Here is a 115,403-nt window from a genome sequence, read left to right on the forward strand (position 1 = left end):
TGACAATGATCCAAAGCACACCGCCAGGGCAATGAAGGAGTGGCTTTGTAAGAAGCATTTCAAGGTCCTGGAGTGGCCTAGCCAGTCTCCAGATCTCAACCCTATAGAAAACCTTTGGAGGGAGTTGAAAGTCCGTGTTGCCAAGCGACAGCCCCAAAACATCACTGCTCTAGAGGAGATCTGCATGGAGGAATGGGCTAACATACCAACAACAGTGTGGGCCAACCTTGTGAAGACTTACAGAAAATGTTTGACCTCTGTCATTGCCAACAAAGGATATATAACAAAGTATTGAGATGAAATTTTGTTACTGACCAAATACTTATTTTCCACCATAATTTGCAAATAAATTCTTACAAAATCAGACAATGTGATTTTCTGGATTTGTTTTCTCATTTTGTCTCTCATAGTTGAGGTCTACCTATGATGTAAATTACAGACGCCTCTCATCTTTTTAAGTGGTGGAACTTGCACTATTGGTGACTGACTAAATACTTTTTTGCCCCACTGTATACTATCTATCTATACAATATATTTATGTACTATTTATATAAGTAGATTTATTTAGATTTCAATTAAAGTTAAATTAAGTTAAATTTAAGTTTTTAATCTTAGAAATTATGGATATGCTCACTACAATAAAAATATACAAAAAGTACTGATAAATCAATATATATAAACCACAAATAGGCACCAGAACACACATAGAAAAACACACATAACAGGTACTGTATGTGCCTACTGTTTCTCGTGTTTTCTCTTGCAGCGGGTATAATTTGTCAATACATTTAGTATATTTTTATTTTATTGTTTTTTCTGTTTGTAGTATGATGAATGTATATGGAGGCCGATATTTTTGTGTAATAGTTGAGGTATTTGTAGGTTGTATAAATTAGAGATATGCCTTGGAGATTTGTGTACTGAGCGCAGTCATGCTAAATAGGAGTAAAGATTAAAGATATATCATGGATTCAGCAAATAAACCTCATTCTGTGTACAATAAAACGTTAGAAACTTTTTCTCTAGTTTCCGCATCAGTTTCCATGGTTTTCAAGTTCTCTGCTTTTTATTATCATTTTTATTATTCTATTTATTCTTAAAGCACCATTAATTCCATGGCTCTTTACATCTGAAGAAGGTTTAAAGACATAATACAATACAGAATATATTGTATAATAGAGTAACTTAGTGACTAACTGATACAGTGGGATAGAGGACTCTGCCCACAAGGGCTTACAATCTATAGGGGAAGAGGGACTAAGACAGTAGGTGAGGGTAGAAGGTGTTCAGGCTTTCCTGATGAGATACATCTTCAGGGTTCTTTTGACAATTGTGATTGTGGGGTAAAGTCTTATGTATCATGGTAGCTAGTTCCAGAATATAGGAGATATGCTGGAGAAATCCTGGAGGCAGTAAAGAACAAAGAAGAGTAAAGAAGGAGGTCCTGAGAGGATTGGAGATCACATGTGGGGAAATATGGGGAGATTAGGTCAGTGATGTATGGAAGGTACAGGCTTGGGATAACTTTTTATGTCAATGTTTGCATTTTAAACTCTATTTTCTGGGCTGGGCAATGAGTTACCAGTGAATGAATTGTCAGATGAGGGGAAAGGTTGATGAAAAATGAGGAGTGAGGTGGATAAACCAGGCAGTAGAATTGAAGGTGGACTGCAGGGTAGCGAGTGCATTTTCTGGGAGGCCTCAGGCAAGGACGTTACATTAGACTAGGTGTAAGATGATAAAGGCGTGGACTAGTATTTTTGCAGTCATCCAATTTACTTACAGTGAATATAAATTTGTCCATGGTCATAGGATAGAAATACTTCATAAACGAATTGATAGTGATATGCTAGATACAATACTAGAAAATTAGACAGTACAACTTATTAGTCACTAAAATATTAATAATTTACTAAAACCATAATACCTCTTTACATTGAGAAATGCATAATTTTATTGTTATCCTGCTTATCTATGCCTCATTATATCAGTACCTGCTACCTCATATTGTGTAATATACTGTGTAATGATGGTTTTAGACACGATGTTACCTAATATATACAGGTAGTCCTCGACTTACGACATTGATCCGTTCTTACGCGGCGGAGTAAACCGAATTTCGACGTAAGTCGGAAACATACATAACTGTACTATACGACGCCACGTAGGAACGGATCAAAGTGATTTAGTGTGCAGCGGCTCGGAACCGAGGAAGACTGTACCATATACAGTACAGTCTTCCTCGGGTCCGAGCCACTGCACACTAAATCACGTACTGTATAGGGAGAGCTGGCAGCTTGCGTTTATGCAGGAGCTGACTTTTTCTCATAGGAATGCATTGGCCAGCGTTGATTGGACCAGCAGTCTCCATTGTGGTCCGATCTTAGACTCCGCCTCCTCACAGACAAGTCTCCAGCAGAACCAGCGTTGATTGGCCGAATGCTGTACACTGGTCAATCAACGCTGGTCAATTCATTCCTATGAGAAAAAGTAAGCTCCCTTGTAACAGCAAGCTGCCAGCTCTCCCGACTAGCAAGAACGAGCCTGCTGCAAAACCAGCGTTGATTTGCCACAGGCTCGTCCTTGCTAGTCGGGAGTGCTGGCAGCTTGCTGTTACGAGGGAGCTTACTTTTTCTCATAGGAATGAATTGACCAGCGTTGATTGGCCAGTGTACAACATTCGGCAAATCAACGCTGGTTCTGCCGGAGGCTCGTCTGTGAGGAGGCGGAGTCTAAGATCGGACCACAGCAGTCTCCATTGTGGTCCGAATTAGACTCCGCCTCCTGACCAGCGTTCATTGGCCGAATGCTGTACACTGGCCAATCAACGATGGCCAATGCATTCCTATTAGAAAAAGTCAGCTCCTGCATAAATGCAAGCTGCCAGCACTCCCGACTAGCAAGGACCTACTCGCTCATCTCTAGTCGTAACCCAAGACCGTCGTAACCCGAGGACTACCTGTACATTGTATGTCATAGGTCTAGATTGCTTTAGCCATGTTGCATACATCCCATTATCTTGCATCAAGTTTGAAAAGTACATATTAGCAATAATTCTGCAAGAGAAAATCTATCTACTAAAATAAATCAGGTCATTTCACTGACCAGTTAAATAGAACTCTCATTCACTCAAGCACTGTACAATAAATCCATTACTGTATGTAATGAAGAGACAGATAATGCCAATCATCTGTTTCCAGTGTTTATTATCAACCTTAGATATTATACTACATGAAGTCAATCATTTCTCATAGAGATAATAATATTGATCATGGAAGGCATTGTTGAGACTTACCATTACGCTGGTTAGGCCACGTGCAGACTAGAGTTCAATGTTTTGGTTTTTAGGAAATACAATTCAGTGATAAAAATGTGTTACGTTGATCACTTTAAAGAGAACCTGTCAGGAGTTTTTCCCACCATAGCCTGGCCCCATCATGTGCAGGATAAAGTTATTCTCTTTCCATTTGAGTCCTCTGTAATCTTTCTGTTGCAGCAAATTGAAGTTATAAATGCATGAGAGCATAAAAAGTCATAGTCACGTCAAGTAGTCACGGTGGGCAGCCACAGCTTCAGCCTAGTCATGCTATCTCCTTGCCATTCTACTGCGATTGACCCTGACAGTCACCTCAATCCCTTATGTCAGGAGAGAGATGTCCACCAAATGTGACTAGGCTGGAGCTGCTCCCTCCCACATGACTACTTAAGACACCAATATAATGCTGCACATAATGGGGCCAGGCTATGGTGGAAAAAACGTGACAGATTCTCTTTAAGACCTCTATAATCATTTATTTCTTACTTGTGTAGCTCTACATTAGGATCACCTTGGAAATAGGTTCTCTCTATATGCAATAGTACTTTGACATGTGGGAAGGTGGCCTGTCAAATTCTAAAGATTGCAGAACCTGTCACTACAGTACCCTAACAAACCAAAGACTGATGCGAGCATGCTGGCAGCTACAAATGTAATGGGAACATGCTGGGAACTACAGGAGTAACAGAAAAGAGGACAGCTCTGTTCCTCTGAACCCCTTTACTGTGTAGCAGTACAAAGATCAGAACCACCTTTAATAAAGTATTTTTCTCAGACAAACATGTTGATGACCTATCTTTGGGATAAGTCATCAATATGTGATTGATAGGAGTCTAAAAATCTGGGACCCCCACAATCAGATGTTTGAAAAGCAATGGCACTACCCTGCAGTGATGACATCACATTCATCTATCACATTGTAAAACAGCAGCTCAGTTCCATTCAAGTGAATGAACCTCAGTTGTAATATCAAACACAGCCCTCTATGCTTGATGTTCCGCAAAAAGGCCGCTTCCCCAAATACTGTGGCCTCTATTCAGCTTATCAGTGGGGGTCTTTGTGTTGGACCTCCACAGATCTTATATTATTAGCATATCCTACATATAGGCCATCAACATGTAAGTCCCAAAGACCCCCTTTCTTTATAAAAGCTAAAAAATAAAAAAAAAGATGAGGATTGAAACATAAGTAAACAGATAACAGAGGCAGCCTTTACTTTGTTCCATAAATGTTAAAGTGTCTGTTCACATTTGCATTATGCTCTGTCAGGGTGGTGAACATTTTTGCAATATACTTTATTAATCTATCAAACTTCCTTTTAATAGAAAACATAATGTGACGTTCCCATTAGCAATGCTCTAAGTCAGCTTTGCCAGGGTGAGACTGTTCGTACACAAGTACTCAATGTAATACGTAGAACTGAAGCATTTACCAAAGGGGGATATGAAATGTAAAGATGGAGTTCTCAGTAGTTGATACCTTTTTTAATGGCTAACAAAAAATGATGACAGATTGCAAGCTTTCGGGACTGCAAGGTCTCTTCATCAGGCTGGTATAACACAATATCTGAAGGCAAGCACATTTATACAGGAACAGAGTGTTTGGTGCACAATTGATGGAAAGCAGTACAAGCAAATAAATAGATAAGTCCAAAAAATATGTCAGTTCACAGGAAGGCTCTCTGAGTTTTAGGATTCCTTTGATTAGTGACGTGGTGTCTAGTTGTTGTAAAAGGACATAAACCATGTGACAGGTTTAAACCCCCCCCCCCCCCTTAGAATGTGTCAAAGGTCGTGATTAGATTATATTCCCATACACTTCTATCTTTTTTGCTTTTGAAATTCCCTCTTAGAACCAGGATCTTCATGTCATTGATATTATGATTTTCATTCCAGAAGTATTTTGGCACAGAGAGGTCCATTCTCTGCTCTGTAATCGTGTGGCAGTGCGAGTTCATCCGCATTCTAAGTGTCTGACTTGTCTCTCCTACATACAGGCATCCGGTAGGATATTTGTTACATAATATTAATTACACGACATTAGGTGTGCTGCAGGTGAAGGTACCAGGGATCTTGTAGTCCTGATTGGAGTTGGGGATCTTTATTCTGTCCGTGGTTAGTATGTGTGGGCAGGTTTTGCATTTTTTCTGTCTACATGGAAATGTTCCTGTGTTAGTTGGAGGTGACAGTGGGCTCTTTATGGTCATATTTCTGAGATTAGGTGGCTGTATATAGCACAGGAGAGGGAAGCCTCCCTGAAGGGGGATAGTCATTGCAAATGGCTGTATCTTCGGCTTTATACAAAGTACAAAAATGGTTCTGGCATCATAAAAAGAAAGATTCTCAGCTTTCATATGATGCCAAGGTTTGAGAGCTAGCTGTAGCATGTTAGGATAGTGAGTGATAATCTGCAGACAATGCGCTGGATGGCTTGCAGAGGGGCTTGCTATGTGTTGTCTCTATTTGTTGATAAATAAAACTAATTTTACTTTGTTTCAGAAAACCTGATGTCCTGATACATTTGATGAGGGTTTGTGAATTATCCTCACAAGCAGAATCTGAGATATCACTAGTTAAAAACACAGTCAGGAATCTGATTGTATATGCAGCATGAGATGATATTCAGCTGAAATTCCTGACTGTGTGTTTAACTATTCAGATCTCAGAATCTGCGGTAGCTAGTTCTTAAATATCAGCTTTCTTACAATAACAAGAGCATTTTTCTAGGTGCTATAAAACCAAAGATACATCCCTTTGAAGTGACCATGCCCCCTTTGCTATATGCTTCAACTCTGTATATTCATAACATAAATGTATACGGACTTTCCTCAGTAAGAGCTCAGTTAGAGGGTTGCTATGGAGAATGCTACAGTCTGTTTCATAATAAAGAAATTTAGATAATAGGTAATAAAGTACATTACAAAAATGGTCACCAAACACCCCACGACATAACAGCGAAAATAAGTAGGATTTGTTGAGACCCAGCATAACTGTCATAGACTCTACACAACATGATCATCTAACAGACCATGCCTTCTCTAATAGGAATTCTGAGTAAGGAATATTTTAATAAGTAAATGTAAGGTGGTTTCAGGAAACTCGGTTTAGCTTATGCTGATCCAATTAGCATCTGAGGAGGGAGATTTACACCCTGTTCCTGCTCAGCCAGCTGTCTGCTATTTGGTTGGACGTAGTGTGGCTTTCATATCCTGGTCATTCGTGCTGAACTGCTCTATATGATTTTTGGCTCTTTACTGGAAATCTACTTGTCTCCTTGTTTTGGCTCTGACGTTACCTCTTGGACTGACTGTTGGCTTGGACGTTCACTCTCCTGATTCATCAACCTGGTTTTGATCTGCCTAGTAAATTTATTGGGGCTTCTGGTTTGACTTCTGATTGTGGAGCTTTTCTTTCTTATACGAGTTTCTGCGGTTAAAACTTGGGCCTCTAATTCTGAACAATTCTCAGTACTGTGTGAGATTTAAACAGCTTGTTCCACTGCTCTCTGTTGTCAGCCATTTTCTTCAATTTCTGATATTTGCTCCAGAGACACTATCATAAGAGGTGGTCTACAAAGACAGTCTCCCTAAGTTACTCCTTCTTATCCATGTCAATGACTTCTTAGCCAGCCGAACCAGTACCTTGCTTTACTCTGAAGATTGTTAACAACCTCAAAACAACTGTCTGTGGACGAGTCTCTTTTGCTCTCAGAAAAAACGTTTTGAGTTTGGCTTTCCAGAAAATTTCTCTAGATGTTATAGAAAAACATATTTTGATTGATAAATAGTTACCTTTTAACAGGTGGTGCTAGAGTGAGTTTGTCTAATCACATGCTTAAGCAATTCTGTATAGAGTCATTCTGAACATATTTTAAAGATAATAGGATTTGTTGTTAAAAGTTTACAAAAGGTTTCCATTGATTTGACTGATCTTTCATTTTCAGAACATTTTTAAATAATTCTCTGAAATAATTCAGAGAATTCTATTAAATATGATCTAACAGTAATAATAATGGTACAATATTAATAGTACTAATATGAATAATTACATAAATGTGTTTCAATCTGCCATTAGTGTTAGAGCAATAAGACACATTACTCTGCCCATACACACTCAGGTTTAAATCAGGTTTAGTTTTGCTTTTTTGTTTCAGTTTTTGCAGCCAAAACCAGGAGTGGATTTCAATAAGAGTGGAAGTAGAATCCATTTAATCTTCATTTATGGTTTTGGCTAAAAACTATATCACAAAACCTGATCAAAACATGCACCATTAATCTGGGCTTTGAACTCCCCGCCAAAAAAAGAAATATATAATGATATATAATAAATAATGAAAATAACCATAAAAATAATTGCAACGTCTGAAGTTATTTAATTAACTCATCAGAAAATGAAACGTATTGGCTATATTTCTATATATAAAGCATACAGTATAGACAAATATACCTGATTGTCACTACAAGGACAAGAGATCTTTTATAAATATATTGTAAGCTGTATAGTCTTCTCTAACCTGTAAAAGCAAATGAAACGCAACGAGGGAGAAAGAGAAAAAAAAAAAATCAAGCCTATAAAAATTCAGTGCTAGGACATAAAAAAGCACACTTTAATATTTTAGAAGTACATGATACAAAATAAACTGAAATCTTTTGATATTTTACATACCAAATAAAAAATATTTTATCGCAAAGGTGAAATGAAACTTTTGGACTGCTTCACTTTACACTTGGCTAAGTATGAGTCATTACTTTTCTTCTTAAATATATCTGCCTCTGTCCTCAGCATTTCTGGGCATTCTTCCCACAGGGAACAGTAATCTAGAAGTCTGAGAAAATATTCCACGTTCTGCGTATCATCAATTATGAAGTTCAGAAAAATAGTGATGAAGAGGCAACAAGAGGACTATAGGTATTTGGGGTTTTGGTTTGAACTGTAACTTCCACCTTTCATCTCTATGAAAATTTCCTTTTCTGTATAGCTTCTGCCTTTACAGCCAGACTTCTTGCACAAATGGTGAGGACCACAATAAGTACACCCACCATGAAGGTGACTAGTGGCCACAAGAAACAGTGCAGCAGAACATTCTCATCGTGGGTTCTTCTGAGAAGGACATCTTCTGGTCTGAAAAATACCAACAGATTACTTAGTAAAAAAAAAAATCATTAGGTATACTGTTTGTGTTATGTACTATAGAAAAGTGATACACTGTATATTTTCCATATCTATGACATCACGTAAGATGCACTTTTAGAGTATGTTCACACGATGGATGTTGATGCAGTTCATCAGCATTCCATCACGGCATCCCACTCCTGATTAGGCCTGAATAAATGGGCCTAATCAGGAGTAAGTCTCGAGTCGCGGCTGGCTCAACCGCAGAATCCGCAGTAAGGGGGCATTCACACGGAGTAATGCCGGGCATGTATCACAGCCGTATACACCGGCATTACGGCAGACTGCCGAACACTTCCCATTCACTTCAATGGGAGCGCTCGTAACAGCGGCGTTTACGAGCGCTCCCATTGAAGTGAATGGGAAGTGTTCGGCAGTCTGCCGTAACGCCGGCGTGTACGGCTGTGATACACGCCCGGCGTTACTCCGTGTGAATGCCCCCTAAGATAGGGTGTGTTGCTTCTTTTTTTTCCACTAACTAGTGGGGAAAAAAGCGAGCGACTACCATTGAAGTGAATGGGAACCTTTTTTGCAGGCGGATTATGCGTCAAAATCTGCCTGCAGAAAACTCAGTGCGAACATACGCTTAAGTGGTTTGTTTTAGAAAAGACATTTTTAAGACCCTATTATTAACAGACAGAAGTCTCCTGTTTAGGTCCCTTATCTATTAGACAAAGTACATGATGGAAAAAAACAGTTACACAGACATCCAAATGGTTTCTATAAGTACAGGGTAATGCTTAAAGGGGTTATCTGGGAATTGGGGAAAATAATAAAAATATGTCAGAGCACTTGCCCTGATAGATGCCCACATACCCTTCGTAAGATGCAGGAGCTTGTTTTGCCTATAAGATTATGATTGTAAAAATAAAACAAAAACAGTTTCCTGACATGTTTTTATTTTTTCTCATTTCCCATAGAACTTCTGTAAAAATTTCCTGGCTCTTTGAAATTGATGGATTATCCATAGGATAGGTCACCAATATTAGATCTGTGGGGGTCTGAAACAGAAAACCCCTTTCATTTCCATGGGTGGGTTACGGGAATATTAAAACGTACCTCCAGTTTTAAACAACTCCTCATAAATGAATAGTACATTTAAATATAAGAACTTAATAATATAACTGATTAAAGTGATCGATTTCCTTCGCCACTTATTAAGCTATTCTCCTGCTCCCTATCTTCAATCTGACTGCCTGTTTATTTTACATTTATCTCTGTAGAGTGCTATGGAGAAGGGAGAGGTGGAGTAGGATGTTCTGCCTGGTGGTTAATTGATTTTTTGCCTCATTCTATGTACTAGTAGCCTCTGATCTACAACTGCATTGTTAAATAATGGCTGCTTTTATGCTAATCTGAACGTTTTAGTTTTTTTTTTTTAGTTTACAGTGTCTTCTCTATAAAGGAAAACATTTCTGTAATAAGGTATATTACAAATTTTGACATATTAACCTGTACTATTCATTTATGAAAAGTTGTTTATCAGACATTTGCTGAGAGACACCTCCATTTATAAGCATCAAAAGAACAACCAGTCAGCCTGAGCAGAACATGTAAATTCATGAAGAGAACAAAGCTATTACCAGACAACTATACATACATATAACATGTAACTGTAAACTGTATTCAGACTATATACAATGTGACAATTTAGAGGTCAATTAGCTCTTGCCATCTCCTTCTTCTGCATACAAAGAACTCTATCATTCTTCTAACAATCCTACCTGCCACTCTATAAACATCCTTCTCTATAAAACAGAACCTACAAACAAGCTTACAGCAGCTCTATCAATAGACATTTTTTTCTACATAATGGAACATGTAATGTACAGCTGACACAAACCAGCTTGCTTCTGGCTATTTATTGAGTGCAGAGGGAATATTACATTCAAAATGTAACATAAAACGAGTAATATGGAGAACACTTTTAGCATTCATTTTACATTCATCAGAAATGTCAGATATGAATTTTATACAGCACTTAATCATTTGATAGGTTCAATGCTCTCATTTTCCTCTTGGGCTAGCGATTGACAGCAGGTTCTACATTTAAATATCACATTACCATATGTCACATTAAAAGGCATATTTTATTTAATTCTGTGCCATACAGAAATGTTAAGCAAACACTCATTATGGTTTTGTCCACAGAGCCCCACATAACAATGAACACGGGGAGATAAATGGGAGCACTGACAGCGTAGTGTATTTACCCAATGTGTGTGGGCACAACATTCAGGTCTCCATATCAGCTTAAAAATAGCTCATATAATATAATCATCTGCCTACGAGTCAATAAAAAAGCTCGCAAGACAGCACTGCAAGTAAGGATAGGACACTACAACAATGGCTCTCAATCAGGGTCTCTATAAGGGTGGATTCATACCTACGCCCAGTCTCCGTTTTGTGGGTTTCAGTCTTCTGCCCAAGAAACCCTGACAGGAGACGGAAACCCGGCAGTCATTGTCCACCCATGAGCGTCTTCTGATCTCCATGGCGAAACCGTTTTTTTTTTTGTTTTTTTTTAACCGGACACAAAGTCCTGCATATCCGACTTTGTGTCCGGTTGAAAAAACCCGCTTTTGCCACAGAGACCAGAAGACGCTCATGTGCGGACACTTTGCAAACCCATTCAAATCAATGGGTTTGAAAAGTGACTGCCAGTTTCCATCTCCTGTCCATTTTCTTGGGCAGAAGACGAAACCTGCAAAGCGGAGACCGGGTGCAGGTGTGAACCCGCCCTAAGTCAGGGGTTTCCTAAAACCTATTGCAGTCAGGGGTTTCCTAGAATGCAACAGTAGTAAGAGCTGTAAATTTTTTCGGCACAGGTGTCACACTTTTTTCAGTGTGTGGCAGATGTGTGGCATGAGGCAAGCAAAGCAGTCAAAAATTACGGGCACAAAATAACGCGGCATATACGCTCGTAACTCCCATTGAAATCAATGGCATCTTTTTGAGCGCTCAAACTCTGACACGCTGTATACGTGCCAGCTCACGCTACATGTTACATCGTGTGAACGCACCCTAAGGCTATGGAGTTGGTAAACCAAAGCGCCAACTACATCTCCTCTAATACCAAAGCTTAACTGCAACTTGTGCTTCAATAAATGGCTGATAGCCCCAGTCAGACAGAAACAGTAAAACTTTTCTGATTTATGAACAAAATATGAAATTAAATTTCTATGAAAAAAATATGCAATAAAAGATGCTTTTAATTAATTTGATAATGCTAATAATTATATAATACAATTAAAAAGAATATGCTATGCTTAAATATTTATGCAGAACTGGAAAGCTGCTTTTTAACATAACATGGGAAATGAAAGGTTAAAATTCTTGATGCCCTCCTTTTTGGTACTTCTTGCCACAGATCTGCCGATTCCCGGCCCCCTCTACATTCATATACAATGATCACCAGGTTACTACACTACCTTATACACACTTTTGGTAGTATGAGAGGCTCCTGCCTGCTCTCAGATTGGCCAGCACAGATAATATAAAAATGTCAATACGGGTTCCCTGGAAGTAGAAACTTTGTCCAGGGATCTCCTATGGTAAAAAGATTGGGAACGCCAGCTCTACAGATTTGCATCTACAAGAGGGCTAGATTATAAAATGAGCTAAATGGACCTTGCCCAGTGGATTTACTACATAGGGTGTCCAATCTTCTTGTCTTCAACGTGAAGTGGTCAGGTATAAATCAGGAGCATGAAATAGTTTTATACTGTTTATACTGTACAATCATAAAATTACTGCATTTATTGGGGGAGGGGGATATACTACAAGTAAATGTTTGCTTCTATCCTCACACATCAGTAATAATGCAAAAGGAAGGTATATCACTACCATTTTAAATAAACGGCAAAAAATGTAAAAAAAAAATAGATTAATAAGCACAACTTTGTCACTATTCTATGAAAAACAAACTCTTTTCGTCATATAATTCACCTATAACAACTTTATCCATTTTAAGAATTAATCCCATAACATAGCCAAATATTATTTCCAGCTCTAATCACCAAAAAGGTCAGCAATAAACAGGGAACATCTGGGAATCTTCTAATCTTTAAATAATGGTGTGTGTCATTTTTATTAAGTGTAACCTTTACAATGTCCTAAGAGGTTTGCAGAAGGGAGCCTGAAACTCCTACAAGTTCTTGCTGTGCCTGTCTCACTCTGCAAGTGGTTGGTTTAGAAGTCAGTTCACATACAATCCTGTATCGTCCAAACCAGGCCAGTGATGAATAATAAATCTTTAATAGAGATGAGCGAGTAGTATTCGATCTAATACTAGTGCCCTATGGGTAGGGAAGAAGTTCGGAAGAAGTGCGGACAGATTCACAGGAACCGGATGATGTAAATTCTTTAAGGCTTTATTAAAATTGAACACTATGCGTTTCGGGCACTACGTGTAGTGTTCATTGTTAACAAAGCCTTAAAGAATTCACATCATCCGGTTCCTGTGAATCTGTGCGCACTTCATCCGAACCCCTTCCCTACCCTTAGGGTTTGTACCTTGGCTATTCAGGCACCGCTAAAGTTATATTAAACTAATATAACTTTATCGGTGCCTGAATAGCCTTTTTAAAGGCTATTCACGCATATGTGAGGCTCTATCAGCATAATTTTGCTGATAGAGCCCCTTTAATGCTGAATAGGTGTTGTGATGATTCACGACACCATAAGGTAAGGCTCCTTTCTAGGCATTCTAACCTTATCCATTTGTTATAAATACTACATTATATCACCACTCGGTGGCTCTCCTCTTTGATTGTTATTAAAAAATGTTCTTTAACTTCATGTATAAGGTTACAAACACCTGGAACCTGGTAGTTTTTCCACTGTACACTGTCCCCCATAATGTGCAGGATGAAGTTATTCTGTGTAATCTTTTTGTGAAGCTATAAATGTTTGAAACATAAAAATTCAAATGCAAATGGACCTATGTAGTCACAGTGGGCGGGGACCAACTTCAGCCTAGTCACACTGTTCACTTACTTATCACATTTCCTGGGTGTGATTGACGACTCCCTTGTAATTTAAGTATTTGATCCTGCACATAATGGGGCCAATTTATGGTAAAAAAAAAAAAAGAACACGTGACAGACTGCCTTTAACTTATTTAGCTGTCTCTGAAGTACTGATAATGAGATCATAATTCATTTATGATCTGGCCTGTGTTACTGTCATAGCAGTTCTGGCATTATATTCATGCTATAGATACATATTGCCTTGTGCCATAACCAGGAAACTATGGGAGGACACAAAAGAATAATTTACATTGCAAGGTTAAAGGGGATTTCCAGAAAAAAAATATTTGTTTATTTTTAAATGTGTCTATTAATGGGTTAATAAATGTACCCATATAGTTTTAGTGTGTTTTGAGTGATTTCTGGGTGTCTCTGGGGGCCCCTAGTGTCTCCTGCTTTTGTTTACATCCTTCTGCTTCCTGCTATGTAACTTCCTAACCCCTCTCACCTCTCTCCCCCCTCCCATACAACCCCTCCCAGTCTGTCTAGCTATCCTTCCTATCCTAGCTATCCTATATGTCCTTCGCTACCTGCTTAGCCCAATTCCTGACCCATATTACATACTTATCCTCCACGCTTCCTCCTGTGACACAGCCTCTTCTCCACCTGTACTGTATGCATGCTCTTCTCCAGGAACGATCCACCTCTATTGCGCATGCGTGGACATGCAGTAGAGGTGATTTACTGGCAGCAGTGTGCGCACACTTCTTGGAGCAGAGTAGAGGGCGCACCCTGCCAGTACAGAGGGAGGAGCTGTCTCACTGGAAGAAGCCATGGATAGCAAGTATGAGTGGAGTGGATGGGGGGCAGTAGTAGTGACGATCCGTTTCCAGAAATGGGGAAATGGATCGTCACGGGATAATCAGAAAATGTCCCTGAGCAGGGATATGGGTAAATATAATTATTTTTTTTTATCAATGTTATTTAGAAAGTAGGAGCGGGGAGGGTGTTTACTGTAGTGATTTCATATTATCCCGGAAAACCCCTTTAAGGACACACTTTGATTCCGTTTTTGAAGCCAAATGCAAGTGTGCATAATAAAGGTTAAGAACCTAGAAAGAATGGGTGATACTGTTTTATTTCTTTTTTTTCAATCCATATAAAGTATTTCTAATTCCATTAAATAACTGGTAAATCTGTCTATTGTCGCTTTACAATCAATCCATCCAATAATGATATCGGTGCAGACAGTAAGCAGATGAGGAGGATTTAAGGCTCATTTATAAATTACCATTACTGCCTCCTGTAAGTGAGGCAAAAGATCGATGATGAACAATAAAAATATTCATCACTGACTTAACCGATCAGTTTGATTGATCTCTCATATGTGGAACTTGTTCAACATGTTACTTGTAGTGAGGATTAAGGAACAGAAAGAGATCACTACTCAGTGATTGCTTATTGACTGAGAAATGCTACATGTGAAGTATTCCAGTGTAGATGGAGCAGTCCTTAAAGGGAGTCTACCACCTCCCCATACATCTGTCACCACCATGTTACACAGCACATTACAGTGCTAAATACACTTTTGTTATCTACGTCACCTTTGTACATTTGGAGGAAAACAACTTTGACGTTATATGCAAATGCTGCTACTAGTTTTGCGTATTGGAATTAAAGGGGTTTTCCCATCACAAGGATCCTTTCTATACTGCTTGTTAATGTGGATGTAAGACTTTTCCTAAATACATTGCTTCAGCAAAACTGCTTTGTTTGTCCACTATCTTACTTTATTCAATTCATTGTTGACACAGCCCTTGACTTATCTGCTCAAAAGTCAAGTGATGTATCTGCCTGCTCTCAGGGGGGAGGGAGGAGGGGCTAAGTGCACGGGAGCGAGTCTGTGTTTCTAGCTATTCCTGTGTCTGCACCACGTGACCTAGCTTCCTGCTCTCAGATAGAGGAGAGGAGCTGCTTTCATTTCTGAACTCGTCTTCTGTTCTCCCAGTTATCAGGCTAGCTAATTCAATTGTGTTCATCATGGCAGAGACAGGCAGTCTCTGTATGTAACACAGAATGGAGTTGCTCCTGCCTGTACTTCATAGTCCAATATTGTGCATATAGTGTTATTTGAGGACCTTTGATGACATCACAGGCCCTTCAGCCGCCCAATAGGATCACGCTATGCGGTGGGCAGAGCTACACTCTAATTTGGGGGCGGAGCTAAACAGCAGGTTGCATGTGAAACCCCGCCCACCAAATGATGCAAGAAACCAGGAAGAAAGAAGATTTTACAGCAGTGAAGACTGGTGAGTATGCGACGTGGGAATACCCCTTTAATGGTGCTCTACAAATTAATAATAATTAGAATACCCTAAGATTACACATTACAAAACTTTTATTTACGCAATCTTCATTGTTGTATGAATTTAAAAAAATCCAGTAATAAATACACTAACAATATTGTTAAAATAAACTAAATGATTTTAAGATACAGCCATAAAAAGCTTGTATGTGAGGTTGCTATGAGGTTAGGAATCACATGGACTGTAAAGCTTTAGTTACAGCCTTGTATAATGTAGAACTGTACAGATTTAGATTACTTGTACATACTGGATTATAATGGAATTCACACTAAAGTCATTGTGGGTCACATGTAAGCAGTGGCGTAACTAGGAATGGCGGGGCCCCGTGGCAAACTTTTGACATGGGCCCCCCCCCCCATCCCAACTGACGCCGAAGACCTCGACTGACCCCCTCCTCCGCACTCTATTATGTCCCTTACTTACTTGCCCCTGCACACAGTATTAACCCCAATAGTGTCCCCTGCACACACAGTATTAACCCCAATAGTGTCCCCTGCACACACAGTATTAACCCCAATAGTGTCCCCTGCACACACAGTGTTAACCCCAATAGTGTCCCCTGCACACACAGTGTTAACCCCAATAGTGTCCCCTGCACACAGTGTTAACCCCTATAGTGTCCCCTGCACACACAGTGTTAACCCCTATAGTGTCCCCTGCACACACAGTATTAACCCCAATAGTGTCCCCTGCACACACAGTATTAACCCCAATAGTGTCCCCTGCACACACAGTGTTAACCCCAATAGTGTCCCCTGCACACACAGTGTTAACCCCAATAGTGTCCCCTGCACACACAGTGTTAACCCCAATAGTGTCCCCTGCACACACAGTGTTAACCCCAATAGTGTCCCCTGCACACACAGTGTTAACCCCCTATAGTGTCCCCTGCACACACAGTGTTAACCCCTATAGTGTCCCCTGCACACACAGTGTTAACCCCTATAGTGTCCCCTGCACACACAGTGTTAACCCCTATAGTGTCCCCTGCACACACAGTGTTAACCCCAATAGTGTCCCCTGCACACACAGTGTTAACCCCAATAGTGTCCCCTGCACACACAGTGTTAACCCCAATAGTGTCCCCTGCACACACAGTGTTAACCCCAATAGTGTCCCCTGCACACACAGTATTAACCCCTATAGTGTCCCCTGCACACAGTGTTAACCCCTATAGTGTCCCCTGCACACACAGTGTTAACCCCTATAGTGTCCCCTGCACACACAGGGTTAACCCCTATAGTGTCCCCTGCACACACAGTGTTAACCCCTATAGTGTCCCCTGCACACACAGTGTTAACCCCTATAGTGTCCCCTGCACACAGTGTTAACCCCAATAGTGTCCCTCTGTGGACACCCATAAACAATTATTATACTCTGGGGTCTTTTCAGACCCCAGAGTATAATAATCGGAGACTAAATCGGGAATAAAAACATTAAAAAAAAAACCCACTGTTGCTTCTTACCTGTTCCCCGGCTCCTGTGCTGTACTGTCCTCCTCTCGTGTCCTTCGTTAATGACGTCGGACGTCACATGACCCGGGAAGCATGCCGGGTTCATGTGACGTCAGAGACGTCAGACAGCAGTAGGACGGAGGCCTGGCAGGATCGCGGAGAGGTAAGTAACAGTTTTTTATGTTTATTACCTCTCCCGATCCGCCGGTCATTATACTCGGGGGTCTGCAAAGACCCCCGAGTATAATGATAGCCTCTGTGGGGCCCGCGGTGTCACTTGCCGATCCCGGCTCAGCCAGGATCGGCAAGTGAATAGGGCCCGTAACTGCCTATTGAAAAAAACCGCAGCGGTAGCGGCTGTCACCGGGCCCCCTAATGACCCGGGCCCTGTGGCAGCTGCTACTGCTGCTACCACGGTAGTTACGCCCCTGCATGTAAGAGAAAAGAAGCCACAAAACACAAACTACCCCTATCACTACCCCTCTATTTAGAGTTGACTTTCTGTGTATTTCCTTGTAATAGTATTCAATGCAGATGGGACAAAATATACGAATATCAATTAATTCAGGAAAGCACAAAATCTGTCCCAGCTTTCTTCTATACAGAAAGGAGTCAGTAGTGCCATGTACAGTATCTTTGTCTTATTCCGAAAGCCAATGTTATAAAAGGTGAGAAGTCGCTGTCTTTCTTAGATGTCTGCTGTCACGGACAGGTCCATGCATTTTTAAAATGATATCAGCAGCTTTCTAAGACTGTCTGGTGACCTGAGCACTCAACTTCCTATACTGGGGAAACAGCATTGAGCTGGTGCTTTTCACACAACAATCTTCGGCAAGCAAAGAAATCAGATACTGTGCATGTCAGTGAGACCTGTGTATCATCCTTATCATATACTCTTACTCTTCATTGAAGTCCAGTAAATTGGGCGACCATTTTCATATAAAACATTACAATTTCACAGGAGTGTGCCACCAACAAAACTGCTTCTAAACCACTTATAGGCTCTTGCAGTTATGGTTGGCAGCATAGAGAACATAACTTTCTTGTGTCAAAGTGGAATGCTGATGCCGAAAAGCTACCATACTGTGTAAACTACTTGACTGTGTAGTGTAATGTAAGTGCCCAAAAGGCACCCCTTTGTCCTGCTTGCCACTTTTAAGGAAAACAGATGAGAACTACAGGAATCAAGGCATGGTATGGCAGGACACTTCAACCCAACAAATTTATGATACCTCACACCAGAAAACTGGCCTGAGTTATGAAGTGACCTGAAGTGTACGCCAGTCCTTGCCTGAGGCTCGATCTGACATATACTTATTGCGTCAATGAAGCCAAGGACAATATACCTTGTTTCACTGCACATGAAGCTAGCTAAGGGATACCTAAATATTATTTAAATGGATATACTCCATCTTACTATTGGTAACATGCTACATTTCAGAAAAAGATACTCCTCCCTCATTTTATGTCAATGTTGACAACACAATGATGAATTATCAACACAATATACCGAAAATATTTTGATGCTAGAAGTAAAATTTTTAGGAAATGACAACTACAGAAATATATGCTCAAACTTTTCCTCGGGTTGATCATCAATATTTTTAGCCCAGAAAACCACTTTAAGCCAAATGAATAGCATCTAAGGGTGCATTCACACTGAGTAAACGCTAGCTTATTCTGAACGTAAAACACGTTCAGAATAAGCGGCGTCTAAAGCAGCTCCATTCATTTCTATGGGAGCGGGGATACGAGCGCTCCCCATAGAAATTAATGGGCTGCTTCTTTCACTCCGTGCAGTCCCACTGAAGTGAATGGGGAGTGCCGGCGTGTACGCTCCGGCATGAGCAGAGCTTGCCGTATACGCCAGCACTTCCCATTCACTTCAATGGGACTGCACGGAGTGAAAGAAGCAGCCCATTCATTTCTATGGGGAGCGCTCGTATCCCCGCTCCCATAGAAATGAATGGAGCTGCTTTAGACGCCGCTTATTCTGAACGTGTTTTACGTTCAGAATAAGCTAGCGTTTACTCAGTGTGAATTCACCCTAAGTCTAAAATTAATAAGGAAGTAAATGAACACTCTGGGCAAAACAGAAACACTGTGCTATGCCTGGTGCAAAGTCTGAGGGGGCCTGGCACTGGGATTTATTTGCTTTGGTGTTCCTTGAATCTGTGTCATGCAGCACACACATATCCTTCATCCCCACGGCCCTGCACTAGGAATAACACAGTATAAGATTTGCCTGGAGTGTTTCATCACAGTAAGATGAATGATATTTACGTAAATGGAATGAACATATATTTTCCCTACATAAAAGACTGTATTAGCGATCACACTTTAATGCATTACAAATGACAATAGAATAAGGTGAAACACGATCACGAACATCTTCAAATTTCATTTGTGTAATGGGTATATAATTACAATTGATTTACCGTGCTTGTGATGTGTGAATGAATTGCCATTTGGTAAAGTGTAGCTCGGAGCACTCAGCCACGTTGTGGAAATGCAGTGGGGAAAAAACACTGTATTTTACATTACCAACAAAGTGAATGAGATTTCATTTCATCTCATCAACATATCGGGGAGCTGGGAAGCATGCGTTTTTGGAAACGGCAGCATATTACTTCTAGCTGCAGAATCCCAAGTGTTCTCTATAGAGCAGGGTAGGCAACCTTCAACACTCCTGTTATAAAACTACAACTCCCAGCATACATACTTGCTTTGTTGTTCTTAGAACTCCTATGAAAGTGAATGGAGCATGCTGGGAGTTGTAGTTTCGCAGCAGCTGGAGTGCCGAAGGTTGCTGATCCCTGCTATAGAGAAATGCATCTTTCTCTACATTGGGCCTAAGTCTGAATCAATCATGGATACAAGAATATCTTTCCAAGAAGAGAACTGGATGATAAACATCTGATGATATAATAAAAAGTTTCCATTTAAAGTCATCAATTATAACAGCTTTTTGTCTTAAATGGTACAGTTGAATTATAGTATCATTGAAAGTAAATTATGACATGCATCGTGTATAGACATTATCTTTATCATTATTATTGTTTATTTATATAGCACCATTTATTCCATGGTGCTGTACATTTGAGGGTTTACAATACACACAATGAACAAACACATAATAGTAACAGTGACCGACTGGCACAGTGGGATAGAGGGCCCTGCCCGCGAGGGCTTACAGTCTATGAAGGAAGGGGGATAGAGACAGAATCCATACACAGCTATAAACTCATTGAACTAATATCTACAACTAGGATATAGTGATGAAAGAAAACTGTTTCTATGGTCTGTATAGAGTGTCAAATGAAGCATTTATTAAAACAAAGGAAATATTCTTATTATAACATACCATACTAGTCCCACCAAGGATAGTTCATGCCACTATTATTTAATGTCCATTGCTCTCATCTATCACAGGATGAAAGCAACAGACATTAAGTGACAGATGTAGACAGAGCCCCATCCATCTGTATTCACTTTTAAAAAGTGTAGGAAGTTTTCTTCCATGATGTTTTTTACTTTTCTGATAGAAGAAAAAGTTGTGCTTGCAGGACTTTTTCTTCGGTTACAAAAGTAGAAGACGAAAGAAAATCATGCGCCCATCAAGTTGTTTATTTTAGAGTCAATGGGAATGGAGCTCCCCACCCCCGTCTGTGTCCATTACTCCGCTATAGTTCATGTCCATTGCTGTCATCCTATGACAGATGGCAGCAACAGACATTAATAACAGTACTGTGGACGTTGCCTAACATCGAAGCTACACTGAAGGATGTCTATGCACCCCTCTTTACAGGAAATCTGCCATCATGAAAACATAGCATAATCTAAAAATGTATAATTGTGAGTAGTATTAATCTGAATAAATCATGTCCTATCAGTGATTGACAGCCTTCCACCTATACAGCCCTCCAGCTGTTATTCAATGATAGTACTACCCCTGACTCGATTACCTTTTCTAAGTACAGAAAAGCAGAACTATAAATGGACACAAAGATAAGTTATACTGAATCTTTTCCCACAATACTATATGCTCAGCTCCTCCTGCTCTATAACATGCTGCTTGCAACCTATACTGCATTTTCTTGGTGAGCAGTTTCCCTTTAAGAGCTGACCTGTGTCTACACCAGTGTGCAGGATTTGAGTGTTCCTAGCTATAAAACTCAACAAAAATGATTTAAGATTTACATTTAGAAATCTATAAATAAAACAAGAGTTTCCCTTATATTTATCACTGAAGACATGGACAACATTCTGGCCATCACAATACATAATTTCACGTAAAGGAAACATAACAAAGAGCTGGCTCCTTGTGAGGACTATGTCTGACAGACAGCAGATGCAGGAAGCTGTTTTGTCTGTTGTTTTCACTTTGTGCTAATTAGATATAGAGGATATTACATTGTCCACAGAAGTGGAATTGTGTAACTGTAGCAACAGAACATTTACCGGTTCTGCAAGGTGAACAAATGATGCTAAGCTGCTTCACAATACTGTAATATACTATATATTAAAAACAAACTGCACAGATATCTATGAACTATATAAAACATGAAATGTAAGAACATGTAGTTACATACAGCCCAAAGGTTAAAAAAACAATAACATAAGACTCCAACGTAGAACGTCAAGCTTTAGACAATGATGATGATTTAGCAGCCTAGTAATAATTTAAGCACATATGTGTATTTATGCCCCACAGTGTTATGACTCTTATATGTGCCCAGCTAATGACAGATATATTATTTATCGTCATGACTTATTGATGTGGGGTAATGTAGCTGTGCATACAAGAAGGTCACTGCAGAGGGACAGACCGCTAATTATTAATCTATGGAATGATGACAGTATGTGAAAGTGACATTAATCACTCACTCTACATGGGCTCTTGTAATTAAAAGTTGACTTCGATTAGCTCTGGACCCCAGGAACACCTTCTTTGCCCTTACAGAATCCCACAAATGTTCATCATAAAGTAAGCTGAAATGAAAACATATACACTTACACAGTGTCAGAAGGCCAGGGCTTACAGCTCAGCATCATCACTGGGATATGAGACAATATAAAGCTATGGGGGAGTACAGTTGGGGGGTGTAAGGCCCGCCTTTCTGACAGTAGAGGTATATCAGTACCAAAACTAATGGCACCAATATCTTTGGCCCTGGTTTGCATAGAAGCAAAGCTCACTGAGCACTGAATTTGAAGCACTGCCAGCTTTATAGTGGTATATAATACTGCTGATCTGAAATGGAAGGCCCTTCAAATATGGCATTCACTGTATTGTGTAGTTTGTTATGGTTATTTCGATACCAAAGGTAATAATGTGTGTGGTAGAGTCATCCTGCATCCTATCTAATGAAAAAATAAATAAAATAAAACCTTAAATAGATCGGGAAATAGCCCAACAACCCCCTCAATAATATTTACTGCACTGAGGTGACATCCCAGTGAATAGCAGCTGGGTGAAAGTGAGTGTTTAATGGGCATGTGGGTGCGGAGACCTGTCTACATTATGGAAATGCAGCATAGTCCCAGACCACACAGCTGGGTAGCAAAGAACTCTAAGCTCAGTGCTATGGCCACTTTTTTCACATTAGATCCCTAAAAATAGTAGTGAAAGCATATCTTTAGATTATATCATCGTTTTATAAGAAGCGAATAACCCTATAAGGCAAAGAATTTTGGTTATGAAATTAGGTAAAAGGGGGTACCTTTCTTTAATAACTTTACTACGGTCAAATCACAACCGAAAACAGAAAATTAAAGGGACCTGTTGGTTGGTTCTCCCACCCTAGACCAGTCTTAGCATGTGCAGCATCAGTAATAAACTTGTCTATGGTGCCCCTCACAAAGTTTTCTGTTGCTGAAAATTTCTAAGCTTTTAGAACTTTAGGCTGGCATATATAAATTTATATTAACTAGTCATGGGGGGCAGGGAGCAGCTTCACCTAGTCATGCAGTCACTGTCAGATGTCACTGTCACTGTCAGATCTTAGCCTGATACCCCACCTAACTGCTGGTCCTATAGGGTTTGATTTAGTGTGAAGACTATGACTAGATGAAGCTGTTCCCCTCCCCTGTGACTTGTTAAAGTAAATTTATTTAAGGTTTAAAAGCTTATCTGCAACAGAAAGCTTAGTGAGGGGCACCACTGGAAAGGTCATTACTTGATGATGCACACTTGGTGTGGAAAAACCATCTGATGGGTTCCCTTTACACTGAATTCACCTTCAAATCTCTGGTATTTGGATTGTACACAGTTTTTACTGGTCATTCCACTGGTGCTGCTATAAGTGAACAGTGGGTAATTTTCTGGATTTCTATAGTTAAAAAATAAGACCAATTATAAGCACGGGTCAGTGCTGGTGAGAGATGATTTAGTTTAAGATCATAGGTTGCGAGCTATATTTGACTCTATACAGATTGTTCTTGATGAAGGTCTCAAAACTGTTGATCTATCATTATCTCTATAGCTGCCATGGATGGATTAATTCTTGGTCTTTGCTCATTTTGTTTTGTTTGGATATACATCCTTAGTTCAGGTCCTACAAGACAAGCTGTTAGTTTTATTCACATCAGATTACTGTAAAGCAATGTAAAGAGGTCAACACTCAAAATGTAATTCTCTACTGGAATTGCACTGCAGCCAACTGCACTGCAGCCTATAAGGAATCCCAAAATATCTCGACTTTGGAACCAAAATAAGTAGCTAAGTAGAGCTTACAGAATGTGAATTGCAGGACTACTGTATAATGATATTTTTCCGTACTTATATCATTGAACAAGTATTCTAGTTTTGGTAGGAAAACTTCAATAAAAACAAGAGTTACATAATGGGTAGAAACCAATGCATCTGCATAATAAGGGGTATGGCTTTCTAGTTTTCATAAAAGCATTGTTTGGAGGCATTCACATGGAGTAATGCGGCACTGAATCTGGCACGATAACTCGCATAAGAATCAGCGCTGCAAAACAGAATCTCATTGACTTCAATGGGGTCCGTTTAACACGCATAACACATTGAAATCAATGGGAGGCTTTTTTACCCATTGATTTCAATGTGTTACGCGCATTAAACGGAACCCATTGAAGTCAATGGGATTCTGTTTTGCAGCGCTGATTCTTACACGAGTTATTGTGCCAGAATCAGCGCCGCTTTATTCCATGTGAATGCCACCTTTATTAGTTGCAGAGCGCTATATGAGCCTGAGGTACCCATATTCATGAGTTGTCGGCTCACCCAACCACTGCTGATTGATAGCTTTCTCCCCAGTACTATGCATAGCAAGAAAGCTATCAGCACATAGTAGTAGAGGAGGGTGGCACTGCCTCCACACATCCTTAAGAGGTCTGCCCTCAGATAGGGCAACATAAACCTGGCGACAGATTCCTTTCTTTACCATCATAAACAAGTTTTATCTACCGTTATATACTGTTTGATAATCCTAAATATCTAAATACAGGAATCTACATTATATTAAAACAAATATAGCAAAAGAATATAATACACTCACTTTTATAGTGGCTAAAATTAATATATAAAAAGGCATATAAATTCACATTTCATTAAATAAACATGAAAAATGAGACTACATCACAACAATTGTCACTCTTTGGAGTGAGGGACGCTTGTTTCTTAAAATCAATACTTGGAAATGTCATAGAACTGAAAGATAACTCAATAAAAGGTTGTAATTCTGTGCTGGCAGAGAGAAGGGTCCACAGTGTAACCTTCCTGCATATTTATTTGGCAGGCATTTCTTGGCAATCTGCATTTTTAAAGCAATGTACTAGGTGGAACCATGTCAGGTTCAAAGGATTTCTATTGGCTGACCTATTTAGATTAATAGCAAAATACCTTCAAGAGGATTAAAATATTCCAAGCAGATTGGATCATAAAATCACATCGCTCAATGTATAAAGATAAAACATCACAAACATAACAAGGGCATAAAAATAACAGACGTAAAAATAATAATAGACAATTATGTGTTTTACTAGATGTTACCTCAGCTCACTCGGAGTTACTGAAAATTTGCCAAAAGGGATTATGGGCTTCATGCTCCAGTTCATACCTAAGTATTCTGAAACTAGGTCCCATAAAATGACAGAATGGCTTATACCCATGGCTGCCTTCTTTATGCACAGTGTTGGAAAGGTTTCTCAGGTGGACAGCAAGCTGGTAGCATTGTGAGAGGATAATATTGTTTTCTGTGGATGGGTTATATGGATGATAGGGTTAAAACCACCCCAACCAAATGAAGGCTTTGTCTTAGATCTGAGAAAAGGGTCTAGTTTTTCATAAATAGCATCACTTTTGTGCATAGAGGATGTAAGGGTTTGCAGGTTAGCCCCCTCACAGATAAGTTTCGTTACCAGACACATCCCATGGACAGTGGCACAGATCCTGAAGATAGAGCACAGTCTCTTTCTAATCATGGACAATACCTTTAATATATTAGTATCTAATATAAGTACTACTAGGTTCAACTGTTAATCAGACTATTTGGAAGAAGACATGCTAGTCAATATGTGCAATGTCCCAACTATAAGGTGTGTAAACCTTTCAATATTTACTCATACAATAGGTCATTCAGAAATGCCAGAAAGTATTCACTCAACGGGCCTTCTTTGCTCATAAGCTTCACTTTTATTAATACACAGTCTAGTCATATTAATGTGACCGCCACCTACTTTTGACGTCAACGTTAAATAACCAATCACAGAAGGCATGTGTCATCAGCCATCTGGGTGCACTTCTCATTGTGGAAGGCATGATGGATCAACACAAGTATGCATCTATCCTTGCGGACCATGTTCACCCCTATATGCGAAATGTTTTTCCTCAGAATGATGGCATCTACCAGCAGGACAATGTGATGTGTCATAAAGCTCGCAGAGTACATGCATGGTTCGAGGAGCACCAGGATGAGTTTACCACACTCCCTTGGCCAGCAAATTCTGCAGACTTGAACCCAATTGAGAATCTGTGGGACCATCTTGATTGGGTTGTTCATGCCATGGATGCACAACCACGTAATCTAGCGCAGCTGGACATGGCACTGGAGTCGGCATGGCTCAACATAGTTACATAGTTGATGAGGTTGGATAAAGACATTAGTCCATCAAGCAAAATAAGGGAAATGGGAAGGGGGAAACACAGCCCACTTACTTGACCTTTAATTGCTTGGAAGATCTTTCCACGGTGATGTAGTTTCAACATTAAAGATCGGAGGAAGCTCGGATACGACCCATCGGCTTGGGAAACAAATACAGGAAATCCGTGAAGAAAATCCAGATCCACTCCAAAGTCTTTTAAATAAAACTTAACATTTATTGTACACTGTGTAAAATCCAATCAAGTTGATGAAACATGAACACCATTACGGTGTTTCCATATCCATTGTTTCAAAAGACGCAACTGACGCGTTTCGAGGATTGTTCCTCTTAGTCGTAGCCACGACTTAGGCTACGACTAAGAGGAACAATCCTCGAAACGCGTCAGTTGCGTCTTTTGAAACAATGGATATGGAAACACCGTAATGGTGTTCATGTTTCATCAACTTGATTGGATTTTACACAGTGTACAATAAATGTTAAGTTTTATTTAAAAGACTTTGGAGTGGAGCTGGATTTTCTTCACGGATTTCCTGTATTAGTCCATCAAGTCCAACCTGTGAAACATTTTCCTTTTTCTCTGGACCATTATTTTGTGGCCATTTTTGTGTGTGGAGCACATGAGACTAGAACCTATTATTAATAGCTATTACTTATTTATGCCACCAGCACTGTTGTGATTGAGGCCAATCACAGATGTATTTATCAGCACTACATGATTTTACACTGGCCTTATAGCCGCAGTCTATGTTGTTTGCCACCTCATACCCCCTCCCCCATTTAGGTATTGCTTATCACCTAGTGTGATTTGTGTGAGATACATTTTATATGCTACATTTTAGATGAATATACACAGTCCAGTCACATTAATGTAACCACCTGTCAAAATCCAGAATAACCACCTTTCGCAGAGCGGACCGATGCGAGACGTGCAGGAAGAGAGGGGATGTGGTGATGATGTTCACTGGGATGTTGAGGCATAATAATAATTTTTAAAAAAATTATCCCATAGCACTTTGCAAATTAGTAGCATTTAAAACTACTTTTATAGCATGTCCTTGCAACTAGTCATGTGGAAACCTAACAGATGGAAACTAAAAGCTGAGCCCATGTATAGATGAAAAACCTGGAACTTGACACATCTGCCAGACCTGCAACTTTAAGCATTAATGGAATCAGTTAGCTTTAGCTCTCTTCGTTCTGTTCTTTAGGAAAACCATCAGCAGAGTAATTTCTGGCTCTGCAGTAAAGACAGAACAGTGAGTTGGTCGTTGCAGCTTAACCCTACATCAATCACTACAGACTGCATGGGAATGCAGTCAATGCAGTTTGTCTATTGTCCTTCATTAAATTACCCCTAGGCAGCCAAAATAGAACAGCAACTAAATCACATTGCCTGCAGATCTTTAATATACTTTGTGCAGGACACATGTTTAGACTGAACTTAAAAGAAAAAAAAAACGTTACACACTAAATTTACAACCTCATCCCTTAAGTGAGACTTACGGTAAGCAGGTTCCGCATAGACTGCTTTCCTACTCTAACACTGACATGTTTGTAAAATACATAGCAAGGTGTTATTCACATGATCATCAAAAATGGCCGCGTGACAGTCATTCTTGTAACAGATGTCACATGACCCTTGTTAGAGCACATTGTTTAAAATGACGCTATTCACATAACCGTTTTTTATTATTATTATTATTATTATTATTATTATTATTATTATTATTTAGATTGTGAGCCCCACATAGGGAAAAATGTACATTGTGAGCCCTATCAGTATGTCTTTGGAGTATGGGATGAATATTCACACAAACACAGGGAGAATATACAAATTCCTTGCAGATGGTTTTTTGCCCTTGGCAGGATTCGAACCCAGGACTCCAGCGCTGCAATGCCAACCACTGAGCCACCGTGTGGCCCCCCAAATACCCGTTTTTTGTGACAGTCCATCAAAAATAGAACATGTTCTATTCCTGTCCATTTTTACAGATCCATCAGTAGAGTGAAGTTTATGAGGGATCTGTGAAAATGGCTGCCCTACAGATGCAAAATGGGTGGTGAAAAGTAGGCCATTTCATCCGATTTTCACAGTTGTTTTTATCCAGTCGTGTGAATAAAACCTAAACAATATATAGTGTATGAAACTGAAAAGCATGTGATAGGGTTTACAGAGTCACTGCAACTTTGCCACTGCCGAATATTACTGAATCACAGCATTCCATACATAGTGTTTTACCTGACATATCAAAAGGTGAGCAAAATGAGAGATCCATTAAAGTGACCCTATTATATGAATATTATGCAAATGACCATGTGCATGGTCAGTACACTAGCCTTGCTTTTCACATGGCCCCATATACACAGCTGTGTATTTTAGGGTCCCATGCATGGAGCCGTGAACAAAACTCAGGACAGGTCTTATACCTGTCCATTTGCAGCATATCACAATAGGCTTTAACATGCCAATTTTTATGCATACAGAGAGAGGTACAAGTTAACCCTTTCTCATTCATCGTCGTACTATCACTTACAGGAGTTGTACCCATGGCATTATCTTCTATACCACAGCTGAGTGACAGATTAACCTCCTGGATGCCGTGGTCATTAACGATCATGGCATCGAAGGGGTACGGGGAAAGATTGCCTCTTCCCCCTACACCACCCCTCAGACCCTACAATCTTACCATGGAGGATCTTAGAGGTTGCCATAGAAGCCAGTAGGCTGAACAATGGCCTCTCTAAATGCCTATACACATGACACATAGGGAGCCTATGTGCAATGTACTGCAATACTATATATTGCATTACACTGCCCTTAGGATCACAGGGAAAAACTAAATAAAAAAAGAGAGAGTTAAAAATAAATAAAAAAGATACACCTATACATTTAAAAAGGTATAAAACATAAAAAGAAAAAACAAGTAACGTAAAAAAAAAAAAAAGTAAATAAAACATGTTGGGTATCCCCATGTGCGCATAAGCCCCCACTATCTAAAAATAGCGTTATTCATCCTGTACAGTGAACGCGGTAAAAAAAATATATACCACAAATATATATATATATATATATATATATATATATATATATATATATATATATATACCTGGAGAGCATAGCCTACCCTGGTTGCCGCATTTACTCTGTGACTCCAAGTGGGGTTAGTCTTTCGGTGTACATATGTAGGCGGTTATATCCCAATACCCCCCTCTTCTTTTATTTGTTTGTGCATCTTTATATATTATTCAAGATGACTTACATGTATGTATTTGCCGTGTGTTGTTTTCTACATGGTCTAATATAAATATGTTATTGTTATCGTAATGATGCATCAAACAAAGTTGCCATATCATTTGTAATACAGAGTAAAAGCTATAAAAACAAAATGCTTAAAATTATGATAGAATTGTGGGGGTTTTCACACAGACTGACAGAAAGTGTTAATAAAAGGTAATCAAAACAGCATATGTATCCCAAATTGGTGCCAGATGAAAGTACAAGAATATGAAAGTTTGAATTTTGGAAGACATGGGAGAAAAATATGAAAAAAGTTGCCAAGCGTTAATGTACAAACTACCCTTCGTCTTTAAAGGGTTAAAAGGATTCTCCAGGATTAAAAAATATATCTGATTTTTTTTTTTCTTTCCAAAAGCCATCTTGTAGATTGTGGATCAATGTCAAGACCTGCTGTTCAGAATAAAGAAATGAGACAGAATGGAAGAGCCTTTTGATAGAAGAATGACGTTCCTGCTAGCTCAAGTATCAATGTAGACTTCAGATGAATGATACAGTATATACCAAAGTGTGTGAGAAGCTGAACTAAATTGAGAAAACGGTAAAAGATTCTAATGAGCAATAAGGAGAACAGTTCACTCCAGATATATGGGCATACCTTCTGTGCTGGTTAAAATAGCAGGTAAAGGGCTGGACTCCAATTTCCTTATTCCAATACTTCTCCCATTGTAGAACATTGTCTGAATTTTTCTGATTTTCTCGCTCACATGGAGGAATATAGGAACACTGTTGGGATAAATGTAAGATACAAATAAATACCTCACTGCAGCAGAAGTGACACTTTTATACATGATTTTAAAGAGGACCTCACAGTTCTTCTTGCAAGTCTGTTAAATCTTTGTACTTTCTATAAAATGACAATTCTTAAAGGGGTTATCCAGGGTTTTGTTTATTTATGGTCTTTGCTTAGGATAGGCCACATATATCTAATGAATGGGGGACAGACAAGTGGTCCCCACACAAATCAGCTGGTCAGAGGTGCCCCCAGTCTGTGCACTATACAGTGCATAGAGCAGGGAGCCGTCGCTTCAGTGTCCTGGTGGAAGGGATGTTACTGCATCTCAGCTCCATTGACTGAAATGTGAACACAGCTATACAGATGAGATGCACCTCTAAACAGCTTATTCATGCTGGAATTGGTTATTGGCTTACCTATCCTTAGGATAAGCCATAAATAAACAAAAATGATGGCCAACCCCTTCAAGGATCTTTTCTTATAAATCTGTGCTCCTCTTCATTTCTTAATAGAAAAACATGAATGAATTCCTCTTGTCAAAAAGCGGTGTCTCTATACACTCTGATACAGTCAGTAATTGGATAACATCACATTGTATTGGAACATACCATCCAGCGGTCAATTTATTCATATATTTCTAGGAAGAATAACAGAGGGATTATCGCACAATCTAGGGAAGATGCAGAAAAATTATTATACTATGGGGAATGCAATTATTTACTAAAGCAGAAATGTCCGGATTGCTGAAGGATCCTCCTTTAATCTGAAACTATAATTATATGGATCTAGAATGTGCCGGTATGAGAAAATCACAATATACTGTATATATATTTAAAAAAAACAACTTACAAACACCAAGGGATGTTTATTATACAGTGAAGTAACATCTGCAACAAAAAATCATAAATATCTCAACAGTATCCCCCATTATTATTAGATTTCTGACAAACACTCAGATATCTGCTCCTAAATGATCACTAACTTCCCAGACAACTTAGTCTCATTTTATAGAGCATGTGATTCTGGATCAAAATGTAATGCACTTCAATTAAAAATGTGGCTGCTTTCTCCCTGAAAACCTCTCTTACATTCCTGCCACTAGATGTTTCCCTTTTAGCTAATTTACAGTTCACTCCCTGTTAGGCAAGGCTTGTCTATAGATACTTCAGATAAGCAAGATGGAATCACAGTGTGTAGAAGAGGGAGGTTCTGCTTTGTCTTTACACAGTGAATGCAGATGCGAGGGGCTAATTCTCCTCACAGCCTGTACACATGTCTACAAACCGTTGCTCTGTGCAAAGGACTGAATATTCTGCACATCTCACAACATACAATGTAAGAAAAGTCTAATTATGCACTTGAACCTACTTCTGACTGCTTGTGGAATATTATTCCCATACAGCAAGCGTGTTTTGTGACTGTGCACATAGATGATTTTTTTTTCCTGTGTTTTACATTCTTGCCTGCATGTAACTGCAATCCAGATCTCCTATATCTGTGGTGGCAAACCTTTGGCACACGAGGGGGCAGTTAGAGCCCTTGCTGTGTGCATGTGCTGTCGCCCCAGCCAGGCTCCTCGATCACTCGCTAACATGACATCTGGCACAGCAAATGCACATACACCTGAAAACTGTCAGTGTAGGTCTGAATGGAACCTCTTCCCTGACGCAAGCGCAATAATATCATTCATTAGCACCTGCTTTTCAGTGGAAGGATGCCACCCAGCTGCTCTTCATTGGAGTGCAGGAGCATGTTATACTGTGTGGGGGCCATTGTGGAGTATATTATGTTCCACATTGGCCCCAACAAGGTATATTATACTGTATAGGGGCTACTGTGGCGTATATTACACTGTGTGGGGTGCCACTTTGGATCAAATTATATTATGTTGGCCAACGTGGAGCAGACTGTACTGTGTGCGGGCCATTGTAGAGCAGATTGTACTGTCTGGCGGCCCTTCACTATTTGTATCACACAGTATCTGTTTTATAGCAGACATATGAAATTATTACAGGCTTTAATAACTTTGGATGGTCACTATAAAACAGATCCTGTGCATTGTAAATAGTGAACATTAATTGTTCAAAAGTACCAAATGCAAACTTTCACCTTTCAGTACAAAGTTGTTTGTATCATGGAAAGCTCTGTAAATCCCCATTCACACAATCGTATTTTGCGGGTTCGTAACTGTCCGCAGGATTAATGTTAATGTTGCTGTGTTGGCACTTTGCGATAAATGAGTGGATTTTGGGTTGCAGTTTGGACACACAGGCTCTAACAGGTTCACCATCACTGTCCTACATCATAGTCACTTGGACTTTTCTCAGCTATTTGTTTGCTATTGTACAGTTACAGTAGTAATGGTTAGGGGAGGAGCAGACATCTCCTTATTGTACACACCCTGCCTGAGAAAGAAACATAAACTGTGCTGCAGTCATAATGTGATTGTCAGCAGAAGAAAAATTGAGAGGAGATCATGTATGAGGGCTTATAGAGCCATAGAATAGACTGCCCAGCAAGACCCTGCATGTATTTCAACTCTCCATGAAAACTCAGGTACCATTTAAGCCCAAAAATAAATGGACAGGATGGATATGACCTGTCCAGATCTAATGACCCTCCCTGGTAAGTGGTGGTAGGTATGTCTACTTACCCATCTTGTCTCAGTGTGGAGTAATGTGTCATTTTCAACTTTAGCAACTACGTTCAGCCAAGCAGAGCATGTGTGTTAATGGCAAACTGGCAGAGGTAAATGCCAGCTGAATTATTTTTCCGCCAGTTTCAGTTAGATTTCTAATAAATCACTTTAGAAAAGTGTAAGAACAAAAATTCAGTGGTTGAATAAAACATCATCTACAATTCTTATGCCATTTCTATCTGCCTGAGGAGCTACACTTTCTATATTACAATATTGTTCCCTGGATGACATCTCTAGTATTTATATCGCCATATCTTGTACAATTTCAATCCTTTTATGTGTTTGAAGCAGTCACTAAAAGATACATTTTCATAAATATGCATCTATTTCTAAGGGGCTATACTTTCCTTGATAGTAATCCTAAAACATAACATTAACTACAGTGTTAACCATATATATTTAAAAGAGATCAGCTTGCTTTGGATTAAATAACAATGGACCCTACCGCAATGCCTCCTGTAACTAAAGAAATCAATTAATAAATGAAGCAGATAAAGTAATTACAGAATGAAGAAAAGAGGAAATCTCTAAGGACAGACACAGCGGGTATAGCACCGATATACCAACACTGGTTTACCTACTGTATGGTGACTAACCTAATGTCTGAGATTTCACAATGTGAGCCCATCTGGCTTATATTCTTGTAGGCGCCCTAACAAGCATAGGGATGTATATGAGTAAGCAACAAATGTGCAGCAAGTTCAACTAGGTATTTAGCAACAAATTTCTTTATGAGCACTATCAATGAACTATACACTGACAATAAGGCTAGGTATACATATTGCTTTTACATATGTAAGATATGTTGCTATACATTTTTGTATGGTAATACCCATTAAATTGAATATCTTAGGTTTATTGACCATTAACATGCAAATGAGATGTATTCATGTGCTAGGCATTACTACAAATATAAGCTGCATTCAGTTGTTCAGTAAAAAAAAAAAGCACAGTGTAAACTCAACCTGGGGTGGAATAACCTTAGGTTTGTTCCAGTCAGTGTTCTAGCCATAGAGCAGCCACAGTCAGTGCTGAGGCCTCCAATACTTTCAATTAAAGCGGTTTTCCAGCCCCAAATCGATTTTTCACACTGATGACCTATCCGCAGCATAAGTCATCAGTATGTGATCTGTGTGGGTCCAACACCCAGAGCAGTCGCTGGCTGACAGAAGCTGCTAGTAGAGCGATGCAGCAGCTCATCGACTGCATAAGCGGTGCTTTTGAGGATTTGCAGCATTCCTCCTATTACTTTAATAAGAGAGGTGCCGCATGTTCTGTCCTCCACTAGCTCGGGAATTGCTGCAGCAGCTGATCTGTGTGGGGTCCGGAAGTCGGATTCCAAAAGGTTGATAAGGTCAAAGCCGTGTTTATGACTAATTGACCAATAATCCTGGGTAACTGTCATCGTACTAATTAATTAGGCTGAGTGCCAGCAGTAAGGAATGACACTAGACACACTATGTTGGTATTAGTTCCTCTCTCAACCAAGAAGGAAATACTGAGGCACTTTTATTAAAACAACATGGGGTTAAATAGTAGCAGAGAAAGGAAGAGAGATATCAACAAGGTAAGTTTTCATATTCATTCCTGATTGGCATGATACATCTAACATCTAAATCAAACAGAAAAAGTTTAAGCAGTTCCATATATAGCCAGCTACTCGGTGTCCTGTGTGGTAACCATGGGGAGCTGTCTTCTGGCAGCAAGTCAAGCATTTGTTTTTCTTGTACCCATCATGGATGCATGTGCCATCTTATCATATAACATTATACCTCTTTCAAGCATAAGCAACTATATCTAGCATTTAGCTTTTAAGGATAACAATGTTTTTCCTACATTACATGATTATAACCTTCACAAGGTCACATACAGTTTAATGGCTCTCCCTTAATACTGGCCATGCAGGTTTGCAGGTATGGTGCAGTCAGAAATAAGAAAAATACAGTAATCTATGGCTATGCTGTGGTTAAAACCACATGTGACACCGTCCTCCATGAGAAACATAATGAGTGCCATTATGTAACAAAATGTAAATGCAAATATTAACAGACTAGCCTCTGCCCATGACTTCATCTGTGTGTTGTTGGCATTGATGAGCTGCCTATATTCAGCAAATTACTGCCGTCAATGGTTCGCCTGCTGCGGTGTTTCGGCAGCTATCAAGCTGGCCTGCCGCTGAACTTGTTCCTCGTACCGTGCCTGTGATTGCTCCGGCATCTCAGCAACTCGCTGGGACACCATATAATGAATGTGTTGTTGGTGTCGATGATCCCCCTGAGATCTGCTTCAGAAGTCTGTCGACTTCTGGCTACCTTCATAGATCTCGTTGTTTTAGAATTTTGTGACAAATGAGATTTTCCTTTTTCCGACATGTTTAAAATTGGCACACTGCCAATTTGGATCAAAGGGATTTGTCAGCACTCTGTCTGGAGAAGATCAGATAATATGCAAATGATTGTACACAATGGACTCAGTGTTAGCTGTATGTTTACATAGAGAGATGGCAGACCTGCCTTTATCAGCAACCTACAATTTGCTGAAATAAGCTGCTGCCAAGAGCAGTTTAATATAGGACATGAACATAAATTCATTACAGTATTTAAGATCCTGACTAGGTGGTATAGATGTCCAGTACTCCTTCATAGAATCTTCCCGGCTGTTTCCGACTGGTGTTGGCGTTGTGGCACCGCTAGGGGCACTATGCTCTATATCTGGTGGGACTGTGACGTTCTGCAACCTTTCTGGGATGCGGTGTTTTCGTTGTACTCCAAGGTAAGTGGGCACTCTATATCTGCCTCCCCGCAGTTAGCGCTCCTATCTGTCATCCCTGGTAAATTGTCTGTGATTAAGAAGGACCTCTTGGGGCATTTTCTTACGGCTGCCAGGGCTGTCATTCCGAGACAATGGCGCAGCTCCACCCCCCCACCCCCCCTTCTTGCTTGAGTTCCTCCAGGAGTTCCTTCTTATACGGAGGATGGAGGCACTAGTGGCGGAGGACTCTCCCGATTCCTCTAGGTTTGAGCGCCTCTGGCGGCCCTGGATCCTGTTTCAGGAGTCATCTGACTTTTCGGCTACCTTTGCTTGAGTGCGGTGTGGCCTTCTATCTTCTCTTCCCTCCGTTTGTCCTTTTCTTTTCCTGCTTCCCCCTCGGGTTTCGGGCCTGGTTCTCCCTTTACCGTTTTCTGTTTCTGTGTTCGCGTTTCTTGTTTCTTTCTTGTTTCTTGGCTCCCCTTTCCCCTGTCTGTTTCAAGATGTTTGTCTTGGCTGTTTTTTGTTTTTCCTTACCGGTTCCCCTGTGTTTCTCCTTTTTTTTCTGTTTTCTTTCCCCCTTTTTTCTTTGTGGCGGTGTTGTGCGTACACTGCTCTGATATTGCGGTTTGGGGCCTCCACCTTGGCCGCTCCTCTTGTCTGTTTATTTGCATTTCGGACGCTGCACTGCTTGTTACCTTCTGTTTGTGTGTTTTAATTTTGAAAAATCTTTAATAAAACCCGTTTATACATAAATTCATTACAGTAGTGAAACCATGTCATTTACCAGGATAAAAAAAAAAATAGCCTATGTGTTAATCGAGGTTACAAGCTATCTATGTGCCAAATTTCCTCCAAATCCATTCAGCTGTTTTTGAGTGAAAGAGTAACAAACACACAAACATCCAAACTTTCACATTTATAATATTAGTAGGATATAAAACCCACATATTATCCACATTGCTGATTCTATAGTACACTGAAGAATTGTAGCACAAAAGTGTGAACATACCCTGAGGGCCTATTCAGACAGTCACGTTTAATCCAAGAATCACATTTTGTATGATAGTTCCATTTGCCACCCCAACCATGACTTGTCTAAACTGAACTCATAGCATCTTAGGTTTTGATAATGAGTCGAGTATGAGACATTGGAGCCGTAGTCATTCACAAACTCATACCATAATAAAATCACTATGATACTGATAGTTCAGTTCAGAAGAGCCATTGTCGGTATGGAAAATTCAGCCATCACACAGACCAAGTTTCTTGGACTGAACACAGCTATCTGAATGGGCACTTAGGGAAGAAACATTTTTGACCACTTCTTAAGCAGTAAAAGTTGCAATGTCAATGTGGCTAAAAATATCTTAATACATTTTAAGGGATTTTCTGTCCCAAATCAATTTTTTACGCAAATGACTGATCCACAGGACATCAGTTTGTGATCTGTGGCAGTCCAACACTTGGCCCCTGGACAGATCAGCTATTACACCAGCCTCTGGGTGCCAGAAGCTGCTAGTGTATGGGCAGTGCTGCGTCTACTCAAGTAACAAGAGCAGCATAGCAGCACTGTCTATTGCATAGTGCTCCACACCTATTATTTGTATTGCATACGCTGCTCATCCACTAGCTGTCAGACACCCACAGATCACATACTGATGGCAGATATCTATCTATAACTATCCTGCAGATAGCTAAGCAGTATGAAATACAATTTGGCGCTGGAAAACAACTTAAAGGGGCTCTATCACTGGGAAAAGTCATTTTTTAACTAATCATATCCTTGCATAGGCTTTAGAAATGCTATTCCACACCTACCTTTAGTATGTAGATTGCCTCAGTGGTTTCTGAATAAGTCCGTTTTTATTCGTATGCTAATGAGCCTCCAGCCAGCACAGGAAGTTCCCAGCAGCCTCCTCTCTCCTATTATCTCTTATGTGTGTGAGGCAAACAGGAAGCTGAGTCATCAGCAGCAGCAGCAGCCTGTGCATAGGAAACAACAGGGAGAGGTGTGCACGATCTAATAGGAGAGAGGAGGCTGCTGGGAACTTCCTGTGCTGGCTGGAGGCTCATTAGCATATGAATAAAAACGGACTTATTCAGAAACCACTGAGGCAATCTACATACTAAAGGTAGGTGTGGAATAGACTTTATATAGGCTATGCAAAGATGTGATTAGTTAAAAATGACTTTTCCTAGTGATAGAGCCCCTTTAAGGCTCCGTTCCCACGGAGTAACGCGCCAATCATTCTTTGACACGTAAACACATTTCAGAGTGAGCACTGTGAAACAAAACCCCATTGACTTTAATGGGTGCCGTCTTACGCGCGATACACATTGAAATCAATGGGTTAAAAAAACCTCCCCTTGATTTCAATGTGTAGCGCACGTAAGACGGCACCCACTGAAGTCAATGGGATTCTGTTTTACAGCACTCACTCTGACATGTGTTTACGTGTCAGAGAATGAGCGGCGCGTTACTCCGTGGGAACGTAGCCAAACTGTGCAAAGTGTCCCATTGAAGGATGGGATAACATCTTTTACTTAGGCTTCCATTCTAAATTAGACAATCTTTCCATTTATTTTGTTTGGCAATAGACATACATATAAATTGTTGGGGTGACAGATATATAAACCAAAATCGTTTCTAGAACTGCATAAAAGTGGCTTAAACAATATGGTGTTTATAGCTGTAGTTTACTGTATAGGTGGTAAGACTGCATTCTGTAGATCACACCACAGCCATAGAACCGTACCTTCTAATAAACAGCATTTATGGCCCTAACTGGACAAGCTAATCCTCCCATAGCTCTTCTATATGGCTCATTACATGGCTGCTCATTCATTTCCTTTTTAGTTAAGTCTCAGTCTCTGTCCTTAGCTGCCTTATTCTCAAAGTTGTATTTCCATCAAGCTTTTTTTCTTCTTTAAGACACCTGATTTATTCTTTGTATTCTCTCTGACTATAAATCGGTCTATGTAATGCTCCTTCCTGTTCTTTTTCAGTCTCCCTGTTTTGCTCTCTGTAGCTTGCTCTGTCTTCCTCCTACACATCTCCCTTCTATCTCATTCTGTTCTCTTCCTCCTCCCTTCTGCACAATCTATAGTTCTGATGCAGGTCCCTTGCTGCACTTCTTAGAGGACTTGCCTGGGTACTGCAGAGCCTAGCAATGCCACACTTACTGTAATGCAGAAGTCAATACTGATTTTCAGAAACTTTTACACTGAACTGACTGTACATGGCCTAATTATTTTGCTTGCATGTCTTGCAGAGAATGAGGAGATATAGAGTTCATGTCCTTCTTGGCTACAAGCTCTAAATATCTCACAATCGGGTCCAAGTATAAGCCGCCATCTCTTACTTGATATATCTCCACCTGGAGAAAATCCTGATAAAGCAATAGTAAAGATCTGTATGATAAAAGCAGGGGGTAGCCTGAAACACTCATAAATTAGCAAGCTAACCTTTAACAAGGGAAACAGACCTGATGGTCCTCTGACCCTTCACTTTTTCCTTTTCCTACTTATTTCATAGTATGTTTTATGTGTATAGGGGCACCCCAACTTTCACCCTAAGGGAAATGTTAAGAGAAAGAAGGATTAGGAGATTGGATTTCAACATTCCTGATCTGTTTTGTTCTCATAAGAGGTAGACCTGTCAGTGGCTTAATCTCTTTCCATTTAAAACATATTATTATTTTACTAGCAGTTACCCACGACTTCGTCTGGGGGTTGGCGGTGGCACCGAACCGCTCATATTTCTTGTTCTCCCATGTCTGCCCCCAGTTTCTTGTCCCCTCATCTCTGCCCCCAGTTTCATGTCCCCCCTTTATCTGCCCCCAGTTTCTTGTCCCCCCATCTCTGCCCCCAGTTTGTTGGCCCCCTATCTCTGCCTCTAATTGCTTGTCCCCCCCCCCATCTCTGCTCCCAGCCTCAGCCCCCCCCATCTCTGCTCCCAGCCTCAGCCCCCCCCCCCCCCCGTTCTCTGCTCCCAGCCTCAGCCCCCATCGTCCCGAGTGTAGTTGGACTTACCTCGTCACACTCCACTGCTGCTCTTTCCGCTCGCTTGCTGTTCATCAGTGTCGGGCAGCTGGCTGCGTGCGGTGTATTAGAGGCGGAGTGAGGGCGTCAGGTTGCTATGACAGCCGGAGCCTCGCTCTGCCTCCCTGGCCTGCGCTTGTATTGCAGCCTAGGCAGGTAGACTGCAATCCAGGCGCCAGTAGCATAGAGTGCATTGTCGAATACCGGCGCCTGTACTGCAGGTACCTGCCATGCGCAGCCAGCCGCCGGACACCTTTGTGCAGCGAGCGAGCGGAGAGCGCGTCGGGGGAGCGTGGCAAGGTGAGTTGAACTACACTGGGGCCAATGAAGCTGGGGAATGTGGTTGCCCCCCCCCCCACCGGCACACCCCCTTCCCCCCGGGACACCCCCTCTCTGGGACACCCCAACCCCCTGTACCCGCTGCACTTACCTGTAGTATGTCGGGTGCAGCAGCCTCCTCCGCCCGAGAGCTGTGTAGGTGGGCTGGGATAGCTGTGGCGCCGGGACCATGTGGGCTGCCGCCATCTTCCTTAGTGTTTCCCTACTGAATCGGCACGCCCACCTTCAGCCCCAACCTATGGTGCCGCATCCCTGGCTCCAGAGCCCGCCCACAGCCTGCCATGCACCAATAGGAGGTGCTTGCACAGACCAGCGCTGGCAGAATGCCAGCTTCTACAGCCAAGCCCGGAGGATTGTTTGGAGGGTCACAGTGGCGATTTGGGGTGAGTGACCCAAATTTGAAGTAGCCTACTACCTTTTCCTGGCAAATGTGTGTGTGTGTGTGTGTGTGTGTGTGTGTGTATGTGTGTGTATGTGTGTGTGTGAAATTTCCCCAAAATCCATTCAGCCGTTTGGCTGTGATTGAGGAACAAACATACAAACACACAAACATCCAAACTCACAAACTTTCACCTTTATAATATTATAGGATTTATTTATATAGCACCATTAATTCCATGGTGCTTTACATTTGGGGGTTTACATACAATACAGAAAAAATACTGGTCGATATAGTACTAACAATGACTGACTGGCACAGTGGGGTAGAGGGCCCTGCCCGCGAGGGCTTACAATCTATGAGGGAAGGGGGGAGATAGACAGAAGGAGAGGGGGGTGAAGGTTCAGATGGTGGTGTGGTGACAGTAGGGTTATTGGGGGTTGTGGGCCCTCCTGAATAGGTGAGTCTTCAGGGCTTTCTTGAAGCCTGTAATTCTGGGGGTCAGTCTTATGTGTCTTGGTAAGGAGTTCTAGAGTATGGGGGATGCACGGGAGAAATCTTGGAGACTGTTGCGTGAGGAGCGGATGAGAGTAGAGCAGAGTAGGAGGTCATTGGAGGATCTGAGGTTAAGTGTGGGCAGGTAGTGGGGGATTAGTTCAGAGATATATGGAGGGGACAGGTTGTGGATCGCTTTGTATGTTAACATTAGTAGCTTGAACTCAATTCGCTGGGCTGTGGGTAGCCAGTGGAGGGACTGACAGAGGGGAGCAGCTGATGAAGATCGGGGGGAGAGGTGAATTAAGTGAGCAGCGCAGTTTGAGGTGGACTGGAAGGGGCCGAGGGTGTTAGCTGAGAGTCCATGGAGAACGGTGTTGCAGTAGTCTAGGTGAGAGATTATGAGGGCCTGGACGAGTGTCTTAGTAGTTTCAGGGGTGAGGAAGGAGGGGATTTGGTGGATTTTTTTGAGTTGGAGGCGGCAGGAGGTGTTGAGGGTTTGAACGTGTGACTTGAAGGATAGCTCGGAGTCCAGGGTTACCCCAAGGCATCGGACCTGTGGGACAGGGGTAATTGTGGTTCCACTAACTTTGATAGATGGGTCAAGTGGAGGGGCTATACGGGGTGGGGTGAAGATAATGAATTCCGTTTTCTCCGTTTGAGAAAGCAGGAGGAGAGGAAAGAGGCTACAGCCATTAAACAATCTGGAACTCTGGCCAGCAGAGAGGTAATGTCTGGTCCAGAGATGTATATTTGGGTGTCATTGGCATTGCAATGGTACTGAAAACCATGAGATTGTATGAGCTGGCCCAGGCCAGGGGTGTAGATGGAGAACAGGAGGGGTCCTAGAACGGCGCCTTGGGGGACACCTAAAGAGAGAGGGCGTGGTGTGGGAGACGCTGAATGTGCGGTCGGTAAGGTATGAGGAGATCCAGGAATGGGCCAGGTCTGAGATACCAAGGGATGAGAGAATTCCTAACAGGAGGGAGTGGTCTATTATGTCAAAGGCAGAGGAGAGGTCAAGGAGGAGGAGGACAGAGTAATGGCGCTTGGCTTTGGCGGTTAGAAGGTCATTAGTGACTTTTGTTAGGGCAGTTTCAGTGGAGTAACGGGGTATGAAGCCTGACTGTAGTCTGTCAAAGAGCAGGTTGGACGAGAGATAGGAGGAGAGTTCTGAGTGGACGTGTTGCTCAAGCAGTTTTGAGGCGTACGGGAGCAGTGAGATGGGACGATAGTTGGCTGGAGAGGATGGGTCGAGGGACGGTTTCTTAAGTATAGGTGTGACTGTGGCGTGTTTGAAGGCGGAGGAGAAGGATCCATTGACTAGGGATAGGCTGAAAACATGGGTTAGGACCGGAGTAATGACTTCAGTGAGTTTGGGGATGAGATGTGACTGGATCGGGTCAAGTGCGCAGGAAGTGAGGTGGGATTTAGATATTAGGGAGGAGAATTGCATACAAGTTCAGGGTACACGTATATTGGCAGGTATAGCTGTTCGCTCTGTCAGCTTTACATTCCTCCTATGTATGATAAACAGATAATGCCCCAAGTTAAAAGAGCACAATACTCAACCATGTCACAGTGATGGCCAACCATGATACTGCTCTTCTAACACAAATCCCTAGCGTTGTAAATAGAAGACCATCCTGGAGAAGCAGCAGAGCTAGAAAGAATCCTTCAAAACTGTAAGTATATCTGAAATATTTCTTTATTTTGTCATCATTATTTAAAGGGGCTCTATCATTGGGAAAAGTCATTTTTAGATAAGCACATCATTTCATAGCCTTTAGAAAGTCTACTCCACACGTACCTTTTGTATGTAAATCGCCTTTGTATGTGTACAGCACAGGCTGCTGCTGACTTCCTGCTTCCTGTTAGCACACACAGATAGGATAGAATAGCAAAGATGAGTGCTGCTGGGAACTTCCTGTGCTGGCTGGACACTAATTAGCATATGAATAAAAACGGTCTCATTCAAAAACTACTGAGGCGATTTACATACAAAAGGTATGTGTGAAATAGCATTTCTAAAGGCTATGCATGTATTTGCTTAGTTAAAAATGACTTTTCCCAATGATAGAGCCCCTTTAAAACTTATCATGTGTACCAAAACCTATTTTCCACATCAACCTCTGGGACCCAATAGATCATGAGGACATGTGTATTTTGTGTTTATCTCATTGAGACACAACAGATACCGGTTCCATTGAAATAACAGAAATGGGGCTCACATTTATGATCATCGATCTATTCAAACCAGGGTGAAAAACATCCCTATTCTTGTGACTGGTGGGTGCCCCAAAGGTTCAGCAACCACTGACCAGAAAGTCATAGGTATGAATAGCTTATAGAGATAGCAAGGCATTTAAAGACAATCGGAAACAAATCCACAGTATTTGGTTACTTTTGCTTGCCAAAATTCCTTTACCTAATGTATGAAAAGGCTGTAGGAGAGCTGATCTGAGGTTTCATACAGAGAATATGTCTAGTTATATTTCAGCTGTGGGAGGAAACGCACCCGTGATAACTAGTAGCAAATTCAATTTCAACAGCTGAAACATTTGACCTCAGGTCACATTTATAAAAATGTTTCATTGTAAGTCAAATAAATGAGTGGTCAAAGCTGCAACAATACCAGGGAAGGTATTTCAAGCTGTGGGATGTAATGTCCCACTCCACAGTGCTCCACTGACATTGCTATCTATTGAACATTTCACCAAACAAAATAAAGTTCAAAGTCCTATTATATTCATGAAATACCTTCTCAGATATGAAAGAATATCAGACATACAAGAGTACACAGAAGATGGCCATTTGGAACTTATCTTCTATACAATCCTGGTACAATAGTCAGTAGAAATGTGCTAAACATTTACTGATCACCAAATAGAGTATGGGGGATGCATGGTACTATAAAAGTGGATACAAATGGCCACAATCTCATGGGCATTTGTGCAGTCCAGCTTTTCAACGTATATATTATTTATATATGAATTGTAATTATTTAATGATTTACTATAATATTTAATGTGGTGATTTTTATTGTGTCCCGGGATTTACCAGTTTGGCCAGTTCTGTCTTGGGATCGCCATCTGCCCTTGCTCTGTCTCTGTTTTTTTACAAGTTTTGTGCATTATGCTTGCATTATTCATGGATTAATAAAATAATGTATTTTTTATGAGATTGCAGGCAATTCTATCCATATTTGTAGGTTTTGTGTTCTTTGGAAGGCATTGTTCTATTTTGGAGGTCATTATAGGTAATGTATTGTTTTATGACCTTAGACTTTCTAGTTATTACCAGTTATTGAAATCCTAGCTTACTTTTAGGGTTGTCATTTTTTTACAACCACAGAAAAGCCATTAATGAGGTTTTTATACTTTTGAAACATGAAGTCCATTCATCATTTTCATACACAGATTCTGCATAATTTTTAAACTAGGCCATCCATGAGATGCTAAATTTTCTCACTAAAAATGCATGCGGCATGAAGAACAATGCATTCTCCGCACATTTGTCGCCACATTAGTATACACCATAGATCAAATATTCTCTACTGTGGCTTCCACTAATTATAATGATTTTATTGTAAAATCTAGAAAGACTCAATTTCAGCCACCATAGAAAAAAGTGTTTCCAATATGGCTCATTGAGTTATGCAACCCTAAATGTCATAGATTAAGTGCTAGTAGAGAATAAGAATGGAACAATAAAACAGGCCTTCTGGGCTATGAGTATATCAGCATTTGTGAGCTCAATTACAACCACAAAATGGCAAACAAAAAGTTTTTTCTGGTATAGAAGCTGAAAATATCTTATAAAACTCTTCACAGAAAAAACTGGCAAATCAAGATAGAAAATGTAAGGTTACGTCCACACATGATGTACACGAAGGGTAAAATCTACAGTGGAAATCTGCAGAATGTCCACATCATGCTTATATTTCCAAGGACTATGTGTGGATGGAGTTTTGAAAAAACCATCCATGTGAACTGTACTGTACATTAATGCAGGTTTGCGGTTCAGATTCCAGAACACAAATTTGCTACATTTCTGCTATGTATGAACGTGACCTAAGAGGCATGAGTGTACAACTCTGCAGGATGATAGGCAAATAAGCCTCTAGCTTGAGATAGAAAAAACATGGCAGGCCTTACAACCTAGCATCATCACTGGGGTGTCAGGAACACCCCCTTCCCCAACAGTACTCTTCAATAGCCTCCTAAAACTCCTTGTTGGCGCATGAGATGTCTATGGGAAAATGCTCCTTTGAGTAACAATTAGGGACATTTAATATGCCTCATATATTCATGAGGGTCCATAACTAACAGGCTAGTTAGTCTGGTCCTTCACTCTCAGTCGCATTTGCCAAATTTTGGCTCCCACCTCTAATGAGAGCTGTACCTGCTTCTCACTGTGTATAGTATACGGGATTGTGTGTGTACAGCAAGGAAAATTTGGGCGGAGGAGTCCCCTCAAACAGTTATAGAACATAGAGACTTGCTTCTGGTGTCATATGAAAAAGGAGATTTGCATTTGCAGTTCTTCTAATATTATTTCCAGAGATATCACTAGTGGAAAACACAGTTGGGACTGGAATATTTATATGTGGCTAAAATAGGGCTTTCTGTAAAGCAACGCTTGATAAAATTGTAACCGCATCAAACATGAAAAATCACATGCAGTCTTTTATGCAGTTTTGATGGCACTCACACATCTTTTGAGTATATCCTTGAATTACTCAGTGATGTTACCAGACGTCAGCATAGTCTAGTGAATGGAGCCAGTGGGTTTGACCAGTGCTGAGGGGGCTCAGAATGACTATACAGTTATTTTAAACCTACAATAAGTTGCAGATGACAACATCCTTGCACAGGGTAACAATACAGCCTGTGACCGCCTCTGAATAGCAATGTTTCTTCTGAATTTTTTCTTAAAAGAATTCTATCATCAAAACTCACATTTTTTTCTCGATCACACGTAGGAATAGCCTTAAGAAAGGCTATTCTTCTCCTACCTTTAGATGTCTTCTCCGCGCCGCTGTTCAGTAGAAATCCCGGTTTTCGTCTGTATGCAATTGAGTTCTCTCACAGCACTGGGGGCATCCCCTATGCTGCAAGAGAAATCTCCAGCACCGCCTCCATCTTCTTCAGGAGCGGCCTCTCTGCACGACTTGTCCCAGAGCTGGTTTCAAACTTCTACACATGCACAGTCGGCTCTGCCATCGGGCGTCGGGCAGAGCCGACTGCACACGCCCCCATGCCACAAGAAAATGGCCGCTTACACCAGCTTATTGTGTAAGAAGCCATTTTTCTTGTGGTCACGGGCTTGCGTAATCTGCTGTGCCCGAGGCCTAGAAGATTGAAACCCAGGACAGAAGAAGACACAGGGAGAGGGCGTTCCAGAAGAAGATTAAGGTGTCGCTGGAGATTTCTCTCGCAGCAATGGGGATGTCTCCAGTGCTGTTTGAGCGCTGGAGACCGCCCCCCGTGCTGCAAGAGAACTCATTTGCATATAGACGAAAACCGGGATATCTACTGAACGGCGGCACAGAGAAGACATCTAAAGGTAGGAGAAGCATAGCCTTTCTTAAGGCTATTCCTACGTGTGATCGAGAAAAAAATGCTATTTTAATGATAGAATCCCTTTAAGTACCTGACCAGGTCCATACTGCAAACTGTCAATGTACCACAGCGTCTTGAGTCTCCTCCTGCACAGAGGATGTGCTGAGACTAAATTATCAGACTGTTCCAATAAACCAAGTCTGCTGCAATGTCAGAATTTTAGTACAAAACTAAAGTACATAACTTACTTTTTATGAAAATATGTTTACAGTAAACCTTTACCATTTTAGGTTATTGTGATGTTTTCTTGTCTAGGAATAAGTGAAATCCAAACCTTCCATTCTGCAGGCAAGTCACCTTACACTGCACAATCCATTATTGATTCTTCAGTTTTTAATAAAGTGCTTCTAATCCACATACAGTGGGTGAGTCAGCTACTTGTAATTAAAAAACACAACCTTTATTAAGCCTTGTTTTTTTGTTTTTGGCTCCTTTGCAGAATCAATGTTGTTTTTTGAACTTCTTCAAAAAGATTCCTGTTCGTAACATCATGTTGTTGCTGAAATGTACAGCCGGTACCGCGTATCGATTGTCAGCGGCATAAACTAATAATACATAAAGAAAGCAAATGCTGGCGAAAGCTTCAGTTACCTTTTCCTAACCAATCATATGGGTAACCTGACCACAAAGAAAATCTATATCTTGATAAACTTCTACAAAATCTTGAAGATTATTATGCCCCATATCATATAACACGTCCTGAAAATTGATACTGGGACTTTTCATTAAACTACTGTATATGAACACAGCTGGATGTCAAGTTTCAAAAGTCCTTTCGGTTCCAAGTCTTAAAAAGATTTTGCAGCAAACTGAGCTGCGTATTCATCACAATTTTTACCCGACGAACTGCATAGGGTAAGAAGCCACTTAGGCTATGATCCCACGTGGCGTCACGCAGCAATAAAGAGAGCTGCGGGGAAAACCGTGGCGGCAACACATCATGGTTCTTCCCGTAGCGCTTTTGACAAAAAGTTTGCAGAGTTTTCCTATGTGGACTTTCTGTTTCAATTATACCTATAGGGAAACCGCTGGCATTTCCATAGGTATATTTGACATGCTGTGATTTCCAAAACTACAACAGTTTTTTAAATCGCGGCATGTACGTAGCACATATTTTAACACAAAGTGGGGATGGGATTCATTAGAATCCCATCCACTTTGCTGTGACTGTAAAAGACTGTGGGTTTTTCAGTGGCATTTCCACCACATGGGGCCCCAACCTTACAGATATGTCTGGCGTTGGCTTTTTGCCATCTCCCTGTTGAGAACACAAATGAGAAAGAATGTATATGGGATGGTGGGGAAAGAAGATACAGAACAATAGCAATCAGCTGAATGAACATTCAATATCTTAGAATACATCTGTGCTGTTTAACCCTTTCTTCTGTTCTATCATAGGAACAGAAGTACGGATTATACCGTAATGACAGATCCATTCTATGGTAGACATAGTGCTGTTGCAAATGTAACACTTGCTGTATATTATAATCCTATAGCTACATTATTACTAATTTAAAAAATTAAAATAATATTATGGATTAATTTATTACACCATTACTTTATAGATATATCGCTGTCTATTTAGTTCACGATGAGCTGATGAGATAACATTTCTCTAACGTATTCAGTAAACTGGCTTGGCACTATGATGTCATGAAACCAATCCATTCCTGTACTGGGAAATAACAGATCACACCAAACTTACTTTACACCTCATTTTCTTAATAAGCAGAGTTCAGCGATTTCCTTCCATTGCCTTTATGTTGTTTCTTATATCATTGTTATCACCTTGCCTCCCATAATAGTGGTAAGGATGTAACAACAATAACTAGGGAGATTTCCATGTGTAAGGTCTATTGCAAATCATGGTTTTAAATGCATTCTTTTTTCCAAGTACAAGCTAAAACCGAACGTCATGTCTGACAGTAACAACTCTATACACTGTAAATGAGTGCATGCTGGAAAAGTAATGGAAGACAAGAATATGTTTATTTACAATTGTGATTTTCTTTAAAGCCGACTGTTTTACAGTCGTTGCAAGTCTTAACAAATTCTATACATTGTTGAAAAATACACGCAGCAGAGACGCTGCGATTTCCAAAAATGTCGTAGTATTGGAAATCGCAGCAAGTCAATTATACATATGGAAATCACGGCGGTTTCCCTATAGGTATAATGAAAGCAGAAAGTCTGCAGAGGTTTCTGGGAAAAACGCTATGGGAAAAACTGTGATGCATGATGAGCAACCATGTATATGGGATAGTGGGGGAGAAGATAGAGAAGAATAGCAATCAACTGAATGAACATTCAATATCTTAGAGTACCTATATGCTGTGTAACCCTTTCTTCTGTTCTGTCATAGTAACAGAAGTATAGATTATATAACAAAGACAGATCCATTATATAATGGACATAGTGCTGTTGTCATTAGTAACAAAATCCCTGTAAGGCTAAGGCCCCACGGGCTGGAAAAAGCGCTGCGGGAACAACTGCGGCGGGAACGCATCCTAGTTCTTCCTGCAGCGCTTTTAACAGAAAGTTCACGGAGGTTTCCATCGCAGACTTTCTGTTACCACTATATCTACGGGAAAGCCACCGACGTTTTCGTAGATATAATTAACTTACTTCGATTTCCAAAATCACAGCGTGTTCATGCTGCAGATTTTAACGCAAATTGGGCATGGAATTTGCAGGAATCCCATCTACTTTGCTGTTACTGTATAACGCCGCAATTTTTCCTACCGTGGGCGAATCACAGCATTTCCGTCTCGTGGGGTCCCGGTCTAAGGCTCCAAAACAATTACAGGTTTCCTCTGCGGACTTTCTGTTTCAATTATACCATAGGTAAACCACCAATGTTTCCATAGGTATAACTGACATGCTGCAATTTTCAAAACCGCAATGGTTTTGGAAATCGCAGCGTCTCCGCTGTGTGTATTTTTCTGCATTGTGTGGAAACTGTAAAAAGCCACTTTTTTCTGCCACGTGGGGTCCCGGCCTAAATCAATATCTGGGGTGACCACCCTTTGCCTGCAAAACATTTTTAGAAATGTTAAAGCCTAACTTCGCTTTAGGTCGGAATTATTCTCTTTAACAATTTATACTATCACTTGTTCTTTTCTTTCAGCCTAGCCAAAAATTAGAATCAATGACTAGTTGTAATAAATGTCATGCTCTAAGGAAAATAAATAATTGGTAATTAAAACCAAACAAAGTCATTCTTCAGAGAAAATGTACAATAAAAATAAAGGACTTTTAATTAGACATTTAGTTGACTAATGCGCCGATCTTCTTAAACTTTGCCATTTGTCTTCCGTTCAATCAACATACTCCAATAGAGCAAGTGAAAAGCAGCTGTCTGTCTGGATCAGGAACCACTATTAAATGTAATCCCCATATTTATAACCGCATAGAATTCTCCAAGGTGCCAAATAATGCCCTATTTCTGCAAATAATCTACAGTACAGTAGAGGCTGTGAATACAATCGACCCCTCATAATGATGCACAAAACCCTTAAAATGCATTAGAAAGTTTATCTTTACTGTATACATTACCAGAGATGTGTCTGTTGGGTGTTTTTAGGAGCAGGAAGAGTTTTGCAGCATGTGATGAGATACCCCTGCAGCCATCAGACTGGCACAAGATTTCATAGAGCGTGTCAATTTCCAACTAAGTCAATGGCAGCAACTTCAAGCTGCTTTAGCCAGAGATTTACCCACTATAATAATAGGATGTCCTGGCCATAGCTAAAAGTTTGACATGGCACTGGCAATTTGTCCATCACTGCTCTAGACTTCTATTTGGGGGAACTGAAGTAAGAACCTTAATAAGCACTTTTTTGCCACTTTTTAACTTGCCTTTAACCAAGAGAACCCTGTGCTGTAGATCAGATGTTTTCTGTGCAGATCTCTTTAATGGTGCGTGATTAGAGATGAGCGAACAGTGTTCTATCGAACTCATGTTCGATCGGATATTAGGCTGTTCGGCATGTTCGAATCGAATCGAACACCGCGTGGTAAAGTGCGCCATTACTCGATTCCCCTCCCACCTTCCCTGGCGCCTTTTTTGCTCCAATAACAGCGCAGGGTAGGTGGGACAGGAACTACGACACCGGTGACGTTGAAAAAAGTAGGCAAAACCCATTGGCTGCCGAAAACATGTGACCTCTAATTTAAAAGAACAGCGACGCCCAGCTTCGCGTCATTCTGAGCTTGCAATTCACCGGGGACGGAGGTTTCCGTCCAGCTAGCTAGGGCTTAGATTCTGGGTAGGCAGGGACAGGCTAGGATAGGAAGGAGAAGACAACCACAACAGCTCTTGTAAGAGCTAAATTCCAGGGAGAAGCTTGTCAGTGTAACGTGGCACTGACGGGCTCAATCGCCGCAACCCAGCTTTCCCAGGATCCTGAATGGAATACACTGTCAGTGTATTCCCGTATACCCGATATATACCCCCGATACCCGTTCCAACGGTGTGCCCCCCCACCTTCACCCCAGAAATACCCTGCAAGTCCCCTAGCAATAGGATTGGGGCTATATACACCCACTATTTTTGCTACTGCCATATGGTGCCATTGTCTCACTGGGAATTCAAAGAATATATTGGGCTTACATATAACTTCAATTCCAGGGAGAAGCTTGTCAGTGTAACGTGGCACTGACGGGCTCAATCGCCGCAACCCAGCTTTCCCAGGATCCTGAATGGAACACACTGACAGTGTATTCCCGTATACCCCATATATACACCCCAAATCCCCGTTCCAACGGTGTGCCCCCCCACCTTCACCTCAGAAATACCCTGCAAGTCCCCTAGCAATAGAATTGGGGCTATATACACCCACAATTTTTGCTACTGGTATATAGTGCCATTGTCTGACTGGGAATTCAAAGAATATATTGGGGTGACGTGCACCCACAATTTTTGCTACTGCTATACAGTGCCATTGTCTCACTGGGAATTCAAAGAATATATTGGGGTTATGTGCACCCACAATTTTTACTACTGGTATACAGTGCCATTGTCTGACTGGGAATTCAAAGAATATATGGGGGTTACGTGCACCCACAATTTTTGCTACTGCTATACAGTTCCATTGTCTCACTGGGAATTCAAAGAATATATGGAGGTTATGTGCACCCACAATTTTTAATACTGGTATACAGTGCCATTGTCTGACTGGGAATTCAAAGAATATATGGGGGTTATGTGCACCCACAATTTTTACTACTGGTATATAGTGCCATTGTCTGACTGGGAATTCAAAGAATATATGGGGGTTACGTGCACCCACAATTTTTGCTACTGCTATACAGTTCCATTGTCTCACTGGGAATTCAAAGAATATATTGGGGTTATGTGCACCCACAATTTTTAATACTGGTATACAGTGCCATTGTCTGACTGGGAATTCAAAGAATATATGGGGGTTATGTGCACCCACAATTTTTAATACTGGTATACAGTGCCATTGTCTCACTGGGAATTCAAAGAATATATTGGGGTTATGTGCACCCACAATTTTTACTACTGGTATACAGTGCCATTGTCTGACTGGGAATTCAAAGAATATATGGGGGTTATGTGCACCCACAATTTTTAATACTGGTATACAGTGCCATTGTCTCACTGGGAATTCAAAGAATATATTGGGGTTATGTGCACCCACAATTTTTACTACTGGTATACAGTGCCATTGTCTGACTGGGAATTCAAAGAATATATGGGGGTTATGTGCACCCACAATTTTTAATACTGGTATACAGTGCCATTGTCTCACTGGGAATTCAAAGAATATATTGGGGTTATGTGCACCCACAATTTTTACTACTGGTATACAGTGCCATTGTCTGACTGGGAATTCAAAGAATATATGGGGGTTATGTGCACCCACAATTTTTAATACTGGTATACAGTGCCATTGTCTGACTGGGAATTCAAAGAATATATTGGGGTTATGTGCACCCAAAATTTCTACTACTGGTATACAGTGCCATTGTCTGACTGGGAATTCAAAGAATATATGGGGGTTACGTGCACCCACAATTTTTGCTACTGCTATACAGTTCCATTGTCTCACTGGGAATTCAAAGAATATATGGGGGTTATGTGCACCCACAATTTTTAATACAGGTATACAGTGCCATTGTCTGACTGGGAATTCAAAGAATATATGGGGGTTATGTGCACCCACAATTTTTAATACTGGTATACAGTGCCATTGTCTGACTGGGAATTCAAAGAATATATTGGGGTTATGTGCATCCACAATTTTTACTACTGGTATACAGTGCCATTGTCTGACTGGGAATTCAAAGAATATATGGGGGTTATGTGCACCCACAATTTTTAATACTGGTATACAGTGCCATTGTCTGACTGGGAATTCAAAGAATATATTGGGGTTATGTGCACCCACAATTTTTACTACTGGTATACAGTGCCATTGTCTGACTGGGAATTCAAAGAATATATGGGGGTTATGTGCACCCACAATTTTTAATACTGGTATACAGTGCCATTGTCTCACTGGGAATTCAAAGAATATATTGGGGTTATGTGCACCCACAATTTTTACTACTGGTATACAGTGCCATTGTCTGACTGGGAATTCAAAGAATATATTGGGGTTATGTGCACCCACAATTTTTACTACTGGTATATAGTGCCATTGTCTGACTGGGAATTCAAAGAATATATGGGGGTTATGTGCACCCACAATTTTTACTACTGGTATATAGTGCCATTGTCTGACTGGGAAGTCAAAGAATATATGGGGGTTATGTGCACCCACAATTTTTAATACTGGTATACAGTGCCATTGTCTGACTGGGAATTCAAAGAATATATTGGGGTTATGTGCACCCACAATTTTTACTACTGGTATACAGTGCCATTGTCTGACTGGGAATTCAAAGAATATATGGGGGTTATGTGCACCCACAATTTTTAATACTGGTATACAGTGCCATTGTCTGACTGGGAATTCAAAGAATATATTGGGGTTATGTGCACCCACAATTTTTACTACTGGTATACAGTGCCATTGTCTGACTGGGAATTCAAAGAATATATGGGGGTTACGTGCACCCACAATTTTTGCTACTGCTATACAGTTCCATTGTCTGACTGGGAATTCAAAGAATATATGGGGGTTATGTGCACCCACAATTTTTAATACTGGTATACAGTGCCATTGTCTGACTGGGAATTCAAAGAATATATTGGGGTTATGTGCACCCACAATTTTTACTACTGGTATACAGTGCCATTGTCTGACTGGGAATTCAAAGAATATATGGGGGTTACGTGCACCCAAAATTTTTGCTACTGCTATACAGTTCCATTGTCTCACTGGGAATTCAAAGAATATATGGGGGTTATGTGCACCCACAATTTTTGCTACTGCTATACAGTTCCATTGTCTCACTGGGAATTCAAAGAATATATGGGGGTTACGTGCACCCACAATTTTTGCTACTGCTATACAGTTCCATTGTCTCACTGGGAATTCAAAGAATATATTGGGGTTATGTGCACCCACAATTTTTACTACTGGTATACAGTGCCATTGTCTGACTGGGAATTCAAAGAATATATGGGGGTTATGTGCACCCACAATTTTTAATACTGGTATACAGTGCCATTGTCTGACTGGGAATTCAAAGAATATATTGGGGTTATGTGCACCCACAATTTTTACTACTGGTATACAGTGCCATTGTCTGACTGGGAATTCAAAGAATATATGGGGGTTACGTGCACCCACAATTTTTGCTACTGCTATACAGTTCCATTGTCTCACTGGGAATTCAAAGAATATATGGGGGTTATGTGCACCCACAATTTTTAATACTGGTATACAGTGCCATTGTCTGACTGGGAATTCAAAGAATATATGGGGGTTATGTGCACCCACAATTTTTAATACTGGTATACAGTGCCATTGTCTGACTGGGAATTCAAAGAATATATGGGGGTTATGTGCACCCACAATTTTTAATACTGGTATACAGTGCCATTGTCTCACTGGGAATTCCACAAATAATTTGGGGATTCATTCACCCTACATCTCAGGCTCTTGCCATATTCACCCAGGTTGTCAGTGCTGCACCAGCTCGTTCCCAGACAGCTCGTCCCGAAAAACACGTTACCTATATAGAGGATTTGGACAATGAAGACAACATGTTCTAAATCTAATGTCTGCACCTTCTCCAGAATTAAAATAAAGGCAGCGTTTAACTTTCAAATAGCACTGCACAAAGGAAGAGCTTATCAGCTTGTCTCATGACATGCTACTGAAAAGTTTCATTTGTGTATCTTAATGTAAATATAGTTGTATAAGCTTTTTGGGTTTTAGGCACTGCCAAGTTATTTATTACCACCCGCTCCCTTATAATGATGATGACGCCAAAGTCACTGTGGGTGTTCAGAGCTCACAGCTTTGGGTGACATTTGTCTTGCTCTCTGTCGGTACCAGCTGTCTTTTTGGATACCGTAAAGTTATGTTGACTTTATTAACAGCTATAGAAGCTTTAGCCAGGTTGTGACGGTGTGTAACCCTAACAACACTAAGTGGGATACACATTAATAGTCAGTCTATGTACGCTAAACGTATCACTGAAGTAATTTTTTTTCCCTCTCCCCTAATATAAGAAAGGAACAGACATTAGACCTAGACCGGGGTTCGAGGCTTGAAAAAATCCAGTATTATTTGTTCTTCATGATGTGAAATATGTGTTGAAAAGCAACCCAAGATGAAGTCAGCCATGTGTGCCAGTGTGTTACTTGGCATGCCTTTGCTGGCCCCAACTGTAAGGGTCACTCTCCATTTCCTCCATTTTCCACTCCCCTTCACACCATTTGTGGTGAAGCAATGGGATGCACTGAAGTGCACCCTCTAGCCTCGTGTGGGATAGGGACATCAGATGCCACTCCAACCCCCTCGTCTTCCTCCGCCAGCCAACGGTGCGAAGATGAGAGGAGTGTGCTCTGAATGTTTTCTGCCTAGCAGAGGCTAGTTCTCACTTACGAAAATGGCCCCACTTTGACCTGTATATCAGGCACAATGGTGTAGGTTTCAAAGAAACATGGCACCAACAAGTTGGAAAACGTGGGCCATGCGTGGACCGTGTTTGAGTCTGGCAAGCTCCAGATCTGCTACCAGGTTCCAGCCATTATCACAGGCGCAAAAATGCCAGGCCCCAGGTGTAGCAGGGAAAAAAAAATGCCATCTCAGCCAGGATGGCATCCCTGACCTCGGAGGCACTGTGCTGTCTGTCCCCCAAGCTGATCAGTTTCAGCACGGCCTGCTGACATCTCCCCATGCCAGTGTTACAGTGTTTTCCGCTAGTAGCTGGGGTGGAGGTTGCAGCTTCGTAGGGTTTCAGTCTACTCCTGCCATGAATTTTGGCCTGGGAGAGGAGATAGGCCACCCCAGTTTGCACCCGGGGAACAGACTCCACCACATTCACCCTGCCTGTCATTAAAGATAAGCACTGCAGCATCCCTGACCACAGGCGCTTGTCCATGTGTCGGTGGTCAAGTGGACCTTGCAGCAAAGCGCAGAGCTCTGGGCCCGACTGATGTTATGGGACACATGCAGGCGCAAGGCAGAGACAGCACACCAAGAGAAGTAGTAACGGCTAGGCCCAGCATAGGGAGGTGCCCCAGCTGCCATCTGCTGACGGAAGGCCTGGGTCTCCAGAAGCATAAACAAACACCAACATCTCCAGGGCCAGCAGTTTATCGATGAGGCTGTTACAGGCTTGGGCATGGGGGTGGGTTGTATTGTACTTCTGCCTGCAATGAAAAGCTTGGGAAATGTGGAGTGGCTGGGAAGAGGCGCATGATGGTGCAGGCCAAAAGGGTGCATGAGGGTGAACTCCCCAATGTGTCAGAGATAGGTGTGTAGGTGTCCTTGCATCATATACTTGCACCATATTTGGCTTTGGAAGTTAATTTTGTGCCAAAAAGTGGTTAAGACAGCGATCCCTCAGCTACTCCCGTTACACTGTCTATTGAAGTTACCATCTGTGGAAGTGGACCACCATTTCTAAGATCCCAAAGGAAGCAGGCAAGAGATGTGCAGTTCAGAAAAAAAGATGAGAAAATAAGTTTAGGCTGTAGAGCACAGAGGGATCGGAGAGGACAGAGCTGGTGTCGGCCAGGTATTCCCACAACATGCGCCTATACTTGTCCCTCCTGGTGACACTAGGCCCCTGAGTGGCAGTAATTTGTCCAGGGGGGCCATTAACGTGTTCCAGACCTAGGAATAAGTCTTCCAACAGGGTAGAGTTTTGCATGCCTTTGCTTCTACCCACTGTTTTTGCTGCTTAGCTTCCCTCCACATCTACTCTGCTTTCACCCCTAAACATCACCCCAGTTTATGCCTTTGCTTCTACCCAGGTTTTTTGTTGATTTAGCTTCCCTCTACATCTACACTGCTTTAGCCCCTAGACATCACCCCTGTCCATGTGGGGTCGGTGGCCTCGTCATCCACCAACTCCTCTTCCAATTGCGCACTGCCCCCTTACTGCAAACCGCACATGACCACAGCTTGCCTTGATGGCAACTGTGTCTCATGATCCCCACTTAGGTCCAGACAAGTCGGTGGCGGGTCCAAAACCCCAAAATTGGAAGGAAATGGCAGATGCTGCAGTATTTCTAACACCTGTTCCTGGTGCTCGGGCCTGGTCTGTGTTGTACCCTGCACCCTGCTTAACGCATCTGCCATATCCGAAGTTGTGCTGAGCGCATGCTAATGTTTCGTGTCCAGTGCAATGGATGGGATGGGATTTCACATAAGTCTGCCACCCATGGCCACTCATGGTTGAGCAACTGAGGGAGTTGACTTTGACGAACCCGAGGGTTTTGGAGTTGGAACTACATCAAAGGTCTGTGCTGCTCACACACTCTGCTCAACACATGATATGTTTAGTGCCAGCAGTGTGGAGACGTCGCACAACAGCCGTTGTTCCAGCAGGTACAGGCGTTGTAGGAGTGCATAGAGGCTAGCAGCGGCAACTATACACTTTAAAAACTATCCGCACAAGCGCCACACTTTCACCAGTAGCTCAGGAACATTGGGGTACCTTTTTCAAAAGATTAGCAGCAATGAGTTAAAAACGTGGCCCAGGCATGGAATATGTTGCAGGCTGCCAAGCTACAGAGCCAATCCCAGGTTACGGCCATTATCACACATGACAACATGCCTGGGCCCAGGTGCAGTGGCAAAAACCACATTGCCGTCTCATCGAGGATGGCATGACTCACTTTGTAGGCAGTGTGCTGTCTGGCCCCCAAGCTGATGAGCTTCAGCACGGCCCGCTGACGTCTCCCCACACCAGTGTTGCAGCGTTTCCAGCTCGTAGCTGGGGTCAATTTAACAGCGGAGGAGGGTGGTGTTTCAGCCCTCCTCCCAGGAATGTTGTGTGGGGAGACAAGTCAGGCCACCACATTTTGCGACCCGGTCCACGCCTCAACTACATTCAACCACTGTGCCCAAATTGAAAGGTAGCGTCCCTGTCCGCATGCACTTGTCCATTCGTAACTGGTCACATGGAACTTTAGGGCTAAGCGCTGAATTTAGGGACCGCCTCATGTTTGGGGGAAAGTGCTGGTGTGGACGGCACAGTGCGGTGGCGCAGTAGACACTCTGCCCAAAAAGGGCAGAGTGTCCCCCAGCCGGGATTCCAACATCTCCTGGGCCAGATTTCTTGAGATGAGGCCGTTGAAGCCTTGGGCATGTGGGTGGGTTGCGCTGTACTTTAGCATGAAATGAAAGGCTTGGGAGATGGGGAGTTGCTGGGAAGAGGCGCATGATGGCGCGGGCAAAAGGAGAAATGGCAGGAAAAGGTGAGGATAAGGGTGAACTCCCCAAAGTGTCAGAGGCAGATGTGGAGGTGTCCTGGCTCCTGGTCTGGACTGCAGCGCCAGCCCTGTCAACAGTGGAAGAGGCAGTGGCCGCCAGGCCAAACGACGATTATCCTGCGCTTGCTCTCACCCACTGAGCCCAGGGCTTGCCTTCCAAATGATGGCACCCGCAAGAGGTGGTGAGATTCCTCTCCGCAGATCTCCAAACCATCTTGGACTTGCAAATTGCACTAAATTTGTCATGTAACTGACATGTATATGATGAGTCTATCCATTGTCTGTTCATTTTGGTGAAAGTCAGCCTGTCAGCTGACAGACAGCTGTGCTTGTCAGTGATGATGTCACCGGCTGCTTGTACCCCCAGTTTTTGCTGCTTAGCTTGCCTCCACATCCACACTGCTTTTGCCCCTACACATCACCCCTATCCATGCCTGTGCCTCTAGCCATAAGTCTGCCACCCATGGAAACTCATGGTGCAGAAAGTGAGGGAGCTGACTCTGAGGAACCCTTGGGTTTTGTAGCTGGTACTCCATCAAAGGTCTCTGCTGCTCACACACCCTGCTGAACATACGGTATCTAGGGTTAGAGCGTGTGGTGACCTCGCACAACAGTAGGTGCTTCAGGCAGATGTAGGCCTTGCTGGAGTGTATTGCGGCTAGCTCCAGGTACTGTAGACTTGGGAAAGTGGGTGTCCAAGTGCCGCACTTTCACCCTTAGCTCAGCTAATTTGGGGTATGTTTTTAAAAATCATTACACCACTACATTGAACATGTGGGCCAGGCATGGAACGTGTTGGAGGCTGGCAAGCTCCAGAGCCCTCCAACAAGCTAAAAAACCTGGCCCCAGGGGCAGCGGGGATAAACAAATTGCCATCTCATCCAGGATGACATCCCTGACCTCAGAGGCAGTGTGCTGTCCGTCTCCCAAGCTGATGAGCTTCAGCCCAGCCTGCTGACGTCTCCCCACACCAGTGTTGCAGCGTTTTCAGCTCGTAGCTGGGGTCAATCTAACAGCGGAGGAGGAGGAGGGTGGTGTTTCAGCCCTCCTCCCAGGAATGTTTTGTGGGGAAACAAGTCAGGAAAATTCTTGAAACGGGAGAGTTTTGCATCTTTGCCCTTGCTGCCTATGGACATCCCTTTGCCTCTAGCCACCATTTTCCCTGCTTTGCTTGCCTCCACATCCACACTGCTTTTGCCCCTAGACATCACCCCAGTCCATGCCTTAGCTTGTACCCCCAGTTTTTCCTGCTTAGCTTGCCTCCACATCCACACTGCTTTTGCCCCTAGACATCACCCCAGTCCATGCCTTAGCTTGTACCCCCAGTTTTTCCTGCTTAGCTTGCCTCCACATCCACACTGCTTTTGCCCCTAGACATCACCCCAGTCCATGCCTTAGCTTGTACCCCCAGTTTTTCCTGCTTAGCTTGCCTCCACATCCACACTGCTTTTGCCCCTAGACATCATCCCTATCCATGCCTCTTCCCCTAGCCATAACTCTGCCACCCCTGGAAACTCATGGTGCAGAAACTTTGGTTGCTGACTTTGAGGAACCCTTGGGTTTTGTAGATGGAACTCCATCAAAGGTCTGTGCAGCTCACACACCCTGCTCAAGATATGGTATTGTAGGGTTTCAGCGTGTGTGAATGACGGACAACAGCCTGTGTTTGGACAGATGTAGGCCTTGCTAGAGTGTTTTTAGGCTAGCAGCGACTCCTGTGCACTTGCAAAAGTGGGCGCACAAGCGCCGCATTTTCAACAGTAGCTTCGGTACATTTGGGTATGTTTTTAAAAAACTTTGCACCACTAGGTTAGACGTGGGCCAAACATGGAATGTGTTGGAGGCTGGCAAGCTCCAGAGCCGCTACCAGGTTCCAGCCATTATCACAGGCGTAAAAATGCCAGGCCCCAGGTGTAGCAGGGAAAAAAAAATGCCATCTCAGCCAGGATGGCATCCCTGACCTCGGAGGCACTGTGCTGTCTGTCCCCCAAGCTGATGAGCTTCAGCACCGCCTGCTGACGTCTCCCCACACCAGTTTTTTAGCGTTTGCCGCTAGTAGCTGTGTTGGAGGTTGCAGCGTCGTAGGGTTTCAGTCTACTCCTGCCATGAATTTTGGCCTGGGAGAGGAGATAGGCCACCCCAGTTTGCACCCGGGGAACAGACTCCACCACATTCACCCTGCCTGTCATTAAAGATAAGCACTGCAGCATCCCTGACCACAGGCGCTTGTCCAAGTGTCGGTGGTCAAGTGGACCTTGCAGCAAAGCGCGGAACTAAGGGCCCACCTGATGTTGAGTGACACGTGCTGGTGCAAGGCGGGGACGCCACACCGGGAGAAGTTGAGACGGCTAGGGACGGCATAGTGAGGTGCCACAGTTGTTCTGGGAAGATTGGGAATTTTGGGTGGAAGGAGGACAAGACTGTTGGGTAAGAGGAGGTAGAGGCTGCCTGGCTGGTGGACAATGTGCTTTAAGCGTTATCCGACAGCCATTGCAAGACCTGTTCCTGGTTCTCGGGCCTACTAATCTTTGTACCATTCAGCCTAGTTAATGTGGAACTTTTGTGCAAAGCGCAGAACTTAGGGCCCGCCTGATGTTAAGGGACACACGCTGGTACAAGGCTCAACTCACCCTAAGTGCCAAAAACACTGCTGGTGCAAGGCTCTACTCATGCCAAGGGCCTCAATCTCTGCTGGTAGCTCAGCTTAAGGTCATGTAACTTTGTTTGGAAGGGCTCATGTTAAGGGCTAGAAAAGTGAATTTTGGAAGGTCTTACCACATCACACACACACACACACACACACACACACACACACACACACACACACACTCAAAATGACAGTTAAGGGTGAGGGCTTTTGGAATTCCCATTGCCTATTCCATTTGTGGTTGTCATGGGGAACGTGATTTAAAGGGGTGGTTGTTACTGTTTGTTGAGCTTAAATTGGGGTTTGTGTCCATCCATTTGGGGAGTAAAGAAGGTTTCCAGGTATTTTCCCACTTTGATTGAGGTTTTTTTGAATGTGGAAAGTGTGTAGTTGTTAGGCAGTGATGTTGGGGTAATAGAGGGTCTTTGGTGTGTTAGATGCCCCCAGACATGCTTCCCCTGCTGTCCCAGTGTCATTCCAGAGGTGTTGGCATCATTTCCTGGGGTGTCATAGTGGACTTGGTGACCCTCCAGACACGGATTTGGGTTTCCCCCTTAACGAGTATCTGTTCCCCATAGACTATAATGGGGTTCGAAACCCATTCGAACACACGAACATTGAGCGGCTGTTCGAATCGAATTTCGAACCTCGAACATTTTAGTGTTCGCTCATCTCTATGCGTGATCTGCCAGACATTTATTGTGCTGGCACTACATACAGTATGTAGTTAGCTCCATCTGCAGCAGGTGTCATCTGGAACCTAAAGCTGACGAAAAACCAGGATTGTTAAAAGCTTCCAATGGCACGCCACATCACAAGTTGCTGCAGGTGTTAGTTGGAAAATAGCATTGCCCCCGCAATTTGTAGTATGTTGCCATGTTTACATTTCTCTAAACAGAAACTTAAAAATTGAGATTAAAATCAAGAATTGCTTACAAACTTGAAAAAAAAAAAACTTGAGATTTTTATTGTTAGGCAGAAATTGCTCTACCACGAGTGTGAATCTGATAGGCTAGCTGCCACTGTATTATGAGAGGCTTATCGTTCATTACATAAGTATTGCATTTAGGCTGTGTTCACATCTACATTGGGTTGGGGACACCGGCCTCTTGTCGATTATGTAAAAAATGCTGGGCCACAACTGGCACAATAATGGAAACCATGATGGAAATCTGATAGATCTCATTATAGTCAATTTTGGTCAGGCGCTGCTAGTGCTGGATCTGGCATTACTATTACTTTCAGTGTCCTGCTCCTATGATAGAGCATACCTATGGAACAGAATATTTTCTTGGAACTGAAGATGTCAATAAAATCTTATAGAAGCAATTAAACAACTGAAAGTCCCTACAGAGTGTAACAAAGATTTTACTTACAAATATTTTATAGGAAACACATAAATAAATGAATAAATAAATAAGTAAATAAATAATCCAACCCATAATTAGCCTTTTTGCAATCGTGAGGCTACGGCTCCTGTGACGAAGGAAAAAAAAAATAGTCCTTCAGAGTTAAAATCTACTCCATCTGCAAAATAAACTAGTACTACAGTATAAAACAACATGAAAGCTTTTTGTTTAGCTGCACTATAAAGACTATATTAAAGCTAAGCAGTTTTGTTATCTGTATCACTGAGGTAATAGGAGTTATTTTACTGCTTATGGATGCAGATTTATGTTGGTTTTACAGCAAGGTTTTCAATTAATTTTACTTTGGATCCTTTCTTCAGTCTAAATTGGATATATGGTAATGCCTCAATTATTCAATGGAAGCTGTAATCCTAATCCTAAAGAAAAGATTATAAAAGTATAATTTATTAAACTTATTCAGAACATATGTGAGGGTAAATACATTGTGCTGCTTTAGGATGGAGCCGCACGTTGGGGGTTTGCAGGTTAGCCACCGGTGACTGATCCATTGCAAATGACAGCAAAGTAATCTCAGAAACTCCACTGTCATGTCAAACATGATATATAATCTGTATCATGTTATAGAGAAGGAGATACTCAACAGATTGATATATACTTTTCTAGCTAAATAGTCATTTATTCATTTAAATTCATTTTGCCCTGTGACTACCTATAGGAGGTCAATTATTGCTGTGGATTCCTATATAATCAGTAAGGGACAGTGTGTCGCTCAGAGGCCGGGACCCCTAGCATCATAGATCACTAGAATGCTAGGAGTTCCTCTCCCGCCATATTGTTCAGGCCAGTAAATCCGACCAACACACCTCTGAAACTTGGACATGTGAATGTGGAGTAAGGCTCTTTTCACACAATAGTCGTTTCTTTAATGCTTGTAACATATCTGTTATGAAAACAATGAGCGTCTACAAAACGAGTTTTTACGAGTGTTAACAGGAACATGTGAATGGCCCATCAAAAAGTAAGACGTCCTATTTCTGGCCATTTTTCACACATAACTTATAGAGCAAGACATTTTTTTTTTTTCTAAAATGATTTAAAAATGGTACAAATTGCATAAACGGTAATATACATACATTACAAAGGTATTATATATCTTCTCAGTATGTAGACAAATCATTTAGTTACGAAGCTTCACTTTAAATGACCCTTTGTCTGCCCAGGTTCTGCAGGTAGAAACCATTTATAAGAGAAATGACTTGGACAAGAGGATTACATTAGGGAACTGGACATTACGCAATCCCTGTAATAAAAGTGTGTATTTTCCTTAGGTTACAACTTCCACCACACAGACACATTCATATTGTTGGACACTCAAGAAGCAAGGTTATTATTGTGCTATATATATACCGTATATACTTGAGTATAAGCTGACCCGAGTATAAGCCGACCCCCCTAATTTTACCACAAAAAAATGGGAAAACTGAGTATAAGCCGTGGGGGGGAAATGTAGCAGCTACGGGAAAATTTCAAAAATTAAAATGGTTTTTGGGTGCAGTAGTTGCTGGGTGCTGGGAAAGGGGAGGGGGTGTTTTGGTGTCTATCTGCCCCTTCCCTGAGCTTGAGGACTGGGTTTTTTTCCCCCACGTGAAATTCAGCCTGGCTGAATATAGGATATCTGCAGTGCTCCTATTAACCCCTTCCCGACGGAACAGGAGCACTGCAGATCCTATATTCAGTAGACCGGCACTTTCAGACACAGGGATACCTAATGTGTATGTGTTTCACAGTCATTTTCTACTTTTATATGTAAAACTGTGCTTAAAAATTCGGCTTATTCTCGAGTATATACGGTACTTAATTTTCTTCAGCATATGATCAACCAATAAATGTATAAATACATGGTTTGTGTTCTGTATTAAAAAAAAAAAAAAAACAAAAAAAAAAACATCTGTTCCTGGAACTGACAATTTCTAAATTTGCTCCCTAAGCCAGGGAATAACTGGAAGTACAAGTTATACTTTATGCCAAGAAGGGACAAGTCACTGCACACTGAGCATCAGACTGTGTCTTATCTTATTCACCTATCAGATTGGTGTGTAGTGTCAACCAGAAGAAACTATCACCCCTCCGTGCAGCCGCTGTGACCCCCAAGTACTGGCTTAGTCACTATTACACAAAGAGCTGACCTACTAGTCTTAGAGCATTTCAATGATATATGGAGCATTTACTGATGTATTGATTGTCCTGGGGTATAATAAAGCATGTCTTCACATAGTCATTTATTAAGTACGCCCTTCAAGAGCTGACAAAGTTTGTATGTCAATGTACAGACCCATAATGATGCCTATAAACTATCACCCCATAGTCTGGTACCAAAGGATAATTCTAATAAATGAAAAATAGAATTTCTTTTGTGTTGACAGAATTAAACATCCTTTCTTATTTTTGCTGTGTAGAGAAAGCCTATGTGAAATAATGAAAATAATTTGCATATTCTGTGTTCTAGTGTCATAGTGTTACTTTACTATTGTTACTGAAACTAATAACTGTTTTAGGCCGGGGCCCCACGTGGTGTAAACCGCAGCATTTTACAGTCCCAGGACTAGAGAATCCCATCCGTACATTGTAGAAAAATATGCGCAGTGGAAATGCTTCGCTTTCCAAAACGTTGCGATTTTGGTAGCTGCAGCATGTCAATCCTAACTACAGAAACGTCAGTGATTTTCCTATAGGTAGAATTAAAGCAGAAAGTGATGAAAAGCACTGCAGGAAAAACCATAATGTATTTCTGCTGTGGTTTTCACAATGCGGAAAAGAAGATTTTTTTTGTTGTTGTTGTAGATTTTGCTGGGGAGGGGAGGGGTTATAAACCAAATCCTGGACTGGATTTAACAGAAGGAAGACGTATAAGAGCTTCCTATATATTCCTCATTCCTTTTGAAGCCACTCTTGACTTTGACTCAAAAAATTGCAGTGTTTCCGCAACATGGGGCCTTACCCTTAAAGAAGATTCTCAGCATGACCAGAAGAATGCTAAAATGTAATAATGAGCTTATTGAGATTAGCGCCAGGAATAGTGACGCTCTTGCCCATGCTCTGCTTGGAACTCCACTTCAGCTTCCTTCACTTGAATGGGGAATAGCTGCAATACCAAACCCAGCCTATGTACAAGTATGGCACTATTTTTGGAGTTAACGTTTTTGTAACCTTAGGGCTATTTCACACGTTGGGGGTCCGCACGGGTTTTGACACGGAGAGAGACGCGGCGAGCCGCGTCTCTCTCTCTGGTCAAAACCCGCCTGCCACGACCATCGCAGTCGCGGCTTTCCCCTCCTATGTTGGCTCAAATGAATGAGCTGACACAGGAGGGCGCTGCCGCTAGGCGGAAGCCGCGGTCCAGCGCACCGCAGCTTCCGCCTGAAGAAAGGACATGTCATTTCTTTTCTCCGCTAGCAGCAGCCCACCGCTAGCGGAAAAAAGAAGCCCGGCAGTCTGCATAGACCACCATTGTAAAGGGGCAGTTTTTGAAGCAAAGTCCACTGTCAAAAACCTCCCCTTTGTTCACGTGTGAACTGTGCCTTAGAAACCTTGCAGCAGAAACACCATAGCAAAAAATGCTGTTAATCCCATCCACACATTGCAGAAAAAAAATCTGCATCGGAAATGCTTTGATTTCAAAAATACCCGCATTTTTGTAAATCACAGCATGTCAATGATACCTACAGAAAGTCCACACAGGAAAACGTTGCAGGCTTTCTGTGAAAAAAACGCAATCCATTACTGACACAGTCTCTTCTGTACTGTTATTCGGCTGTATATATGTCTATATGTAGGTAATTTGCCTAAAATCTTTGCCTAAATATGTAGGTCCTTTGCCTACCTACTATCTACCTTGCAGTCAACAATTTATAGAGCAGGAAGATTTTATCAGATTAATATATAGTATTATAGATAAAGTCAGCATAACCTGTAATTTATTCATTGAAAATCCAGTTCATGCTGGGCTTAGGAGTCTTCTGGGTGTTCCTATACAGAGACCAACAACCTAACTTGTGTAAGTGTCAATTATTAGGTAAGACCGCCCACTGGACTCCTAAGGGTAAGTTCACACAGGGTTTTTTTGTCCAAAAAACGGGTAGCCGCGACTGAATGCCGGTGCAGTGCACCAGCATCCAGTCGCTCACTCCGCTCCGGATTAGGCCCAATGAATGGGACTAGTGGGAGGAAGGAGTGTCTTCAGGCCAAATCGCGAGACGAATCAGCCTGAAGAAGGGGAATCTCGCTTCTTTTTCACTTCTTCGGCTCCCGGAAGATTTCAATGGGAGACGTCTTTTTGGTCAGGATTTTGAGGCGCATACGACCTCAAAATCCTGACCAAAAAACCCTGTGTGAACTAAGACCATCATGAACAGGAATTTTCATGAATAGGATAAATGACTAGTTTTCTTAAACCTTTTGCCACTAAACCAACTCCAGGTTTGTAGCATGATGCTGGCAAAGTGATACATTACGTATAAGGAGATCCCACACAATACCGGAGGAACAGCGCAATAAAAATTTCCAAGAAATATATGATCCAGAATTGTTTGGGGTTTTTTGTTTAGTAAGAATACAAGTATTTACTCAAACAGACCAATGATTTTTTATACAAACCAAAGTGCCAACAATTTGCTATATTTATACATTTCATACACAATACAACCTGGAGAAAATATAAGGCTTAGTTCACACGCAAATTACGTGTGGCTTATTTTGGCACTGGAAAAAAAACGCTTCCTAATTAGCCTTGGCCCGTTTTTTTTTTTTTTTTTTTTTTAAACCACTTCCAGGCAGTTTTCCCATCCTTAAAGAGAATGGGCCGCAAAAAAACGTGTCGCATTTTTTACCACGCAGTTTTTTCCAAAAAAACATGCGATAAAAAATGTGCGTTTTGCACTTCCCATTCACTTCTATTGTTCTCTTCAGGCAGAAAACGCCTGAAGAAAGGTTATGTCGCTTCTTTTTTCGCCTAGCGTAAACAAAACCTAGCCCTCTGCATAGACTAACATTGTATGGAGGAGGATTATGACGTGGATTCCGCTGTCAAAATCCTCCTCCATGTCCCTGTGTGAACTAGCCCTAAGCGACAAGCAATACAGAACATAGCTATATATGTTTATATGTTATGCTGTATACTACTAGTACTTGTCTGCAGGGGTATTATTTGCCGCTGTCATCCATCTGCCTCTGTAGTTGCTTATGTCCTGAGATAAGTTTCCTACTGCAGCAAACAGAAAATGCAGCAACATAACAGGCTTATTGCAGTGCTCACAATGCGCAGTCTATATCATGTTTTCTGTGCTGTAGTTAGAAAGTGCACGAGACTGTGTCTTTTGTTGGCGGCCCTGTTTTGTGATAACATTTTCCTCCTTTAATTAGAACTTGTTGGGCCATGACTATCTTATTTCACACATGCCCCTGGCAACTATAGAAGAAAAATGTAATTAGAAAGTACAGTGCCATCTACTGTATGTCAATAAGGTACATAATGGCTGCTGGCGGGGTCACTGTTATTTATAGCTGAGACTCCTTTCAATTAGGACCCTCTTATAAAGCTAAACTGCACCCAGCACCCACTACATTTACCATGGCAAGAACAAGGATTCTTCTTTTTTTTTTTTTGCAGCATCCTGCTTCGATTTCTGCCTTCCATTGAAAACAATAAGAGACAGAACCAGGTAAAATCTGCTTCTGATTTTGAGGCAGGATACCACTTACAATCAGAGCCAGTGTGAACAGATCCTAAAGCCTCAAGTAATAAAGGTACTTTGATCCGCAACTGCAGATTTGCAATTGCGGATCAAACTACAGACATAAGCTTTTCAACGGGCCCAGACACACAGCTTTAGTTTTTGCAGCTGTGTATCCGGGTCGAATTAAAGATCTGCAAATTATACAGCAGGCCCTATACCTATCTGGAATTGCAGCTTTGTCAAATCAATTGGAGTGTATGAGTCAGTGAAAACCACAAATGACACAAGGATACCAATCAGTGACCCGGAGACTGCAGACAGTCATGTGCTGGAAGCCTTATGTTAATGATCATATGTGGAGGGTTCCCATCCTACAATAATCACTCTCAGGCCCGGTTCACCTCTGCGTTAGGGTTTCTGTTCGGGGAGTCCGCTTAGTGAACCCCGAACGGAAACCTATATGCATAATGAAGCGGTTACCTGTGTAACCCACGGACCCCATAGACTATATTGAGGTCAGAGTGGTTACCACTTGGTCTCCGCACGAAACATGCAGAGAGAAAAGTCCTGCAATCAGAACTTTTTTTCTCTGCATGTTTTGTGCTGAAACTGAGAGGAAACCACACGGACCCCATCATAGTCTATGGGGTCTGCGGGTCTCCTTAGGTAATCTCTTTTTTTTTATACGTACAGGTTTGCATTCATGGGGTCCCCTGTCTGCAGCATCAAGAGTGATCTTGTGGCATATTGTTAAACCCCAAATTAACATAGCATCATTTTTTGTTGTTATTTTCTTGTTTTTGACTTGCCAAAAGTAGATACTAGAGAAACAGAAAATGATGGCATATGTGGTACTATTAGCAGTGGTGGAAAACATATCTGACACTACAGAAGAGAGGAGAGGGTGGTGAGGGCAACTGCTACTTCACTGTCCCATACTTACCTCCCTTGATGCATTATTTGGATTGTTTTTATGTATTTGTGGAGTTTCTTTATTGGGTTGTGATATTATTTAAAGTTCCACATAATTTGTGCTTTATATACCTAACTAGCCCTCGTTATTGTGATGTTTTTTAGGGTAAGGCCCCATGTAGCTAGGTGCAGCCAAAAAACGCTGCTGAAAAAATGCAAGGCGGAAACGCACTGCATTTTTTCTGCTTCTATTATACTTATACAGAAAACACTAGTATTTCTGTAGGTATAATTGACATACTGTGATTTACAAAAGGAAATGTTTTTTTGAAATCACAGCTTTTCCACTGCAGATTTTTTTCCGCAATGTTTGCATAGGATTAGCCAGAATCCCATCCATTTTGCAGGTACCTTAATTTGCAGCATATTTTTGCTGTGGTGTTTCCACCTTGGCCAAAACGCTACAAATTCGCAACATGGGGGCCCCAACCTAAAGGTAACAAAGTGAGGTTATAAATGAAAGCATAAAAAGGTCATAGGCAAAATGCCCTAAGTAGCCACGGAGGGTGGAAACAGCTTCAGCCTAGTCCCGCTGTCCACTAACTTATCACATCTCGTGTGGATGACTGACATCTCCCTCACAGTTCCTCCCTTTCTGATATCAGGAGAGAGATGTCAATCATGCCCAGGAGATATGATTAGTAATGAGACAGCGTGACCAGCATCTAATTCCGGACCCGGGTTCAAAATTCTACACATACGCAGTCGGCTCTGCCGTCTGGCCTCGGGCAGAGCCGACTGCGCATGCGTGCAGCCATTTTTTTGTGGCCGTTTACCCGAACTTACTGTGTAAGCGGCCACAAGAAAATGGCTGCTTACCCCAGGCAGGCATGCGCAGTCGGCTCTGCCTGAGGCCCGATGGCAGAGCCGACTTCGCATGCGTAGACGTTTGAACCCAGCTTCGGAAGAAGATGCACAGAGAGGCCGTAGAAGAAGAATAGCCTTTCTTAAGGCTATTCCTACGTGTGAACGAATAAAAAATGTGATTTTAATGATAGAATCCCTTTAAGACTAAGGCAAAACACTGTTGAAAAGCTGTATTTTTCATTGCAGATTCTATTTTTTGGCAAAAGTAAATGTGGATTTAACAGAAGGGAGAAGTATAAGTGCTTCCTTTATATTCCCCATTACTTTTGAAGACACTTTTGGCTTTGGCGAAAAAAAAAAAAAAAAGTTTTGACATTTTTAATGCATTTGAGAAATTATGTGAAGGGGGCCTAAAATGAATTTGTTCTCCAGATTTAGACAATATCTGCAATGCAAAGCAACCCAGCAGATTATTCAGTTTAGCAATCCATTAAAACATACAGTACAATTTATGCATCTGCAATAGTACAGCATTTCCATTCATTTATATATGGAGAAAGTAACTGAAATACATTAGCTGACAATAATATCCTTCATGCAGTGGAAAAGCTTCAGCACATATGACTGCAGAATAAACCACTACAGCTGATACAATGTATGAAGTAGAAAATGGGATACATACAAATAATATTTCCCAACAACCTAAACATTGACCTGGAAAGACAACGCTATCTACAAACATCTCAGCTGGAAATAACACACAGAAGGGTATTCTGTACTTTGTCATGAGCACAGGTGACAAAACCCATAAAGTGTAATATAGTGTGAATAATGAGTGAATCCAGAGCACGGTATAGGATCCTTTCTGCAGCACCAAACTCTTCCGCTGTGATCTGTAAATACATTTTACAGTCCCTTGTTCACATATTACTAGCAAATCTCATCCCCTAGGCAACAGAGCTTATCTCACAATGGTAAGAGTTGTATTAACTCCTTCATCAACCATGATTAGTCTGCACAGTACCTTAACCATGAAGGGTGTACAATAATCATGATTAACCTATACATCCCCTGTAGATACTCGAAACCTAAGGGTACAGCACTTACTATTGCACCTAGTCGATAGTGAATTGATACCCCCAGCCGAACAACCCTATGACTTTACTATGTACCATATAATCTGACACACAGGGAAGAAACAAATACATTATTTACATGTTACTTAACCTCATCATGTTGGATGTAATGCCAGCAATGCAATGCTATCCAGTCCATTCAGAACACTGCAATGCTACAGCAAACTACGAAGGACAATTGAACAACATACAGTACACGCCAGTGAACATATACTGGTATATACCACCTGTACTGATGGTTATACCGTAAAGGATTACAGTATACCACTGGTCAGGGGGCATGTGTTAGTACTGGCGCTTGTATGAATAAGGCGATCAAATCTGGCGTCATTGTGTTTGCCATATCCCTCATTACCTTGCCTGATCCTGAAACAAGTATGTAAAATATCTGACAAGTCTATTCTATGTTTTTAGCATGCCACATACAACACATGGTTGAACGATTAATTACCATAATAACCATAACACTGCCTAACAACAGAAACACAATGTGACTCTTCAGATGCTCATACATCATATTATAGGTAGGGCCACATGTTATATAATAATGGCTTTTGGCGGAATATCTCTTTAACATAACATACCATAAATTGTTGTAATTTGATATAATATGCAGCGAGTTCCATATTGAGAAATTATCTAGTCTTTGCGACTCAGATAGACTTGAGGAGCCACTTTCAGTAGGCAAAAACTTCACAGACATCAAGAAAACATCCCTAAAAGTTAAGGGTCAGTGAGAGTTTTCAAACCACACTGGACTCCTGAGATTTCTCCTTACTGGCAAAAGTAACATGGGATATATAGGATGTATAGAAGAAATGTGACACAGGTCAAACAGGATAAGCCTGGAGCACATAAGAGGGAAAGGGATGGCCTGGGACATATGAGGCATGCAATATAGAGTGTGTAAGAGGAGCATGGAAGGAACATGGGACATACAGAACAGACAGATGGACATATTGGGAGGGATATGCAATGTTCCCTGTACATTATAAGCTCAAAAATACAAAGGAAGAAAAAGAGATATGAGAAGTATAGATAGATATAAGATAATAGTGTGACAATACAGACATATAGAGCAAGAAGAAGCAGCCATGGGCTGAACATAAGTCACATAGAGTGGCATAATAGATATTTTGGGTGAAAAGAATGAAAATAGGTAATAAAGAAGGTATAGAAAATATATGTCATTAGGGATCTACATAGTAAGTATAGAGAATATTAGGTATATAGGGCTCTTGTAAGATATATAGCATGGCAATACTGGTATATAGAGGAAGTAGGCGGGATATCAGACACATCTATAGAAAGATGGCACATAGGATGGCATGAGAGATCTTATAGTTAAGGAGAGACAGGAAACAGAGAATAAAAGCCATATACCCAGTACATTACTATGGCACTAGGGATCTACAGAGTGGATATGGGACATAATGGGCTTACAGAACAGATATAGATATCTATGGAGTAGGATGGATGTAGGACATATAGAGTTAGAGCTATGCAGGGGGAGAGGGAGGGATATGGGGTATATAGAAAGCACAAAGGACACATAGTGTGGTAATACAGTTACATGGAGTAAGCTGGAGGATAAGAGCTATATAAAGAGAATAGAGGGCACACAATTTCCTCTGAGCTTCACGGAGTAAGCAGGAGGGGTATGGGGAAGAATATATGTAGCCAGGATACAGGGCACACGATGTGGCAGGTGGGCTGTGTGCGGAGAGGACGACCCCTGTCCATCCTACATTGTCGTGCAGGAGATGTGGGCGGCTGCCTATGGACGCCTGTACCTTGGGGTTGCTGATGAGCTGCTGCTCGTCCTCATGGAGCAGTGCCCGGGAGTTGGACTCGGAGTTGTTGACGTAGATCTGCAGGCAGGGGTACAGTGAGGTGCCCTTACAGTCACTCCCGCAGGTGAACGTGCACTCGAAGGACTCCCCGATCTGCTGCACTGACAGCACCGTGCAGTTGGCGGTCTTGCCCTGGAGGTCCTGCAGCGCCGGGTTCAGCCAGCAAAAGCCGAGGATGAAGAGAGAGACCACCCCGGAGATAATGAGGAATAAGCCCAGGCGGATGCTCTTGTCCTCAGCTTCTGAGTACTCGTAAGCCACCCTGAGCTTCGCCATGGTGCCCGGACGTGTGTCCTCCTCAGCAGAGCGCGTCTCCCGGCACACACAGGGGATGAGGAGAAACTCTGCTCACACTCAGGGACATGCCGCCTCTACTTCTCCCTCACAGCGTGTAAATCAGGCTGCTCCAGTCTATGGCTGCCCACCCCTGACAGAGAGGGAGTTCCCCGACTATCTCTGAGCCAATGGCAGCAGCTGGCCGGGAGCCTGAACAGCCACATTTTTTTGATTGAAAATAGCTTTATTCACAATCAGTCGTCAAACAAAGTATTTACAGAGTACTGCGATGCAGTTGCATATGATACACCACTTACAATACTCACAGAATAAATAAATACATTCCCATACCTCATGGAGCAGGGCAAGGCAGAGCTCCTGGAAGAAATCTCCCTTAGTGCTCCACCTCACTCCACCTCATCCCAGTATTTCCTAGCCCCACAGCATGCATGCAATCCACAATTTAGCTATCTGACATGTGGAGGAGGAGGGGGGGGGGGAGAGTACACAGTCCCGAAGCTTTATTGAAGAACACTCAAACAATTCCTATTCTAACTGAACAATAGCTCTGCCAGAGCACTCAAGCCAGCGTGGAGGAGGAAGGGGAGGAAGGGGAGGGAGAGGAGGGGGGGGGGGAGAGGGAAGACTGGCTTAGGGCTCTGTCAGGGCAACCACACCAAATACACATCCCATACCTCCCAACTTTCGAAGAACTGAAAGAGGGACAAAATGTGCGTGTCCCCTCCATCTCTGCCCCCAGATTCATGTCCCCTCCATCTCTGCCCCCAGATTCATGTCCCCCCCCATCTCTGCCCCCAGATTCCTGTCCCCCCATCTCTGCCCCCAGATTCATGTCCCCCCCATCTCTGCCCCCAGATTCATGTCCCCTCCATCTCTGCCCCCAGATTCATGTCCCCTCCATCTCTGCCCCCAGATTCATGTCCCCCCCATCTCTGCCCCCAGATTCATGTCCCCCCCCATCTCTGCCCCCAGATTCATGCGCCTCTCTCTCACTGGCACACAGTTGTAGACGCGATGTGACGTCATCACATCGCGTCTACAAGCCAGTAGCCGGCGGCAGCAGCGAAGCGAGGAGCTGACCTGCGGTTCCAGCCGGCAGCCCTAGGATCTCCTCCATGGTGTCCTTAGCTCGGATGAGTTGTGGACCGTCTTGGGTTTCCAAAGGTCAGGTTTGAGCCCCTCCAGCTGGTGCTCCCTCACGAACCAGGTGACGTCTCCGTAGAACCAGGGGACGGTCCAGTTGTAAGGGACGGAGCTGTTCCACTTGTCCCATCCCAGGCGACGCCACAGGGGTAACAGGAACAAATGGGACATGGTTCGGCCTGCCAACTCCTTTCCGGTCATCAGGGTTCTGCGGACACAATCACAAACAAAGGTTAGTCTCAACAGAGTGGGGATGTCGGGGACACCCTTACCTCCTTTGCACGGATCCTTGCACATGACGGCCCGCTTCACCCTGTCCATCTTCGAGCCCCAGATGAAGTGGAAGACGATCCTGTAGAGGGCTTTGACCACGGTGTTGAGAGGTGGCCAGGCCTGTGCGGTGTACTGGAGCACAGGCAGGATCTCATTTCGCAGGACCAGCGTCTTCCCTTCCAGTGAAAGCTGTCTGAGGCTCCACAATCCAATCCTCTGGTTGCACTTTGCCAAACGCTCGTTCCAGGACTTCAGAGCCGCTCCCTCCTTTCCAAACCAGACTCTCAGGATCTTGATGAAGTCCGGTTGCACTGTGAAAGGAAGGGGAGAGGAGGTAGCCAGCTGCCAATCTCCGAAGAGCATGACCTCTGACTTCCCGCAGTTAACTTTTGCCCCCGAAGCCCGGCCGAACTTCTCGCAGGTCTGGACGAGCGTTGAGACCGATGATCTGTTGGAACAGAAGACGGAAAGGGGTCAGTCTTCCAGCCGTTCACCAACACCGAGCTGTGGATATCAAAGTACATTAGGCTGACATACTTACAGACCCAGACCGAGTCTGCGGAGTGCCTTAGCCATGAAGGCGAGAGACACGATGAACAGCCACATGTCTCAGGCGAGAGCACATCCTCCGTGACACTGGACCGCTCCGTATCTTGTGTGTCTGCACATAGACCGTGTTATCCGCCTAATCTGCCCGGCCAGGAAGGAGAATGGGCACGGTAATGGTGATGGCATGCAAGCCCTGAGCCAGGTGTCACCTAGCTACCTCTGCTGTATGGCTAAATACAGTCTACTGTTCTCTGTTGCCAGCCAAGCTGACTGTCTTCTTCACCTGATGGCCACAAAACCCCCTGCCTCATGGATAGTACTATGGGCAAGTGGGCTGGCACATTGGAGCAGAAAGCTGCACTGACAGATACAGTGTATTTCCATATCCTTATTCACACTTGGTGGTCATGTCACTGCAGTTTAAAAAAGGGTTTAAAAAAAAACAAAACACCACAATATGACAGCGATACATAAATAAAGCCCTTGTTTGCTCCTTAGAAGATCCCCCCAGATCCCCTGTACAGGGCACTGCTGGCCACCCTCTGCTGGGAACTGCTGGGCAGCCCCATTCAGCCACAAACTATTGTACATGTCAAATTTTACATGGATTGTTGTTTTTTTTTCTGTGAAATATATGGCTCTGTTCTTCTCGTCAAATCTGCAGGGACAAACCTCTAATGGCAATGTGAACGGAGCCTAAAAAATGCTATTAAATTGCATTGAACATTAGATGCGATTCTGTGGACACTGTATGGCTGCCTCAGTAAATTTACCTTCAATCCCACCTCCTACATCCCTCCTTACCTGACAAGAAAGAAAATGGGGGAGATACTTTAACCACTTCAGTACCAGGCCAATTTGTAGTCCGGGACGAGACACATTTTTGGGCGTTTTGTATGTGCAATTTTGAGGGCTATAACATTTTTATAATTTGCATTATTCAACTAATTTTTGCGTCTTTTTTCAGTAATACGTAGGGCTTTATTTTTATGTGGTTTTTATTTTTGCATGTTTTTTAAAAAAAATTATATCTGAGAAATATCTATATATTTATATTTTTTTATAAAAAAAGAGAAAGGAAAATGTTTCTTTTTTCACTTTTATTTATTTATTTTTATTTAATAGCGCAAAGTGCTATTAAAAGACTTTATAAAATAGTCTCCATTACAATAATTTTTATTTTGTATGGTGTCGTCCGGAGTGAGGGGTAGAACCTGTAATAAGGGCGTGTTGTTGACGTATTATTTTATTATTATTATTTTAATTAATTATTTTATTAATTTTTATTTTTTATTTTTTTTTACACTTTTCTATTCATTTTTATTTATTAATTTTCACATTGTGTCCCCATAAAGTCACAATAGACCTTTGGGGACATCTGATCACAATTTTCTGCAGCTGCTGAAAACTGAGTTAATGCAGCAAGTCAATATTTGCAGTGTTGACCCTTCTTCTTCAGGACCTCTGCAATTCTCCCTGGCATGCTCTCAATCAACTTCTGGACCAAATCCTGACTGATAGCAGTCCATTCTTGCACAATCAATGCTTGCATTTTGTCAGAATTTGTAGGTTTTTGTTTGTCCACCCGTCTCTTGATGATTGACCACAGGTTCTCAATGGGATTAAGATCTGGGGAGTTTCCAGGCCATGGACCCAAAATCTCTATGTTTTGTTCCCTGAGCCATTTAGTTATCACCTTTGCTTTATGGCAAGGTGCTCCATCATGCTGGAAAAGGCATTGTTGATCGCCAAACTGCTCTTGGACGGTTGGGAGAAGTTGATCTTGGAGGACATTCTGGTACCATTCTTTATTCATGGCTGTGTTTTTAGGCAAGACTGTGAGAGAGACGATTCCCTTGGCTGAGAAGCAACCCCACACATGAATGGTTTCAGGATGCTTTACAGTTGGCATGAGACAAGACTGGTGGTAGCACTCACCTCGTCTTCTCCGAATAAGCTGTTTTCCAGATGTCCCAAACAATCGAAAAGGGGATTCATCAGAGAAAATGACTTTACCCCAGTCCTCAGCAGTCCACTCCCTGTACCTTTTGCAGAATATCAGTCTGTCACTGATGTTTTTTCTGGAGAGAATTGGCTTCTTTGCTGTCCTCCTTGAGACCAGGCCTTGCTCCAAGAGTCTCCACCTCACAGTGTGTGCAGATGCACTCACACCTGCCTGCTGCCAATCCTGAGAAAGCTCTGCACTGCTGGTAGCCCCATCCCGCAGCTGAAACACTTTTAAGAGACGGTCCTGGCGCTTGCTGGTCTTTCTTGGGCGCCCTGGAGCCTTTTTGCTAACAATGGAACCTCTCTCCTTGAAGTTCTTGATGATGTGATAGATTGTTGACTGAGGTGCAATCTTTCTAGCTGCGATACTCTTCCCTGTTAGGCCATTTTTGTGCAGTGCAATGATGACTGCACGTGTTTCTTTAGAGATAACCATGGTTAACAGAAGAGAAACAATGATGCCAAACACCAGCCTCCTTTTAAAGTGTCCAGTGGTGTCATTCTTACTTAATCATGACAGATTGATCTCCAGCCCTGTCCTCATCAACACCCACACCTGTGTTAATGGAGCAATCACTGAAACAATGTTAGCTGGTCCTTTTAAGCAGGGCTGCAATGATGTTGAAATGTGTTTTGGGGGGATAAAGTTCATTTTCTAGGCAAATATTGACTTTGCAAGTAATTGCTGTTAAGCTGATCAATCTTTATAACATTCTAGAGTATATGCAAATTGCCATTAGAAAAACTGAAGCAGTAGACTTTGTAACAATTAATATTTGTATCATTCTCAAAACTTTTGGCCATGACTGTATATACCCAATGGGCAGTCCAGAAGAGATTAAAGGGTACCTTTTACCACCTCCACCAATTCAAGATCTTAGTATCTATTTCTAGGTGCCTTTTCACTGATTCTAGCACAGTTGGAGATTTTTCTCTAGCCCTCACCATTCCAGAGCAACAAGTGCAGTTAGTAAAGGTGCCTGATGTGCTATTTAGGCTCTGTAATGTCAGACAGGCAGTGTCAGGCAGGGGGTGGGATTCAGAGCTACAGTTAGAGGCAGCCAGTGTCAGAGCTCACAATCACACCCCTTGTCTACTCCTGCCTTCTGACAGTAGAGACTAAATAGCATATCAGACACCAAAACTAACAGCATTGATTTTTTTGGAATAGTGAGGGCTAGAGAAAAAAAATCTAGCTGTGCCAGAATCCGTGGGGCACAGGTTATATGTATAATGATATCACAGTATCAGGAGGATGAGGATGATGAGGATAATGAAGTAACTAAATAATACACACAGTGATGTCACAGTACATGAATTAGAAACACTGTGATGACAGTATAGGTAAAATATACACAGTGATGTCACAATATTAGACTAATGCACACAGTGATGTCACACATACCTCTAGGCCTGACAACAGGCAGGGTGGTGGGGTAGGCTTACTTCTGTCACCACAGTGCATTCTTCAGTCCATTCCACCTGTACCCTCACTCACATTCTCCTCATTTGAAGTCCATGCTATCAGAGTGCCAGTCATACAATACAGAGAACTTCTGCAGTTCCAAAGGCTGTTAAAAAGATTATTCTGTGGATTTTGAAATTTACCCCAGTCAGGGACTGGTATGAGTTATAGTAAATTTTACACATAGGTTGATAAAGTGCCAAACAGCACAAAACAGCTGTTGCTCTTCCTCATGTAGCGTGCATCCTCCCGTGTATGTTTAAAGGGTGAGTGCCTAGTTTTTCTACTTTTTTGATATTAACTGGACTTTTTTCACTGTGAGCACCACCCATATACTGCGTACTACATTGCCCCTATCTTTGGCTATTGCTTATTTTAGTAGCGCCACCTTACTATATATATGCGAGTTATAGTAAATTTGTTGGGCCAAGTTATCGCCACCCTGGTCTCCATCTGCTTTTGTTAAATAAAGCAAGTGGCGCACAGAACCAACATTGTGGCACCAAAGAGGGCCATGCGCCACATATACACCCATGTACACTAGGAAACTGGTCCAGAAGGGTTAATAAATCTCCTCTAGTCCATATATATATATATATTTTATTTTTATTTTTTTTTACATGTAGATTGTGAGCCCCATATAGGGATCACAATGTACATGTTTTTTTCCTATCAGTATTGTACATGCTGGGAGTACATGCTGTAGGTTCCAAATTAAAACAAAATGGCTGCCGAGCTCGGGGAAAACAAAGACACACAAACTCAGATGCTGTATATTAAAATGTTCTCACATTTATTACATGTTGCTTAGCTTTTATAGAGGAATAATGGCTGTATGCTAATTTAGGCATAACAAACTACACATAGAAATATGAATTATCATTGGTCAGTGTATAGAATGGGCGTTTACAAATGATAAAATACATGCATACATAATCCATGAGTTAACACATGATTGTCCGTGTTCACCATTTTAGTCTTATGAAAGAATTTGCACGAACCTCTAAGATGGATGGTCTGTCCTTGGATCTATTAGAACTGGTTTAGACTGACTTTATATCTTGTGAACATTATACATCTTGTAATGGAACATGATAAACTTAGGAACATTCCAACCTTTTCTTCTAAATAAGACAAGAGAGCAGAACCACAAATCTCAAGGTTTAAGCAAACTTCATGAGAGACAAGTTGTTATATAATGGAGAATATGAGTACAAAATGGAGTTTTTCAGACCAAGATGATTGAAAACTAATCTCTCTTTAAACAGATATTTTTTCCCCTCACAGTATGTCTTTGTAGAATGGGAGGAAATCCACACAAACATGGGGAGAACATGCAAACTCCTTGCAGATGTTGTTCCTGGCAGGATTCGAGCCCAAGACTCCAGCACTGCAAGGCTGCAGAGCTAACCACTGAAGTGTTGCCCCCTGTATATTTGAACTCTTACTTGGGGATTTGAAGGAGTTATGCCACAACATATATTTATCCTCTATCCATAGGATACAGGATATATAACTGATTGGTAGAAGTCTGAGTTAAAAGTCATCTTGATAGAGATAAAACACAGCCAAAATCTATTTAATATGTACATACAGATTACATTCATTATATAAAAACTAACATGGTTGTCAACATTTGACTAATATTTCTAAGGACACTGCTCCTGGTTATAAGCCTATGAACATCACTTGATATGCAGAGATATAGTGCTGCAGCCAAGGGCATATTCTGGCTGCAGTAATATAATTATATGTTATAGTACACAAAGTGAGCAGATAATGAGCAGTACGGACAGAGCAAGATAAGCAATTACCAGCCCAAATTGGGTAACTTACTACTGCAATGGTGCATGGCTGTTATATGTGTTCACAATAGTAGTAACAGGGTTAAACGTGAAGTCGAGCAACTGACATATAACTATATGTTTGTACAGAACCCATCATAACTACTGTAAAATGCAGTGTCAGCAGTCACTAAGAAGGTAATATATTTCTGTTACCCTAATCGTTTGTTTTAGGGCAATGGTCCCCAACCTTTTTTCCACCAGAGACCAGTTTCAGCAAGACAATATTTCTATGGCCCGGTAGGGGCGGGAAGGGATGTGGGTGGGGGCAGGAAAGGGGTGTAGTTGGAGCAGGGAAGGGGTGTGGTTGGGGGCAGGGTTACACATGGGGGTGTAGAAAAGCACCTCTGGTATCGGCACTGCCGACGACCGGAAGTAGCGCATGCGTTCCACAGTGGAACGCATGGCAGAGAGATGCATAGAGAACTGCAACAGTGGTATGATTAAGACATTAAAGAATGTCAGGGGGATAGTATGGAGGCAGGAAGTAAGTGTAAAACAGAAGAAGAAGTTGCCCAAAGTTTAGTAGGCGAGTGCGGGGTGGAGCCAAGAAAAAAAAATTTAAAGAGAAAAGTCAGACGGCACTGCGAGTTCTTCTAAATATAGTAGTCCATTTTTATATATATTAGTATACAGGCGAGAAGATGTATCTATTTATGTCTTGAAGTTTAGTGGTGCTCAACATCCAAAAAATATAGCAGCCGAAATATCTTATATGAAGAAAAAAGAAAAAACAAGGAGGGCACTCACCAATACGTTGAATACTTCTAAAACATCATCCTTTATTGATGCATTTTCATTAAAAACAATCTTCAGGAAGGGAGAAGTTGCATGTTAGGCGTGAAGGCAGGTTTTAGAAGTATTCAACGTATTTTCTTTTTTCTTCATCTAAGAAAAGAAAAATTGATGAGAGATTTCAATGCAAGATTGTGCGGATGGTGGTAAAGAACCTCGACTAACATCCAAACAAGTTCAAGCTGCCCTGCAGTCTGAGGGTACAACAGTGTCAACCCGTACTATCCATCGGCGTCTGAATGAAAAGGGACTGTATGGAGAGGCAACACGGTGGCTCAGTGGTTAGCACTGCAGCCTTGCAGCACTGGAGTCCTGGGTTCGAATCCCACCAAGGAGTTTGTATGTTCTCCCTGTGTTTGTGTGGATTTCCTCCCATTCTACAAAGACATACTGATAGGGAAAAAATTGTGATCCCTATATGGGGCTCACAATCTACAAAAAAAAAAAAAAGGGCCTGTATGGTAGGATAGCCAGGAAGACCCCGCTTCTAACCCAGAGACATAAAAAAAAGCCAGGCTGGAGTTTGCCAAAACTTACCTGAGAGAGCCAAAAACGTTTTGGAAGAATGTTCTCTGGTCAGATGAGACAAAAGTAGAGCTTTTTGGGAAAAGGCATCAACATAGAGTTTTCAGGGGGAAAAAAAAAAAAAGAGACCTTCAAAGAAAAGAACACGGTCCCTACAGTCAAACATGGCGGAGGTTCCCTGATGTTTTGGGGTTGCTTTGCTGCCTCTGGCACTGGACTGCTTGACCGTGTGCATGGCATTATGAAGTCTGAAGACTACCAACAAATTTTGCAGCATAATGTAGGACCCAGTGTGAGAAAGCTGGGTCTCCCTCAGAGGTCATGGGTCTTCCAGCAGGACAATGACCCAAAACACACTTAAAAAAGCACTAGAAAATGGTTTGAGAGAAAGCACTGGAGACTTCTAAAGTGGCCAGCAATGAGTCCAGACCTGAATCCCATAGAACACCTGTGGAGAGATCTCAAAATGGCAGTTTGGAGAAGGCACCCTTCAAATCTCAGGGACCTGGAGTAGTTTGCCAAAGAAGAATGGTCTAAAATTCCAGCAGAGCATTGTAAGAAACTCATTGATGGTTACCGGAAGCGGTTGTTTGCAGTTATTTTGTCTAAAGGTTGTGCTACCAAGTATTAGGCTGAGGGTGCCAATACTTTTGTCCGGCCCATTTTTGGAGTTTTGTGTAAAATGATCAATGATTTGACTTTTTTTTCATTCTCTTTTGTGTTTTTTCATTGTAAGCAAAATAAATGAAGATATTAATACCAAAGAGTTTGTGCTTGCAATCATTTTCTGGAAGAAATGAGTATTATCTGACAGAATTGCAGGGGTGCCAATACTTTTGGCCAACACTGTAAATGTATAAACTGAAATACGAGAATTTTTTTAGCTTCAAAAATAGTTGTTATTTTGGAGAAAGCAAAGTAACCAAAATGTGATAATTTGTGTATTGTAGTATATTGGTTTTTTACACTGTATTCTGTACGGGATAAATAATGCTAGTTTTGGATAGTGCGGATTTATATGGACATGGGGACACCTAATATGTTTGTTTATTTTTTGTTTATATTATACGTTTTTTTTCTATTATAAAAGTGTTTTTTCAACTTTGTATTAATTTAAACTTTTTGAACCATATTTGTCTTTCACTTTTTACATGTCCCACAAGGGGACTTGAATCTGGGATCTCAGATTCCCAGTGCAATGTACTGTAATACTGTACTAAGTATTACAGAACAACACACAAAGTTTCCCTATAGTAACTGTGCATAGGCAGTCAGGAGGCTATTGCTCAGCCTGTATATGTAAAACTATTTAGATCATACTGCATTTTCAATGTGACAAATTTCCTTTCAGTTCCTGTTATAGATCTGCCTGTATGGATATCGTATTGGTGATATCGGTACATGGATTGACATTTATATGTCAAAAATTGAACTATCATCATTCTGTATGGAAATGAATGATCAATAGTACAATTGTTTATCCTTATAAAGTTTGCAAGTTATTGGCAAAACATCCCATTTCAAGGGACAAACTATTTGTTATGCCTGCATCAAAGATGGGACCAATGACAAGCAATTGTTTTTTGTCAGTTGCACACTGGCCATGTTTACATAGCGCAATTATGGTGAACAAACATTCCTACCAATATTTATGCATAAAGGAGCCTTAAAGGGATCCTATCATTAAAACTCAATTTTTTCTGGCTACCACGTAGGACTAGCCTTAAGAAAGGCTATTCTTCTCCTACCTTTAGATGTCTTTTCTGCGCTGCCGTTCGGTATATAATCCATTTTTTTTCGGTATGCAAATGAGTTCTCTCACAGCCCTGGGGGTGGGCCCCAGCGCTCAAACAGCACTGGGGGCATCCCCAATGCTGCCAGAGAACTCTTCAGCACCGTTTCCATCTACTTCAGGAACGGGTCTTTCTTGCGTCTTCTTCCAGCGGTGGCTTCAAACTTCTAGGCCTCGGGCCTAGGGCAATGCCGACTGCGCATGCCTTCCCAGCCATAAGAAAATGGCCACTTACACAATATTGTAAGCGGCCATTTTCTTGTGGCCGGCGGGCATGTACAGCTGCCCGAGGCCTAGAAGTTTGAAGCCACCGCCGGAAGAAGATCCATTCCTGAAGGACATGGAGGCAGCGCTGGAGAGTTGTCTTGCAGCATTGGGAACGCCCCCAGTGCTGCAAGAGAACTCATTTGCATACCGACGAAAACCGGATTATATATCGAACGGCGGTGCAGAGAAGAAAGGTAGCAGAAGAATAGCCTTTCTTAAGGCTATTCCTACATGGTAAACAGAAAAAAATGAGTTTTAATGATAGGATCCCTTTAACTGAATTTTTACTATTCTCTGCTGATCCCTTATCTCCTGTATATCATGCTATAAGTGCTTTAATTTCAATCCTTCTAGGTCTACACATAAAAGAAAAAAGAGCTGTTTACAGTGAGAATTATAGAACGCTTAACCTGGCAACAAAAGACATCAGATCTTATGTAGTCAGAATTCTGGTACATGTACGTCATGGCACTGTGAACACGTGTACTGGTAATCAGAAAAGCACCTCTTCAAGGCTGGTAACAAAAGAAGCACCAGAGATTTGCAGATAAAGGGACACCTGAACCTGTTCACACCTGCTTTCTAATAAGGGTTCATGAGTCAGAACTAACAGGCACATGGGTGAAAATAATGATGTATAAAAGAACAATGGGAAACATTCTTTATGCCTGTATTCCATTTTTCTGGCATACAAGGCACAAAAAAATCATAATTTTTGTGGAAAAAAATGCAACTTTATAAATCCACGCCACCTTCACCACTCTCCTGAAAAGGAGGCATGACAAAGGCAAGCATGGTATGGGGCCATCAGCCCTGCCAAATTTATCATCATTTCCACCAGAAATCTGACCTAAATGATGGGGGAAATGTACGCCAACTATGAGATGGCGTACATTTCCTCAGAGGTGCAGAGCCCAGTGGAGGGTGCGCCTCAATTAAGAGGAGGCGTGGATGTCTTGCATATATGTGAGGTGTTCACTTCGCCAGATCTGAGGCTATAAAGACTGCCGTGAGTAATGCCAGTCTTCATATATTTGCTCCAGGGTTCTCAACTATGACAGATCCTTAGACTTTGCTTCCACATTGGAATGTTATCAGGAACAGCTTCTTCTTGGCTATAAAGACAAAGTAGCCAGGCAAGGAAGATATCACATCAAAGACTAGGACCTCAATACTTGGTGAAAACAAAAGTGCTTGCATTTATCTAAATTTCAGCTGACTGGTGAAGAGTATAGAAAATGTCAGATTGTAGAGCTCCAAAAAAATAAAAAAATAGGAGCAAGCATCTTTGTGAAAAGTTTATTACCTGAAATTAAATACATGTAACTGGAGCGACTCATATCGGAGGATTGATAATAAATGGTGCTTGTACCCACTCCCAATGGTCTAGCAAGGAGGCTTGCACGTGTATAGTAGCTCTTCACTATTGGAGATGCACTTCTGGGCTGATTTGCATATTCATAAAAAACAACTATGAACCAAGTCTTATTGTCACTTTGGTCACTTTCTCCTTAGCATGAGGAAAATAGGTAATATAAAAATACTTCACACCAAGCAGATTCATTAAAATTGAAAAGAAATGCTCCAGAAAGAATTGATAGACTACTGGGCCTAGCACCAGGCCTAAGGAAATGTTACCCAACAAGATGGATGAGTGCAATACATTTATATAGCTATATCTTATGGTGTCACAAGAGTATGGCATTATTCGTATACCTCGTGTCATATGTAATCATGATAATTCTTACCACGTGACAGGTATCCTACCAGTGTCGGACAGTGGTGCCTAGGGGTCACCAGTTAAATTCATTCTGGGTGCTCACTATATAGCTATATGCAAAAATGACCTGATACCTGTTTGCAAATTTCTAAAATATTGTCAACACACAATCTTTCCAGCAGTAGCCTGCTGCCTAGCCCTTCCCTGGGGTCCTGTCAGTACTCTGATCCTAGATGTCATCTTAATCCTTCAATCTATAGTAAAAATAAACTAGGTAGTTTGTTAAATAATTTATCTTGTTTATTATAAGTTCACATAGGCTGCACGCTAAATATTGTGAGAAGGTGACAGGCAGAGTGCTGGAGTCCCGCAATATCAGCCCAAGGTTTCTGACTTATGTGTGGTCCAGTGCAGGTCTGGAGTAGACCTCAGCCCAGGTGTGGGTCATAGACTCATTACTGGGCCATAAAAGGCTGCAGAGCCTGCACTTCAGCGCAGATCCTGGGAGTAGAAGAAGTGACTGGGTCTGCTCTGACTCTGAGAGGGGGGCCAACCTGTCACACTGACATTTTTTGAGAATAGTCAAACTGCTCAAAAATTGTTTTCCGTAAGACACCTCTTTCATGTTATATCAATAATTCATAAGTGATCATGTCGCACAGTATTATATTGCAAAATATGTAACATAATAGAATATTAGGAGATAATATCCCTTTATATAATCCCAGAATTGTTATAACGGACATGTCATCTCTGCTAAACAGCAGAGTAAAAGAGAGTTAAAATTGACGATAGAGCCCTGTAATCCAGATGAGAAAGTGAGAGTGGTGCTGATGGCAAATGTCCAGTATTTATCCTATCTATGCCAACCTCCTATAGGAAAGAACATGCACAGATTGCCCCTGGATTATCAACTTCCCCCACCCTCTGCTACATCTCTCCAGGATCATCTTGATTGCTATTTCTGATTAATTGTACAAAAGAGGGAGGAAATCGCTAAATCCGCCTCAAAGAAACTGTACACATAAGTGCCCTTGTGCTAAAAATACTGGGTGAACACAAATGAAATGCGAGGCAGTGCTAATCATGTGGATTCTCCTATCCTGAAGATTGAATTGCTAAATATAATGTACATTTTGTAGCATTAGCTTCCACCTTCTTGAAGGCAATGTCATTGGCAGCTTAAAGCTTTAGCAAATAACGTGAATTAAATGTCAGATCTTGGAGTGACACATCTCAGATTAATGGCATTAAGTCATATTAACAAAAAGATCTCCATTTTCACGTGAATATTGCCGTTACTTTACAATAAACACTGACATATTGTAAAAATGCCACATCATTTCCCTAACCTTTCATCTGTCGATATATCTTACATTTATTATACTTACTTTAATTGCTGGGATAAGGCTTAGATAGAAGAAGAATTTCTCCGTACATCCTGAGTCATTAGCACAGATTAAAGTGGAATTAACACAAGGTTTTTTAATTGAACCTCCCGGAAAATTGGAAATCCATTTTCTCCTGCAAGGTGCTTAGCCATTGTTTTAGTGGACATACCCTTTAAATGAAGTTAAATTTGGGGGTGGGGTTTTGGTCAGTGGCATAACGAGGAATGGCGGGGCCCCGTGGAGAACTTTTGACATGGGGGCCCCCCTCCCCGACCAACACCGACACCAAAGACCTCGACCAACCCCCACCTACGCATTCCTGCGCGCTCTATTGTGACCCATAGTGGCCCCCTGCACACAGTATTATACCCCATAGTGGCCCCTGCACACAGTATTATGCCCCACTGTGGACACCAATAAACAATTATTATACACTGGGGTCTTTTCAGAATGGGGGACAGAGTCACCGAACACTAATGTGATCCAACCCTAAGTACATTACTTGGGTATCTTCAGCAATCCCATATACAACAGAGATGAGGTTGAAACAATGTGTCCAAGGGAGCAGTGTCTGTGTGGTCTGAATGACCTGCCACTCCTCCATGGAAATGGAGTAGAGATTCTCATGGTTGATGGGGGTCCTAGCAGTCAAACCCACCTATCAACAAGTTATTCCCTATCCTGTGGGTAGGGGAGTAATGTGAAATAGCCAAAATACCTATTTATGCACCGAATCTTCTGCCTGATTCTTGCCTTAAACTAGGCTCCTTTTAGTTCTGAGCCTGGATTGAGTGTCACTCAACAGATACAAGATGGCTGGCTATTGGGGTCCCAGCAGTAAGATTGAGAAGATGAGGGTCAGGGTTCAAGAATACTGCTTGGCCTGACTCTGCACCTAGTGTGTCTACAGTATATAAAAATAAATAAAATATTATTATAGTGACACATAGTCTGGTTGAGATGTTGTAGGATTCTTAGATACTTTTACTAGATTTTGTTTTACTTCTATCTTATTTTGTCATGTGCATTGTGTCCAATACGAAGGTGAAACAAAACAGCTTTGTGATGCCTAGTAAATCTGTTCAAACTGAGGGAGGAAAAGAACATTTATTTCACATTCATTCATTGAAACCTTCCTTGATTTGCAGTTTATAACACATACAACCTGAGTGAAGATTTTATTTGATAGCTACCTGGAATGTGAGAATAGATGTAATAATTACTTTCCATTCTCAAATGCTAACAGCTTACCATATGTTATATTCAGGGGTTGCTAAAGAAAAGCTCATGAGATTCATTTCAATGAATATTTGTGAGGTTTGGACTGCCTGTTTGTTTGTTTCTTGAACTTATTTAGATAGAAACGTAAGTGCTATTACGGTATTATACTCCGGAGTCTCTTCAGAGTATAATAAGAGGAGGCCCAGGAGTGGTGAGAAAAAATAACACACATTTATACTCACCTCTCCAGTATCTGGCATTCTGTGGCTGATGCCATGTGCCACAGTGTGTGAGCAGTCACAAGGGGTGTGTTAACATGACAATACTAAGATCCGGCATCCTGACATCGACAGGGGTGAGTGGGCCCTGGCGGGAAACCAAAACGTTAGCTGAAGGCTGGAAGAGGCCTGAAGAAGATACCGGTAGAATCTGGTTCTAAACTATTGGTTCACCTATCCCTACTTGGAAACTTTTTTTGTATGGTATTCTGATTTAAAAGCAAAAAGTCAAAAGCAAATTAGTCCGTGTGCCATGCAATAATTGTAAGGATGTCGAACTGTACATGAAAGTCATGAAACCCAATCTATATCAGCAACCAATTAGTTAATTGATTAAACTTATATTTCAGTGTGATCCTTCCCTGGTGATAGGATCAGCCTTTGCATGAACAGAAGATGTGGCATGGCTTACTAGCCCTCAACACATAGTATGCCCCCACACAATATATGGTCCCATTTTTTGTCCCCTCACACAGTATATGTTAGACTGTTACCTAATTTACACACCCATCCATGCTCCTGTCCAGGTCAGCCTCCACTGCCTGGACAGGAGTGTGGATAGGTGGTTAAATTATGAGCCACTGCCTACTGCAATAATCAAATGGGACACAAACCACAAAGTCTTGTGTTTGACACATGTCCTAAAGGCATATATAGACAGCGGTTGATGTCTACAGGCAATCAATCACTTTTAAAGCCTAGCTGTCATCATACTATGATACCGACCCCCTCTATGCTGCTTTATATAACCTAATAGGACGTATAGACGGGTTGCTTTCTAAGGAGTCTCCTTTAAGAAGTAAATGTATGGAATCAAGAAAGCTCCTTTCTTGTTCTACATAATGAATGAAATCCAATAAGTTAGGCAGGCAATGATCAGACATAATTAATTCTATGATGACAGGAAAAAGAAATGTCAGAGAAAATGAAATTAGTTTTTAATGAGTTACTGTTTAATGGCTTTTGTAACACTGTAAATGACAAAGCAACATATAGTTAATGTTTAGCAATATGTGATTTGTGATTAAACAAAGGGCTTTAATGAAATTAAGCTGAATTATTTAGTAGAAGAATTACTATGGGATCTGTGTACACCTCTAGACTCAAAGTGCTCTGATAACAAATATAAGATGTGTGTAATGTTATTAGACTGAAATCAGGAAGACTTGAAGAGGCTGGAAAGACAGACGAGATTGTATAGCATCAGTTATCTCATTGTATGCTGCTCCTTAGACTGAAGCAAAGGAACATTTTAAGAGTCAAAATTTCACTCTTTACAGCCTTGCAGCAATGAGATTGCCAGAGGGAAGTACAGTAAGGTTCAAATATATTTTGACACTGACACAAATTTTGTCTTTTTTACCTGTGTACTACAACATATTCAAGATATAGTTATATAATGGACATGGACATAAAGTCTAGACTTTCAGCTTTCATTTGAAGGTATCCACATTAAAACTGTATGAAGGGTTTACGAGTTTCAACCTCTTAACATGTGCCCCCCCCCCCGTTTTCAAAGGGACCAAAAGTAATTGGACAATTGACTCAAAGGCTGTTTCGTGGGCAGGTTTGGGAAGTTCCTTTGTTATGTCATTCACCATTAAGCAGATAAAAGGCCGGGAGTTGATTTGTCGTGTGGTGCTTGCATTTGGACAATTTTGCTGTGAATAAAACATGCGGTCAAAGGAGGTCTCCGTTGAAGTGAAATAAGTTATTCAAGAAATGCCTTCAATATTAGGAGTGGTGAAATCTACAGTTTGATACATCCTGAGAAAGAAAGCACTGGTGAACTTATCAACGCAAAGAAACTGGACACCCACGGAAGACAACATTGGTGGATGATCACAGAATAATTTCCATGGTGAAGAGAAACCCCTTCACAAAAGTCAACCAAGTGAACAACACTCTCCAGAATGTAGGCGCATCAATATCAAAATCTACCATAAAGAGAAGACTGCATACAGAGGGTTCACTGCACAATGCAAGCAACTCATAAGTCTCAGGAATACGAAGGCTAGATTGGACTTTGCTTAAAACATCTAAAAAAAAAAAAGCCAGCACAGTTGTGGAAGAACATTCTTTGGACAGATGAAACCAAGATCAATCTCTACCAGAATGATGGAAAGAAAAAGTATAGTGAAGCCGTGGTACAGCTCATGATCCAAAGCATACCACATCATCTGTAAAACATGGTGGAGGCAGTGTGATGGTACAGAACCAAAATTAGAAAAATGTTGTCTCTGTCGAAATATTTATGGACCTAACTTTAAAAGAACATGAAGTGAAACAAAATGTGTAATGATAAGGAACATGCTGTACAGAAAGTTTTATTTTTAATATAATGCAAAATCAAGAGTGATGCACAAGTATGGCTATAGGCAACAATCTTTGTATGATGCTGGTAATTTAAGCATCAATTAGTACTTTACTAATTAAAATAATTAGCACATACCCAGGGGTGTAGCTATAGGGGGTGCAGCAGTAGTAGTTGCTACTGGGCCCTGGACCCTGAGGGGGGCCCCAAAAGTCCCTCTGCCACATAAAATATAGAACTACTCTAAAAAGGAGAAGGTAGGAAGACGTCTCATTATAGATTTTGCTTTAAGTTACACCTCTGAGCATGCCTAAACTTTCAGATAACTTTTCAGGATAAGTTGCCATATGTGTGTACATGAGAAAGGAGACTATTTCTGAATATTATGTGTCTTGGATATAGTATTTGTCCCTGAACTCCTCTGTGCTGACTAGCTGCTATAACATCTCTCACAGACAGCACTTGGAGAAAATAAGAGATTCTATTCAGTGTGTTGCATTCACTCGAAAAGCAGCAACATGTAGTACATTATAGAGAAGTACTGAGCAGTACTGATTCAGAGAGCGAATGTCAATTTTAGGAGGGAGGGAGAGAAGGAATAAAATGTCAAAAGTTAGCAAAGAGCCATATTTCGCAGAGAAGATACTTCCAAGTTTCTTTTATTGACTCGTACTTTTAATTTATGTATAGTTTGGTTAAAAATTTGTGTCCATTAAAAGACTGTCTCACGTGACTGGCCTCTTATGCTATGACAGGTTGCAGTTGGAGCCTACAGACTAGTTGTTATTTTGGGTTTTTTTGAACAGTTGAAATGAAAACTCCTAAAAAATTAGAGAGAATTTTCACCAAAAATGTAAAATTCCCCATAACTTAAACAGTAAGAGTGATAGACAACATTTGGTTATATTTGTTTTCCGTATAAAAATAATGGCACTTGTTGTGCAGCAATATTAGTGTCAGTTAAATAATAGAAATTGTGACTTTGCTATTGCTTGAATATGTTACCAAAAGCTTAGCATAATACATCTCAATTATTTGCCATTATGTTACACTTAAAATGTCACTGTTGTTTGTTCTATAAATATGTCCTAGTTTACAGTCAGCCACTGCCAAAGCACTTCTAAACCCACTTGTATGCTGCTGAAGGGTCAGTTAGCAGCATAATGTACACTGAGGGGCAAAAGGGAACAATGTTTTAAACATTTATCTCACCAGCCACTACGGCTTCGAACGTGAGACTACCATCGTTTTATACACAATCATCTTGGCTATCTCATGCATAAATTTGACTTGCAATTATTTAGTACATGATTAGTTATGCAGATTCTTGCCATGTAACTGCATTGTTACTGTTTTGCTTTCGGTGGTGGAAAAATCTTTTTTTCTTCTTTTACACTACAAATTACAACCTGTTCTCTCATTCCCTAGTAGCTCAGAATGTTATTAGGTCGATTCCCAAGCGAAAGGTCACTGGTTCAAATTGAGGATCAGCCATGAAGATTTCCCAACAGAAGAGAAACAGCAACATCCAGCTCATTAAAAGCGGTTACATGGCCAGGGAAATTGTCAATCTGTATCATGTGAGTGACATGACAGTTGGAGGAATATGAAAATAAGTCCGTCCATCCATGCAAAAGCCAAGAGGTGGACGTTCAGGCAAAATATCAGACTCAACAAGTCAGCTCATCACAAGGTCTATCAGTTCTGCTGTGACAAACACAGCAGAGGAGGTGGCTCGTATGCTTCTTAATAGTGAGATCACAGACATCCATGCAATATGCGTTTCACAAGTCTGGAATGGTGGTCTGAAAAAAGGTGAAGCCTCAACCTCAACTTCTTCATAAGAAGCATTGGCTCGAGTTTGCAAAGAAAAGCAAATAACAGAAGATTGGAAATGGGTGATTTGGAGCAATGAGACGAAAGTCAATAGACTGGGCTCTGATGGGTGCAAATGGGTTTGGCAGAAACAAGGGAAAAGGGAGCTTACAGATTGAGAAATTGAAGGAACTGTCAAGTTTGGTGGAGGAAGCCTGATGATATGGGGTTGTTTCACAGTCAAAAAGTGTTGGATACTTGATCAGGATCAATGGTGGGCTCAATGCTCAATATGTGAGTACCGGACAAGACAAGTTACTTTGTACACTCAAGGACTATGGGTATAAAAAGGACAACATAGTGTTCCAGCAGGACAACAACCCGAAGCATACATTGAGATTAGCGAAGAAATGGTTCAATGACAATCAGTTAGAGGTGCTGGATTGAACTCCCTCCCCAGCCCTCAACCCAATCAAACACACACTTGTGGGTAGAGTTGAAGAAAAGCTGTATTTGTACCCAAGTGAGTTGACATTGGGAACATGTAGAAGAAACCTGAGATCATATTTTAGTCAAGACATGCTTAAATCTAATTGAGAGCAAGCCCAGAAGGATTCAAGCTGTGCTGAAAGCCAAAGGTGGATTCATAACATACTAAAAAAAATTATAAAACTTTTTATTTTTAGGAGCAAAACAGTAACAATGCAGTCACATGAGAAGAATCTGCACAACTAATCATATGCTAAATAGTTGCATGTGAAATTTATGTATGAGATAGCCAAGATGATCCTATTAATATGGGTTTGTGAGTTTGTGTGTTTGGATGTTTGGATGTTCGGATGTTTGTTCCTCAATCACGCAAAACCCGCTCGACCAATTTGGCTGAAAGTTTCCACAAACATAGTTAATACACCCGATTGCGCAATAGGCTACTTTTCGTCACAATAGCACACATACGTTTGTGCCAGGACCCCCACAAAACCCAAACTCACACAACCATCTCTGCAATCTCACACACTTTGGATCAAAGCAAGCCACAAAATTCATATTGCCCTCTACAGCCTAGCCCGTAACCTCACACAATCTCATATACATATACTTTACCACTTTGCCCCTCACCTTAACGATACTCCAGGAGGCTCTCTTTAACGCTCCGGAGCAGCCATGTTTGCCGACCCCCACCGCTCTGACAATCCGCGACACCGCCCACCCATGTCAATACCCCTAGGCGGTCTAATAAATGCAAAATAAAAAGTTTAACAAAAGTAAAAAAAAATAAATAAAATAAATAAAAAGGATTAAAAATTCAAATCACCCCCCCTTTCCCTAGAACGCATATAAAAGTAGTTAAAAACTGTGAAACACATACATGTTAGGTATCCCCGCGTCCGAAATCGCCCGCTCTAAAAAGCTATACAAATATTTTTCCTGTTCGGTAAACGCTGTAGCGGGAAAAATGGTCAAAAGTGCCAAACCACCGTTTTTTCACTGTTTTGATTCTGATAAAAATTTGAATACAAAGTGATCAAAGCAATAACATTTCCCAAAAATGGTAGAACTACATACCAAGTACACCCGGTCCCGCAAAAAAAGACGCCCTATACATCCCCGTACATGTACGTATAAAAAAGTTACGGCTGTCGGAATATGGCGACTTTTCAAAAAAAAGTTTTTTAACACAGTTTTGGATTTTTTTTAAGGGGTCAAAATGTAAATAAAACCATATAAATTTGGTATCCCCGGAATCGTAACAAAACACAGAATACAGGGGACATGTCATTTTGGTTGCACAATGAACGCTGTAAAACCAAAGCCCGTAAGAAAGTCGCAGAAATGCATTTTTTCTTCACATCCACCCCGTTCTGAATTTTTTCCCTTCTTCCCAGTACATTATATTGAATAAATAATGGTGGCATCATGAAGAAAAATTTGTCCCAGGAAAAATTAATATGGCATATGGCTCTGGAAGCGGAGAAATAAAAAAGTTATGAGGTTTAGAAGGAGGGGAGTCAAAAACGAAAATCAAAAAAATGCCATCGGCGGGAAAGGGTTAACTTCAAATACTTCTGTCCCAAAGTCACTATGTAAAGTTTCTCACAACACCGTATATATAGCAGCTCAAATACAAATTAACTTCAACACAAAAGTCTCACGTATTCTCTGAATTACAGCAAAAACAAGATACAAAGTTACATTTCATATCCCATACCTTATACACAGTACGAAAACCTTACCCACGTCTGTATATACCCACTTCTACAATCACCGCAGACGAAGTCGTGGGTACCAGCTAGTGGTCTATAAAATGAAGCTAGTCTCACATTTAAAGCAGTAGTGGATGGTGAGATATGGAGCCTGAAAAGCAAAAGTTCAAAACATTGTTACCCTTTTGCTGGGCAGTGTACATAAAATTTGTGCCAAAGTACAAACTTGTTATTGAAAAAATCAACTTTGTCCTCCTGTACATGGAGACCTGTCGGTTAATCTTTATGTTAGAGATGGTGCATAGGCCACAGGTGCACCAAACAGCTAACCTGCACGTTGCAACATGTGGTAACCTGGCTTGGCCACTACACGTTGTACAGAGATGTCTACTTCCGACTCTGTACACTATGCTTTTGCTAATGTGGTGACTGCTGATATTAGATGACTGGTAGAGGGTGTTGATCTGGTATTGAAGACCTATCCTAAGGAATGGTCTTCAATATCAAAACCCAGTAAAACTATTTTAAGTTGGAACATAACATTTGTTTAACACACGGTTACCACTAAGGGGCGCTAATTATGACAGCAGTGTAAAGGTATAACTGTATGCACTGTATGTAGCTCAATGAGCCCAATGGCAGCTTTTCCTGGAAAAGATATATAATGTTGACTTCAAAGATTGGAGCTGAAACCCTGCTACAGTATAATAATTAATTGATGTAAACTGGGGCATTCACTCATGTAATAAAAAAATGTAATGATAGTGACACTAGTGACTGTTATTCATCAAAGCTGGTAAATAAACATCAGTAAACGGCTTTAGATGAAGAAAGATGGAGTAAGTGCTTGAAGAAGAATATATGAATTTGTTCTACTTTAGTTAGATGCAACTATGTCAAAACCTGGGCAATACATCAAGCTGATGTCTGAACTCCTAGCGCATAGCACAAGCCTAAAGCCGACCACAGTAAGTGATGGCCTAGATTTCAATGAGAGAATCATTATTTATAGTGCTGTTATGCTCTGTCCTATCGATCACTGTTTTCCTGCATATGACTCAGGGAAAGTATATCTTATAGGTAATACATTTACTTATATTAGTGCACCTGGTTTGGAATGTGGCTGATAAAAAAAGAAAACACTCATGAAATGTTTTTATAGGAACAATAATTATATTATGGTAACAAATTGCAGGTTAACAGAAAATACATTGCAGCTTTAGAAGTAACATATTAAGAGGGAATGTGAGTAACTTAGCAGCAGAGGAGTGATTCACTGTAAGATTAGAAAAGATGGTGCCTGGCGGCAAGTTAACATTGATCAGTGGGTTAATCATCAAAAAACTCATCGAGGAAGATTTACTAAGCAGGATTGTAACAAAAAATGGGCCAAAAAAATTGTTCACTTGTTACTTTGTTATTGTTTGACCATCCTACTAATATTATAAATGTGAAAGTTTGTGTGTTTGGATGTTTGGATGTTTGTGAGTTTGGATGTTTGTTCCTCAATCACGCTAAAACGCCTGGACGGATTTGCGTGCAATTTTCCACAAACATAGTTTTCCCTCAGGATTGAGTCACAGGCTACTTTTGGTGCCACTAAACAACATGGCTTCCTAGCAGGAGACTCACAAAAGCAGGACTCCTAGCCCCAGCTATAGACTCACACACACTGCCTGGCATTTCCTGCCTCAACCTGCCTGCACACTCCTTACTGTCACCTCAGGAGTAGCCCTCACTCTACTCACTCACATTTACATATAGCTTTCCACTATACATACACAATACAACACATCACATTGTAATTACATGTATCTCCTATCACTGCTATATACAGTACCTGATACATATACTCCTGTACACAGACTGTATATACTATATAATTACATGTATCTCCTATCACTGCTATATACAGTACCTGATACATATACTCCTGTACACAGACTGTATATACTATATAATTACATGTATCTCCTATCACTGCTATATACAGTACCTGATACATATATACTCCTGTACACAGGCTGTATATACTATATAATTACATGTATCTCCTATCACTGCTATATACAGTACCTGATACATATATACTCCTGTACACAGACTGTATATACTATATATTACATGTATCTCCTATCACTGCTATATACAGTACCTGATACATATATACTCCTGTACACAGGCTGTATATACTATATAATTACATGTATCTCCTATCACTGCTATATACAGTACCTGATACATATATACCCCTGTACACAGACTGTATATACTATATAATTACATGTATCTCCTATCACTGCTATATACAGTGCCTGATACATATATTCTCCTGTACACAGGCTGTATATACTATATAATTACATGTATCTCCTATCACTGCTATATACAGTACCTAATACATATATACTCCTGTACACAGGCTGTATATACTATATAATTACATGTATCTCCTATCACTGCTATATACAGTACCTGATACATATATACTCCTGTACACAGGCTGTATATACTATATATTACATGTATTACCTATCACTGCTATGTACAGTACCTGATACATATATACTCATGTACACAAACTGTATATACTATATATTACATGTATCTCCTATCACTGCTATATACAGTACCTGATACATATATACTCCTGTACAAAGGCTGTATATACCGGTACTATATAATTACATGTATTACCTATCACTGCTATATACAGTACCTGATACATATATACTCCTGTACACAGGCTGTATATACTATATATTACATGTATCTCCTATCACTGCTATATACAGTGCCTGATACATATATACTCCTGTACACAGACTGTATATACTATATATTACATGTATCTCCTATCACTGCTATATACAGTACCTGATACATATATACTCCTGTACACAGGCTGTATAACACATCACATTGTCTGTATCACAACATACACAATATAACACATCAAATCACATTTTACAGTTTCACACGTCTGTGTCCGCCCAATACTCAACTCACCGCAGACGAAGTCGCGGGTAAAAGCTAGTGTTAACTAAAGGGCATTTAGAGAGAAACCTAGCATAATAGATAGATAGATAGATAGATAGATAGATAGATAGATAGATAGATAGATAGATAGAAGACAGACAGACAGACAGACAGACAGACAGACAGACAGACAGATAGATAGATAGATAGATAGATAGATAGATAGATAGATAGATAGATAGATAGTGTGTGTGTGTGTGTGTGTGTGTGTGTGTGTGTCTGGTTTACCCATTGGTTGCTTGAAGTGTATATGCTTTTCCTATTGGCTGCTTGATACGTATGTTTTCATATACAATGTAATCACTTACCTGGGCATCACCAAACAACCTCTAAGTCAATCATGAATGGTAGATGGTGAGGTTGTAGCACTGATGTGATATCAGATATTGTGGGAAGGAAGAGACATTTTGTGATACTGAAGCTGCGGGAAAAAAGTGTTATCATTACATATGATCCAAAGCAATTGCTGCAGTGCCAATAAATTTCTAGTGGAAAAACAACACCAACATTGCAACTACAGAATAGTACTACAGAATTATAAGAGAGAGAACGCGTCTACAGTACATTTTAGTTAGATTTAATCAAATTTAGACAGTCAGGAAAATCATAAGAATAAGGGGAGAAGCTCTGCACTATGCTGAAGCTGTAGAAGTGATAAGGACGAGGGAGCGTTCCCTAGTGTGTTGTACAAGCAAATAGTGAGACTTCACAATTAGAAATGCTCATCCAAAGGGTTATGCTATTGGGTATAACACTATGACTGGCACGTGTGGTCACTGTAGGATCACACCACACTGCTGCACCAGCCTCAGAGAGACATTGAGAGGAAATCGCTTTAGATGTAAGGACTGAAGACCTAGTGAAAGAGAGACTGAAGGGGCGCTGCAGATTTATTGGAATTATTCCTCTTCATCAGGCACTAATAAAAGACTAAGGTGGGGGCCAACATATACAACAAGAGGAAATTACCTAGACAAAGTTGTTGAGACCATCAAACATAGTAAATACAAATTAATTCATAAAATCTACTTACATAATCAAACATTATACATATAAATATGGACAAAAATAGTGTGGTTTGCACACTTTGCAACTCGAAACTGAGTAGGGGCTCTGAAGAGAGCAACCTTACGACCACTGCCATGCGCCGTCATTTGGAATGCAAATACTGGGCTCAGTGGGAGAGAGCAAACGCAGGACAATCGTCGTCCGGCATTGCCAACTCTGCCTCTCCCACTGTTGCCAGTGCTGGTTCTGCAGTCCAGACCACCAGCCAGGACACCTCCACATCTGCCTCCACCACTTTGGGGACTTCTCCCTCAGCCTCCCCTTTTCCTGCGTCAGCTCCTTTTTCTGCACCATCATGCACCTTTTCCCAGCAACCCACCATCTCCCAGGCGTTTGAGCACAGGCAAAAGTACAGCGCTACCCACCCACATGCACAATCCTTAAACGGGCACATCTCCAAACTCCTGGCCCACGAGATGTGCCGATCCGGCTTGTGGAAATTCAAGCCTTTCGTGACCTGATGGCAAATGCGGCATCTCGCTATGCTGTCCCTAGCCATCACTACTTCTCCCGATGTGCCGTCCCTGCCTTGCACCAGCACGTGTCACGCAACATCAGGCGGGCCCTAAATTCCACGCTTTGCACAAAGGTCCACTTGACCACCGACGCTTGGACAAGTGCATGCAGACAGCGACGCTACATTTCACTGATGGCACACTGGGTGAATGTAGTTGAGGCTGGGACCGGGTCACAAACTGGGGTGGTCTACCTCGTCTCCCCGCCTAACATTCCTGGCAGGGGCTCTGAACCACCATCCTCCTCCTCCACCATCACATCGACCCCAACTGCCTGCTGGAAACGCTGCAGCACTGGCGTGGGGAGACGCCAGCAGGCCGTGCTGAAGCTCATCAGCTTGGGGGACAGACAGCACACTGCCTCCGAGGTGAGGGATGCCCTCCTCGATGAGACGTCAATATGGTTTTTGCCACTGCACCTGGGCCCAGGCATAGTAGTGTCTGATAACAGCCGGAACCTGGTAGCGGCTCTGGAGCTTCCCAATCTCCAACAAGTTCCATGCTTGGCCCACGTTTTCAATTTAGCGGTGCAATGGTTTTTAAAAACGTACCCCAATTTACCTCAAACCACTGGTGAAAGTGCGGCGCTTGTGCACCCACTTTCGCAAGTCTACAGTAGCTGCTGCTAGCCACAAAACACTCCAGCAACGCCTCAATCTGCCAGAACACAAGCTGTTGTGCGACGTCCCCACACGCTGAGTGTGTGAGCAGCAGAGACCCTTGTTGGAGTACCATCTCCAAAACCCAAGGGTTCCTCTGAGTCAGCTCCCGCAGTTTCTGCACCATGAGTGGCCAAGGATGGCAGACTTATGCGAGATCTTTCTTGTCTATGAGGAGTCCACCAAGAGGGTCAGCTGTGATGACGCACTAGTGAGTGTAACAATCCCGCTCCTGTGTGTGATGCGAGAATCCCATCTCATCACCATCGCCATCAGGGATCTCATTGCCATCAGGGATAACGCATTGTACGTTAAGGAGTCAGGCATAGGAGCAGAATCATCCCAGCAGGATAGTCAGTGCACACTCCTGTCCGCTTCACAGCGTATAATGATGGAGGAGGAGGAGGATGACGAAGTGGCAGATGATCTCATTGTCACACAGGAGGCTAGTGGGGAAGTTCAGTGCGTCCCATTGCTGCAGCGCGGATGGGGCGAAATGGAGGAGGAGTTGTTCCCCATATATTTAAAGAGTATGTCATGACCAAAAACTTTAAAAGGTGTGTTTTTATTATATTTTAAGACATTCTTATAATAGGCTTTTAAGTTGTAAGCCCAAATATAGTATATGCACTAAAATTACATTAAAGAGGACCTTCCACCACCTGTACCAACAACAACTCTCTGCATTCTTTTTTCTTCTGGTCACTACTAGAGATGAGCGAGTAGTACTCGATCGAGTAGGTGTTCGATCGAATTCTACTAGCTGTTCAAAGTTAAGATTCGATGCAGAACCAGCGTTGATTGGCAGAATGCTATACATTGTCAATCAATGCTGGTTCTTCTCTTACCTTTAGAAGTCTTCTCCCTGCGAAGCGTCCCGTGTCCCCTTCCGGCTCTGAATTCACTCTGCCAGGCATCGGGCCTGGGCAGAGCCGACTGCGCATGTCCAATTGTAGTGCGGGCATGTGCAGTCGGCTCTGCCCAGGCCCGATGCCTAGCAGAGTGAATTCAAGGCCGGAAGAGGACGCGGGGACGCTGCGCAGGGAGAAGAATCCAGCCCGACCCTCACTCATGGACTTGGTAAGTAGAATTTGATCGAATGTTGCGTACCCCTGAAACGAGCATTTCCCCCCATAGACTATAATGGGGTTCGAAACCCGTTCGAACAGTCAGTGTGCGGCTGTTCCAATCGGATTTCGAACCCCGAACATTTTAGTGTTTGCTCATCTCTAGTCACTACGATTCCCAAGCAATGGTTTCTTATACTTTCTTATACTGTCAGGTGGGTTGTCCCTATGTGTCGGTATGGGAACTAGGAAGTGGAGAGAAGTGAGAAAGGGCAGCATCAGAAAAGCAGCGGTCGGGATTTTTGAGGTACAGTAAATAATTGCTTATTGTTCACAGAGACTCTACCATCTCCCCCAGAAATACTCAATATCATGAGCGATGCGCAACTATCACCACTATATTACAGAGTATATTACAATGATAAACCATATACCATTGTTATTTATGTCACTTTTTTAGATTTGGAGAAAACAACTTTAAAGTCTTATGCAAATGGGGCTCAAATAAGATGAGTGATGCCATAGAAGTTGGAGGGTCATCTTTTAGTGCATGAGGTGGTGCAGGCTAGAGATGGGAGGGACCTGAGTGGCAAGAGCAGCAGGAGACCCGCCTCCAGTGCACCAACTGTCTCAATTGCATAAGCCTTCGAAGCGTTTTTTTCTCCAAATCTACAAAAGTGACATATACCACATAGGTATGTTCTTTATTACTGTAATGTGTTCTGTAACTTGATGGTCACATGGCTACAGTTGAATATGCTTGGGGAAGGTGCTTTTTTTTTTTTTTTTTTTAAGTTCCACTGTCTCAAAACAGTGGCACCTTATTTGTTATTCATTTCCCTAAATGTAAAGATTTTTTACAGAAAAATCATAGTGGAGCATAAAGACTGAACAGCCCTGTATGGAGGCCATTTTGAGACCATTTATTTTAGATTAATGAACCATGTAGACCTTTTGTGAAATATGTGAAAGCTGCAATCTGACCTAATAGAGAGAAATTGTAGCAAAGAAATTATAGAGAAGATCTGAGAGCAATGGAAAGAAATCGATAGAACATTCTGCACAAGGTGGCTTTCAAACACATGAAGCATGTAGCTTATCTGGAATGCGCAGTAATAAAAGCAGGGAAACCAGATATCCGTGTCTGAACAAATTATCTGTTTTCTTCAGAACTCAGATTATTTTTTCTGTTTATAAAGCGTTCCTCTAATAAATTAATTAGCAGACGGCAGTCTCCTGCTCTCCATAGACTTTTGTGTGAGAGGCTAAAGACACGTAAAGGAGCTATATATAGAGGAACCTATGTGAAGGGATAGGAGAGGAAAGCAGACTGGAAGTAGTAAAGGAAACAGATTTCTTTATTACAAAGTTCCTTATTCTTGTGCACTATTCATACATGAGGAATGGTTTTATAACTGAAGATGCAGTCCTGTGCAACAGTTTTAGGAAGGTGTGGAAAATGTTGCTAAGCAAGAATTTTTTTCAAAAATAGAAGAGTTAATAGTCTTCACTATTTGGAGTCCTGAAAGTAATGCTATGAACATGTCTGCATGTTCCGTGCGGAGACCGCGCAGAAAGCAAAGAAATTATAGTCTATGGGGTCCGTGTGTTTTCACTGCACACTGCTTGCCAATGCATTTGGTAGTCCATACAGGGGGGTCCCCATGCGGACTTCCCTGAACAGATTACCGACGCAGATGTGAACTAGGCCTTACTTCATATGAAAGTTGAGAATCTCATCTTTCACATGACACCAGAATCCCTGAATTACATTATAAAATGCCAGAGATAATAACTATTTGTAATGAACCCACCATCTAGGCATGGCTTCCCTATTATACAGTCCATTAGTCAGTCCATACATACTCTGGTTAGAAACAGTGTATAGATTAAGTTACCAATATGCAGGGAAGGAAATTGGACTTCAGCACACGACTTCATAGGAAGGAGCCAAAATTTGTTAATAAAGTATATTACAATATTTGTTCATGTCACAAATGCTGCCAAAAAGCCAAAAGTTTTATGAAATTTAGTTCCGCTTTCATATTTTATACAGGTTTATATTTTAGAATTCCATTTAAAATGACAGTAAATGTTGTTTATAGCCCTGCCCAGTGCAGCTCAGTTATATATAATTCTGCCTTCCACCAAGAGCAATCTATATTTTTCTGGAGGGAAATTCAAGAGCAGTCTACAACAATACACCCCAACTAGCCATAACTCATGTAGAAAGAGATTTCACATTTACCACACAACAATTGGGCCCGTGTTCTAAAAATGCCAGGATTAAATTTCAACCCCAATGGAGCCCCATAGAAAGTGATGATACAGTATATTCTAGCAACATACCATCACTTACTGTGTTAAGAAGACCTCTTTAAGTATAGTTATCAATAACTTTTTACTTCTGGTCTACATACGTGGGGAGATTTAGTATGCACAATGTACCATAACTTTGTAGCAAGTTGTACAAAATATACATATTGTGGGGAAGTTAGCTCGGTAGCAGTAGTGTTGCAGACCCAAACAGTCAAGACAGGGACACAAAATGCAGCAAACTAGTTTATTTACAAAAAAACAGAAAACAAAACAGAAAACCAAAAAACCTTGGCTTCAGGCATAAAAAAATCAAATCTCTGCTCGTCTGAGCGCTAACCACACAGTAAAAAAAAAATATTACCTCACTATACGTGTGGCTTACTGTCAGTCACACGAACAAAACAAGCCAGTCCAACTTGGTCTCACCAGACTCAAAATGTCAGGGCAGCCACCACCTCCTCTCACTCCCAGGTTCTGCTAGTCAGCAGCCTTATATGGGTCAATAATGACTCCAGGATCTACACCTGGGCTGAGGTGTAGCTGTGCAAATATACCTTAACTCCAGCACTTCGCCTGTCACCCTCTCACATACCCCCCCGCCCAGGGGTGAACCTTCCCCTTTCGCCGCCCGAGGCGAACTACAGAAAGCCCCCCCCCTCCGCCCGAGGAGGGGGCGGGGCTTAGCACAGTTCGCAGGCAGTTCGCAGGCACGGAGATGACCTGCTCTCTGCCTGAGCGTGAGGGGAGGCCGCTGGAGCAGCGCTGCTCCAGTGGCCTCCCCAAACCACCGCTCGGTGCTAAACCAGTCCAGGACAGCTTGTCCTGGACTGGCTTAGGGAAGAAAAAATGCCGCCCTCCCTGAGGCCCTGGCATAGTGCCGCCTGAAGCGCTCGCTTCAGGTCGCCTCATGGGAGGTGCGGCGCTGCCCCCGCCCCACCCCTTTGTTCGGACCTGTAGGGTAGGACACTTTTGACCCACATACAATGAGTTCTGGACAGGGCATCAACATTCCCCTGCATTTTGCCTGCCCTGTGTTCCACAGTAAATTAAAAATATTGCAGGGTTAGGAACCACCTTGTGACCCTGGCATTTCTCTCTTTGGCACAGCACATCCATGTCAGAGGTGAGTGATCAGTGACCAGCTTAAGGTGTCAGCCCATGAGGTAGTACCCTAGGGATTCCAGGGCCCACTTAATGGCTAAGCATTCCCTCTCCACAATGCTGTAATTTTTCTCTTGGGGGGCATAAGCTTCTTCCTCAGGTAGGTGATTGGGTGCTCTTCACCACTCACCATTTGGGACAGCACTGCGCCTAACCCCACATCAGAGGTGTCAGTTTGTACCAAAAACTCTTTTGTGAAGTCAGGTGTTACCAAAATCGGCTGTTTGCAGAGGACTGACTTCAACTCCTGGAATGCCCTCTCTCATATATATATATATATATATATATATATATATATATATATATATATATATATACACATTAAAGACTGCTTTTGGGAAATAAACCAGAGCTTCTGAATCCCCCGTCAAGCTTACAGGTACAGGTAGTGCTGCTTAGCAGCTCAGCATGTCAAAACAAACAAAAGAAAATAAAGGCCTACGCCTCTCCGGCGGCTTACTAAACGAGTTATTCCCTCACTAACCAGGGGGTCAGCCTACTGCTGAACTCCTAACAAACAAGGTTCATAAGTAAACAAGGGGTACACATACCCAGCCCTTTAACAGCGTCCTTTTTGGCAGAGCTTTCCCAGACTGGTTGAGTGTGTTTTTCAGTCTCTCTCACTAACCAGCACACCTGTGCTAATTACAGGGCTCTGCTGGTCTGTTTCCAAGCTTGGAATGGATTGCCCTGCAGGACTGGCCCAAACTTTACTCCAGTCCGGGACATACAAGCTAAATGCCTGTGCATACTGCAACAGTCTTGGGGAAAAATAGTGGTTCTCCCACACTATACCCCTCTCCACTTCACAATATATATATAAATATTATTACACAGTGTCAAATGTATTATGCAGTTTAGACACTTTTTACACCTAACAGTTTTAAAGTGTTCCTACAAACAAAAAAAAGGCATGTCTAAAAGGTATAATACAATATGACAAAGTGTCTTTTGTGCGATACGCACAGTTCTGGTGAAATTTGTGTTACTTTCTTCCATTATTGCTGAATCTCCTCTAAGCAGTCATGTTACGTCAGTATTTGAACATTAGCATGCCAAGTATAATAATCCCAGGTCAATGTCTAACCCTTAAATGTTCCATTTACCGTATATCTATAGTAGAGAATAACCTGCACATCTAGTCCCACACTTCCTGCCATAAAATTGCTTCTTTTAAGTGACTGCAGATGAAGCCCTTGTACTGCATGTTGCCATAGTAATGTCAGTACTAGTTATCTAGTCGCTTTAGATTTAGATTATTCCTTAAACAGAGATTTCATCTGTGTCTTACGTGTTTTCTTCCAACCATACAACATTTAACATGGCTAAAAAAAAGAAAATTAAGAATTAGAGAAAGGGAGAACAGTCTTCAGCATGTGTGCACCCTCACTTATATGTTGGCACGATGGATACAAAGAGGGAGTACACAGCAGAGATGTGTATAGTCTATAACTGGATGAAAACTCATAAAATCAAGGCACAGTCAGAGCACCCCAACCTGATTAACATGGGAATCGCATTGGAGAAATTTGTAGTCACGTGTTTCAGGAGTCATGGGCCAGAATAGTGGACTGTCTATGTCCAAATGGATTGACTTGAGCCAGACATAGAGTGATTGGTCAGTGGAGACCTGAAGAACACAAGAAAAAACAAGGGTAAAGCCATATGTGGTGACTGTACAGTGATCTTCTATAGCAGTGTTCTCCAACGTTCTTAGACTCCAGGAAAGGAAAGTCCTCAGGACACTCCTACCAAATAACTATTACCAAAAGACAAAAACGTCCTAAGCATGCAGATAGTGTGGCATGAAGGTATGTGGTCATCTTACCAACCAAAGTGTCACAACTCCCATTGGGAATTGCTGTTCTATCGCTTTATTGTAGCATTACTGGCTTATTCTTTTTAATAGCCATGCAATTTGCTGGGTAAACACACACCACATCTTGTCTTATCAATATATTAGGAGTTGTTACCAGGAGGCAATGTGGTAATAAGCTAGACAAGAACAAGGACAGGATAAACCAGAGACTGAGTCAAGAACAGGAATGGGGCCAAGAGAATTTACCAGGAACTGTAACTGGAATACAGACAGCGCCGCACCACCCATGAGGTGACCTGAAGCGACCGCTTCAGGCAGTGCTATTCCAGGGCCCCGGGAAGGGTGGCATTTTTGCTTACCTAACGCCGCTCCGCCACGCCCCCTTCGCTCCGCCCCGCCCCCTCCTCCTGGGGGTGGTGGATTTCTGTCGTCCGCCTCAGGCAGCAAAAAAGGCAGGTTCACCCCTGAATACAGATGATAAGAAAAGTTACAGCTAAAGGCAGGCCAACATAATCTGCGGTCTGATATATCTGCTCTCAACTTTAGCCATGGCAATATCATGCTCCTAGTCATTGTGAGGTGGGTAATGGTGATACGCAATAAGATTATTATACAGTGTCTGTTGCTAGACTTACAGTACAAGTAACTACCAAAGACTGAGCCCCACAGCAAACTTTTGACTTGTCCCCATGGCATGGCGTCTCCTTTCTTGGCCCCCACACAAAATAACACTCCATTTACACACAATATAATGTCCCACAATGGTCTCTATGGTGTTTGATGCAAATATTGTAAACAATTCAGGTTTTGCAGAATCCAACATTTTTTGTGTACACCACCTACAAACTATTATTACATAAAAAGCAGTGTTACTCACCTCTCTGGAGCCAAGGAGAGATGAGTAACACAGTTTTTTTTTGTGTGATACTGCAATGATCATTCAACAAATGCTCTTGCCCCGACTTCCTCTTCATCCCTACAAAGCTGCCTGTGCGTTCCATATCACATCACTGTCAGTGACATCCTGAGGCTATTCAACATCAGTAAGGTGATATGGGATGCTTGGAACTCCCTGTAGAGCTGAAGGGTAACCTGAGGCATATGTGGACAGGATCAGGGATTGCTAAGTACTTGATGGAGTATCTTCAGCAGGTAACGGGTCCTCAGTTTTATCATGTGACTGACTTTCTGACTCTCCAACACACACAGTGCATTACTGTGTGAACAGAAAGTCAGTTTCTCTATTCATTCCTAGGACATTGAAGCTCTCACAGGTATTAATAGATACATTTTCTGGCCATACATAAGATGCAGCATTAGTTTGAGAATCCGATTGTTGGGCACATGACCACTGAAAACCTGGAGTATTTGGATAACCCAATAATCCAGCCACCCTTCCTAGATTCAGTACAGTTTACATCATGCACCTTTATAATGGGACAGAGAATACACATTTTTGAGGGAATGCTACTTCTTGTAGTACATCTAAACTGGAATATTATCACTTCTCGTCTGCAAACCTTTTTCTTAGACCATAATTGTAGTCATCATACCCAGCTAATTCTCTGCCTCTGTAAATGTTGCCATAGAAGAGATATGAAGTCAACCTCCTTGTAAGCTATTCTTTACAATACAAAGAAGCCATCACGGTGAGTGTATTCAGAGTGCACTTCATGACAGAATGCTCAGAACTGGTTTTCCTTAACATTAAGAAAAAGACAAAGTGAGAACAAAAGGAAAAATTAGCTTGCAACATCTTATTACATATTTATCTAATGTTGGTAAATTTCATATAATATCAAAAATTAATTGACTCTCGTAGACCTGACATTGACACTATTAGGTAGTTTTCCTGTACAATGTTCAGTTTATCCTTGTTATTTCCGGAGTCCCTTCAGTGATCCTCAAACCCACATACAAGATACAGATTCCACTGAGCACAACTCTTGCACGACATGCTTTCATCGTAGGTGGTAAGCGCTATATACATGTGGATGATAGACATGCTTTCGTCATAGGCGGTAAGCGCTATATACTTGTGGATTATAGACATGCTTTAATCAGAGGCGGTAGACGCTATATACATGAGGATTATAGACATGATTTAATCAGAGGTGGTAGACGCTATATACATGTGGATTATAGACATGCTTTCATCAGAGGCAGTAAGCGCTATATACATGAGGATTATAGACATGCTTTAATCAGAGGTGGTAGACGCTATATACATGTGGATTATAGACATGCTTTCATCAGAGGCGGTAAGCGCTATATACATGTGGATTATAGACATGCTTTCATCAGAGGCGGTAGGTGCCATATACATGTGGATTATAGACATGCTTTCATCAGAGGCGGTAAGCGCTATATACATGTGGATTATAGACATGCTTTCATCAGAGGCGGTAAGCGCTATATACATGTGGATTATAGACATGCTTTCATCAGAGGCGGTAAGCGCTATATACATGTGGATTATAGACATGCTTTCATCAGAGGTGGTAAGCGCTATGTACATTTACACATGTGGATTATAGACATGCTTGCACGTTCTGCTTCTCTTCCTTGAAACTGATGTGCACCATATAACAGCAGTTCACTATTGCAATCTTTTTTTCTTGTTTTAACATACCTTATATACTCGAGCATAAACCAACCCGAATATAAGCAGAGTCCCCTAATTTTACCTTAAAAAAAACTGGGAAAACTTATTGACTCGCGTATAAGCCTAGTCATAAGTTGCAGCTTTTCAATTTGGCCCGGACACACGGCCGCAAAAGAGACGGTATCTATATGTATGGGCCCATTGAAATATAATTACCCCTACATCCAACAGCAGCACAATAGATGGGGTATTCCTGCCCCTGTGTGCTGTCAGGACAGGTGGAATTTTTAATCAGTCAAATCCCTTTAATAGTCAAATCCCTATAAGAGGTCAGAGAGACCCCTCCACCCTCGTGTTTTTTCTGTCCTGTGTGTAGGGAAAGGTGGTGGAGGCTCTGTGGCCTTCCGTATGGTTTGGAAGAAGGTGTTTTAAAGCCGACCTTCTTCTCTTTCTGTTCCTTCCCTGCTCAAAGTGATGAACCTCATCTTTGCTTGGGCAGAAGACAAACTGACTGACCTCAAGACGGTCCATATCAAAGGTCATCTAAATGTACTGGCAGATCAGCTTACGGTATCAGGCGAATGGTCCCTTAAACGGGAGGTTTCCTTTAACTCACGTAGATGTGGGGTCTCCCCGAGGTGGATCTGATGGCCACCAAATACAACGCCAAGGTGGAGAGGTTCTGCTCCCTCTACCAGGAGGACAATCCCTTGGCAGTAGATGCTCTATTAATACTTTGGAGGAGGTACTGAAGAGGATCAGACAGAGCCAGGTATCGGTGATTGCCATCATATCGGTCTGGCCAAAAAAGGCATGGTTTTCCTACCTCATTCAGATGAGTCGAGGAACATACTGGCGGCTTCCACTAATTCAGAACTTGGCAACCCAAGGAGACCGACTCTGCCAGGACCTAAAATGGTTCAGCCTGACGGTTGACCGCTTCCTATGTAGACATATTGTCTCAGGCCGTCCGCAGGATGTTAGCCTATTCTAGAGCGGAATCTACAAGCAGAATTGGTGTTTGGAGAAGTGGCTGGAGAACTCTTCATTGGAATCTATTCTGGAGTTCCTACAAAATGGCCTGGATAAGGGCCTTACTTCTGCTACCTTAAAGGTACATGTTTCTACTCTGTCTGCTTCATTGGGTATATGGTTATCCCAGAATCATCTGATCTCCAAATTCTCGAAAGGAGCTTCTAGGCTCCAACCTTCTTTTCAGATTCCTGTTCCACAATGGGATTTGGCTAAAGTTCTTCAGGGGCTTTGTGTCGCCCCATTTGAACCTCTTCAGGAGTTAGACCTGAAGTACCTAACCTATAAGGTATCTTTTCTCTTAGCCATAACCTCTGCTAAGAGAGTTGGGGAGCTCCAAGCCTTAGCAGCTTCTGAGCTCTATCTCGCCTTCTCTTTTGACAGGGGGCAGCTCAGATTTTTGCCAGGAGTTTTGCCAGAGGTGCCATCCCGGCATAACATAAACCAGGTGATTTCTTTACCATCAATTTTTTCTTCCCCTTCTTCCAAAGGAGAAGAGAAATTGAATACTTTAGACCTGGTAAGAGTCCTGCGTATCTATCTGGAGTGCACCAAAACCTTCAGCAAGTCCGAGAACTTACTATTTAATTTCTCTGGACATCATAAGGGGGTTAAAGCCTCCAAGACCACCGTATCCAGGTGGTTAGAGGTAGCAATTCTTTGCTCTTTTCATTTGCAGGGTTTAGCTGCTCCTGATTTTCTGCGTGCTCATTCGACCAGAGAAGTCGCTACTTCCTCTGCCAAGAGGAATTCTGTGTTGCTGGAGCAGATATGTGCTGCCACTACCTGGAGCTCTCATCTTACATTTGTTAGACTAGATTGGTGTACCTCAGAGGTTGTCGCCTTTGGGCAATCAATTTTGTCATCTGCATGCCAAGAGGTCTCTCCCTAGGGGATTATACTTGCTTTCTCTCCATCCGTTGTGCTTCTGTTGGACATAGGGGGAATGGAAGATTATGTAGATAATCTGTTTTCCCTTAGTCCAAACAGCAGCACAAGCTTCCCTCCCAATTTTTTGTTTTCTGAAGACCTTTTCATAATTATTTTACTTTACAATTAACACAAAGGGGGGGGGGGGGGGAAGTCTCTCTGACCTCTTATAGGGAGAGGGATTAAAAGTTCCACCTGTCCTGATGGCACACAGGGCCAGGAATATCCCATCCGTTGTGCTGCTGTTTGGACTAAGGGAAAACAGATTATCTACATCAGTGATTTTCAACCTTTTTTGAGCCGCGGCACACTTTTTACACTTAAAAAATCCCGGGTCACACCACCAACCAAAATGGCACAAAATGACACTAAAACAGTACATATTATACATATAGTTAATAATATAGATTCTAAATGTATTTATACTCACTCAGTGTGAAACTTGGGCCTGTTTCGATGAACACAAAAGGGATATCCTGGCAGGAATGGTGGAATTGTATAATACCCCTTTAGTGACAATACACTATCATGTCCCACTTGTTGTCCCCACACAGTATAATGTTCTTCTCATTGTGCCCCCCCCCCCCAGTATAATATCCCCTCATTGTGGGCCCTACAATATAATTTCACCCTTTCTGTGCCCCCAAAATATAAAATCCCTTCATTGTGACCCCCACAGTGTAATGTCACACTCATTCTATCTCTCTGTGTGAATGTTCTCACAGAGTCACAGCCATACCCGCAGCTATCTCTAGGACAGTGGTGTCTCTGAAATCCTTTCCCGCGTCTACGCGTCTGTGGCCCCGCCCCCTCCAGCCGATAGGTGGGCGGCTGCTCCTGTCTATCTCCCAGGGATGCCACTCGGGGTTAGCACTGTGAGTGGAGACTCAGCCGTCGCTCCCTGTAGGGAAGCCGCGGGCAGCGCAGGACGTCGTTTCGCACTGTCAGCTGCAGTGTAGCTGACAGTGTGAAACGACACGGAAGGTGTAGCTGACAGTGTGAAACGACAAGGAAGGTGTCGGGAACCCTGTCAAAGTTGGAGACTTGTGCGGGCCGCAGATATGCCCGTAAAGGGCCGCATGCGACCCGCATGTTTGACATGCCTGTCCTACACTGTAGGAAGTTGTGACTGTGCATCGCTGCGCATTGCCGGGGAACAAAACACAGGGGGCACCATAGTTTGGGGAACTTTCCCCGCGGCACACCCAACCATGTGCCGCGGCACACTGGTTGAAAATCACTGATCTAGGGGCCACACGGTGGCTCAGTGGTTAGCACTGCAGCCTTGCAGCGCTGGAGTCCTGGTGTTCAAATCCCGCCAAGGGCATTAAACCATCTGCAAGGAGTTTGTATGTTCTCCCCGTGTTTGCATGGATTTCCAACCCATATTCCAAAGACATACTGATAGGGAAAAATGTACATTGTGAGCTCTATGTGGGGCTCACAATCTACATTAAAAAAAAAAAAAAGAAAAATCACTGATCTACATAATCGTCCATAATTTTATCCACCCTTGCAGATAAAAAGTCTGGTCATGTGTATTACAGTTTAATAACTCCATGTGCCTCATAGTAATAGCAGTTAACCCCATCATCTCCCTCACATTAACCCCCTGTGTGCCTCACATAAGAGTTACTGATATGTGGGACATATGGATGTAATAATTAGGTATTTTCATAATTAAGGTCCTTTATTAGTGCCCCCAATGTGTCTCACATATTAGTAACCCTTATATGAAGGTAAAGGACAATTGGCTTCTCACTTGGCTGGGTTCTGAGAGTGTCACAACAACCCTTATGGCATGTAATGGTCACTGCAACTATGAGAGTGTGGGGCAGCATCTATGGATATGTCAGTGGGACGTCAGGAACATGTGATGTAGTGGACCAACTTCTTTGAAGGAATCGGCAAGAAAGACAGTGCTTGCCCAGGATATATGGAACACCTTTATTAGCACTAATAGCACGTGCTAATAAAGGGGTTTCACATATCCTGGACGAGCGCTGTCTCTCTTGCCGATTTCTTCAAGAAAGCTGATTCACTACATCACAAATTTATAACACTATATCACTCTAACTCAGCAATGCTCAGTTGAAAACTGGAACAATCACATGACTGATAGGTAACAATTTTCCTTAAGAAAAGGGGAAGTGTATAGAATGGAAAGACTTTGTTCCTATAGAATATGCTTGACAGCTGTCTAATGATCACGTAAAAATAACTTCACTGTGGCAGATATACATACAGAATTTTTTATTTTTTTTTAAATACCCTTAGATGGTTGTCATTTGCTCATGCTTATCATCCGGTCTGAGTTGTGATGTAAAATTGGCACTGCTTCTCCCATGGTCTCTGGTTCTCTTTTTGGCATTCAATATTCAGTCCTGTCATTCAGACTATTAGAGATGTATGAACATAGCCTAAGCAGCGAAAAATGAAACAAGCAGAGACGGCTCCCAAGTCATGAAATCATATGACATTAACGTGTAGTATGTGTGATGCTCGGCCACTTGTATTTTACACCCTCACAACAGGCATACTGTATGTTTACTGAAGCACTATGCATGAAATACATATGTACTGCCAAGGATGAGGTCAGATCCAACTGTTCGACCAGGAAAACTTTTCTAAAATATAGTTTGGGGAAAGACTTTCCTGATCTTAAAGGGATCCTATCACTCAGACATGATTTTTACGAAGTACCACGTCGGAATAGCCTTAAGAAACACTATTCGTCTCCTACCTTTCGTTGTCTTCTCCGCGCCGCCGTTTACCTACAATCCCGTTTTTTCTCGGTATGCAAATTAGCTCTCTCGCAGCACTGGGGGGAGGCCCCAGCGCTAAGAAAGCACTGGGGGTGTTCCCAATGCTGCGAGAGTGAACTCTCTCCATCGCCGCCTCCATCTTCTTCAGCAGCGTTTTCTTCTGGCGGTGGCTTGTAACTTCTAGGCCTCGAGCCGAGCAGACTCCGCATGCCCACAGGCCACGGGAAAACGGCCCCTTGCACTGTATTGTAAGTGGTCATTTTCCCGTGGCCTGTGGGCATTCGCAGTCTGCTCTGCCCAAGGCCTAGAAGTTACAAGCCACTGCTGGAAGACGTTGAAGATGACGCTGCTGAAGAAGATGGAGGCAGCGCTGGAGAGATTTCTCTCGTAGCATTGGGGACGCCCCCAGTGCTGTTTGAGTGCTGAGGACCTTCCTCAGTGCTGCGAGAGAGCTAATTTACATACCAAGAAAAGACGGGATTGTAGGCGAATGGCGGCGCGGAGAAGACAACGAAAGCTAGGACACGGATAGCCTCTCAAGGCTATTCCGACGTGGTACTTAGAAAAAATCGTGTCTGAGTGATAGGATCCCTCTAAAGTGCAACATCTGATCTATTCCCCTCGGTTCTATATATACAAGTTATGCATGGGACTTATAATACAGCCATGGGATCTACACAGTTTACAACAAACCTAGATTTCAATATTACTTGTGCAAAGTTCTCCACCAAAACAAAAACTTAGGGATTAAGGACTCCTGCTCCCCATCCTATTAGGGTACCATAAAATTTATTGGAGGGCATCATTGCTGTGCCATAGAGTCTCTGTACATAATGCCCAAGTAGTGGCTGGTGTGTAGAGGTGGCATGCCAAAGGAAGTGTTTTTCATGGTGCACACTGTTGGTCAACGAATGGCGGACCAAGTTTCTTTCAATTTCAAAGTTCACTTGAATAAAACCACTATGGGTTTTCAGCCCAATATTGAAACTTTGTTTCCTTATTCCAAAGGCAACATTAAACAGAACAAAGGCAGAGAGAGAGAGAAAAAAAACAACATGCATCGCTGATATAAAAACAAAAGGCTACCAATCAAGTCACTGCTTTCACTATTAAAAATATTTTTTGACAATGAGATATGAAGTATAATTTTTTTGCTTTGGGGACTTTTCCCTTCTTCTAGTTTTATTAAGTCTCCTAAATATCATAATCCAACCAAGCATCCTTAGGATGACACTGTGAAGACAGAAGGCTATACATGGCCTGCTCTAACACAGCAGCGTGCTCCATGTTTAGCAGTGAGAGAGTATTAAAGCAGTTATTCAGCTTCCAAACATGACATCCACCGCAGTGCTAAATCCTCACTGTTCCCTT

At 41.8% G+C, this 115,403-nt stretch overlaps 1 protein-coding gene across 1 annotated transcript; it reads right to left on the minus strand.

Moving 5' to 3' along the window:
• Nucleotides 1-7,731: 7,731 nt before the first annotated feature.
• On the minus strand, nucleotides 7,732-73,596 carry KCNMB4 (potassium calcium-activated channel subfamily M regulatory beta subunit 4). The gene is made up of 3 exons (XM_075276313.1): nucleotides 73,094-73,596; nucleotides 30,303-30,430; nucleotides 7,732-8,436 (listed from the first exon to the last, which is right to left on the minus strand). The coding sequence occupies exons 1-3, from the start codon at nucleotides 73,427-73,429 to the stop codon at nucleotides 8,268-8,270; spliced, it is 633 nt and encodes a 210-aa protein (XP_075132414.1). The 5' UTR covers nucleotides 73,430-73,596; the 3' UTR covers nucleotides 7,732-8,267.
• Nucleotides 73,597-115,403: the final 41,807 nt, after the last annotated feature.

This window comes from Leptodactylus fuscus, chromosome 5, assembly GCF_031893055.1.
Source record: "Leptodactylus fuscus isolate aLepFus1 chromosome 5, aLepFus1.hap2, whole genome shotgun sequence".
Classification (NCBI taxonomy): Eukaryota; Metazoa; Chordata; class Amphibia; order Anura; family Leptodactylidae; genus Leptodactylus; species Leptodactylus fuscus.

What these genes read in the sequence shown, in the direction of transcription:
- KCNMB4 (XM_075276313.1), bottom strand. Translation starts at nt 73,429, where the DNA reads ATGGCGAAGCTCAGGGTGGCTTACGAGTACTCAGAAGCTGAGGACAAG. An exon ending in AGCTCATCAGCAACCCCAAG is followed by an intron (nt 30,431 to 73,093) that starts GTACAGGCGTCC and finishes TTATCCCAACAG; the next exon opens with TGTTCCTATATTCCTCCATG. An exon ending in TATTTTAACCAGCACAGAAG is followed by an intron (nt 8,437 to 30,302) that starts GTATGCCCATAT and finishes GGTATTTTTCAG; the next exon opens with ACCAGAAGATGTCCTTCTCA.